General features: G+C 45.5%; 1 protein-coding gene across 1 annotated transcript; it reads left to right on the plus strand.

Moving 5' to 3' along the window:
- The first annotated feature begins 2,647 nt into the window (after window positions 1-2,647).
- LOC141231540 (protein ELYS-like) lies at window positions 2,648-64,529 on the plus strand. The gene is made up of 16 exons (XM_073667724.1): window positions 2,648-2,728; window positions 2,997-3,143; window positions 8,385-8,572; window positions 8,709-8,853; window positions 19,019-19,150; window positions 20,340-20,469; window positions 22,792-22,939; window positions 33,326-33,427; window positions 33,615-33,816; window positions 34,009-34,209; window positions 34,420-34,801; window positions 40,528-40,697; window positions 43,009-44,443; window positions 54,176-54,315; window positions 54,409-54,515; window positions 60,576-64,529. The coding sequence occupies exons 2-16, from the start codon at window positions 2,997-2,999 to the stop codon at window positions 60,754-60,756; spliced, it is 3,810 nt and encodes a 1,269-aa protein (XP_073523825.1). The 5' UTR covers window positions 2,648-2,728; the 3' UTR covers window positions 60,757-64,529.
- The last annotated feature ends 79,650 nt before the right edge of the window (window positions 64,530-144,179 follow it).

Below are 144,179 nucleotides of genomic sequence, written 5' to 3' on the forward strand. Positions count from 1 at the left end.
ACGCTGTTTGTGGGACGGTCACTTTTTTTTTTTTTACTGGCTTTCAGTCCTGGGCTTCTCCTTTGCCTCCATCTGATCTTCCTGTTCGTCTACACCTCCTTTCTACAGCTCCAGCCACCTTTCTGCTGCCAACATAATTTTGGGACGCAGTTCTGTGATTTTACGGCTCTTGAACCTCTCCCTGGTACTTTTAGGCGTCGTCCTGGTCCTATTTAATTTTTTTCTATGTGCCATGTCCTTTTCCAAGGGAGAACTTATTTTAGGAAGCTTTCCCCCTGTTGCACTGGTCACCTATTTTGTTTGTTTGCTCTGTGACAAATGTTTATCATGTGGTCAGTGAGGCTGCCTTAACGCTTCGCCTACTCACAACCCCTTAGATTCCCCTAAAGAACTGAGCAGCATGTGCCAGATCTTTGACTTTGGCTCAAAGTAACCTGGCCACCCTCTCCCAGTCCACAGTTGATTTCTCTAGATCGCTTGCTAGCCCAACTTGCGTGTCAATGTTTTCTTTCCTAAGTCGAGTAATTCTGCCCTGTCTCACATAGAAATTGAGGCGCATACTTCCCTATGCACAGATGCTTTCACAAGACATAGGATTTCTTCCCACACATCCTCTGGCATTCCTCGGACAGTGCCACCGCGGATGAGATTGCGTCTGCCCCTGCCCAGTCTGATTCTCCAGGGGTTACCTCTGAGTGATTCTGAGTCTGAGCAGAATACTAAGCTAGCCTCTGCATTGCATGACCTTTGCTGGGCAATGAGGGCCACCCTCGAAGTCAAGTAAGTAGTGTCCTCCTCTCCTTCCCAAAAAGTAGTTTCCTTCCGTCAAGTCCGGCAACCATTCTCTTTTCCAACCATGAAGACTTGGTGATGCTCTTACCAAAGAATGGCAGTACGGACTAACTCGTGCCTTCCTCTAGGAGGTTTGAGGTAATTTTCTCCTTGCAGAGTAATTAGTTGTCAAATTTTCTATACCTCCCTCTGTTGAAGCCCAGGTAGCTAGTGTCTAGAGCCACTACCTTGCTCTTCTCTCATTCAGTATCCCTCAGATAAAAGTTCAGGACTCTAAAAAGTGGCAGCAAGTTGATGTCATGCTTCTGTGGCGTGTCTCGTATTTACAAAAGGTGTGATTTCTTGTGGCAATAACCTCCATTGATAGCGTGCCTGAGCACACTTCCCTTTCCTGCGGGGCTCTCTTATTTTGTTCCCTATCAGGACAAGCTGTTCTTGTTCTCTGTGCTACATTGTTTTCCAAAAGTTGATCAAGTCATTCCCCATTAATGATAACATTGTTCTCCCCTCCTTGTGCCTATCCTCCTGCTGGTCCCTGTGAGTGTTTTCCCTCTGTCTAGATATGGTCAGAGCCATTAGGGCCTATCTTTCTTATGGAAATCTTCCAGAGATCCAATTCTCTTTTTGTGATCCCTGATGGGTCACACTAGGCTGGTCAACCTCCAAGACAACCATTCCCATATTGATCAGTTTCGCTATTATGCAAGCTAACAAGACCAAGGGTAAATCTCCACTGTTCAAGATTACTGCTGATTCCACAAGGTTGGTCGGAGCCTCCTGGGCAGTCTGGTTGGCTGCTATCTGGCCTCTGTCCACACTTTTTGTAAAATTTTACAAGATTTACACTATGGCTTCTGCCAACTTGTGATATATGATGCTGCAGTCTGGTATGCGGTTTGTTATTTGTTGTTTTTCCCCAACCATTGGGCGTTCTCTGGGATGCTCACGGTCCTGTAACTCGCAATTATAGAATTGTGAAAATTGCATTTTTCTTACTGTAAAATCCCTTTCTCATTGAATATACTGGGTCACATTGCTGTTGTCTTCCCATTTTTCAGTACTTTATATGGTATGTTGAACATCTTTTTTGATTTTTTTTCTTATTCTTTCAATATAGTAGTATGAAAAATTTAAAAAAAAAGTAAAGCTGAAACTTACAAATGTTCAATTTCTTCATAATAGTCCTATGCTACTTTTTATCTCCCTAAAGCATCTCTCTCAACTAGTTTTAACCGGACAGCCCCTTTATCACTTATTTGCAGTATGGGTGATGACTTGCTAATCGGTTGGTGTCTGGGTGTTGGGACCCACACCAACGTGGAACTTTCATTCCCAAAGAGGAACATTTATCCCCGATTAGAAATGGAGCATCATATCGGATGTCTGAACCCCTCCCGAGATGGCTGCCCCTATAATCATGCACAGAAAATATGATAGTCATACAACTTAACTCGGAAGAAGAATGATATACGATATGGTATTATTTACCCCTTCACAACATCTGCCATATATGTACGGCACTTAGGGTAGTGCATTCCCGCAAACTGCTGTTCATGTACGCCGCTGCGAGGTCCTGTCACTGCGCTGAATCACGATGGCTGCTGTCTCTTACAGCTGACCATCCCTGCACGTTGTCAGTTGTCATTCCAGTAACTTGGGTATCTATGGTTATGATAAATCATATAGTGAGTTAGTTGCTAGTGGTATTATCCATGGATGCACATGAGGTAAGCGACATAGTGAATCTGAAGAACTATACTTAATTTTTAATTGGAGGTATTTGCTAATATTATAACTACTGCTTGATCTTTGTGATGGGAATACCCCTTTTTAACTTTTTTCGTTCTTGCTAACTGATCTTTAACACTGTGTGTTGCAGGCACTTCTAGACGTGTATCTACTAGAAGATACAGATGAAATAAACAAACACACAATTGTATCCTTTTTCCGTTTACCAGATGACCTAAAACAAAAAGGTCTCATGATTTCCACCATATTTGTGATTTATGCCAGACAAAGGCGTATGGTTTAGTGGAAAAGGCCTGGCTTAAAGTGCAACACTGTGGGCCAAAAGTTCACCAATTTCTTTCACAAATTAAGCTAGAGTTCTCTTGTCTAAACCAAAACATATAGTTTTGTGCAAAACATTTATAATTATTTACAAGACTATGTATTGCAAATAACCTTAACCACTTGTATACCAGATGGTCTATTTTTTGTTGGATGTCATGTACTCGTTCTCAGATAAGCCGGATTCTTCCATAGAATCATTTCCCGCAGCTTTTTCCATCCCTTGTGGTCTAATAAAACTTACTCAAGGCTTTTGGCTTCTGGATCACAATGATTATCAGGTATTGTTTTTACTGTTTACTTGTATTTTTAATTATTATAGTACCCTTAAGGTTGTGTAGATATCTGGGCTGGTAATATCATCCTGGTAATTCTACTGAACTCAACCGGTTCAGTAAAAATACCTTTTCACTTTGCTTTATAAAGAAGAAACCCCTTCAGAAATGCTGATATGTAGCTGATCTGGCTCTAATAGAAAACGGGGAATTTAGAGTTTTGTCCTTCCACACAATCCATACCATTTTACTTCAGATACACACTTCATTTACAGGGGTTGTCCACTACCGACAAACCCTTAACTCCATTCCCCCTAGAAATGAAAAGTAATGTATATTAGTCTTCCGCAACGGTTGGCAGTCAAGCGAGATAGGCGCTGCTATTCCTGGCAGGTGACATTGTTGTTTCACATGACTGCCGCAGCAAATCCGCAGCGTATTGACTGCAGCCTTTACTATTTTGTCAGAGCAGACGTCTGCGATTCTTGTCTTGTGTCCACATCAACCTGTCACCCGCTGGGAACTACAGCATCGTCATTGCTCAAGGTGCTGCGGCAATTGAATATACAGTGTGTGTCTATGTATATATAGTCTATAATTGATGTTATGTATGTTAAAGGGTTTGGGACTTTAATATTGATTCACAATCTTTAGGATAGGTCACCAGTTTCCAATCATTGGGGGTGAGACTCTCCACACCCCCACTTATCAGCTCTTCCAGTTGCCAGTGGCAGCCAGACGTACTCAGTTGTGAAGCGGAATTACACAGTCCGACAACTGCACAGTAGTCTCTTCCGTGTACTGTACAGGCGGCAAATGTGTAGTACCAGGTTGTGGCCACTTTATAGTTGATGGTGCTGTGCAGCTCCACAGCTGACACTTAAAGCATCTGATTGGTGGGGGGGGAGTTAAATGTCACACCCCCAGCATTCAGATATTGATGACCTATCGTAACGATAATCCGTCACTAGCAAAGTCCCAGACAACTGCTTTTAAGGATTTTATTACTCATTTCTCTGAGCTGCCGGCTTCTGCACATCTTTAAGGTAACCTGTCACCTCCAAAAAAATATGCTATTTATCTGCATATATAGTGGTAATCTGCAGGTAAGTGGCTATGGAATCATGTCTGGAAAGCTTACTGGAGAAAGGGATGAAAAAAAGTTAATTTTCCAGAATTAGGACATGAATTCACATCCTAGGAAGGGGTCCGCATGTGTGGAGGGGACTTAGGAGCTGAGCGTCTTCCACACTTGGCTAATGCTGGCTGTAAGACATAGCTGACATCAGTCTCTAACAGCCGCTGCCGGAGAGAAGTTTCCGTTGCGATGGTTACCAATTTAAACACTGCTGCCAATCTGGTGGGGACCGATTAGTTACTATGACAGCCGGTGGTATGCTGAAGATTCTGTCATTGTCCTCTTAATACCACGATCTCAACTACAGTGGGGAAAAAAAGTATTTAGTCAGCCACCAATTGTGCAAGTTCTCCCACTTAAAAAGATGCGAGAGGCCTGTAATTGTCATCATAGGTAGACCTCAACTATGAGAGACAAAATGAGAAAGCAAATCCTGAAAATCACATTGTCTGATTTGGAAAGATTTTTTTTTTAAATTTTGGTGGAAAATAAATATTTGGTCAATAACAAAAGTTCATCTCAATACTTTGTTATATATCCTTTGTTGGCAATGACAGAGGTCAAACGTTTTCTGTAAGTCTTCACAAGGTTGGCACACACTGTTGCTGGTATGTTGGCCCTTTCCTCCATGCAGATCTCCTCTAGAGCAGTGATGTTTTGGGGCTGTCACTGGGCAACACGGACTTTCAACTCCCTCCAAAGATTTTCTATAGAGTTTAGATCTGGAGACTGGCTAGGCCACTCCAGGACCTTTAAAAATGCTTCTTACGAAGAAACTTCTTCTTTGCCCTGGCGGTGTGCTTAGTATCATGGTCATGCTGAAAGACCCAGCCACGTTTCATCTTCAATGCCCTTGCTGATGGAAGGAGGTTTTCACTCAAAATCTCATGATACTTGGCCCCATTCATTCTTTCTTGTACACGGATCAGTCGCCCTGGTCCCTTGGCAGAGAAACAGCCCCAAAGCATGACGTTGCAACCCCCATGCTTCACAGTAGGTATGGTGTTCTTTGGATGCAACTCCACATTCTTTCTCCTCCAAACACGCTGAGTTGTGCTTCTACCAAACAGTTCTACTTTGGTTTCAGATGACCATATGACATTCTCCCAATACTCTTCTGGATCATCCAAATGCTCTCTAGCAAACTTCAGACGGGCCCGGACATGTAATGGCTTATGCAGGGGGACACGTCTGGCACTTCAGGATCTGAGTCCCTGGTGGCGTAGTGTGTTACTGATGGTAGCCTGTAAAGTTGGTCCCAGCTATCTGCAGGTCATTCACTAGGTCCCCCCGTGTGGTTCTGGGATTTTTGCTCACCATTCTGGAGATCATTTTAACCCCACGGGGTGAGATCTTGTGTGGAGCCCCAGATGGAGGGAGAATATCCGTGGTCTTTGTATGTGTTCCATTTTCTGATTATTGCTCCCACAGTTGATTTCTTCACACCAAGCTGCTTGCCTATTGCAGATTCAGTCTTCCCAGCCTAGTGCAGGGCTACAATTTTGTTTCTGGTGTCCTTCGCCAGCTCTTTCGTCTTCACCGTAGTGAAGTTTGGAGTGTGACTGTTTGAGGTTATGGACAGGTGTCTTTTATAATGATAACAAGTTCAAACAGGAGCCAGTACTACAGGTAATGAGTGGAGGACAGAGGAGCCTCTTAAAGAAGAAGTTACAGGTCTGTGAGAGCCAGAAATCTTGCTTGTTTGTAATTGACAAATACTTATTTTCCACCAAAATGTGAAAAAAAAAATCTTTCCAAATCAGACAATGTGATTTTCAGGATTTGTTTTGTCATGTTGTCTCTCATAGTTGAGGTCTACCTATGATGTCAATTACAGGCCTCTCATCTTATTAAGTGGGAGAACTTGCACAATTGGTGACTAAATACTTTTTCCCCACTGTATATACTGCATTACTGTATGTGCTATAAACGATCACCGGTTTCACAAAAATGTGAATAAAAAGTTTTTAAAAGTTGAATAAATTAAAATCGCCCCCTTTTCCTCAGTTTAAAAATAAAGGAACAAAAACATTTGTTGTTGCTGCATTCATAAAAGTACAGTCCATTAAAATACGTAACGAATTAACCCATTAACCCATAAAAAAAAAAAGCTAGAATTTCATTTTTTTGGGTCACCTCACCAACCTGGAAAAAAGTAATTAATAAGCAAACCGTGCATTATATGTACACAAAATTGGTTTCAATAAAAATGTCAGGATAGCACACAAGAGTCTAGGAAAATGGCAACACAAAATAATGTTTTGCTTTCTAAGACCACTTAGAGGACCGGTCACCAAATTTTCCATGTTCAACTGGATATAATAATGGTTGCAGAGCAGTATAAAATGTTTTTTTTTTTTGTGTGTTTTTTCCTTTTTTTTTTCTTAAATTTTACCCCTAATGAGTTATCACAGAGATGTCACTGGTGACGTATGGTTCTTACACCTGTATGATGCTGACCAATCCATAAGCCGGCAGCAACATAGCAAACACGCCCCACCATAGCGTAGAGCAGGTTTGTCAGTGAGTAGGATGTAATCCCGTTTATGTCTGCAGTGCGATCAGTGATTAGAAAAGAGCTGACAGAAGGGTTTATGGGACACATTTAAAGGGAACCGGTCACCCCCCCCCCGGTGATATCAGACCTCTACTATGGGCATGCAGGTGATAGAAAAGTAACTCTATACTACCTGTATGGCCCATAGTAGAGGTCTGATGGGAACCTGTCACCCCCCCCCCCCGGTGATATCAGACCTCTACTATGGGCATGCAGGTTATAGAAAAGTAACTCTATACTACCTGTATGGCCCATAGTAGAGGTCTGATGGGAATCTGTCACCCCCCCGGTGATATCAGACCTCTACTATGGGCATGCAGGTTATAGAAAAGTAACTCCATACTACCTGTATGGCCCATAGTAGAGGTCTGATGGGAATCTGTCACCCCCCCGGTGATATCAGACCTCTACTATGGGCATGCAGGTTATAGAAAAGTAACTCTATACTACCTGTATGGCCCATAGTAGAGGTCTGATGGGAATCTGTCACCCCCCCGGTGATATCAGACCTCTACTATGGGCATGCAGGTTATAGAAAAGTAACTCTATACTACCTGTATGGCCCATAGTAGAGGTCTGATTGCAGAGATATGTGTTTTTATAAAAGCACGTTTTCTATCCCCTGTATGGCCATATTAGAGGTCTGCTATCTCCCAGGGGGTGGCAGATTCCCTTTAAACTCCGCTGTACTGCCCCTCCCTGCACACTGCCACTCATGCAGGAGGTTAGGCTAGAAGAGGTACATCGCACACTGAGAAACCTGCTCTCAGCTATGGTGGGGGGTGTTCTTTATATGCTTTGTTGCTGCCTGCTTATGATTGGAGGAAAAGTGCACAACCCCCTGTGGAAACAAGAACACCCCCTTGCACTTAACAATTGTTAACTTGTTAGGTGCAAAATACATTGCTAATATCATCGCAACAGAGCCAAAATGAGAAAAAAACCATATTTATTCCTCACTGCAACCATTGTGTCCAGTTACACATGAAACATGTTCTCAAAGTCTCTAGTTAAATATAGAGAAATTGCTGCATGTTTGGTATCACTGTAATCGGACTGCCGTCAACCGCCAAATGAACACCCTCAAAAAAAATAAAATCCAATAATGGAGGATTGGGATGCATTTTTTTTCCTCCATTTGAACCCACTTGAAGCTTGTTTTACCATTATTCAGTATATTGTGTGGTAAAATGAATGGCACTATTCAAAATTAAAATTTGTCCTGTAAAAAATAAGCCCTCATACATTTTTTGATGGCGAAAGGTAAAAAAAATGACTGCAAAAATAAAAAAATCACCATGTCCTGAAAGGGTTAAGTTTTATTGTAGATTTTTTTCCTTTTTCTTTGCTCTCTTCCATAGGATGGTGCAGGGAGCTGCTAGTCCATACAGTGAGCGTGACTGGAATCACTGTCCCTGCAGTTGACGCTCTGCAGAGCAGCCAGTCAGTCTGCAGAGGGCCATTATTACCACTCATTTTGCAGAGAAATATGTTTTTTGGAGGTGATAGGTTCCCTTTAAGAAAGAATAACAGATCTTTTTTCCACTTCTAGAATTCAGTGGACTGTCTGCTCCATCCTGCCACAAGTAAGGTAATGCCATGGCAGCACAATCTGATTATAGAGACCTTAATGTGCCATGGAGACCACAGACTGGCCCTACGCTATATTCTAGCTATGAAGCCTCCAATATTCAACAGTGCAGAGGTCAAACGTCACATGACTGTATTTTTAGAAAACAGGTAAGTTTTGTTGCCTTTGTCACATGTTAATTTCTAGTTGTCTTTAGACAATTAAAGAATCATGATGAATTGGGGCACAGCGATAGGTTTATGGTATCCACTGGCTGTATATTTAATGACCTATCACAATTTGTAGGCACATTTTTGAGGCCTGGAATCTGCAAAAGCTCCACTCCAGCCGATTGAATGTTGAAGAGCTGCTGAAACATATGTATGAAACATGTCAAGAAATGGGGCTTGTGGAAGATTTGCTGAAGCTTGCCTTCACAGATTCTGAACAAGTAAGAGGCCATAAAGCCAGCATAACCATGACTGTAGAAAGTTTCTTTACTCTGTCTGTCTCGTTCTCGCTATCGCAGCTTTTAGAAGCCCTCTCCCACCCAATCAGCACCCCTGCGACACAAACACGGGCTCCTGATGGCAGTCATGGCAATCTGAGGTCAAATAATGACCTCCGTCTGCCAGCTACAGTGGCCTGTTAGACCATGCAAGAAGGATGGCCTAAAAGTCTTTTGTTTGTGTAACACTGACAGGTGTAATGCATTATCCCAGTGATCAGAGTAATAAAAGGTAAAATCCCATAAAGGAATGAAGTAAAGTAAAAAAACTAAAAAATTTAAAAAATATTTTTAAATAAGAACAAAAAATTAAAAATAATTCAATAAATATGTATATGTCTGTAAAGAGAAACGAAAAAGTGCTCATTTTGTATTACCACATCCAAAACGACCCGAACTATAAAACTCACTATTTAACCCCTTCAGTGAACACCATAAAATGTCAAACTATGCTTTTTCATCATACCATTGAAAAAAGTGGAACAAAATGCAATAAAAAAGACGTATTTAAATAGCTGGTAACGTCGTCATCTTCTCCCTCAAAAAAAAGACGCCATACAGCTTCATCAGTGGAGAAATAAAAAAAAAAAAAAGCTATAGTCCTCACATGACTGTCAGCAGAAATATACAAACATTATAGTTCTCAAAATATGGGGATGCAAAAACTGTTGTGTTTTTTTTAATAAAAGGGGGGGGGGTTTAGGGCGCAAAAGTGGCCAAACACAAAAAAAGTAATAAACCTGGTGTCTCTGTAATCATGCTGACCCACAGTGAAGGCGTTAAAAATAAAACCAATTCTGTTGATTTGTTCACTTTGCCTCCTAAAGATTTAAGTAAGGCTCAGCTCACATTTATCCTGCTCTCTATGATGAGAGACCAGACCGAGTACAGAGGAACTCTGTTGCATCATCATAGAGGAGAATGGATCCCTCAGGGGTTTCATCTGAATCACATCATTCGGAGATTTAGATGGAAACCCCAATGTAAGTGCTCAACGTAGAGCACAGTATAGATGTGATCCCAAATGTTATGTAAAATGTTCCCAATAAAAGCTTTGATTTAATTCACAAAAAAACAAGTCCCCACTCAGGTCCGTCACCTGTCAGTGGAAATATAGAGGGTTTCCACCTTACTGGTTGCACAAAGGCTCTGGAAAAGTGAAATTGCTCACCGCAAAAGAAATCCAGCAAATTCTGCACTCCCAGATCCAAATGCCCCCCTCCGTCTAAGCTGCACAATGTGCCTAAACCACGTTTAGCGTCCACAAATTTGGCACTTCTGTAGCGTTGAGGGCCCGCTTAAATTACGGGGTACATGTTTCCGGAAGCACAGGTTGGGCATAATGTATGGGCACTACAATGGCAGGTTTGCATTTTTAACTCTGTATCATCCATTAAAATTGTCACTACACCTGTAAATAAATTCCCAATTGGGTGTAATTTCCAAAATAGGGTTACTCGAGGGGGAGGTTCTGCCCTTCTGGTACGTTGGGCTCTGTATGTGGAGTCCACAAACTATTCTACAATAATTTATTCTCAAAGAGTCCTAGCGCTTCCTCCCCCCGAGTCTCACCATGTGGGTAAGCAGTACTGTATAGCCACATATGAGGTATTGCTTGGTCAGCAGAAATTGTGTGATAAACTTTGGTACCATTTCTACCCATTTTCCCTCGTAAAACAACATTTTTGTGGTATGAATACAGGATAAAAAATATCTTTTTACTGTGTTAGACAGTAGATAGAAAAATATTCAAATTTAAGAGTCCTCAGTGGTTGATGCCTTTTAATTGCTAACTGAAAAGATGGTAACAAATAGCAATCTTTTGAGACTGCTCGGGTGTCTTCATCAGGTATTATTCTGTGACACATTCTACTATAACTTGTTCACAGAGAGACAAATAATGCTCCTTCCATCCTGAGTCTCGCTGTATGGCTAAGCAGTGCTGTATTGCCACATTCAGAAGAAATTGTGTGGCAAATTTTGGTACCATTTTTACCCATTTTCCTGTGTGAAAATGGAAAATTAAATTATTTTTCTTCACTGCTCAATGGTATAAAATTCTGTGACACACCCGTGGTGTAGGGTGAATTCACTGAAGTGTAGTTTGTAAAATGTGGGTCACTATTGGTAAGGTTCTGCTGTTCTGGCACCTCAGGGGCTCTTCCAGTGGGTCATGGCACCCGTAAATCATAACAGTAAAATCTGTACTACAATATGGTGCTCTTTCCCTTCTGAGCTTTCCACTGTGCCTGAAATGTAGTTCCTGCTACATGTTGGGTATTGGTGCTCTGGGGGAAAAATGGACCTCACAGGTAGTTGTGCAATTTTTCCTATTAATTCTTATAAAAATGTAAAATTTAAGGCTAAAACAACATTATAGTGTTAAAAATGTGATAATTGTTTCTTCACCACCCAATGGTATAAAATGCTGTGAGACACATGTGATGTCCACATGTTAACTGCACCCTTGCATGAATTTATTGAGGGGTGTAGTTTGTAATGTGTGGAAATTTATTGGTGGTGTCTGTTTAACTGGCAATGTAAGGGACACTGCCAATGAAACATGGCACCCTCAAACCATTCCAGCAAATCTGCACTCCTATGGTGCTCCTTCCCTTCTGAGCCTTGCACTCTGCCTTAAAACTAGCTTTCAACCACATATGGGGTATTGGCAAACTCGAAAAATTTATCCAATTTGTTAATCAATTTCTTCAATTTACTCAGTCCAATATTATACAATTCTGTGAGTCACCTGAGGGTTAAAAATGCTCATTTCACCCCTAGATGAATTTCTCAAGTGGTGTAGTTTCCAAAATGGGGTCACTTGTGGGGGGTTTCTCCAATAAATTCCAGTCAAAATGGCACACCAAAATTCAAATATGTCTCCTTTACTTCCGAGCACTGCCTGTAGTTTTCCCCTAAATATGGGTTATCGACGTACTCGGGAGAAATTGCACAACAAATTTTGTTGCCCAATTACTCCTGCTTCTCTTGTGAAAATGAAAAGTTTGGGGCAAAACCAACATATTTGATGGAAAATGTGATCTTTCATTTTCACGGGTTAGCGTTATAAAATTCTGTGAAGCACTTCTGGGTTCAAGGTGCTCACCAAACCTCTAGAAATATTCATTGAGGTGTGTAATTTCCAAACTTGGGTCACTTGTCAGGGGGATTCCACTGTTTAGGCACATAGGGGCTCTGCAAACACGACATGGAGTTAACTATCTATTGAAGGCAATTTTGTAGTCAAATGGTGCTCTATCCCTTCCAAGCCCTGCCGTGCGCCCAAATAGTAGTTTTCCTCCACATATGGAGTATCTGTGTACTTGGGAGAAATTACAACAAATTTTGGGGTACATTCTTTCCTTTTTCTCGATTTAAATGAAACATTTGGGACCACAGCAACATTTTTGTGGGAAAAATGTAAAATTGTATTTATTCTTTCTTCCATATTGCTTTAATTCCGGCGAAGCACCTAAAGAGTTAATAAACTTCTTGAATGTGGCTTTGAAGACTTTGAGGGGTGCAGTTTTTAAAAGGTGTTACTTTTGGGTATTTTCTGTCACATAGGCACCTCAAAGTCACTTAATTTACAAAACCAACATTTTTTATTTTGTTGGAAAAATGAAAAATTGCTGATAAACTTTTAACAATTGTAACGTAACAAAAAAATTGTTTTAAAAAAAAGTTGCTTATGTAAAGTAGACATGTGGCAAATATTAGTTTATTTATTTTTAGTGGTATGACCATCTTTTTTTAAAGGCATAAAAATGAAAAGTTTGACTTTTTTTTTAATTTGTCAAATTTCCAATCTTTTCATAAACACAAAGCATATTGACCTAAATTTACCACTAATATGTGTCATAATTACTGAGATATGATGTCGCATTCCAGAATTATTGCCACACATCGGTCAGAATTGAAAAATGTTGCCTGGTCAGGAAGGGGACACCATGACTTTTTGAGGGTTTCCAATATAAATGCCCCTCAGTCACTTCAAAAATAGATTTTGTAAATGTCTATAAAAAATTTCTGCTTAACTTTTAAGCCTTCTAACAGCCAAGCAAAATAAAGAAATGTTGGAAAAATTATGTTAACGTCTTAAATGCTTAACTATTTTTTTGTGACCTAGCTATCTGGCTCCATGACAGTAAATTCTGAGTTTCAAAATTTCTAATTTTCCAAATTCTAAATCATGCAGCTCTCAGATTACATAGCAAAAATTTGGTGACAGATTCTTTAACCCCCCGAGGGTGGTCGGCTCATTAATGACCAGGCCAGTTTTTACAATTCTGACCACTGTCACTTTATGAGGTAATAACTCTGGAACGCTTCAACGGATCCCCCTGATTCTGAGAATGTTTTTTCATGACATATTGTACTTCATGATTGTGGTAAAATTTCTTCAGTATGACTTGCATTTATTTGTAAAAAAAAAAGACATTTTCAAACTTTGAATTTTCATGCCCTTAAATCAGAGCGATATGTAGCACAATATAGTTAATAAATAACATTTCCCACGTTTCTACTTTTACATTTCCCACGTTTCTACTTTTACATTTCCCACATGTCTACTTTTACATTTCCCACGTGTCTACTTTTACATTTCCCACGTGTCGACTTTTACATTTCCCACGTGTCTACTTTTACATTTCCCACGTGTCTACTTTTACATTTCCCACGTGTCGACTTTTACATCAGCACAATTTTAGAACCAATTTTTTTTTTTGTTAGGAAGTTATAAGGGTTAAAAGTTGACCAGTGATTTCTCTTTTTTCCAACAAAATTTACAGAACCATTTTTTTTAGGGACCACATCACATTTGAAGTGACTTTGAAGGGCCTTTATGACAGAAAATACTCAAAAGGGACACCATTCTAAAAACTGCACCCCTCAACGTGCTCAAAACCACATTCAAGAAGTTTATTAACCCTTCAGGTGCTTCACACAAATTTTTGGAATGTGGAAGAAAAAAATGAACATTTTTATTTTTTTTTCACAAAAATTTTACTTTAGACCACAATTTTTATTTTCGCAAGTGTAACAGAAAAAATAAAGCCCAAAATTTGTTGTGCAATTTTCTCCTCAGCACGCCGATACCCATTATGTGGGGGAAAACCACTGTTTGGGCGCACGGCAGGATTCAGAAAGAAAGGAGCGCCATTTGAGTTTTTGAATGTAAAATTTGCTTGAATAATTAGCGGATGCCATGTTGTGTTTGGAGAGCCCCTGATGTGCCTAAACAGTGGAAACTTCCCACAAGTGACACAATTTTGGAAACTAGACCCCTCAGGGAACTTATCTAGATGTGTAGTGAGCACCCTGAACCCCAAGGTGCTTCACAGTAGTTTAGAACATGGAGCCGTGAAAATAAAAAAAGCTAACTTTTTCCACAAAAATGATCTTTTAGCCCCAAATTTTTCATTTTCACAAAGGTAAGAGGTGAAAATTGACCCCAAAAACTGTTGTGCAATTTCTCCTGACTGCACCGATACCCCATATGTGGGGAAAATAGACTGTTTTGGCGCACGGCATGGTTCAGAAAGGAAGGAACACAAAATTGGCTGGAATTGAGAGTGGAAGCCATGTCGCGTTTGGAGAGCCCCTGATGTGCCTAAATAGTGGAAACCCCCCACAAGTGACCCCATTTTAAAAACTAGACCCCTCAAGGATTTTATCAAGGGGTATAGTGAACATTTTGAACTTAGAGGTACGACACAGAATTTGATAACATTAGGTCATCAAGTTGTCATTAGTCTTGAGTGCAAGTGCTCGCTACTTGAGTACTCGGGTATGCACCATGTATCGCGAGTGCTCGAGTGACATGTTCGAGTCCCCGCTCGCATGTTTCATGGTTGTTAGACACCCAAAAAAAAAAAAACATGCGGGGACCACTCGTGCATGGCAGGCAATCAACGCAACTTTTTTTTTTTGGCAACGAAGCATATGGGGCGGAGACTTGAGCATGTCACTCGAGCATCCGCGATACTCAGCGCATACCTGAGCACCCGATGCAGACTCAAGTAGTGAGCACTTCCGCTCAACACTAGTCACCATATCATCTTTTTTTTTTTTTTTTTTCACTTTTAAAAAAATCCCAACCCTAACCCTAGCGTTTATTTTTTACATCGTTCCTCGTGCGGTATAAGTGATTAGACGACCTTATTCTTCGGGTCGGTGCGATTACAGCGATACCAGATTCATATCAGATTTTTATGATTGATAGCTGTCACACACTAAGACGCTTTTTTTTTTTTTTTTTTTTTTTTTTTTTTTTTTTGCATAGACTAGTTTTAGAATTGCCATATTTTGAGAGCTATAATTTTTCCATATTTTGGCCGACAGTCATGTGATGGCTTGTTTTTTATTGGTACCATTTTTGGACACGTGACATTTTGTGATCGCTTTTTTCTTCCGATTTTTAGGAGGCAGAATAAACAAAAAGCAACAATTCAGGAATTGTTTTTTTTTTTTTTTTTGTTTTTTTTAATGCATTTCCACATGTGGTAAAATTGATAAGGCAGCGTTATTCTTTGGGTCAGTACGTTTTCATCAGTGCCACATTTTATATATTTTTTTTATGTTTTGGCGCTTTTACACAATAAAGAGTGTTTTATTGAAAAAAAAATTTTGTATCGCTTTTTTCTGTGACCTATAACTTTTTTTTTATTTTTTGGCTGATGGAGTCTTCTACATCTCCCTTCTCCACTGGTAGAATCTCCTAGCAGGTTATCCAGTATGCATTCAATCAGACAACGCCACAGCCGTGGCATACATACACCGACAGGGCTTAACACGCCGCAAATCCGTTATCACGGCGGTCTCATGGATTCTGGTCTGGGCCGAGTGACACGTGCCAGCAATATCGTCAGTACACATTCTGGGGGTGGACAATTGGGCCGCCGACTTCCTTAGTCATCAGACTCTCCTCGGGCGAGTGGACACTCAACCCCATCGTGTTCGATAAGATCTGTCACAGATGGGGCACCACCGACGTCTATCTAATGGTGCCTCACTTCGTAGCCAGGTCTCGCTACCCCTCTGGCAGTCGGTTATGACACCCTCCTCATTCCATGATTTCATTTTCATCTTCCTTACCTCTTTCCGCCTCTGCCACTGATCCCGAGAGTCATCAAGAAGATCAAGGCAGAGGGAGTCCCAGTAATCTTGGTGGCTGTAGACTGGCCCAGAAGGGACTTACTCTCTCTCTCTCAGGGTCCCCTCTTCCACCAGAATTCTCGGTCTCTGAATTTAATGGCATTGGTTTTGAGAGAAGCATGTTTTTCATCCCAGGTCATACAGACCATGGTCAGAGCAAGAAAGCCCGTGTCCTCACGCATTTAACATCGGACTTGGAAGGCCTTTTTTTTTTCTTTCTTTTTTTTTTTTTGATGGTGTGAAAACAACCTTTTCTGCTCACATGTCTTTTTCTCTTCCATCCATCTTGGCTTTTCTCCAGTTGGGACTCGACTCCGGGCTTTCTATCAGTACTCTCAAGGTTCAGATCTCTGCACTCTCAATTCTTTTTAAACGGAATTTGGCTTCTCGTCCCAAGCTCAAGACCTTCCTTCATGGAGTTGCTCGCCTGGCTTTGCCATATTCCCCTCCTGTAGGCCTTTGGGACCTAAAATAAGCAAGCCCCCTTCGAACCTATCCATGACATCTTGTCGTCATTCCTTTCCTGGAAGGTTGCCTTTTTGGTAGCCATCACGTCCATCAGAAGAGTTTGAGCTGGCATCTCTCTAGTCGCTCTCCTTTTCTCATTCTCCATCAGGACAAGGTAGTTTTCAGACCAGTTCCTCCTTTCTTAAGGTAGTCTCCTCATTCCACATCAACGAGGACATTGTTCTGCCTTCTTTCTGGTCATCTCTGGTTCATCCCCTTGAAAGATCCCTTCACAATCTGGACCTGAGCAGAGCTCTGTGTCTACCTATCAAGGACCGCTTCATTCAGATGTTCTGACACCTTGTTTGTCATCTGAGGGTCATCGCAAGGATCTCCCTGCTACAAAATCTACCCATCGCTGAATTCGCTCGGCTATACTGGAGGCATATCGCGCTACACACAGGCCACCCCTTCCGGGAGTAAGAGCGCTCTCCACCCAAGTGTTGGGGGCTTCCTGGGCTGTTTGCAAATCTGGGTTTCAGAGGCCTGTTGGCAAAGCTGATGCCTGGTCATCTCGTTACACTTTCACAAGGTTCTACAGAGTAGATATCTATGCCTCGGTTGATGCTGGCCTAGGTATGAAGATTCTGCAAACGGCGGTCGCCTGCCGTCCAAGCTGATTTGTCAATTATTCTATTCCCTCCTTGGGACTGATTTAGGACATCCCATGGTTACCTGTGTCCCCCAATGAAGCAATAACGAAAGAAGGATTTTTTGTACTCACTGTAAAATCTTTCTTAGAGCCTTCACTGGGGGACACAGCATCCTCCCTGGTTTATGCCTATGTTGCGCCTATGTGCCTCTGTTGGGCCTGTATATAGTTCGGTTGTTTGTTGCTTCTCTTACTGCTTGTTCACTAACTGACGAGCTTTGTGCCAGTCGATGGGTGTATACTGCTGAGGAGGAGCTAATTCTTTTTTTGCCTAGCGGCCTCCCAGCGACAGATGCATACACTCATGGCTACCTGTGTCCACCAATAAAGGCTCAAAGAAAGAGCTTTTACGGTGAGTACCAAAAATCCCTCTTTTGCGGGACGAGTTACAGATTTTTTTGTTACCATTTTGGGGCACATAATGTTTTATGATTGCTTTTTATTCAGATATTCAGACACAATGAACAAAAAACAGTAATTTAGTTATTTATGTTTTTTATTTTTTGCGCCGTTCACTGTGTGGTAAGTGATAAGACTGATTTGTCCATTGGGTCGGTACGATTACAGAGATACCAGATTTATATTGTTTTTTTATGCTTTGCTATTTTTACACACTAAAAACAATGTTTTACAAAAATGAATTAGTTTTTACATTGCCATATTCTGAGAACTGTAACTTTTTTTTTTTTTGCTGAATGAGCCATATTGCAGTTTTTGTTTTGCGGGACGGTTTGGCGATTTTAATTTATACCATTCTTTTTTTCTTCATATGACTTTTTGAAAGCTTTTTATTAAAATTTTTGTGAGTCAGTCTGATGAAAAAGTGACATTTTTGGTGGTTTTTTTATTTTCTTAACGCTGTTCGCCATAAGGAATAAATAACGTACCAGTTTTATAAAGTGGGTCGTTCTGGATACGGTGTTAACAATTGTGGGGGTTTTGGGGTTGTTTTTTTTTCACAAACACTGCTTTTTGAGTGGCAAAATGACTTTTTGTGATTTGGGTGTGCTTTTTTGGGTGTGTTTTTTACATATTTTATTTTACTTTTTCACTTTTCTTTGTACTTCGTCCCACTGTGGGACATGTATCATTTTTCGTGTACTGCAGTGCATGAGACGGTCAGTGAGTCACGGAGTGTGCTTGTGAGACCAGGCTTATAGCTAGATCTTACGGACCATCGTACCCTGGGGTCATCAGATGACCTCTAGGTACCATGATAACCATCGGTACCCGCAGTTTTCATTTTGTGGGTCCCATGGTTACAAAGGGGATCTTGCAACTCCCTTACAACCAGTTAAATAGCTCTGTTGCGATTGACAGCAGTATTTGAGGGGTTAATTTGCCCGATCAGTTACAAAAGCGGCCAGGGCCGATTATAGCAGGGTGTCAGCTGTCGCATACAGCCGACGGGCAGCGCTACAATCTTATTCCCAATCGCCGTTTTAAAAGCAAATCGGGAATAAGGCCCCTTTACAACTGCCGTTTTAATACGTATCGGCAGTCGTTAAGGGGTTAAAGTTTCAGATGTTTTCAAGACATATCCACCTAAATTTACCCCTGAAATAAAGCACAGTGTCACGAAAAACCCTTTATATGGCCTATTCAGAAATGCTAAAACTGGCAGTGACAGGAAAAGGTTAACTGCCACAAATTGTAGGACATTTTCCCTGTGCGATTATACGACGTTTCTTTTAGAATTGTCACTTTTGTTCCGGTAGGAACAGTGATTCAGACAGAACGTGAAGGTTTCCTTTTGCCTTATGCTTTAATAAATCTTTATTTTTATTATAGGATTACTTGCATACATATTTGCGCACAAACGGAGGTATTCAAAATCAAGAGATCTTGTTGGTACATCATTTACAGAGAGCAAATTACATACCAGCTTTGCGGCTAAACCAGTCACTGAACAATTATCACCTAGTAAGTCCTCTGTTTCATTTTAAAGAGTATCATGAATATATATGTAAGTAATAACAATAAGTGAAAGTGATTCCATAGTTCTGTCTTTTAAGGACTGGAAGGGCTATCTCTCCTTTTCAAAAATAGTTTCTCTGACTGTTCTGTCTGAACACTGAGATGGTGAGGTGCCAGCGCCGAATACATGCCTTATAATGCCCCTTTTAAATACAGTATATAGATGCTTGCAGCTTCACCCCCAGTTGGAGGTGTCTGTTTTCAGGAAACATAGGAAAGGGTTCTTTACAGTCAGAGCAGTCAGACTGTGGAATGCCCGACCACAAGAGGTAGTAATGGCAGACACTATAACAGCTTTTATACAAGGCTGGATGATTTCCTTGATACACGTAACTGTGGGTTATAGTTAATTTACTGACAAAATGTACAATTGGTGGAAGAAGGTTGATGGACCTAGGTCTTTTTTGCAACCTATGTAATTATGTAAAATATCTTTTTATTTTGTGTTTCACACATTTTTTTAACATCATTAAAAAAGATTTTCTTTTTTTAATTGTTGGCTTGGCATATTATCCCCCATTACAGAGCAAATCTATCGCATCAATGCATTGTAAAGCTCATCTCGATCTGGTCTGGCTCCTTCCTGACACTAATTGGTCATATAATCGCTGGGATCAAAGTGTAATGGGATATTACGGCTTCCTAAATGGCATACATCCCTGACTTGAGTAAGAAATCAGTCCAATGTTGAAACATGTAGCCTTGTATTCCTTTAATAATTTCTGTTGATGACTTTACCTGCCTGTCATACTCTGCAACGCTCGTATCACCCCTTTTTTTCATTTAATTTATAAACTTTTTGTTTGATCTGTATACATTGCTTTTTTCAGCAATGTATACAGCGATCGTGTAATTTCTGCCTTCTTTACGGGGAGTTCTCCATTCCTGCTGCTGCACATCTCCATGCAGCTGCTGATTCTGCAAGGATGTTCCAAAACTAAATTGCAGAGTCATATGCAGACCTCACAGACAATTTTGGCAATCAGCAGGTTATTAATTATGTAATATTTGTTGGCTAAAGCAATCCCCCATAGTCATTTTGCTATGTAAAGATTACGTTGCATTTTGTGAGGAGAGTATCTGAAAAATGTGTTCAGCTATGGATGTATTTTTATACTTTTTCTTTTCTGTGCAGAATGATTTTGACAGATGCCAGCTGGAAAGAGGAGCTGCCAGAAACTCTATAGTGGATCACTATGTCAAAATACTCCCAAGTGTGCAGCAAACTCTGGCCAGATCCTATCCTTCTATTGTTTGGAAGAAAGGTAACTGAAAGTTGTAGCTTTCGGCTGTATGTAATATCTTATTAACTTCACCTTCATTAATTTTGAGGGGACAGATATTGGAATTGCTTTGGCATTTGCTGGAAATTCATAGTTTTCAAGTCAGATGAACTTGAGGTTACTTTGCTTACTTTCTATTACAGCTGTTTAAAAAACATTTAAAGGGATACTGTCACGTTAAATAATGGTATAAACCTGGCAATATAGCGTTAATCTGCAATCTGACTTAAAGGAGTTGTCCACTACTTTAACATTGATGCCCTATCCGTAGGATAGGGCATGAATGTATGATCGGCCAGGGTCCCGCCCGCGGCATCCCCACCGACCAGCTGTTATCGGTGCAGCGGCCGCCGGCCGGAAGTCCTTGCCTGCGGTGCTTGGCTGTCTGTCTGTAGTGGCCGCCGCTTGTAACTGCACATCCTCCTCCCATTCATCGGGAGGCCGATGTGCAGTTACAAGCGGCGGGCACTGCAGGTAGAGACTTCCGGCTGGCGACACCTGACACCGATAACAGCCGATCGGCAGGGGTGCCGCGTGCGGGACCCCAGCCAATCATACATTGATGCTCTATCCTACAGATAGGGCATCAATGTAAAGTAGTGGATAACCCCTTTAAAGCTACTTTGTCCTGAAAGTGCAGCTTCTTAGAGAAAATGAACTATATTACTCCAGGGAGTCGCTGACTTTAAGCCATACAGACAGGTGTGCCCGGCCAGTCACCGCTCACAGCACTTTGACTGACATCTGGCTCTGCACTGATGCACATAAGTAATATAAAGCCTCAAATGTTCCACCCCTCGCTCCAGGTCTGATCTGAGCTCTGCAAGAAATGACCGATCAATACACCACATGGGTCTGTTAGGGGCACCGACGTGTGACGTACAAATAAAAACAATATGCATGTGTCAGAGATGACTAATGGAAGTACCAAATGTAAATGTATAATGTACAGGTAAGAGCAATGCGTATTCAGTGAAAAGAAAGCGATATATAGTGGGACTGCGCATATGACCTTGATCTCCAGCTTGATAAATAGTGTTCAATTCTTATGTGCAAAAGTTCTGCCCATAGACCAATGTGTAAATGCCAAGACAGGAACATTATGGATTGTCGTCTGCCTATTAATACTAAAATGTATGCATAAAATAAACAGAAATGTAGTATCAACATATACTAGCGCCAAAGGAGATGGTAAGGAAGAAATACTAGGCTGCAGCCAGAAGCACGGGTCCTGTGTGACGGCCCGTAAATAGTCATAAATAGATGGTACTGTCGCACTGATTGGAGGTAGCAGAGAATAGAAAAGAGGAGCACGCAAAACAGAAAGTAATATCTAGAATTTATATTAAACAAATTTCACAATGGAAATTAACTTGGACAATAAAATAATATTCCTAAGGAGACCAGCTATATATGATATTTAGGCAAAGCGTTAATAAATATAATGTTTCTCTGTTTAACGTCCATTTGCATGGTAAGAAATGCTGCTGCTATTGGAAACGTGCCTGCTATGCCGCTAAATAGCTCATAGTCTGTAAGAATGAATATACGGTGCTTAGTAAAAGCATACAGTTAGTGGGGCTGGTCCCTTGATTAGAGGTGTGAATTCCTGGTGAGTAAAGAGTGCGGGGTGTCTACTCCCCTGTACGTACTCCGAAGCCCACAGTTACCTGCTGTCAGGTCCTGGGCCATACAGTAAAGCAGGGAGCTGTAATCTCCTAAGTGGTATGTAGAGCCAGGGCACTCCGTCCGGTAGCATCCCTGGTAACCACACGGGCGGAAGGAGCTGGTGACGTCATAGCTGCTGACTATGGTGTCCTATGAAGGCCAGAAAAGAGGCTTCATTATTCATCATTCTTCAGATGATTTGTCAGTGTAGATGAAATAGTATTAAAGGAGTTTTCCAGGCTAAAAAGAACTCTGCAGTCTGTGACTGCACATTGCCGAATTGTGATAAGTTTACAATGCGCACACTGCCACAATTTCCCTTTCAATTGGGTATTTATACAATTTGCATAGTTGCAGCCAGTTTGACTCTCTCGGCCACTACTCTCAATGAAGTTGGCACATGACCACCCACTCTTGTTTAGAATATAGGAGAATTGTTAATTTGTGCTGATTGCACTCAGTCATGATTCGGCAGTCTTCAGTTACATGGTGACGGCAGACAGTTCTAGCGGGCAGCAGAGTTGTCACCGGATAGCGGCCTGTAATGTCTGTAGGTTTGACTACTCTACCATTGTTAAAATACAAATACATATCCAAAATATTCAACACTAAGCAACAGTTTCTTGTTTATTCTAGTGACAAGACCCAAACCTTTATCTACTGTTGCAAAACCGGCTCCCTCAGGGAGTGTGATTACCGAAGCTGACTTTATCCGTAACGTGCTGCTGAAAATAAAGGAAGTGTCTGCAGCTAGTGAGAGTAGAGACTTCTCTCCTTATAAAAGGTAAGAAATGTGCCTGGGCTTTCATCTGAGAATCCGTTTATGGTACTCCCATTCCTACACAGTACTTAAGCTCTTCTATGTTTGAACCAATGTATCTTTTGTGGCACAGTGACATTAAAATGCTTTTGGTAGGAGACCATTTCTGTAGAGTTCTGTAGCTGTAGTCAAGAGACTTGTCTTGTTCTGCTTAGTCATGTAAAACTCAAATGGTATAAATTAATAGAATAGTGAGACATTAAAGGGGTTGTCTGATATAGAAATATCATTTAAGTATGTTTCTCTTATGAAGTGCTCTTGGTCCCCTGACTGCAGCAGTCAGCCTGGACTGGACATGTAATGTGCTGGAAAGTGAGTATGCCTTTTTTTTTTAAATACATATTTTAAGTGCATACATGCATTGCAAATATATATTTTTCCAATACCGGACAACCCCTTTAACTGACTTGTTTAAAACAAAAGGTTTTTTTTGTTTTTTTTTTAAAGTGGTTGCCCATTAAAAGACTCCTTTATTGCTGGCCCCATAAATTAAAAAATTCTCTACTTCCTGGATCTGCATTGCTCATAGATTGTGTACTCCGCCAGTGTCTTGATGAACAATGTCTCATGACTCATGTAAGCCACTGATTGACTACAATCTTCATAATTACATCTTTGCAAAAAGTTTATTCGCCTCAGGATAGAAATGTGAAGGCTGCTGTCAGTCTGCAGCCACCGATTGACTGCGGCAGTCATGTGACCTCAGGAGACATGAAGATGAGTGTCCGTCCTGCTTCGTGTGTGCTCAAGTAGGATTCTACCCTAAATATTTATATAGCAACATTGATTCCATGGTGCTGTACATGAGAAGGGGTTACATGCAAAATACATATCACTTACAGTAAAGAAGCTAACAATGATAGACTGGTACAGGAGGAAGAGGGCCCTGCCCTTGCGGCTTACATTCTACAGGATGATGGGGAAGGAGACAGTAGGTTGAGGGGTTGCAGTAGCTCTGGTGTTGGTGAGGTGGCAGCAAGGTCATGGCAGCCTGTAAGCTTTCTTGAAAAGATGGGTTTTCGGGTTCTGTCTGAAGGATCCGAATGTGATGGCTAATCAAACGTGTTGGGGCCAGATTTCCAGAGGATGGGGAATATTGGGGACAAGTCTTTTAGGCGATTGGGTGAAAAACTAATGAGTGTGGAGGAGAGAAGGTGGTCTTGGGAGGACTGGAGTTTACGTGAGGGAAGATATCGGGATATTAGTTTGGAGATGTACGGAGGAGAAAGGTTATGGATGCCTTTGTAGGTCAGTGTTAGTAGAAGTTTGAACTGGATATGCTGGGGAATTGGGAGCCAGTAAAGGGACTTGCAAAGAGGGGAAGCAGAAGAGTAGCGAGGAGAGAGATAAACTAGTCAGGCAGCAGAGTTAAGGATGGTCTGGAGAGGTACAAGAGTGTTAGCAGGTAGGCCACAGAGGAGGATGTTGCAGTAGTTGAGGCGGGCGATGATGGGGTATGCACAAGCATGTAGTAGATTGAGGGTTTAGGAAAGGACGGATTCTGGAAATATTTTTAAGCTGGAGGCTACAGGAGGTGGCGAGAGCTTGGATGTGCTGTTTGAAGGATAGGGCAGATTCAAGGGTTACTCCGAGGCAGCGGATTTCCGGTACGGGTGGAAGCGTGATGTAGTTTATTACTACAGATAGATCAGGTGGGGAAGATATGTGAGATGGAGGAAAGATAATGAGTTCAGATTTATCCACATTAAGCTTGAAGCGAGAGGAGGAGGATATGGCAAATAGATACTCAGGGATTCTGGACAGCAGAGGTGGATCTGAGTGTCGTCAGCGTGCAGATGGTACTGGAAGCCATGGGAATTTGAGTTGTCTCCAGCCAAGGGTATAGATGGAGAAGAGTAGGGGTCCTAGGACAGAGCCTTGAGGGACTTCAACAGAGTGAGGGCCGGATGAGGAGGTAGCGTGGGAGATTCTAAATGTGTGGTTGGAAAGGTATGATTTGAGGGCAAGGTCTTTGATGCCAAAGGAAGAGAGGATTTGTAGTAGATGGCAGTGGTCAACTGTGTCGAAGGCAGATGACAAATCAAGGAGGAGTATTGATAATTGTCTGTTAGCTTTGGCTATAAGTAAGTTAGTGATTTTGGTCAGGGCCGTTTCAGTGGAATGGTGAGGACAGAAGCCAGATTGTAGGTCGTCGAAGAGAGTTAGATGAGAGGAAAGTTCAGCGTGAACTGCTGTTCAAGGAGTTTGGAGGCGAATGGGAGCAGCAATATGGAGCGATAGCTGGACTTAGCAGTTGGGTCGAGCAATGTTTATTTGAGGATAGACGTGATTGTGGCATGTTTGAAAGCAGAGGGGAAGGTAGCAGATGTTAGTGATAGGTTGAAGAGATGGGTTAGGGATGGAATAAGTGTGGTGGTGAGGTTGGGGAGGAGGTGGAATGTGATGGGGTAAAGTGCACAAGTAGTGAGGTGTGATTTGGAGAGGAGATAAGGAAGTTCACCTTCATTGATGATCGAGAGGGTGGTTATGGTGTAAGGGCATTAGTCTGGTATACAAAGGAGTTTGTGGTGGTCGAACAATAAAGACTTGCCTTGTTTGGTCAATCTTATTTTTGCAGTGTGTGGCAAAGTCCTCAGCAGCGATTAGGGAGGTCGGAGGGGACAGTGCTGGGCGGAGGAGGGGAGTTAAGTGTTGAATAACTGTTTGGGTTTGTAGAATAAGGAAGATACAAGGGATGTAAAGTGGGCCTGTTTAGCAGAGGTGAGGGCTGATTTGAGTGCGAGTGTTGCGTGTTTGAATGCAGTGAAGTCATCTTTCGAATGTGTTTTCCTCCAACACCGCTCCGCAACCCTGGACACTTGCCGAAGCTTTTTAGTGAGGTTATTGTGTTAGGGTTTTCTTTTGATTTGTCGCACTCTGCCATGCACGAGTAGGGCGACCACGACAATAGCTGATGTGAGAGTGGCATTGTAGAAAGCAGTGGCGCTGACTGTGTCGTGGAGTGAAGATATGGATGCTAGTGGTAGAATAGAGTCAGAGTGTGTGAGTGTCTAGATGTGCGAGGTTTCTGCGGGGGGTGTTATGGTTGCTGGACATGGCTGACAGGTGAAGAGGACAGGGATGAGAACGTGAGTAGATGGTGGCCAGATAAGGGGAGAGGGGAGGTTGTGAGGTTAGATAGGGAGCAGAGTCGAGTGAAGATGAGGTCTAGTGTGTGTCCGTCTGTGTGGGTGGCTCAGGAGGACCAAGTCCAAAAGATGAAGTAAGCAACAAGAGTTTGGAGACTGCTGACTGGCGGGTGTCGGTGGGGATGTTGAAGTTACCCATGATGATGGTGGGAATGTCAGCAGAGAAAAAGTGAAGCAGCCAGGTGGAGAATTGTTCAATAAAGGCAGTGGCAGGGCCAGGAGGACGGTATATGACGGCCTCTTGGAGGTTGGAAAGAGAGTAGATGCGGACAGTGTGGACTTTAAAAGAAGGGAGGTTTAGGGACTGTAGAGGTGATATTGGGTTGAAGGTCCAGTTGGTAGAAAGAAGACCCACTCCTCAACCATGCCTGTTACCAGGGTGAGGAGTATGGGTGAAGTGGAGGCCGCTGTAGCACAGCGCAGCAGGGGAGGCAGTGTCGGAGGGTGTCAGCCCAGGAAGGATAGATTGCGAGAGTTAAAGAGGTCATGAATCACATGGAGCTTATTGTAGACAGAGCAGGCATTCCAGAGTGCTCCAGAGAGGGGGAGCAGGGGGTGGACGTCAGGACGGGTTTAATGTAGGAGAGATTGCGGAAGTTCATATTAGGTAGGCAGCGATATGAGGGGGCATAAGAGGGAGGTAGCAGTTGTGTGGGGGTCCAGGATTGGGAGATATGTCGCCAGCAGTGAGGACAAGCAGAGAGCAAGAAAGCAGGTGAAAGGAAAGAGGCCGGCTTGTTTTATGTTTTAGTAGGCGAGATCTGAGGTTGAGGAGCAGGTCTGCAGATGAGGTCAGGTGGGAGGTAAGAGGGATTGAGAGATTATTTGGATAGAGGATGCTGGGGTTTGGGGATAGCAAAGGAGTGAGGATTAGTGGAACAAAAACTGTAAGGGTATATACAAGCATGGTGGTATAGTAAGTGTGGGGGAAAAAGAAAAGCGAAGTACATTTAGTGAACAGTGTTAGGCTGAGTTCACACGATGCGTATTTCATGCGTTTTCCGCGGCGTTTTTGCAGTTGCGGAAACGCATGAAAAACGCATGGTAGAAGGGAAGCAATGTTCCCCAATGGAAATCCGCATGTGCTGTGCCCATGATGCGGATTTTTCCGCAGCGTCAACGCTGCGGTCAAAAATCCGCAGCATGTCAATTAATTTTGCGGAAACGCGGCGATTTCGCCGCCATTGACTTGCATTAGAACGCGCCAATTCCGCAAGACCGCATTTGTACTTGCGTTATTGGCGCGTTCTAATATGCGGATGGTACCCGAGTGTGGAGGAGAGGAGAGTCTCATCCACACCCAGGTACCATTAAAAAAGCTGTAAAAAAAAAAGAATAAAATAAAAAATAAATGTATACTTACCATCTGTCGGCCCGCGCAGCGCTCCCGCTTGGTTCCCGGCACTTGCAGTGAGTTGTAGGACCTGCGGTGACGTCAGAGTCATGTGACGGGTCATGTGACGCTGACGTCGGCAGGTCTTTCAATTCAAAGTTGTCGGCAGCCGGGAACTTTGTAAAGCAGGACAGCGCGGGCCATCGGAGGTAAGTATATACACGCTCTCGGGTCACACTATATAAATCCATGCTGTTTGCATGGATTATATAGTGTGACCTAGTTGTCAAGCACTTTCCAGGTGATGCTAAAATCGCCTGGAAAGCGCTTGTCAATCTGCATGCGGAAACGCATGTCAATCTGCATGTGGATCCGCATGTATTCTGCAGGAAAAACGCATGCACAATCTGCATGCGTTTTTTCTGCCAGGGAGATGCAGAAATGATGCAGAAATTTTCTGCTTCATTACTGCATCGTGTGCACATACCCTAACAAAGAACTTGGCACTCCAGGCTAAATGCTGATGAACAATACTTTTTATTTAGAAAAGCAATCCACTGTAAAAAAAAAAAATTGACACTTCAGTCTAAAATTAGACATTTATCAATACTGAAAGATACAAAAGAAAACAAAATAATCAAAAATTTAACAAATGAGGCATAACAAGTATAAGTATATACCTGGTATGCATGAGATACAAAGAAATGTAAGAACATAATTCCCAATTGGCTTTGGGATGCGGTAGAATAATAATTAAAAAGTACATTACTATTACATACTATCGCCCAGTGGTAGCTCAGTAGACTATTAAATAGGGAGGCAGAGTATTTTAATAGCATGGTAGGGTATAAATCCCATAAATTATAGTGTATCATGTACAGTGGGTACGGAAAGTATTCAGACCCCTTTAAATTTTTCACTTTGTTTCATTGCAGCCATTTGGTAAATTCTAAAAAGTTCATTTTTTTTCTCATTAAAGTACGCTCTGCACAACATCTTGACTGAAAAAAATAGAAATGTAGAAATTTTTGCAAATTTATTAAAGAAAAATTGAAATATCACATGGTGATAAGTATTCAGACCCTTTGCTCATTTAAGTCACATGCTGTCCATTTCCTTGTGATCCTCCTTGAGATGGTTCTACTCCTTAATTGGAGTCCAGCTGTGTTTAATTAACCTGATAGGACTTGATTTGGAAAGGCACACGCCTGTCTGTATAACACCTCACAGCTCACAGTGCATGTCAGACCAAATGAGAATCATGAGCTCAAAGGAACTACCCAAGGAGCTCAAAGACAGAATTGTGGCAAGTCACAGATCTGGCCAAGGTTACAAAAGAATTTCTGCATTACTCAAGGTTCCTTAGAGTACAGTGGTTTCCATAATCCTTAAATGGAAGAAGTTTGGGACCACCAGAAGTCTTCCTAGACCTGGCCGTCCAGCCAAACTGAGCAATCGTGGGAGAAGAGCCATGGTGAGAGAGGTAAAGAATAACCCCAAGATCACTGTGGCTGAGCTCCAGAGATGCAGTAGGAAGATAGGAGAAAGTTCCACAAAGTCAACTATCACTGCAGCCCTCCACCAGTCGGGCCTTTATGGCAGAGTGGCCCGACAGAAGCCTCTCCTCAGTGCAAGACATAGGAAAGCCCGCATAGAGTTTGCTCAAAAACACATGAAAGACTCCCAGGCTATGAGAAATAAGATTCTCTGGTCTGATGAAATGAAGATAGAACTTTTTGGTGATAATTCTAAGCGGTACGTGTGGAGAAAACCAGGCATTGCTCATCACCTGAACAATACAATCCCAACAGTGAAACATGGTGGTGGCAGCATCATGCTTTGGGGGTGTTTTTCAGCTGCAGGGATAGTACGACTGGTTGCAATTAAAGGAAACATGAATGCGGCCAAGTACAGAGAGATCCTGGATGAAAACCTCTTCCATAGTGCTCTGGACCTCAGACTTGGCCGAAGGTGCACCTTCCAACAAGACAATGACCGTAAGAACACAGCTAAAATAACAAAGGAGTGGCTTCAGAACAACTGTGACCATTCTTGACTGGCCCAACCAGAGCCCTGACCTAAACCCAATTGAGCATCTCTGGAGAGACCTGAAAATGGCTGTCCACCAACGTTCACCATCCAAGCTGACGGAACTGGAGAGGATCTGCAAGGAAGAATGGCAGAGGATCCCCAAATCCAGGTGTGAAAACTTGTTGCATCATTCCCAAGAAGACTTATGGCTGTACTAGCTGAAAAGGGTGCTTCTACTCAATACTGAGCAAAGGGTCTGAATACTTATGACCATGAGATATTTCAGTTTTTCTTTAATAAATATGCAAAAATTTCTACATTTCTGTTTTTTTTCAGTCAAGATGGGGTGCAGAGTGTACATTAATGAGAAAAAAAAAATTTACTTTTTAGAATTTACCAAATGGCTGCAATGAAACAGAGTGAAAAATGTAAAGGGGTCTGAATACTTTCCGTACCCACTGTAGATTGTTTTTGTAGCTTGCTATGAGCTATGCCAGTCACGTCATCCAGAAACAGAGCGTATATAGAACAACCAGAATTGCCAGAAACACATGAATCAAAGAATAAGTTGGAATCGCATCTGAATATCATCCTCTGAGAAACAAAACAACGGAAACTCCCTTGATCTGGTCTTTGTACGGCTTTGTTCAATCCCCTACCTAGATAACTCCCCTCTTCCCCTCTCTGATCATAACAGTCTCTCCTTCACGCTCACAAATCCTTGCCCACCCCAGCACACTCCTACCTATCACACATTCAGAAATTTACAAGCCATTAACCCTCTTAGACTCCCTTCACTCATCACTGTCCCCAATCTCCTCTTTTTCCTGTCCTTATCTGGCTGTAAATCACTACAATGACACTCTCAGAAGCACCCTGGACCAAGTAGCGCCCCTCACCCTCAGAACATCTAAACACAAAGTAAAACAGCCCTGGCTGACACCACGAACCCGATTTCTCCAATTATGCTCTAGGAGTGCTGAACGCCTATGGAGGAAAACTCGCACACTAGAAAACTTTATCCACTATGAATTTGTTAAAAACCTATAACTCTTCACGTTGCCAAACAGACATACTTCACCACCCTGATCTCTTCACTATCCAACAACCCAAAAAAACTCTTCGACACCTTTCACTCCCTCCTCAGTCCTAAAGTGCTGGCCCCTATCTCGGACATTTGTGCTGAGGACCTGGCCTCCTACTTCGCAGAGAACATTCATCAGGAAATCAGCTCCCAGCCACCATGTTCCATGACTCCCATCCCTCCCCACATCTCCTCTGGATCACTCTCCACATTTGACCCAGTCACACAAGAAGTAGTCTCCAGGCTCCTCTCTTCTTCTCATGCCAGTCCATGCACCCTATTCTCTCACACCCACTCCAGTCTCTCTCTTCAGTCATCACTACTCTCCTAACTAAAATCTTCAACCTCTCCCTCTCATCTGGTAACTTCCCCTCCTCCTTCAAACATGTCATCATTACTCCATTATTAAAAGAGCCCTCTCTTGACCCTTCCTGCACAAACTACTACAGACCAGTCTCCAATCTCCCCTTTATCTCTAAACTCTTGGAGCGCCTGGTCTACTCCCACCTTACCCTTTACCTCTCCATTCACTCTCTTCTAGACCCATCACAGACCGGCTTCTGTCCTCTACATTCTACAGAAACTGCACTCCTCAAAGTAACCAATGACCTTTTGACAGCAAAACGGAACGGTGACTACTCTCTGCTCATTCTTCTGGACTTTTCTGCAGCTTTCGACACCGTTGACCACCACCTCCTCTCTATGCTCCACTCAATTGGCTTAAAAAGCACTGCTTTCTCCTGGTTCTCCTCTTATCTATCTGACCGCTCTTTGTGTATCATTCGCTGGCTCCACTTCTCCCCCCCCCTTCCTCTTGCTTTTTGGGTTCCTCAGGGTTCAGTCCTTGGCCCACTTCTCTTCTCTCTCTACACTGCCCCAATTGGAAAGACCATCAGCAAATTTGGCTTTCAGTAACATCTTTATCCTGATGACACACAACTATACACCTCATCCCCCGACTTTACCCCCACTGTACTACAGAATACCAGTGACTGTCTGTCCACAGTTTCCAACATAATGTCCGTTCTTTATCTGAAACTCAACCTTTCTAAAACTGAACAACTTCTGCTCCCACCGTTTACTCACCTCCCTAAATCTGACATATCCCTCTCCGTGTGTGGCACCACAATGACGCCGAGCCAGCAGACGCGCTGTCTGGGCGTTGTGTTTGACACCAATCTTTCCTTCACCTTCCATATACAATTTCTTTCCCGGTCTTGTCGCTTGCACCTGAAGAACATCTTTAGAATCCGCCCCTTTCTCTCCTTGGAAACCACAAAAACCCTCACTTTTGCCCTGATCCAGTCCCGCCTTGACTACTGTAATTCTCTATTAATTGGCCTCCCCCTCACTCAACTTTCCCCTCTCCAGTCCATCCTTAATGCTGCAGCCAGGGTCATCTATCTGGCTAATCGTTACTCAGATTCTTCCGCTCTATGCCAGTCATTGCACTGGCTGCCTATACATTATAGGATCCAATTTAAATTGCTTATTCTCACCCGCAAAGCTCTACACAGTGCAGCACCCCCCTACATCTCCTCCCTCATTTCTGTTTATCAGCCTACTCGTTCTCTACGCTCCGCAAGCGACCATCGACTAACATCCGCACTAATCCATACGTCCCACTCCCGGCTCCAAGACTTCTCCCAAGCTGCACCTATTCTTTGGAATGCTCTACCCCAAGAAATTAGGACGAGCCACAACTTACACGGTTTTAGGTGCTTCCTAAAAACACACCTGTTTAGGGTGGCCTATCGCGTTCCCTAATCGAAGTGTTTTTATATTTTTATAGCCCATTCATTATTTCTCCAAACATAAGTCTCCACCGAACCCAAAAGCTCTACAGATTCTGGCTGGTGACGAGCTCATGCAGCCTTTATCTATCGCTCATCCCCTCAAGATGGCTGGACGATTATTGTGAATAGGCCCCTGCACTTTGTGTCACCCCCCACCTCATTGTAGATTGTAAGCTCTTACGAGCAGGGTCATTATTATTTTTGCTTTAATTATTGTATTATCTTTAGCTTTGTTACTTGTGACTGTTGTGTGTGAACCTCTGAATTGTAAAGCGCTGCAGAATAGGTTGGCGCTATATAAGTAAAGATTATTATTATTTACTAGATTGCAGGACTGAGAGAAAAGACATAGCACAAGGTCTGTGGCAACAGCGCTGAGGAATGGCATAACTTTCAGTGCGTAGAGCGCAAAGTGTTATCTGCTGCTTTATCTAGAAAGCTGATAATGTGGGCCGCGCCATGTTTAAGGCGTGTGACCTCTAATGACATGTGACGTTGCGCTCCAGCACAACACGTGTCGCCTTAATGGAGCATTAGGTGGAGATCATGTGACCAGAGGTGACATATCACTATGTCTCAAGTGGTCACTTAAGAAGATGCCCCCTGCAGTGAGATCCTCCCACAGGAGAGAATGGAGAATATTTTCCTGGCATGTGTATGTGGATATGGATATGTGGAATGAGTTGTGTAGGGGAAGCAATGAAAAGATAGAATGCCAAGGTAAAATAAAGCCGAGAAAATACCAGAAGGTAAAAGAAAGGGAGTAGAAAAATAAAGTAAAGCGGAAATAATAATAAAATAGAAATAGAAAAAAAAGATTTTTTCCTTTTGTGCAGCACCATTCTGGGACCATTTAATAGTGGGTTGTCCATTCATGAAAAAACTCTTTAATTACTTTTCCATTCCATAACCCTATTAGAGATGGAAATAGCTGAATGTGATTTTTCTGCTCTTCAGTTTGACAGATGAAAGCCCAAGTCCAGTTTCTCAAGATGCCAAAATGGAAATACATGATGCTTTTGTTGGTAAACCAATATTGAAAACTAGAAGAGACTCCAGGTTAGTGGTACATTTTTTTTCCATGCTGCTGCCTACTGTGCTTTTGGATTGGTTTGTACACACAGAAGGGCTCCCCGTCCGTAATCAGTTATGTCCTGTGTGGACCAACCTTGTTAATTGTTATAGCATTTTTTTATCATGTGTAATTGTGATGCCTTTTATAAACCTAGTTGTTTGTATGTTACAGGCTGTTGGACTCTCCCGTCCACCCTGTCCTGGCAGAACCCTCCTTTGGCACAGATTTTGCAAATGTCCGTTACAAAACACCTTGCAGATCTTTCCTGCTGACTTCCAGCCCTGTCCAATCAAGTCTTCTCAAATCTACACCGATAAAAAACCTTTCCAAAGCATCGGAGTTTAGCTTGCTGCAGACACCTCTGGTGGTAAAGGTAAGGGTTCAGCATCATACATTTTTAGTTTGTTTAGCAAAGGATTGAGATGCATCGCATAATAGCTTTATGCTCTACTCCATTAATTACTCGGGCTTTGAGTCCTAACATTTGTTCTACGGTCTGTTCATTTGTTGATGCTGCTCATCAAATCTTATTGTAGTAACGTTTTTTTTGTGCGTTTCTCTCTAGAAGGCAAAAGCCTTGATGGCAAGCACAAGGGCTTCTGACTATATTGCACGCACTCGCCAATCTGTTCTGAGGTCCAGTACACACACAACTCCTTTGGCCTCGCCTTCAGTTTCCCCTGGAAGATCAATTGCACCTCCTTTACGGTCCAGACAACTAAAAATCTCTTTTATGGAGCAAATTAGCAAGAAATTTAGTAAAGGGGTAAGTCTCGCATTATGCATAGTGGTCTGATTTGATGTGGGCATGCTTAACGTAAGTATATTACACTGTTTTTAACATTTATGAATTGAGCACCTTTTTATGTCATGTTAAAAAAAAAAATTGTGTTCGTTAACACCTTAAATAGTTTTCCTCTAGTTCTTTTTTTGTCGCATCATTTTTTTTTAATACTAAGCAATATTTTACTAACAGATTTTGTCAACTGCGCAAGAAGAGCCCAGAATTTCTCCTGTTCTGAAGTCTGGTCGAGACACTATGTGGGCAGAAAGAGTGGCTATGCTTACCGAAAATGATGCCAATACAGACAATGATGAAATGGATGAATCTTCATCTGGAATTCAAGATGGAAGCCCAAGCAAAATGGAGGCTAGCCAAGACGCAAGCAATGTGTCTGCAAGGTCTAACCAGACAACACTAGAGTATCATGATGCTCCAACACCTGAGGACAAGGTGGTTTCAACAACTGTGAATTCTTCAGGTAGTGAACAGCAGCCACATGCTGAGCTGGACCGTGTGCTAGTAACTGGAGATGTCCACCACCCAATTGTGGAAGCCCTGGAGACACCAGAGAAAGGTATGTCACATCCATGATGTCCTGTGTGTGCTCATGTTTGATTGCAGGTAGAGCAGCGCATAAAATACTCACACACCATTGTATAGAGGCGGCAGAGATTGACATGTGGCTTTGGAGGAAATCTTTACCATAATTAGCAATGTAATTATATCTCCTCTGCCACATTTATGCCTATGAGGTTGTTCATATCAAGGTGTGAGACCCGCAGATAACTTGTGCATTATGGTCTGCGCTCAGACCAAGTTTCAAGAACCTCTGCATGAGCATTAAATAAGACTAAGAATTAATTTAGAGTCCCCCTCTTTTTTTTTTGTGCACAAAAAAAGCCAGACTACATCAGTTTGTTTCAATTCTCATCCATTTAGAGCACATGGATCCGAGGGTTCGCTTTTATTTTGTATGGATCCATTTAGGGGACGAATTTGATGTACAAATTAGATCAGAAGCAGACATGTTTCTATTCGTATATTTGTCTTCAATTTTTTTTTGCAGGCAATCGGTCCACAAAAAAATTGATGTCAGCATGCTCATCGACTACAATGGGTGTTATGCATACTCACGGTCAGAGCGGCTGCATCACTAGATGAGGCGCGGCCTCGCTGCATACAAGTGTATGAAGCAAGGCTGCGCCCACTGGACGGCTGCGTCACTAGACGAGGCCTCGCTCCATACAAGTGTATGAAGCAAGGCTGCTCCCACTGAACGGCTGCGTCACTAGACGAGGCGCGGCTTCGCTCCATACAAGTGTATGAAGCAAGGCTGCACCCACTGGAAGACTGCGTCACTAGACGAGGAGCTGCTTCGCTCCATACAAGTGTATGAAGCAAGGCTGCGCCCACTGGACAGCTGCGTCACTAGACGAGGCACAGCCTCACTCCATATAAGTGTATGAAGCAAGGCTGCGCCCACTGAACGGCTGCGTCACTAGACGAGGCACGGCCTCGCTCCATACAAGTGTATGAAGCAAGGCTGCGCCCACTGGACGGCTGCGTCACTACACGAGGCGCGGCTTCGCTCCATACAAGTGTGTGAAGCAAGACTGCGCCCACTGGATGGCTGCGTCACTAGATGAGACGCGGCCTCGCTCCATACCAGTGTATGAAGCAAGGCTGCACCCACTGGACAGCTGCGTCACTACACGAGGCGCGGCCTCGCTCCATACAAGTGTATGAAGCAAGGCTGCGCCCACTGGACGGCTGCGTCACTACACGAGGCGCGGCTTCGCTCCATACAAGTGTATGAAGCAAGGCTGCGCCCACTGGATGGCTGCGTCACTAGATGAGACGCGGCCTCGCTCCATACAAGTGTATGAAGCAAGGCTGCGCCCACTGGACGGCTGCGTCACTACACGAGGCGCAGCTTCGCTCCATACAAGTGTATGAAGCAAGGCTGCGCCCACTGGACTGCTGCGTCACGAGATGAGGCGCGGCCTCGCTCCATACAAGTGTATGAAGCAAGGCTGCGCCCACTGGACGGCTGCGTCACTACACGAGGCGCGGCCTCGCTCCATACAAGTGTATGAAGCAAGGCTGCGCTCACTGGACGGCTGCATCACTACACGAGGCGCGGCCTCGCTCCATACAAGTGTATGAAGCAAGGCTGCGCTCACTGGACGGCTGCGTCACTAGATGTATGGAGCTGAATAAATATGGAGTAAGTATGGAGCTGAAGAATAAAGCTGCCTTATCAATTTTACCACACCCGGAGTAGAATAAAAAAAATTAAAAAAAAAAACAATTCCTGAATTGTTGGTTTTTGTTTATTCTGCCTCCCAAAAGCTGGAATAGAAAGCGATCAAAAAATGTCACGTGCCTGAAAATGGTACCAATAAAAAACGTCAACTCATCCCGCAAAAAGCAAGCAGTCACATGACTGCCGACCAAAATATGGAAAAATTATAGCTCTCAAAATATGGCGATGCAAAAACTAGATTTTACAAAATATGTGTCTTTTAGTGTGTGACAGCTGTCAATCATAAAAACCCGATATGATTCTGGTATCTCTGTAGTCGCACCGACCCGAAAAATAAAGTCGTCTAATCACTTATACCGCACTAGGAACGGCGTGAAAAATAAACGCTGGGGTTGGGGTTGAGGTTAGGGTTGTGCTAATGTTAGGGTTGTTTTTTTTTTTTTTTTCAAAAGAAAAAAAAAAATGACGATATGGCAACTAGTGTTGAACGCAAGTGGTCGCTACTTGAGTTTGCATTCGGTGCTCGGGTATGCATTGAGTATCGCGGGTGCTCGAGTCTCCGGCCCACATACTTCGTGGCCAAAAAAACCTCGTGGGGATTGCCTGCCATGCATGAGCGATCCCAGCATGTTTTTTTGGGGGTGTCTAATAACCGTGAAACATGCGGGCAGGGACTCGAGCATTTCACTTGAGCACCCGTGATACATGGTGCATACCCGAGTACCCGATGCAAACTCAAGCAGCGAGCACTTTTTCTCAAGACTAATGACAGCTTATTCAATATGATGACCTAATGTCATCAAATTCTGTCTCGTACCTCTGGGTTCAAAATGTTCACTATAACCCTTGATAAAATCCTTGAGGAGTGTAGTTTCCCAAATGGTGTCACTTGTGGGGGTTTCCACTATTTAGGCACATCAGGGGCTCTCCAAACGCGACATGGGGTCCGCTCTCGATTCCAGACGATTTTGCGTTCAAAAAGTCACACAGTGCTCCTTCCCTTCTGAACTCTGCCGTGCGCCCAAACACTGTATTTTCCCCACATATGGGGTATTGGCGTACTCAGGAGAAATTGCACAAAAGTTTTTGGGGTCCTTTTTCTCCTCCTACCCTTGTGAAAATAAAAAAATTGGGGCTAAAACATCCTTTTTGTGGAAAAAGTTTGATTTTTTTATTTTCATGGCTCCATGTTATAAACTTCTGTAAAGGACTTGGGGGTTCAAGGTGCTCACCACACATCTAGATAAGTTCCCTGAGGGGTCTAGTTTCCAAAATGGTGTCACTTGTGGGGGGTTTCCACTATTTAGGCACATCAGGGGCTCTCCAAATGCAACATGGCATCCACTAATTATTCAAGCAAATTTTACATTCAAAAAGTCAAATGGCGCTCCTTCCCTTCCGAACCCTGCCGTGCGCCCAAACAGTGGTTTTCCCCCACATATGGGGTATCTGCTTACTCAGGAGAAACTGCACAACAAATTTTGGGGTCCATTTTTTCCTGTTACCCCTGCGAAAATAAAAAAAATTGGGTCTAAAGTAACATTTTTGTGAAAAAAGTTAAATGTTAATTTTTTTTCAACCACATTCCAAAAATTCCTGTGAAGCACCTGAAGGGTTAATAAAGTTCTTGAATGTGGTTTTGAGCACCTTGAGGGGTGCAGTTTTTAGAATGCTGTCACTTTTGGGTATTTTCTGTCATAAAGACCCCTCAAAGTGACTTTAAATATGATGTGGTCCCTAAAAAAATGGTTTTGTCAATTTTGTTGGAAAAATGAGAAATCGCTGGTCAACTTTTAACCCTTATAGCTCCCCAATAAAAAAAATTTTGGTTCCAAAATTGTGCTGATGTAAAGTAGACATGTGGGAAATGTTATTTATTAACTATTTTGTGTGACCTATCGCTCTGATTTAAGGGCATAAAAATTCAAATTTTGAAAACTGCTAAATTTTCAAAATTTTTGCCAAATTTCCATTTTTTTCACAAATAAACGCAAGTGATATTGAAGAAATGTTACCACTATCATGAAGTACAATATGTCACGAAAAAACAATCTCAGAATCAGTGGGATCCGTTGAAGCGTTTCAGAGTAATTACCTCATAAAGTGACAGTGGTCAGAATTGTAAAAATTGGCCTGGTGATTAATGTGCAAACCACCTTGGGTTGTAAAGGGGTTAAAGCCCTATTCACACTTTGCAGAGGAATGGTGTTGATTTGAGGACAGTCTTTGAGTAACGAAATGCACAGCATGTCCATTTTGTTGCAGATACTAAGCAGATATGCTGGGTCCTCTGTAAAATCAGCCTGTCAATACAATGTGCAAAGTGTGGCTGTGCATGATAAGACCATGTCATTTCCCCTTACACTTGCCATTTCTTGAATGCATGTGATCATATGCGAGCTGACCCTCAAAGAACACTAAAGCAAACAATTAGGGATATCCTGAATGGCTCGTCTGTCATGGTTGCACTGTAAAGATGGTCGTTTTAGAAGATTGATCAGCAATTTGTATTTATAAAATATGATGCGGTCTCTGCTGTTATCTGTGGCCTAGTGTCAGCATAAATTTATGCGATGCAGATCTGCCATCGAAACACTATTCAACTACAGCCAGCACCCAACAACATCCCCTCAAAAAATCCAAAACTTACTTGCATTTTTCTTAAGATATCTGCATTCAATCTTCATCTGTCATAAAAAGGCATCAAAATGGAGTTTAATCTTAATGGGCTTTTCCAGCCATCTAGAACCTGAAGCGTATGGCCTATTTTATCTACAACTATCTATGCAGTGCAAACTCGATTCAGGGTTTATGTTCTACAACAGTCTTCCCCAAACTGAAGTGCTCAAGGCCCACCAACAGGTCACGTTTTCAGGATTTCATTAGTATTGCTCAGGTGATAATTACATTACCTGCGCAGGCAGTAATTCCATCACCTGTGTAAGGGTATTTGCGCACGATGCGGATTTGAAGCTGAAATTTCCTGAGCGTTTTTGTCTCTCCCTGGCAGATAAATCGCATGCGGATTTTACATGCAGATTTTACATGCGTTTTTTCCCCTCACCCATGACAGCACACCTTGAGAGGGATCCGCCCCACCAAGGACAGGAAACTGTCTGAAATAAAGGGGCGGTACCTCTCCCTCGCTTCAGTTGGTCTCCTGTCCTTGATGGGAACCTGTCTGTGGAAGAAAAGAATGCTGTACCTGGGTCTGTTCCGGTGTGGAAGAGCGGGCGCCGGCCTGTGCATCGGGTTCCAGGCTCCAGAAGCGCCGTCCATGGTTCCCTGGGGCTGTGTCTGAGCGTGCGCAGGCGGTGAGCAGGGCTACAGCTCCCCGCAGACCGCTGCACCTTGGATGGCGCTTCTGAAGCCTAGAACCCGGTGCACAGGCCGGCACCCGCTCTTCCACACCGGAACAGATCCAGGTACAGCATTCTTTTCTTCCACAGACAGGTTACCATCAAGGACAGGAAACCAACTGAAGCGAGAGAGGTACCTCCCTTTTATTTCAGACAATTTCCTGTCCTTGGTGGGGCGGAACTCTCTCAAGGTGTGCTGTCATGGGTTCAGGATAAACCAGCTACCGGTAAGTAACCTTGGTGTTTTACATGCGTTTTTTACAGCGTTTTTGTACATCAAAAGCTAGTCACATTCACCCAGTCTTAATTAGCATTTCTATTCATGTAAATTATGCGGCTGCTGTGAGCTGGTATTTTTAGCCTGGGAAGGTGCCTGGTCCCTGGCCATTAAATAACATCTCACTGCTGGTTCATTAGCCGCTACGTCCCTCCGATCAGCACTCAGCAGCACTTTGCATGCAGCATATTTTTGTTGCGTCCAAAACGCTGAAAACATGATCTGCTGGTGGGCCTTAAGGACTGGAGTTGGGGAACCCTGTTCTACAAGATTGGAAATGAAAATGGTAAAATGGACAGGGGTATCTGCACTTCTCAGTATTAACAGCTTGTATGTATTTGAATGGCGGCCCTTTTTTTGAAAAAAAAATTAAAATTACATATATTTCTTTTCTTCAGCTGTGATTAGTATTCATAATAGTGAAGAAATTGAGAGTACCCATTCTGAAAATCTTGGTCAAGAAAAGAAAGAGCATGAATCTGAGCTGCAAATTATGGAGGAGAATGTTCTACTTGTTGAGGAAATTCCTTCTATCGCACCCCTATTTTCTCACTTTGCGGAGATTCAGGTAATGATAATGGTTACCACAGTTTGCTTCTAAGCTTACTGTAGAAGTGTGAGAAAAAGTTAGGCTTCGATGCATTGTCTATCTTTTTTTTTGTTGTTTTTTTTTATGTAAAATTTGTTTCTTACAGGGTTTTTTTGTTCATTTTTTATTAAAACCATTTTACCTAGAGCTTTCAGTTTTGTATTTTTTCCAAACAGGAAAAGGAAAACAAAAACATAAGATATTGACATAGTTACAGTTCAGTTAAAAGCAATCATAATATTTTTTTATTTTTATATATAATATATATATATATATATATATATATATAGATGTCAATTAATCAAAAACAACAATAAATCAACAGGAATTGGTATGCACTAGCCCTTTGAGTAGAGAGAATATCCATCTATCTAACAAAGAGCTGATTCTCATTGATTGTTCTGTCATAGGGTCCTAATTTCGATTATTCCTTCCTTTCTCCTTTTTTTCAAGGCCTAAGTGTAAAAGGATGGAGAATAGCAAGGATCTCTTACTCCCGGTTTGCATTCCTACATACTAGTATCTAACCAGGGTCCCCACAGCGACTCGTATATGCATAGCGTTTCTCTTCTGATACACTACTTTTTTCATAAATATAATATTATTAATTTTATTCTTAAATTCTGTTAAGGTTGGAGGGTTTGGATCTAGCCAATGATATGGCAGCAGTTTACGTGCCTGAAAGAGAATCCTTGAGATGCACAGTGTTTGTTGCTTCCCATTCATTATTTATATTGCACATTTTAAAGCCATCTATGCTTAGTTTTGTCTTTTGTTTTTTACAATGTGTGTGTGGTTTTCTTTATACTGATGTTTTAGTCCTCATTTGTGACTTCTCGAAATGCCAGTTTTTGTGTAATGTATTCATGTACCCCTAGCAGAGAACACAATGTATATAGCTTTATTTTGTGCAGTTGAAGACTAACATGCAACATTTCTTTTTAAGATTGTGACTTTTGGCTCTAAAAAGTGACTTTAAAAAACCTGCAAATGATGAATTGGAGCCTTAGAATTTTAAAGGCAATCTGTCACTCAAATGATACTGCCCCAAACCATTGGAAATGTGAATCGAATCTTGGCTGCATGATTACAGCCAGGTATGTCATTCTTTTAAACACAATGGTGTTTGAGAGAACAATTAGTTTGAAGAGCCAGTCAGGGACCATAAGGAGAGACCTGACTAGTACGACGCCATGCCCCAGCCGACTTCTCCTTGCGCTGCTCTCGTCGATTGAACTTTCCCATCTGTGTGCCTTTCAATCAACTAAACCAGTAGGAGGAGAAGCCGGCTCTGAAATGTCAGAGCAGTTACTGGAAGAACATACCTGACTGCAATCATAGAGCCCGATTCACTGGTGACCGCTTCCCTTTAAACACTATAATATTTAAATAAAATCAAACCTTACCGCTGTGGTTTAACCTACAACGACCTTGTATTCATATAATGCTAGCTTTCTGGTGTGCAGTGCTGGTTGTCATAAGTGTATCTACAAGAGTTTCCATTATTATAGTGTTCTTATGTTGTATTGTGTTACTGATATTAGCTGCTATTTTCTGTTACCTAGCACCACACCTTTATTCCTTTACTCTGATTGCAGACCATTATTTTTTCTCTTGCTTGCCTCTGTTCTTCTGCTGCAGCCCCATTTGTTTGCAGATCTAATGACATAATTTTGATTGAATTGGCAACAGGACAGTTTTCACCCGTCAGTATGGGGACTGTCCAACTGGCCTCAGTAGTGTCATCCCGTGAAATCGTTATCGTAAGATTATTTTATCTGTACCTGGAGCTTTTGATTCTCCTTGGTGGCATCCAAATCTTCTATGTCTTCTGCTAAATTGCTTTGGTCTGATGTCCTAAGAGGACACAAAATAGTCTAAATGTCAAAATATTACTCTGCTGGCGCTGCTATGATGATTGTCAGCGTCTTTTTCATGCTTCTTTGACACTCTGCACTACATTCATCAGACAAATGAATGAGTAATATTAACAGAGGTGCAAACAAAAAAATGCTTTGCAATCAGGGGACATAAAGGGATGGTTTTACTTTTTTTGTGGCCAAGACCAATATTCTATTACGCCTCTGTATTGCATGAATAATTTCATATACTTGTTGACTTTGAATTATATTTCCACTTATAAGGAAGAGCAAGTAGTCATCTAGACAACCGGATGACACCAAGTTCCTCTCCTGCAGACAGCAAAGCAAAATGACTGCTAACTTGTCTTTTCTTTTACTTATCAACTGTCACTATGTGTTATAAACACTATAAGTTGTTTTTTTCTCAGGATTTGGATTACACCGTGAATATTAAAGCCCCTGAACCAGAGGTGACATATCAACAAATAAGTTCAGCCGCTGAAGACCCTAATGGGGAGAATAATGCTGACCGTTATTATTGCAACAATTATGAATCTGCCTTAAAAACCTTAAAAGCACCATCAATGGATCCATGTGATCTCAGTGATGAAAAGGTCAATTTGACAGCTACAGTTAGCAGTGATGAAACTTGTGATAATGCCTTGGCTCTTGGCACTGAGGAAGGGACTAAGGTTACTGAAACACTGCCTTTTATGCCTGAACCTATCAATGCAGCCATTGCAGAAAACGTGCTCGATGCTCTTAAAGAAAATAGGGATAAGGATTTTACAGAAGAAGTTAATAGTGATTCAGTTTCTGAAAGGAAACTCAGAAATGCACACGATATCGCTAGGACACCTGTAAACAAGGTTAAGCAAACAAACTCTAACACAGTTCTAAGGATAACACCCCCTGAAAAAGTAGATGAGCAGAAGCTTAATCTGGATGAATTTCAGACTTCTCCAACTGAAGGCAAATCTACTATACTACTAAAGCCTCCAACCCCTCGCAGAAGTATCAGGAGAACTACTAAGGTATCTGACAATACCAACAATACCCTTCCACTTCCTACAACCCCTAAAAGAGGCAGTAGAAAAACCAAGGATAATCCTGAAAACTTAAGTACAACATTACCAATCCAACAAGAGGACCAACCATCCATTACTACCACAAGAATTTCTAGAAGAACTAAAAATTCTGCTTCTGATCAAACTCAGTCCACAGAAAGGGAAACCACTGTTACTGAAGAAATTGTAACAAAGATGCCAGCCTCTCCTGCTAGAACCCGCAGAGGAAAAGCTGCAGCATTGGATAACCACATAAATACAGGAGATATTGTGGATGTAAAAACTGTAATGCCGACAACACCTACTAGAATTATTAGATCGTCCAAAGTACTACAAGAGAGGGAAAGTGAATCAAACATTGAGAATGTTGAGACTGAACCACTTGTTTCTACACGTACAAGGGGACTAACGAACAAACAAGTTGTGAATGAGTTGGTCAAACACTTTGAGCTTGGTGCCTCACAGGCTTCCAACAAACCTGACTCCAGCCCTCCTCATTCTCCTAAAAGGTTACTCTTAAGATGGTCTAGAGTCAAATCAGAAAATCAGATTGATAAAAAAGATACAGATGACAATATTGTCACAGCACAAGAGGTGATCACAGTCAATTCTAGAAAAACTGCAAAAAAGTCTATTGGTAAAACAGATATAGAGGATTCTGCTGATGTCGATGAAGAGCAGAAGAGAACAACCCGTTCAACAAGGACTAAATCTAACATTGTTACAATGCCAGATGCCACTCCTGTTGAATTTGCATTCTCATCACTTACACCAAGACGTGGAAGAAAACCAAAAGGTTTGTTTAGACCTCCGTTTCCTGTTAAAATAATGGTTCCATGCTAAGAAACTTTAATGTTGACGCAACATGTGGATCATGGTACTACTGGGTAAAACTCTGATCCCCATAGAAACATCATGGTTTAGTAGACTCATACTATGTATAGGTGCTGAACCTGTGAAATAGTCCCTAACGTGCAGGAGTATTTCAGCCATCTGATATTCTCCATGATATCCGGCTTCTAGACAAATACATTTTTTCTTTAAAATTCTTTTTATTAGGAAATTTTTACAGTATAGCGAACAAGGGGTCTGGAAAGGGATGAAGGGAAAGGAAAGGCAACCAAATAAAGGGAAAGAGAAAATGGGGTAGGGAGGAAGAGTAAAGGAAATGAGGAAGATCGTCTTAACATAATTGCACCACAGTGTTCACATAGCAAGTGCAAAAACAACATAGAATGAAGTATAGATTAAAAGAATTCTGGCAAAGTAATAAAACATCATATAAAGAGTCTTCTCTTGCTTGGAGGAAAAATTGCGTTCCAAAAGGACCATTTGGAAAATGCATTGATTTTTAAAACCACTTATTTGTTTCATGAATCAAAAGTAAAAATGGAGATCAGAAACTTTTTGTAATATATCTTATTAGAGAAAAATGATTCTTTCTCCACTTATCAGCCACTTTGTTTCCCAGCACTGATGTATTCTCAATACTGCTCAAATCAGTCTACTGATCTGTCTGTGGTGAGATAACAAATTACACTTGCTGTTATAAAAGGGCAGGCAAGGGAAACTGTAGGGAAATAAAAGCCGAAAAGCACATGGGAAATTGCTGCATCTTCTAGTTCAGAGGTAAAAACTGCTGAAAATGCCTGTGCAAGTCATAATGGCTAGAAATAGTGTTCCTAATGTACTGTACCCTCATCAGTTTGTTCTGAAAGGTCACCTGAAAATGCAGTGAAACCATTAGTGTTTCACTTCTTTCTTTTGGGTGTCTGAAACATGTATGGTTTACAAAGCATTGGATGTAAAGTTTACTGTTGAACTGTTTGATTTTGTTAATTTGTAGGGGAAAGCTTGTCTACTTGTATATATACTAAAGCAGGGGTCCTCAAACTTTTTAAACAGGGGGCCAGTTCACTGTCCCTCAGACCATTGGAGGGCCGGAATATAGTTTTTAAAAAAACTATTAACAAATTACTATGCACACTGCACATATCTTATTTTGAAGTAAAAAAAAAAACAATACAGGAACAAATACAATATTTAAAATGAAGAACAAGTAAAGTTAAATCAACCGGTATTTCAATAGGTAGGTAACTGTACCCAATAGGCAGCATAGGTCCCCAATAGGCAGGTAAATATCCCCAATAGGCAGCATAGGTCCCCAATAGGCAGGTAAATGTACCCAATAGGCAGCATAGGTCCTTAATAGGCAGGCTGTTTCCCCCTTATAATGCCCTATGCAGGCTGTCCCCCCCCCCCCCCTTATTATGCCCCATGCAGGATTTCCCTTTCTCCCACCATATAATGCCCCGTGCAAGATATCACTCCCCTGTCTTTATAATGCCCCATTCAGGATGTCACCCCCCCCCATATAATGCCCCATTCAGGATGTCACCCCCCCCCCCCATATAATGCCCCATTCAGGATATCACCCCCCCATATAATGCCCCATTCAGGATATCACCCCCCCCATATAATGCCCCATTCAGGATATCACCCCCCCCATATAATGCCCCATTCAGGATATCACCCCCCCATATAATTCCCCATTCAGGATATCACCCCCCCATATAATGCCCCATTCAGGATGTCACCCCCCCCCCCATATAATGCCCTATTCAGGATGTCACCCCCTCCCCCCCCATATAATGACACATGCAGGATATCACTCCCCTGTCTTTATAATGCCCCATGCAGAACGTCACCCCCCCCCCCATATAATGCCCCATGCAGAACGTCACCCCCCCCCCATATAATGCCCCATTCAGGATGTCACCCCCCCCCCCATATAATGACCCATGCAGGATATCACTCCCCTGTCTTTATAATGCCCCATTCAGGATGTCACCCCCCCATATAATGACCCATGCTGGATATCACTCCCCTGTCTTTATAATGCCCCATTCAGGATGTCACCCCCCCCATATAATGCCCCATTCAGGATGTCAACCCCCCCCCATATAATGATACATGCAGGATATCACTCCCCTGTCTTTATAATGCCCCATTCAGGATGTCACCCCCCCCCCCCCCCCCCATATAATGACCCATGCTGGATGTCACCCCCATATAATGCCCCATTCAGGATGTCACCCCCCCCCCATATAATGCCACATGCAGGATGTCAACCCCCCCCCATATAATGATACATGCAGGATATCACTCCCCTGTCTTTATAATGCCCCATGCAGAACGTCACCCCCCCCCCATATAATGCCCCATTCAGGATGTCACCCCCCCAATATAATGACCCATGCAGGATATCACTCCCCTGTCTTTATAATGCCCCATGCTGGATGTCACCCCCATATAATGCCCCATTCAGGATGTCACCCCCCCCCCCCCCCCATATAATGCCACATGCAGGATGTCACCCCTAATATTATGTCCCATGCCTCCATACATTAAAAAAAAAATCCAATACTCACCTCCCTCCTTGCCTGCTGCCGCTGCTCAGGTCCGGACTCCAGCGTCTCCGGCGTTGTCCCTCTCTGCGCTCCCTGTGACGGCTCAGGGGAGGGCGCGGTGTAAAGATGTCACCGCACCCTCTGATCTGAGACGTCTTAGGGAGCGCAGACCAGGAAGACAGCGGCTCTGCGGAGGCACGGGGAGAGGTAAGTATCCGCCTGCCGGGGCTCTGAGAAAGCTGGGGGAAGGGCGGGCGCTGACACCGCTCTCCCCTGCCCACAGCCCGGCGGGCCGGATAAAAGTCCTCCGCGGGCCGTAGTTTGAGGACCCCTGTACTAAAGTATGGCCTGTTAAATTGTATCCTTCAGTTGAGGTTTTAAAACTGTGTATTTGCAGCTAATAGCAATTCCTAACTGTTACAGCAGTTCTGTGCATGTGGGAACTACCTGTAGTACAACACATGGGTGCAGAAATCCCACACATATATTGTTTCATAGACACGCTGCATTCATTTAATCATTTAAAGCTTTGCTAGAGGAACATTTGCGATATTGGTGGGCTCCTACTCTTCATCCATGGCTGTAGTTACGAAACGAGACACAAGATGCAACTTGACCACAGAAGATGTATTGCGTTTTAGAGTTGCTAGAGAAGTATAAGGCCTTAAAGGGAACCTGTCACCCCCTGGGCGATATCAGACCTCTACTATGGGCATACAGGTTATAGAAAAGTAACTCTATACTACCTGTATGGCCCATAGTAGAGGTCTGATGGGAATCTGTCCCCCCTGGGCGATATCAGACCTCTACTATGGGCATACAGGTTATAGAAAAGTAACTCTATACTACCTGTATGGCCCATAGTAGAGGTCTGATGGGAACCTGTCACACCCCCGGTGATATCAGACCTCTACTATGGGCATGCAGGTTATAGAAAAGTAACTCTATACTACCTGTATGGCCCATAGTAGAGGTCTGATGGGAATCTGTCCCCCCTGGGCGATATCAGACCTCTACTATGGGCATACAGGTTATAGAAAAGTAACTCTATACTACCTGTATGGCCCATAGTAGAGGTCTGATGGGAATCTATCACCCCCCCTGGGCGATATCAGACCTCTACCATGGCCATACAGGGTATAGAAAAGTGAATCTATACTACCTGTATGGCCCATAGTAGAGGTCTGATTGCAGAGAAAAGCGCTTTAATAAATTCTTTTTTCCACAGGCTTGGCGTCCGGGGGACACCAAGCAATCCCCGCCTATCTGCTTATTATTCCCTCAAATCCCCACCTCTCTGCTTAATTATCATATCCCCCCCCCCCTTCCCTGCACGTCACAGGGCCCTGTGACAGACCCTGTGACGTGCACTGTGCTCCCTGACTTCCGGGCATGCGCAGAGGGCCGCTCACATAGAGCGCGCTTTGCTTCATCCCGGCCCCGTCTACCTGTGCTCTGCGCCGCAGGTTTCTATTGCGCAGGCGCCGGAAAGTGACAATGACCCCCGGCGCCTGCGCAATAGAGCCCTGCGGCGCAGTGCGCGTAGAGACGGGGCCGGGATGAAGCAAAGCGCGCTCTATGTGAGCGGCCCTCTGCGCATGCCTGGAAAGTCAGCGAGCACAGTGCACCACACAGGGTCCTGTGACATGCAGGGGAGTGGGGGGATATGATAATTAACCAGAGAGGCTGGGATTTTGGGGAATAATAAGCACATAGACGGGGTTTGCTTGGAGTTCCCGGACGCCAAGTCTGTACAAAATAGAATTGATTAAAGTGGTTTTCTCTGCAATCAGACCTCTGCTATGGGCCATACAGGTATGTATAGATTTATTTTTCTATACCCTGCATGGCCATAGTTGAGGTCTGATATCGCCCAGGGGGTGACAGGTTCCCATCAGACCTCTGCTATGGGCCATACAGGTATGTATAGATTTATTTTTCTATACCCGGTATGCCCATAGTTGAGGGCTGATATCGCCCAGGGGGTGACAGGTTCCCTTTAAATGTCTGTTTTATTTCATCAGCATTTTGAATCGGACATTCCTCAGTTTTTGGTCATTATGTCCCTTTTTACAGTCCGTGTTTCAGCAGTAATTTTCTTGTATGCATTAAAAAAATCACAGCCTTTTCTACCTTCCAAATGTTAAAAACTGCATATTGATAGCATTTTCAGATCCATATATTTGTATTGATTGGATTTTATCCGTGATTTTAAACAAAATCAGACACACAAAAACGTGATCCTCACCATAGACTATTAGGCTATGTGCATATGTTGCCATTTTTGCTGCGTTTTTCAGTGCAGATTTGTCACAACCTGAAGGATTTCCTGAAGCCAGCAAAGTGAATGAGAATCCTGAAGTCTCATGCAGACATTGCTTATTTGTGACTTGCAGATTTGGTGCAGCTTTAAATCTGCAGCATGTCAATTATTTCAGTGTAAGGGTACGTGCGCACAATCAGTAATCGCTGCGGATTGGAAGCAGCGCACTAGCGCTGCGTGCAATCCGGAGTGGCCAGATGTTACAGTATAGTGGATGGGATTTCAAGATATCCCATTCCCACTATGCGTCTCTGTGCACCTGCGGATCACCCTCGGACATGCGGTGCGTCTTTCCAGACCACAGCATGTTAATTTCTCTTGCAGAGCCGCTAGTCTCCGCAACAGAAATTAGATCACTACAATTTATTGATTGCGGTGAATCCGCATGGTTCAATTTACACATGCGGATTCACCTGCGTGCAGCGATTTGGACGCAGCATAAAGTATGCTGCTTTCAAAGTTTTGCCAGTCCCAACCGTGTGCACATACCCCCTAGGCTGTGTGCACATGTTGCAGATTTAGTGCTTTCTTTTGTTGTGGGGTTTTTTGTGCGCGAATTTGTGATAAAACCTGGTGCTAGCAAAGTGAATGAGAAACCTGAAGTGTCATGCACACGTTGAGTATTTTTGACTTGCAGGTCTGGTGCAGAAAATAATCTGCAGCATGTCAATTCTCTGTGCGTTTTTGCCTGCGTTTTTCAACCATTGAATGCACTGAAAAAACTAGGCAAAATCGCAACATTTTTGATGGTGCGTTTTCCTGCCAAGAGATACAGAATTTTCTGCACCAAATACTCAACGCGTGCACACCCTTAGGCTGTGTGCACACTGTTCGTTTTAGCAACATTTTTTCCGCTCAGAATTGGGCAAAAAACACTAGTCAGGATTTGCAATGCGTTTAAAACTGCTGCATGTCAACTTTGTGTGGTTTTGCCTAATTCCCTTTGCCCATGTCACCTGTAAACAATAATAAACCATTATATACTCACATATCTGCCATAATCCCGAGTGTCCCACGGCAATCAGATCATCCAGGAGTGTGATCGCTCCCGGCAGTGTATAGCGCTGATCTGCCGGGAGAGAGGTCACCAGAGTACAAATCAGCTGATGAGCTCCGGTGACCTCACTCACTGCACCGTTGCTGTGTCAGAAAATTCTCATGCAGCGGTGATGCCGTGAGGTCACCAGAGCTTATCAGCTGATTGAACTCCGGTGACTTCTCTCCCTGCAGCTCAGTGCTGTGCACTGTCACAGGAGCGATTTTATACTCCTGTGTCCATGTGTAGCCTGCTGTGACTGCTCTAGAACTGACCCAAATCTTCATGGGACACTGTGGATAATGTCATCACCTCGAACAGATGAGGGATGGTTGTGGTTTTATTTTATTTTTTTCAGGTGACTGGCTTCAACGGATTGGACGTTAGGTGAGTATTTTTATTTTCTGTTTCTTTTACAGATGACAATGGCTTCAGGGGATTAGGCGTTAGGTAAATATAACTGTTTATTTTTAAATAAATGATTAAAACCATGTGGACTTTTATTTCAAATAAAGGATTTTTTTCAGTCCGTGTGTTTTTCAAAACCATACTATGTGGTTAGTAATGGGGGTGTCTTATAGACGCCCGGTTTTACTAACCTGGGCTTCATGCCAGCTGCTAATGCAAGGCTGACATAAACCCCAACATTATTACCCCACTTGCCACCGCCACAGGGCAAGTGGGAAGAGCGGAGACTAAGCACCAGATTTGGCGCATCTTACGGATGCGCAATTTCTAGGGCTGATACTATTAGCCTCGGAGGGAGCCAGTATCCATGGCCCCTTCCTTGGCTATTAATATCTGCTCACAGCTGTCTGTTTAGCCTTTGCTGGTCAGATTTTATATGGGGACCCTACGTCAATTTTTTTCAGGGGTCCTTCTTGTATCTAGCCAGTAAACGCTAAGGTAACAGCTGTGGGCTGTTAATAGGCAGGGAACATTTTTGGCTAATTGCCCCTTCCCTGCCTAGTAATATAAGCCCCCAGGTTTCCCTCTGCTGGATATGAAAATGACGCGGGAGCCCACACCATTTATTTTACTTAATTCATTTTATTTCATAAGAAATCCCATGCCCACTGCTTGTTTTTGACGCTGTGTAAACTCACCCGCAGCATGTCAATTTGCAGATTTTGACCGATTGAAATGTCATTACATACAGTGGATCCACATGTACTGACAAAACAAGTGCAGCATTAGAATGCAGCATTTTGGGCATAGTCCAAGCGCGCTGCTGGTTCCTGATCGTGGGGACGTACCCTATAAAGGCTTAACCAAACAGCTGTGAGCTGTTAATAGCCAGGGGACATATTGGCCTAATAGCTCTTTCTAAGCTAAAAAATACCAGCCTTCCGCTGCCCCAGAAATGACACTTCATATTTAATGTTCCAATTCTGGCACTTAGCCCAGATTCTTCCTGATGCATCAGGGTAATGGGATTAGGTGTCGCTGACATAAAGCCCAAGGTTTAGTAATGAAGAGGTGTCAGCTAGACACCCTTATTACTAAATTTGTAAGTAAACCGTGAAATAAACATACACGCCAAGAATAAAACACTTTATTTGAAATAAAACCGACACATTCTTATCCCCTTCACGACATGCGCCGTACATGTACAGCGCATGTCGTGTCTCCCCTTTTGGTGCGGGCTCCGGTGCTGAGCCTGCACCTTTCCGGGCAAATGACAGCTGATCTGGACATGCCCCTAACAGCCGCAGGTGGAATCGCGATCTACCCGCAGCTGTTAACATGATAAATGCCGCTGTCAAATTCTGACAAAAGCATTTAACATGATCATGCCGGAAGCGTGTCACATGATCGGGGGTCTCCGATGGGTTGTCATGACAACCCGGAGTCTACAGGAGACCTCTGTGGTTGTCATAGCCAATCTGCTATGAGCGCCACTCGGTGGCCGGCGTTCATAGCCGATGAGCAGTTTTGTTACACATAGCGGGACTAATGCCCTGCTATGTGTAACACAGGTGATCGGAAGATGGAGACTATTGAAGCAAGTAAAAAGTAGAAAAAAAATGTTTTTAAAAGTTTAAATCACTCCCACCCCCACTTTTGCCCTATTCAAAATAAAACCATAAAAAAATCAAATATACACATATTTGGTATCCCGCTTTCAGAAGCGCCCGATCTATCAATATAAAAAAAGTGTTCATCAGATCGGTAAATGGCGTAACGAGAACAAAAATCCAAATGCCAGAATGAAATTTTTTTTTAGTCGCCGCAACATTGCAATAAAATGCAATAACAGGTTATCAAAAGATCGTATCTACACCAAAGTGGTATCAATAAAAACATCAGCTCGATGCACAAAAAATAAGCCCTCACCCAGTCCACGAAAAATAGTCTCGACTGGTCTCAGAAAATGGCGCCTTTTTTTTTTTTTTTTATAACAAAGTTTGGATTTTTTTTTCCACTCAAATAAGAGAACATATACATATTTGGTATCTACGAACTCGTATTGACCTGTAGAATCATAATGGCAAGTGAGTTTTAGCTTTGAGTGAACATGGTAAAAAAAAAAGGCGGAATTGCACTTTTTTGCAATTTCGCCGCACTTGGAATTTTTTTCCTGTTTTTCAGTACACAATATGGTAAAACCAATGGTGTCGTTCAAAAGTGCAACTCGTCTTGCAAAACACAAGCCCTCACATGGACATGTTGAAAAAAAATAAAAGTTATGGCTCATGGAATAAGGTGCGCAAAACCAGAGAAGGGTTAAAGCCATGTCCCACGTATCTTTTTTCAAATATCTTTAGCTCCAAAAGGCATTCCTTGCTGTAAAAAAAAGCGCATGCAAAAACCGTGCTTTTTTTCTGCCAAGAGATGCAGAAATATCTGCACCCAAATACTGAACGTGTGCACATACACTTATGGCTGCATGATCTATTTGTGATTATGGAGACCATGTTAAACAGATGTCTGAATGAGACTTTACTGGTTCATCTAAGGCACCAAGTTTTAGGTTTAGCATAGTTTTGTTTAAACATTATCTTACAGTTAGAATGATCAATGTTACATTTGTGTGCTGATTCCCAGTTACTCTGCATCATCACCCAGAGCCGCACTAACGGCTCAGCTAGTTCTGTGCTGTCATTTTTTCACTGAATTTTATGTACATGCATAAGAGACAAAAGGACAGTGAAAAAAGCGCACCAAAAAACAAGCAAAAAAGCAAGAAAATCCTGAACAAACCTCCTGGCAAGAGATCAGGTTTTGCTGCAGAAAAAAAAACCACGCAGCAAAAAACGCAATGTGTGAACATAGCCTCATCTAAATTGTGTGTAAAACTCCATGTTCACACTGGAGAAGCCGCCCCAGGAAGCTTTATGGAGCAGATTTGATGCCTCCGACACCTACTACATATCTGCTGCATGTGAGCAGAACTCTAGCTATTTGAGTGCCGCTCATTTATGTAGAATGTAACTCTGGATCAATAATCGGGATAATTAAGTGGCATTTACAAACCAAACTTTTCTTATGTTATCAATAATGGGTGAACCTACACTTCTGGCTACATTAATTTGTGAAACCTGATGTGGAAGAAACCAGTTTGTTCCAATCTTGTGTCTTCAGGTCCAACAAATAAACTAGAAAAAAAGCCGCTGTGTTGCTGTTTTCATAAATTTCAATCTTTGTGCTCCATGGGCACATTTTTAGCTTTCCAGTACTTTAAAAAACATGGACATACTTGTAACAATAACTGAACAGCTATTTCTCACGTAATGAACTTGTTTGTTCCCTCTGCAGCTCAGCAAACAGCTCTCCTTATTTCTCCCACTAAGACGCCAGCACCAATAGCTTCAGAGTACCTGTTTTCTCCACCATCTCGAAGTACAAGGAGGACAACAAGGACAAAACTCTCTACCAGTGTAATGCTGGAAGAAAAGGTCGGATATCATTGTTTTATGTTGCTGGGCTTTCCTTTCCTTTTACATTGCAGAAAATCTTAAGCCCTAATTATGCGTTTCCCTAATTTTTAGGATGTAACTGTTAAGGAGTCGCATGAAATAGCTCATGTTCCTGACACACCAGAACTAAAGCGACCAAGAGGCAGACCTTCAAAATGCCGAGTAAAGGAAGACGACCAGTAAGTATTTGTTGTAGTGTTTTCCTTCCTTCTTAATTTCGGTAAAATCATCTAACCTGTTACATATATACACACTTTTGGGCCTGATTCATCAATGTGTAACCACCAGAATTCAGCCTTAAAATACCTTAGATGTTGCAGTTTTCACAGCAGTTTTGGCCGCTACACCAAATTACTTGGAACTGGGGCGAGACAGAATATTGCAACACCTGCTTGACAAATTTATTACAAATTGCTCATACCTTACAGCAGAAATGTTACTTCAGTTTGTCTGGATTCGCGATCTAATCCAATTGGAGTCATATTATTAAAATCTAACTATTATTAGTTCTATTAAGAAATAAGGTGATTCTGAATCACAAATATCTAGAAATGTTGTACCAAATGTAGTCTGTGAATGCTGTATTAAATATTAGTCTCAATTATGAAAGTCTTCTCCCATGAGCGACTAACATTAACTCCCTTTTTTAAAAGTTTGTTCCCATTAATAGTTAGTGGGTCCTATATTATTTGATTCTATACGTTATCTAATCAACCAGTCTCAGTTGTGAGACCATCTATTCCCATATCGCACTCTCATCAGTGGATCATTATTGGTTGGCTAGTAAATATGTAGCATTGAGAGTGATCCAGTTATGAACTCCCTGATCACTTCCTATGTAAGAACAGACTAGCACATTCAAACATTGGCACTGGAGATAAAGCCCTACGCTTTTCTTCAATGATTGATTACTGCTTTGAGTATATAAACAGTATAAAATGCGCAGTAATCCATGAGAACGTATTGGCATGATTGCTGGCTGGAGTAGCATATTTGGCAAGATGCATGTCCGTGATGAGGTGTACCGAATTCATAAGGGGTTTGCACATTTTAATTCTGCACACCCATCATTAAGACTGGTGTACAAAATTCCAGTTTTAATGAATCTGGCCCTTTATTCTGACAGGGTAAGTATGCTTAACAGCAGATGCTAAAATATATTTGTGCCACCTCCATGGGATGGCTTCAATAAGGCACATTGGTGATTGACAGCAGTCTTGCGTGTTAGTCTACTTTTCCACTCCTCATCTTTTTTTATAGTCAGTGGCTTTAGGAGCAATGTCCATTACCTTATACTGTTGGGCGCCGTCAGTGTTCATGTCTGGCATTTCAAACATCACCCTTCACCAAGTTATATAGAGAAGTCTATAGAAAGTTATAATAAAATTATTAAACAGATTATGGACTTAAAGCAACTAAACCACTGCTAAGAAAAAAGGACTATTAGGATATCACCTAGGGATCTGCTTTACCAGTAGAATCTGGCATTACTGATTGACGTCTATTTAATAGGAGCAAAATATCTAGGTGGTCTGACCTGATTGCTGAAAATTTACGGATTATAGAATAAAGGGGAAGAGGGAAAAAATACAAGGAATAGGTTTGCAGAAAATAAATGTTTCAATTTTGACAGTTTTTTATGAACACCTATTTATTAATTCCATTAAAGGGATTGTCTGGTTTAAAATGAAAAGTGTGCAGTCACTCTGTGCGACTGCAGACTTGTGAATCCTCCCAGGGCACGCACTGTGTGTTGTGAGGATTCGTCGTTTCCTGCCCCGGAAACGGCGGTAAGGTACTCTACATGCATTCTCCATGGCAAAACCCATCTAGTGGGCGCGACCTCGCTCAATACAGTTGTATTGAGCGAGGTCGCGCCCACTAGACTGGTTCAGCCTGGAAGCATGCATATTACATACCTGACCGCTGTTCCCGGAGCAGAGAACGGCGAATCTTCGCAGCACACAGTGCGTGCCCTGGGAGGATTCACAAGTCTGCAGTCTCAGTCATACCTGACCACTTCGACACCCACCATCCGATTCACTTTTCTGCATCGCTGCGTGCTGTTTCTCCGGTCTCTTCACCATAGACCAGTAATTCCATACAACAAGACCTTATGACATGCAGTGACCTGCGGTCTGGATGTGTCATGAAGTCCTAATCCATAATGAAAAGGCCTTAGAAGCAACGCGCAATGGCAAAAAGAGGAGGATCAGACAATAGCCGGAGAGGTCAGCTTTAATCATGTGTGTTTTTGTTTAACAGGCATACGTAATTAGGGGTCATACGTAAGTTGGATGTTTGGAAGTCGGGGACTTCCTCTATACTACTTAAACTTATTTTGTTGTTCAAAGTCTGGATATAGTATATCATTAATACTGTAATATATTCACTCATGCTTCTTATACAGATTTCTCCATATAATACACTGTATCAAAGTTCCTGAACATTTCAATTTGTAGGAAATAAAGTGCAACATTGTTCTCTATTGGGTGGCACTTCAATAACTGTCTCAATCATATTGCTATCCTTTAAAGGATCAATACACACTAGCTATTGAACCCGTTCTACGCCCTGGTGGCGAGCATTTTTATTGGTATATGGTCTCCCATGCTGGTATGTCCTGCCCCCTCCTGTCCCCACCATCCTATCCTGGTATGCATGGCACTCCTCACCCCCAATCCTGGTATGCATGGCACCCCTCACCCCCCCAATCCTGGTATGCATGGCACCCCTCACTCCTATCCTGGTATGTATGTATGGTACCCCTCACCCCCCCCCCCCAATCTTTGTATGCATGGCACCCCTCATCCCCCAGTCCTGGTATGCATGGCACCCCTCATCCCCCAGTCCTGGTATGCATGGCACCCCTCATCCCCCAGTCCTGGTATGCATGGCACCCCTCATCCCCCAGTCCTGGTATGCATGGCACCCCTCATCCCCCAGTCCTGGTATGCATGGCACCCCTCATCCCCCAGTCCTGGTATGCATGGCACCCCTCATCCCCCAGTCCTGGTATGCATGGCACCCCTCATCCCCCAGTCCTGGTATGCATGGCACCCCTCATCCCCCAGTCCTGGTATGCATGGCACCCCTCATCCCCCAGTCCTGGTATGCATGGCACCCCTCATCCCCCAGTCCTGGTATGCATGGCACCCCTCATCCCCCAGTCCTGGTATGCATGGCACCCCTCATCCCCCAGTCCTGGTATGCATGGCACCCCTCATCCCCCAGTCCTGGTATGCATGGCACCCCTCATCCCCCAGTCCTGGTATGCATGGCACCCCTCATCCCCCAGTCCTGGTATGCATGGCACCCCTCATCCCCCAGTACTGGTATGCATGACACCCCTCATCCCCCAGTCCTGGTATGCATGACACCCCTCATCCCCCAGTCCTGGTATGCATGGCACCCCTCATCCCCCAGTCCTGGTATGCATGGCACCCCTCATCCCCCAGTCCTGGTATGCATGGCACCCCTCATCCCCCAGTCCTGGTAGGCATGGCACCCCTCATCCCCCAGTCCTGGTATGCATGGCACCCCTCATCCCCCAATCCTGGTATGCATGGCACCCCTCATCCCCCAATCCTGGTATATATGTATGGTACCCCTCACCCCCCCAATCCTGGTATGCATGGTCCCCTCGCCCCCAATCCTGGTATGCATGGTCCCCTCGCCCCCCAATCCTGGTATGCATGGTCCCCTCGCCCCCCAATCCTGGTATGCATGGTCCCCTCGCCCCCCAGTCCTGGTATGCATGGCACCCCTCGCCCCCCAGTCCCGTTATGCATGGCACCCCTCACCCCCCCAATCCTGGTATGCATGGTCCCCTCGCCCCCCAATCCTGGTATGCATGGTCCCCTCGCCCCCCAATCCTGGTATGCATGGTCCCCTCGCCCCCCAATCCTGGTATGCATGGTCCCCTCGCCCCCCAATCCTGGTATGCATGGTCCCCTCGCCCCCCAATCCTGGTATGCATGGTCCCCTCGCCCCCCAATCCTGGTATGCATGGTCCCCTCGCCCCCCAATCCTGGTATGCATGGTCCCCTCGCCCCCCAATCCTGGTATGCATGGTCCCCTCGCCCCCCAATCCTGGTATGCATGGTCCCCTCACCCACCCCCCAATCCTGGTATGCATGGTCCCCTCACCCCCCCCCCCCAATCTTTGTATGCATGGTACCCCTCAGCCCCCCCCCCAATCTTTGTATGCATGGTACCCCTCAGCCCCCCAATCTTTGTATGCGTTCTACCCCTCACCCCCCCCAATCTTTGTATGCATGGTACCCCTCACCCCCCCAATCTTTGTATGCATGGTACCCCTCACCCCCCCCCCCCAATCTTTGTATTCGTGTTACCCCTCATCAGTTTCACGCTGTACGCATACAAAAAAATAAACACTTATACTCGCCTTTCTTCCTTGTGCTCCAGCGCTGCTGTGTCCTGTTCTGCCGGAGGCCGGTGGAGGAGTGCGGCGCGTGCCCATACCGCGCTGTCCGGCGCCATTTTGCTGTAGACACACTGTAAATGTGTCTTCAGTAAAATGCCGCCGGATAGCTCTATGCGCATGTGCCGATTCCGATGCCTCACTCCTGCCCCGATCTCTGGGTCAAGAGAGGCGCCGCAGCAGCGCTCCTCCCGGTCAGGTAAATATGGCGCTGAAGATCGTGGTATGTGCTCAGTGTCTACGCATACCGTGATCTCCGGTGCCATACCCTCCTCTTACCTGTAACGGCTGGATGCGTTCTTCTGTCTGGAGCCAGACTGCACAGGCGTGTCGCGCTTGCACAGTCTATCGAGGCTTCAGACAGAGGGACACTTGTAGTGTTATATTATAGATATCAAGTGATGCTTAAAATCGCTTGGAAAAGTGCATGTAAAAACGCCTAAACGCTTCTCCCTGGCAGAAAAACCGCATGTAAAATCTGTATGCCTTTTTCTGCCAGGGAGAGGAAAAAACGCTCAGGAAATTTCTGCTTAAAGTCTGCATCATGGGCACATACCCTTATAGTCCGAAAAATACCGTATTTTAATATTTTATTTAATTAACAAAATAACTTTCATTTTATTCACTTTCTTTACTCCCAGACCCTTTTCTCCCCCTTTTTTTCTCATTTATTCTATATTTATTCTAAGTGGTATATGCTAATGTGAATAGTTTAATAACAAAGGTGGGATTTCTGCTCTGAGACTCTCACGGTATGCATACACTAACATTTTACAGTTTAGGGAACACTTATGTACTAAGTGAACTAACATCTGGATGTAAATTTGGTAGTTTGACGCAGTATTGAGAGATGGTGCTCACCAATATGACAAAGGGGATACGGGATTCGAAAAAAAAAAAGTGCCTAACCACGGACAGGCAGGTAGTTGCGATGTACCTTTCTGTTGTGCCCAAAGCAGTCACAGGCTTCTACTGAGGTCACCGCAGCAGAGCAGCAGTTTCTCCTCCTGTTGACAGGACGGGACCACTGGTGTCATGCTGATTGACAGCTGGCTCTCTGCTGCCTATTTGGGGGAAGCCGGCCATCAATCAGCATGACACCAGTGGTCCCGTCCTGTCAACAGGAGGAGAAACTGCTGCTCTGCTGACAGGGGGAAGCAGACTCTCCAGCAGGAGCGGTCAATGACCGGCGCCGGGTACAACAGGCAGGTAGTAGCCTGATTCAGCAACTTCATTCCTATTTTTAATGTCCCAGATATCCCCTTTAATGAACTTAATGAAATGGTTTGCTCTCTGTCCTCCACACTACTTTCTCCAAATGTATGAGCTATATGGACCTACTCTGCTGTCTTTACCAGAAACGTCAAAGGGCTCGTTTGATATGATTCTGTATATATTTGCATTTTAGACACATTGAACATAGTAAGTTTTGGCTAATAAGTTTTAGAAGGGGCACAGTAAAGGATATTCAGATGTGACTTTTTTCACATCTGTGGTGCAGTTTCCATAAGTAACTGCAACCACTACCCAGTGTCAGATTATTTATTTGACCTCAATAGCACCCCCCACTGGCCTTGTTGATTTCTAATGGGCACTGTTGTGGTGTTCCTCACTTTTGATAGTGCTGCATGCAGAGTTATTCGTCCTGCGTCTACTATGTGTCTGCTATGGCAATCCGTGATGCAGAGCCATACCTGTATACATAGAAAATGTTAACACATCGTTGTTCACTATAGGCATGTAATGTACTTACTACTCCTGTGCACTTCAACTTGTTACTTCTGGAATATTATAGGGCAGAAGATCACCCTCCTATAAAGATTCAGCTGCTGTCACCCCCAGAAAAGGCAACTGGTGATTCAGAAAGTACAAAGCCTTCATCTTTAAAATCTAAAGCTTCTGATCGAAAGCAGTCCAGGAAAACCAGGAGAAGGAAAATTATATCAAAACCAGTCAATCGCAGGAACATCAGATGATTGATGAACGTTGTTGATTTTAATGTGCTGTGTAAAATAAAATAAACTGTGTAAAATATTAAAATCGGCTCACTGGGAAGAATAATTTATATAAATTATTGTAAATGGTCTTAAAAGCTTGAAGTTTAATATTTCATTAGAATTTTCTTCCCAGACATTTTTTCTATTTTGTATCGTTTTGTAAAAAATGTATCTATAGCTTCTTAATATGTTAAATAAATGAGAGAATTAACAATATTTTACTTTTATTATAAAACTCAGTTTCATTTTCTTAACTTAATCATTGTTTTCCATAATGACTCTCTGAAATTTACTGCATCCTTGACCTTTTTAAGGCAAAGGCCATAAATCCACTTAATGTAAATGTTGCATTTTTTCTGATGTGTTATTTTGTGCACAGAAAGTCTGCTACATTTTAAAGGAACATTCACACGGTTTTTGAAAGTTGGCCCATTAAAAAAAACCTGCAATATCACTTAAATGCTTGAGACTCTTCCTATTCATTTCTATTGTAGAACCTGTTTACTGTTTCTATATGCAGTTTTTTTCCGCTTCAGGTTTTAAAAAATGTTTGGTGGAATAAAAGTGCATGACACTACTTTTGAAGTGGCTTCTGATGACATCCGATCCAAACTACTAGACACTGTGAATCAAATAGCTGCAACAAAGAAAAAGTTTTCAAAACACTTCAATAACTCTTCAAAAATACTTACAAAAATACTTACAAGATTGTCCCATAAACAAAGTGTATTTTAATCAATGTCTATTGGTATAATAATAAGTTCCACAATTTGATTTGTTAAAATGTTCCTGTGCTGAGATAATCTTATAAATGTGCACCTGCTACATACTATTAAATGGCTGTGTCTGATCATACCACAGCACCTTGCTAGGGAAGGATACAAAAAAGTATACGGACAGGACAGCATGGGATTGCAGCGGATTCTTTTTGTGAGGCAAAACATTTCCTTACCTGTTTTATTACAGGAATCAGTTCTTTTGCTGCGTCTCTAGCACTCTGCTCATATTGGAAATCAAGTCAGTGACACCTAATGTCAGCTTACTTGATTTATGATGAACTCCACACCCACGCACAAAGACGGCCACACACTGGACCTCATCTTCACCCGCCTCTGTTCCCTATCTAACCTCTCTAGCTCACCTCTCCCTCTTTCTGACCACAACCTACTCACATTCTCTTCTCTCTCCTCTCCAGGGCAACAATCCCCACTCCACAAAGTTGCATACCCTCGCAGACATCTCAAACACCTTGACCTACACTCACTCTCTGAATCCCTCCTCCCTCTTACAGACATTAGTTCCTTACATGATGCAGATGTTGCTGCCACTTTATACAACACCACAACCGCTGCAGCTCTCGATTCGGTCGCCCCCCCTCACACATACCAAGGCTCGCACAATCAACAGACAACCGTGGCACACCAGCCTAACTGAAGAACTGCGACGGGCCTCCAGGGTTGCTGAACGTAGATGGAAAAGGTCCCAGTCCAATGAGCACTTCATCGCATTCAAACAGTCCCTCACTACCTTCAAGTCCACATTCACTGCAGCAAAACAAACATACTTCTCATATCTTCCCTGTCTCACAACCTTAAACAACTATTGAACACCTTCAACTCTCTCCTCCCCCAGTGCCTCCTCCCTCTCCTCTTATTTCAGCCAAAGACTTTGCCTCATTCTTTAAGTAGAAGATTGACACCATCAGACAAAGCTCTTGCCTAAAGCCCCGACAGCCCCTCCCCACACCTACTCAACCCTCTTCCTCCAAAACCACCTTCTCCACCATTTCTGAAGATAAACTTTCCTCTTTACTCTCCAAATCACACCTCACCACCTGTGAACTTGACCCAATCCCATCCCACCTCATCCCAAACCTTACCACTATCTTCATCCCAACCCTAGCCCACCTCTTCAACCTGTCACTAACAACTGGTGTCTTCCCCTCATGCTTCAAACATGCCTCAATCTCACCCATCCTCAAAAAACCCTCCCTTGACCCATCCTCTGTGTCTAGCTATCGCCCCATATCACTTCTCCCCTATGCCTCAAAACTACTGGAACAACATGTCCACTCTGAGCTGTCCTCCCACCTCTCCTCCTGCTCCCTGTTCGACCGCCTACAATCTGGTTTCCGACCGCACCATTCTACTGAAACTGCACTGACTAAAGTCACCAATGACCTACTAACCGCCAAAGCTAAGCGACACTACTCTGTCCTCCTCCTCCTAGACCTGTCATCTGCCTTTGACACAGTGGACCATTCCATATTACTACACTCTCTCATCTCTCGGCATCACAGACTTGGCCCTATCCTGGATCTCCTCATACCTAACAGACAGGACATTCAGTGTCTCCCACTCACACACCACCTCCTTATCTCGCCCCCTATCTGTCGGTGTCCCCCAAGGTTCAGTTCTAGGACCGCTGCTCTTCTCCATCTACACCTTAGGCCTGGGACAGCTCATAGAATCTCATGGCTTTCATTATCACCTCTATGCTGATGACACACAGATCTACCTCTCTGGACCCGATATCACCTCCTTACTAACCAAAATCCCACAATGTCTGTCTGCTATCTCATCCTTCTTCTCTGCCAGATTTCTAAAACTTAACATGGACAAAATGGAATTCATCATCTTTCCGCCATCTCATTCAACCCCCCCAACTGACCTATCTATCAACGTCTATGGCTGCCCACTCTCCCCAGTCCCTCAAGCTCACTGCCTTGGGGTAACCCTGGACTCAACTCTCCTTCAAACCACATATCCAAGCCCTTTCCACTTCCTGCCGATTCCAACTCCAAAATATCTCCCGGATCCGCACATTGATAAACCATGCATCTGCAAAAAAACTAGTGCACGCCCTCCTCATCTCCCGCCTTGACTACTGCAACCTCTTACTCTGTGACCTCCCCTCTAACACTCTCGCACCCCTCCAATCTATCCTAAGCTCTGCTGCCCGACTAATCCACCTGTCGTCTCCCCCCCACCGCGCTATTCCCCGGCCTTTCCTCTCTGTCAATCTCTCCACTGGCTCCCCATTGCTCAGAGACTCCAGTTCAAAACCATAACCATGACATACAAAGCCATTCACAACCTGTCTCCTCCATATATCTCTGACCTAGTCTCCCGATACATACCCGCACGCAACCTCCGATCCTCACAAGATGTCCTTCTCTACTCCCCTCTGATCTCCTCCTCCCACAACCGTATACAAGATTTCTCCTGTGCATCCCCCCCCTACTCTGGAACTCTCTACCCCAACGTATCAGACTCTCGCCTACCGTGGAAACCTTCAAAAGGAACCTGAAGACCCACCTCTTCCGACAAGCCTACAACCTGCAGTAACCACCGCTGCACGACCAGCTCTACCGTCACCTACTGTATACTCGCCCATCCCTTGTAGATTGTGAGCCCTTGCGGGCAGGGTCCTCGCTCCACCATACCGCTGCACGACCAGCTCTACCCTCACCTACTGTATCCTCACCCATCCCTTGTAGATTGTGAGCCCTCGCGGGCAGGGTCCTCGCTCCACCATACCGCTGCACGACCAGCTCTACCCTCACCTACTGTATACTCACCCATCCCTTGTAGATTGTGAGCCCTTGCGGGCAGGGTCCTCGCTTCTCCTGTACCAGTCGCTGTCACATTGTGTTCAAGTTTATTGTAATTGTTCTTGTATTATACTGCTTTTTCACATGTAAAGCGCCATGGAATAAATGGCGCTATAATAATAAATAACTCTGGAGACTAGTGATTTGGGCAAAAACACTCACTTCTATGATAAAACATAGGGGCAATGTTTTACCTCGCAGAAAGCAGCAGCTGCAAACCATAGTTATGTCATCTGTATAATCGCTTATTCTTCCTTCCTTGGCCAGGAATTGTAATATGTGCTGACCATCTTCCTACTTGGTCAGACACATCAAATGCTGCTACGTACTATATAATGGCTGTAAGTTTACGTCATGGTCTGGAAGGGGTTCTTGACTTGAGCTATGCCTGCACGATCGCCGCCGCAAGTTCAGCTTAATGGGGTTGTCCACTACTAGGACAACCCCTTCTTAATGTTCAGCCCCGATAAAATAAACCTTTACTCGCCTCCCATGCTGGCTCTGTTCCAGTGGTATCTGTACTCTGTCCCAGTGCTGTGATGTGGTGGAATGACACGTGATGCCTGGTGTCACTGTCCCCACCTCCTGTCGAAATGAACATGAAGAGGAAGTCCAGGATCAGCTGCAGCCGGACTTCCGCTTCATGTTCAGTTTGTACGAAGGCGGGGACAGAGATACCAGCGCTGATTGGGCGTCACGTGTCATTACACCGCATCATAGCCCTGGGACCGCGAGGTTTGTTTGTTTATCTGGGCCATACATTTAGTTTAAGAAGGGGTTGTCCTAGTAGCGGATAACCCCTTTGAAGAAGTGCTCCCATCAACTTTTATCCTCTTAATATATTGGAATCATATTGTATAGCACTGTGTACTTATAATTGCTCATTTTACCCAGCTAATTATTCTCTTTTCCATTAGTTCTTCGACATCACGTGATTAAAAACTGACTTAGTGAATCGTTAAAAGTAGTGATGAGCACAAGAGCTCATTAATCAAGTTTGGCCAGGGTGCTCGGGTATGCTCCGAGTATCGTGGGTGCTCGATTGACACGTTTGTGTCCCCACGGCCGCATGTTTGGTGATTGTCCAACAGCCGCGAAACATGCAGCTGCGAGGACTCAAACATGTAACTCGAGCACCCGCGATACTCTGTGCATACCCGAGCACCCTAGGCAAACTCGAGTAACGCTCAGTGGCGCTCATCGTTGCTTAAAAGGATTTAGTAAGTCAGTTTTTAAGTCCTGTGTGTAATGCTGTGGTTGAAATATAGAAATTTACATGCAGCAAAATGGCCCCGCTGTATACGCAGTAGCATTTCTTGTTTGCCGATAGATGCTACTGCGCAAGCGCGGCCGGCGGAGCCATATTGATACAAGCAAAAAAAAATTTCCTCCAGCAAAACGGCTCCCATGTGTGTGCAGTAGCATCTATCGCTTGCCGGCGCCATTTTGTTGGAGGAAAAAAAGTTGCAGCATTATGGTGCTGCACTTGCGCAGTAGCATCTATCGGCAAGCGAGATATGCTACTGCACATGCGCGGGCAGCAGGGCCATCTTGCTTCATGTCAATTTATACATTTCAACCACAGAATTACACATGCAGTATTAAAAATAGGAGGCAGGTTACTGAGGGCATAATGACCTGTCAGAAGGCATACAGTGGAATACATAAGCAGAGCACCAGATAAAGCCCCTCCCCAAAGGCTGCCCCAAAGCCCGAGAATATAATTTTACCAGGTCCTCTAGGGACAGGAAACACATGAGAGGTTAAAAGCCCCCCTTCACCTCACCCTCAGTGTTTTTCCAGTCCCTAGCAGGACAGGACGGTAGAAGACCATTGAAAAGGGTACCTGTGAGCTAGGGAGTTTGGGGGGGATCCATTTCTCCCCTTCCCCCTGTCAAGATGCTCCATGCTGATACCCCACTGGGCGGGGGTCTCTCAGCCAAGTTAGTGGAAGCAGGGGGGCTCCCAACTGCGCCTTTCCCTCTCATAGAGGGCTCTCGGCTGTACGCCAGCAGACTTCTAGGTCTTGCCTGATTGTATTCCAGGGGTGGAGCGCATGCCATGCCTGCCGGCAGTCTTCCGGCCTGCGCGTGCGTTCCGGTAAGGAGGTCATGCGATATCCACCAGACGAACTTCTCGATTCCGGCATGCGCTCCGGGGGCGTAACGCGCTTCCGGGACGCACTTTCATGAGTCGTGGGTTCCAGACTGGAACGCACTCTGGATTTACACAAATGTCGCTTGATTCTGGACAGCAGGGCATACATCCCTGCAAGGTATTGTGGGGGATAACGAGTTGGAATGTGCCACAACCACCTTGACCAGGTAATACTCTATAAAAGGGTATTCTTACAAGTGTGCACATTCTGATACGATGGATTCCAATCCTGCACGTTCAGAAACCAGCAGAGTCCCCGGGTAGTGTGAGTATAGGCCCTGTTTATTGTGCCTCAATCTACTGAAACACACAGAACAAATTTTAAATAAAGTTCCCGTGTCTCCTTCTAAAAAAAACAAGATAGAGGAACCCAGAGGTCCGGATCTTCCTCACGGAAGAAACCCCGAAAATGCTTATGTGGCTCTAAGCGCCAAGATTGCTACAAAAATCAGCTGTGTAAAGAATGCATTGCCAAGATTCTCAAGGAAGAGAAAGCAAACGTTCCTAACTGACATGCGTCCTATAATTAGAGAGGAGGTCCAGAATACAGTCTCCAGCCCCAGACGCCTCAATTGCCCCAGGCAGTGCAGCCCCTCTCCCGCCACAAGAGACCTAGGTGGGAGACGGAGGAGTCATCTGGGGAAGAAGAATATCCAGATTCGGTCTCAGACCAGGATCTAGAGAGGGGGGCGGAGGAACCTTTTTACCATCAGAAGAAATGATAAAATGTATCTGTTCCCGGCTGAGCATACTGATGATTTGCTTAAATCAGTGAGGCAAACTATGAAATTAGAGGACGCTCATATAACCCATTCCATACAGGATGAAATGTTTGAGGACATGGAGAAATAGGGTGTTTCCTGTTAATGAGTACATCAGGGCCATTTTGGAAAATTGGGCAGACACAGAAAAAAGGCTGATTATTCCGAGAGATTTTAAAGCCCGTCTTCCATTCGATCCGGAGGAAATTAAATTATGGGAGGAAATTCCCAAAGTAGACATTCCCATTGCAAAGGTTGCAAAGTAAACGTCCATTCCCTTTGAAGACTCCTGCATTAAAGATGCAATGAACAGGAAAGCCAAGAGTCTGCTAAAAAGGTGCTGGGAATCCTCCACAGCAACCATTTAAAAAAAAACTAAGGCTGCGTGCACACGATGCGTTTTTCATGCGTTTATGCTGCGGAATTTCCGCAGCGGAAACGCATCAAAAACGCATGGTAATCCGCACCCCATGGTCCCCAATGGCATTCCGCAATGTCAATGCACATGCTGCGGATTCTTCCGCAGCGTTTCTGCAGGGCTCATAAATCCGCAGCATGTTCATTAATTTTGCGGAAGCGCCGCCATTGACTTGCATTGAGACGCATAGAATGCGCGTCTGTACATTTGTATAAGCGGATTCTATGCATCTCTATGGTACCCAGTTCTGGAGGAGAGAAGACTCTCATCCAGACCTGGGTACCATTGTACCTGTGAAAAAATGAATAAAATAAAAAATAAAGTTTATATTCACCTGTCCAACGGCTTCTCTCGGCATGCCAGCAGCGCTGAAGGACCTTCGGTGACGTCACAGTCATGTGACCGCAGGCCCTTCACCTCTGTGTCTCGCGATATGCCGGCAGCCGGGAACCAGACAGTAACGAGCGCTGCAGCACACGCCGGGGAATCGGGGGTGAGCATAGCTTTATTTTAAGCATTGTTTTACGGTCACACTATATAAATCCATGCTGGATTTATATAGTGTGACCTAGTTGTCAAGCACTTTCCAAGTGATGCTAATCGCCTGGAAAGCGCTTGTCAATCTGCATGCGGAAACGCATGTGAATCCGTATGTATTCTGCAGGAAAAACGCATGCACAATCTTTTGTAAATCCCATCGTTCCCCTAGGCGAGAGTATACGGGTAAGGGTAAGTTGGTTAGATGGTCTTACCAAAAGGGGGGAAAGGGTAGAGCAGCCCAATTTTCCTCTGGTCCATCAGGCAGACCCTGCTGCCATAAAGATTGGGGTGCTGCTCCGTTATTTTTCTAGAAAGTTGGCAGTCCATAACGGACAACTGTGACAATACAACTTAAAATCTTAATTAGCCAGATGATTCGATTTGTTAATCCAAGAGAAATACCTTATTGTGTTTGATTAGAGATTGCTGGCTGTGTTTTATTAATGTTCTGCTTGCTCGTCAGTTTATGTACACTAATTTATCTTATAAAGTGTCCAGCATTCCACTAATCTCATTAGTATCTCAGGAGCCTCTAACCATTGTTCAAAAATCGTCTAGGCAACTGGTTGAGTTAGTCGGCCCTGGAAGTCTCCAAAGTCGCAGCAGTTCTATCCCAGGCGGGAGGAGAAGGAAGGGTGAGACTGTGTAATGTTGTACCATCTTGGGTGTTTGCTGCGACTCTTCTGTGTGTTTATTGTCTGCTTTGTGGTTCAATAAAGTATTGCCACGCTGTTTTACTCTCACCCTGTGTTGTCTGAGTAGCGTTACGCCCATGGAAGACCCCGGGTCTTCACAACAACCAATGGATTTTATGGACAATAAAGGAAGGGAACAAAATAGACTTTTCCCATCCTCCCCCGCACCATTTTCAGCTTACCCGACAATATTCCGTTCCGGCCTCAGAAAGCCTCTGGCAAGACATAATAAACCTGGAGACACTAGGTGCAGTCAAACCAGTGCATCCCTCAGAACTAGGCCTGGGACACTATTCTTCCCTCTTTTCGGTAATAAAGCCCTCAGGCAAACGCCGTACAGTCATAAACCTCAAACCCCTAAATCAATGGGTGGAATACATGAGATTCAAAATGGAGACAATAGGATCCAGCATCCCATTAATAGAGAAGAACTCTGTAATGTGCCCCCTGGACCTAAAAGATGCATATTACCATGTTCCTGTCCATCCAAATCATCAACAATTTCTAAAGTTCACTCTCTAACAGGAAAACAGTGTACCATTTCCAGTTCACCTCTCTACCATTTGCCTATCATCCGCTCCTCCAATTTTTACAAAAGTAATGACAGAGGTAGCAGCCTTTCTAAGGAAACAAGGTACGATCATAATTCCTTACCCGGATGATCAGCTTCTAGTGGCCGAATCAAGGTCTCTTCTAGTCCAACAGCCAAAACAGGTGATCGAGACCTTAAAATCCCTAGAGTGGTGCATCAATTGGGAAAAATTGGACCTCCAGCCATACACCAAAAAGTGTTCCTAGTATTGCTCTTAAATTCTCATCTTCAAAATTCCTCCCTGCCTCTAACAAAAGAGGAGGAGATCAGTCTAAAAATACGGAATTTCCAGGAAAGGAATTCCACCTCAGTCAGGTATTCCATGAGAATCCTAGGCCTAATGACTAGAGCCGGCGTCAGCACCTGGCGTGTCGGGGCCCTGAGCAGGCGGGGGGGGCCCACTCGTGGTCGGGCACCCAGTCGGGCTATGGCCGGAGGAGAGCGGTGCCAGCGCCCGCCATTCTCCCCTTCTTGCTCAGGGCCCCGGCAGCCGGATGCTTACCTCTCCCCGTGCTTCCGCAGGTCCACTGTCTTCCTGCTGTGCGCTCCTTGTGACGTCTCGGGTCAGAGGGTGCGGTGACGTCTTTCCACCATGCCCTCCCCTGAGCCGTCACAGGCAGCATAGAGCAGGATGACGCCGGCGACGATGGAGTCCAGACCTGAGCAGCGGCAGCAGGTGAGGAGGAGTGAGGTGAGTATTTGATTTTTTTTTTTAATGTATGGAGGCATGGGGCATTATATTGGGGGGTGACATCCTGCATGGGGCATTATATGGGGGGTGACATCTTGCATGGGGCATTATAAAGAAGGGGGTGACATCCTGCATGGGGCTTTTAAAGAGAGGGGGGTGGTAACCTGCATGGAGCATTATAAAGAGGGGGGGTGACATCCTGCATGGGGCATTATATGGTGGGGGAAAGGGACATCCTGCATGGGGCATTATATGGTGGGGTAAAGGGACATCCTACATGGGGCATTATATGGCAGGGGGAGGTGATATCCTGCATGGGGCATTATATGGGGTGTGACATCCTGCATGGGGCATTATATGGGGGGGAGTGACATCCTGCATGGGGCATTATATGGGGGGCAGTGACATCCTGCATGGGGCATTATATGGTGGGGACAAGTGATATCCTGCATGGGCCATTATATGGGGGGAAAGGGACATCCTGCATAGGGCATTATATGGGAGGGAGAAGTGATATCCTGCATGGGGCATTATATGGGGGGGAGTGACATCCTGCATAGGGCATTATATGGGGGGGAAGAGACATCCTGCATGGGGCATTATATGGGGGGGGAGGTGATATCCTGCATGGGGCATAATATGGGGGGTGACATCCTGCATGGGGCATTATATGGGGGGAGTGACATCCTGCCTGGGGCATTATATGGGGGGAAAGGGACATCCTGCATAGGGCATTATATGGGAGGGAGAAGTGATATCCTGCATGGGGCATTATATGGGGGGGAGTGACATCCTGCATGGGGCATTATATGGGGGGAAGAGACATCCTGCATGGGGCATTATATGGGGGGCAGGTGATATCCTGCATGGGGCATAATATGGGGGGGAGTGACATCCTGCCTGGGGCATTATATGGGGGGAAAGGGACATCCTGCATAGGGCATTATATGGGAGGGAGAAGTGATATCCTGCATGGGGCATTATATGGGGGGGAGTGACATCCTGCATGGGGCATTATATGGGGGGCAGGTGATATCCTGCATGGGGCATAATATGGGGGGTGACATCCTGCATGGGGCACTATATGGGGGGGAAGTGACATCCTGCATATGGGGCATTATATGGGGGGAGTGACATCCTGCATGGGGCATTATATGGGGGGGACAAGTGATATCCTGCATGGGCCATTATATGGAGGGAAAGGGACATCCTGCATAGAGCATTATATGGGGGGGAGAAGTGATATCCTGCATGGGGCATTATATGGGGGGGAGTGACATCCTGCATGGGGCATTATATGGGGGGGAAGAGACATCCTGCATGGGGAATTATATGGGGGGAGGGACATCCTGCATAGGGCATTATATGGGGGGAGAAGTGACATCCTGCATGGAGCACTATATGGGGGGAGTGACATCCTGCATGGGGCATTATATGGGGGGTGACATCCTGCATAGGGCATAATATGGGGAGGTGACATCCTGCATGGGGCATTATAAGGGGGGAACAGTCTGCATAGGGCATTATGTGGGGGGAACAGCCTGCATGGAGCATTATATGGGGGCCAGTATCCTGTATGGAGCGTTATAAGGGGACCAGTATCCTGTACAGGGCATTATTTGGGGGCCAGTATCCTGTACAGAGCATTTTATGGGGGCCAGTATTCTGTATGGAGCGTTATATGGGGGCCAGTATTCTGTATGTAGCGTTATATGGGGGCCAGTATTCCGTATGGAGTGTTATATGGGGGCCAGTATTCTGTATGAAGCATTTTATGGGGGCCAGTATACTGTGTGGAGCGATTTGCTGGTTTCTGAGCTATTGTGGAATTTACAATAGATATCGGTCATGTAATGTAAGAAGTGAAATCTTTGCATTGTACTATACCTATATTTCTCTGCGTTATCTGTGCATCATGAATCGTGGTATGTGGGGCCCACTGAGACTCTTTCGCCCGGGGCCCAGAAAAACCTGGAGCCGGCCCTGCTAATGACGTCCTGTATCCCAAGTGTAAGATGGGCCCAGGCTCTCTCAAGGCCCTTGCAAAAGGCAATCCTGTCGACGTCTGGCCTGGACAAAGGGATGAGACTGTCGGCAGAACTAAGATCTTCCCTTTCTTGGTGGACATCCCTGTCGAACCTAAAAAAGGGCGTAGATTGGATCCTTTTACCCTCCAATCGGATCACTACAGATGCCATTCAGAAGGGCTGGGGCGCTGATGTAGAGGGCCGTTATCTTCAGGGCACATGGTCTCCCGTGGTGCAAAGAAGATCATCCAATTTCAGAGAGTTACATGCAGTCTGGGAAACAATCCAGCAATGCCAGGATTTGGTTAAGGGATGTCACATAAAGATCTTCTCAGGCAACAGTATACCGTCTCCTTCCTAAGCCGGCAAAAGGAAAGTTGTTATTAGCGGAACACATCTTCCGGTGGGCAGAGAAAAATGTTCTTTCAGTGTCAGCGGTCCATCTCAGGGATCCAAAAACAGAATAGCAGATTTTCTCAGCAGAGAGAGAATATGGTCCTCCAAGTGGGAACTGAACCCAGAGATCTTCCAGCAAATAGTCCAGAGATGGGGCATACCCTGCATAGAATTATTCGCAACCAGGAAGAACAGTAAACTTCAGCAATTTTTTTCTATGAACCCAAAGGACAATCCGGAGGGAGTGGACATTCTATCTCAGCCCTGGGTAATAGGCCTTCTGTACGCCTTCCCTCCGATTCCGCTTATCTCAAGAGTATTGACAAAAGTCCGAGAAGAACGGGCGACTTTAATTCTGATAACTCCCTACTGGCCCAAGAAGAACTGGCTCCCGATCTTACACCACATGTCTCTGGATTATCTATTCAGACTTCTGGACAGAGAGGATCTACTGTCTCAGGGAACCCTATTGCATCAGGACGTTCACTTCCTTGAATTGACTGCATGCATCCTAAGTTCCAAAAGCCTCTCAGATCGGGTAATAACAACTCTGCAGGCTAATAGGAAACTGATAACGTCAACAATTTGTACTTTCACAGGACAGTCAGTTCTGGACATTTCTTGTCCGCATCTCCCTAAAATCCTGGAATTCCTCAAGCAAGGATTTGACAAAGGATTGAGACTAAGCACATTAAAGGTACAGATCTCTGCCCTAAGTGCCTTCCTGGACTACTCCCTGGTAGACCACCCGTGGATATCAAGATATACTAGAGCTGTTACTCCCCTAAAGCCTGCCTACAATTAGTAACCATGTCCCATCATGGGATCTAATTCAAGTGCTAGGAGCCCTATGCAAACCTCCTTTTGAGCCCCCCCGAACAGGTGGGTATCGATCTACTCTCCATTAAGTCCGCTTTCTTGGTGGCAGTCACGGCAAAGCAAGTGGGTGAGATTCAGGCGCTTTCAGTATTAGACCCTTATCTGAAAGTTTTAGAGGACAGATTAATTTTCAGACTAGATCCCTCCTTTCTTCCCAGAGTGGTATCCAATACGAACCTAAATCAGGAAATAATTTTACCATCTTTTTGCCAGTTTCCAAAAAATGACAAAGACAAATTATTCCATACCCTGGATGTAAAAAGGTCGGTGGTCAGCTATGTGGAAGTAACAGCTCCCTGGAGGCAGGACTCAAATTTGTTCCTACAGTACTCAGGAAGAAACCAAGGAAAAAGGCCCCCAAACCAACTTTGGCGAGATGGATAACTAGAACTACCGCCCTCACATACGAGTCAGAGGGAAAAGAACCACCAATTAGCATTAGAGTCCATTCAACTAGGGCAATTTCCGTATCCTGGGCGGGGAAGGCAGGAGCATCGGTGGACCAGATCTGTCAAGCAGCAATTTGGTCCAATATATCTACATTTAGTAAACACTATAAGTTAAATGTACTGTCCAGCCAACAGCTAGTTTATGGACATAAAGTCCTTCAATCAGTAGTCTCCTGTCGTGCTGTCATGATGGACGGCCTGGTAAAATAGGAATTATTCCTACCGTTAATTACATTTCCAGGAGTCTGTGGCACCCCAGGGGTCTGGTTGCCACAGTAATAGAAATATTATATCTGAGAGCAAGTGGGAGGTTTCTCTGGTCAGGAGCCCTAAGCATGCAACACTGCCCGCCCAGACCTGGGAGGGGAGGAATCTGCCCTTATAAACTGAGTCTGGGTGGGGCAGGATTAGGAGAGTCAGAGCTTGGAGAGGGAAAGATACAGCAGGAGCTCTGTAGGAACAGTAGCTGAAGACCAGGGGCTGGAGCTGAGCAGAGCTCGCCCTGGCTGAGGACACTACAACTGGACACCGGAGTCCGAAGCTGTGGGGACTGATATACACCCAGCAGCAGAAACCAGCCGGCAGGGGATTCCAGGTCCTCTGGCCATAGAAGCCCGGAGGCTCAGTCACAAGAAAGGGACCAGCGCCGCCATCCAGGAGCGGAGGCTAACAGAAGGCCCCAAGTCACCAGCCGTACGGGTGAGCACCACATGGTATACTCAGGGACGTGGGCTACTAGTAACCGCTTACAGCAAGGTAGCCAGGAAAGAGTGCAGATAGATGGGGAGGCCTACAACTCCGCCTGGCCAGGGGAGATCCTGCTTGCTCACAGACTGACCAGGCCTCTACTGCTAACCAGTACTCCCGGGAGGGTCTGCTTTATACCATCAGTAAAGACCCTGAACTGCACCACACGTCTCTGTGTTTCATCGCCGCACCAGCACCATTAGTACTGGGACGCTCACACCATCACTCCCATCATCCACACTAGCTGCCCTGAGGCAATACTTCTCCCGTGGGGAGTTATACCATTCTTGGCTGCGCATACAACATCAGCCTCAGCGGTCTGCAGCGCAGCGGCGGTCCCCACTGACCGCAATCCACGGGTGGCGTAGTCGGACACTTGTTACAACATTAAGACTGCCACTGGTTTGACCGCCCTGGGCACGGACCGGGTCACTGCCACGGAAGACTACAACCCCCAGCGATCCGGCTCCGGGTACTCCCGCACCGTGCATCCACAACACAGGCCCAGGGGGCGCTTCAAGTCCATCATGACAGCACCGTTATATTCCCTCCCCTGCTCTTAATACTAATGTGAGTGTAACATTGGTGTAAGTTTAAAACCTACTCAATAAATAATGAATAACCATAAAAATCATTTAAAATATGTATTTAATAATTTTTATTCATAAACATGAATAAAAACAACAAAAAATTAAGATACAAGGAAAGGACTCAGGGATACCCAATATACCCAGAATAGTTAAATGTGGGGCATAGCATATAGGAATTAATAAATAATAGAAGGCAAATCCTGACTATATGTTAAAAGTGCATATGTGCAATAAATACGTGTAGCAACAACTAAAAAGTACAAATAAATTAATCACAGTGGATATATTAATAGAAGCGCTAAACTAAATACTTAATATGCCAAAATAAATACATAGACCGGAATAAATACCATATGATTAGGCCCCACAACCTCCAGCGCCGTTTCGCCGGATGGCTTTCTCAAGAAGTAGAAGGTAAGTGAAAAAAAGGGTGGTATTATATATATCCCCCTGGCCACTGGTGGAATATAACAAATCCCTTCAAGAAAGAGCCCACTCATAGGTGGATGCTCTGTACTCATTTTGTATTGATCAATTTCATTGGTGGACAGTGGAGTATAATTAAACCCCTATATCTTTAAATAGTATGCTTTCCAGCATGGAGCGCATGCCCAGAACATGCCATCCGGAAATTACATGATCCGGGTGTGCGGTCCATAAAGCATAGAGAGTGCGTTCCACCGCTGGAACGCACAACCAGGGCGCACACCGCCGGAAGAGGAAGTAATGTACATAGAGGTGCGCAGACCACTGAATATGGAATGTGTGCTCCAGCGATGGAACGCAAGTAAAGGCTCCACCCCCAAGGCTAGATGACGGGCCGTCCATCATGACAGCACCATTATATTCCCTCCCCTGCTCTTAATATTAATGTGAGTGTAACACTGGTGTAAGTTTAATAAAATAGAGTTGCATCTATCCTGGTGTGGTGATTGGTACAAACACTGAGGGTGAGGTGAAGGTTGGGTGGGCTTTTAACCTCTCATGTGTTTTCTGTCCCTAGAGGATAAGTAGGACTGCCTCCTGTTGTGCTGTCATGATGGACTCCTGGAAATGTAATTAACGGTAGGAATAATTCCTAACTCATATAATTCATAACTCAGCATGTAATAAACTCTCTTACATCCATGACTTTTTCCTCTCTAATTCCCTCAACCTTCTGGCTCTCACCGAAACCTGGATCCAGCAGCCAGACACCACCGCCGCTGCAGCTCTCTCCTATGGTGGCCTACACTTCTCTCATACCCCAAGACCTGACAACAGATCAGGTGGAGGTGTTGATCTGCTTCTTTCAACAAAATGTACTTTTCAGGTTACCCCCCCAGTACCCTCCCTTATCTTCCCTTCTTTCGAGGCCCACACAGTCAGACTCTACCGGCCCTTCTCATTGTGAGTGGCAGTTGTCTATCGCCCTCCAGGTCCCTCCCATCAGTTCCTGGATCACTTTGCTGCCTGGCTTCCAAATTTTCTATCCTGTGACATCCCCACTCTAATCATGGAAGATTTTAATATCCCAATTGGCGATTTTCTTTCCTAATCTGCCGCTCATCTTTTATCTCTAACCTCCTCCTTCATCCTTTCACAGCTTGCTAATTCTCATACACATGAAGACGGGAACACATTGGACCTGATCTTCTCCCGGCTTTGCGCAGTACATGACTTTACTAACTCTCCCCTACCACTCTCTGACCATAATCTTCTTTCATTCTCTGTCAAGAACTGTGAGGCTACTCAAGAAACCCCCACTTTCCACACCTATAGAAATATACGCGCCATTAACACCCAGAAATTTATGAAAAAGTTGCCATCATCATTGGCCCCAATCTCCTCCCTCTCATGTCCCGATTCTGCATTGAAGCATTATAACGAAATATTGCTATGCGCCCTGGATGAAGCCGCACCTCCTACACAAAGAACAATTCGGCATAGACGGCGACAACCCTGGCACACGCCTCAAACATGTCTACTCCAGAAGTGCTCCAGGTGCGCTGAACGGCTGTGGAGAAAATCTAATCTGCCGAAAATTTCCTCCATTATAAATGTATGCTGAAAACATATAACTCAGCCCTTCACCTCTCCAAACAAACCTACTTTAACAATCTCATCATCTTACTTTCCAATAATCCTAAACGCCTCTTTGACACGTTTCATTCTCTCCTCAATCAAACAGCACAGACCCCGACCACCGACCTCAGCGCTGACGATCTGGCCAATTATTTCAAAGAAAAAATTGACCATATCCGACAGGAAATTTTCTCCCAATCCCCAAACATTATGCATGCTCTCCCTTGCTCACTTTCTGACTTCGAACCAGTCACGGAAGATGAAATGATCAGGCTCCTTGCATCTTCTCGCCCTACTACCTGCACCAGTGACCCTATTCCCTCACATCTCCTTCAGTCCCTTTCTCCAGCTGTCACCACTCACCTAACTAAAATTTTCAACCTCTCCCTCTCATCTGGTATCTTTTCCTCTTCTTTTAAACACGCCAGCATACATACATTACTTAAAAAAACATCCCTTGACCAGAACTGCACAGCCAACTACAGACCTGTTTCCATTTATCTCTAAACTCCTGGAACACCTGGTCCATTCCCGTCTAATCCGCTAACTCTCAGACAACTCTCTTCTTGACCCTCTACAATCTGGTTTACGCTCTTTACATTCTACTGAAACTGCCCTCACTAAAGTCTCTAATGATCTGCTAACAGCTAAATCTAATGGTCACTACTCCCTGCTGATTCTCCTGGATCTCTCTGCAGCATTCGACACTGTGGATCACCAGCTACTACTCACTATGCTCCGCACTAATGGCCTCAAGGACACTGTTCTCTCCTGGTTCTCCTCCTATCTCTCTGACCGCTCCTCCTCTGTATCTTTTGCCGGCTCGTCCTTCTCTCTCCTTCCCCTTACTGTCGGGGTTCCTCAAGGATCAGTCCTAGGCCCCCTTCTTTTCTCCTTATACACCCCTCCTATTGGACAAACAATCAACAGATTCGGTTTTCAGTACCATTTCTATGCTGATGACACCCAATTATACACCTCTGCTCCGGACATCACCCCTCCATTACTACAAAAGACCAGTGATTGTCTTTCTGCTGTGTCTAACATTATGTCCTCCCTCTGTCTAAAACTGAGTCTGTCAAAAACTGAACTACTCGTATTTCCTCCCTCCACTAACCTACCTGTGCCCGATATTGCCATTTCCGTTTGTGGCTTAACCATTACTCCCCAGCAACAAGCCCGCTGTCTTGGGGTCATTTTTGATTCAGATCTTTCCTTCACTCCTCACATCAAATCACTCGCTCGTTCATGTCATCTACACCTCAAAAACATCTCAAGAATCAGGACATTTCTCACCTTTGACTCAGCAAAAACTCTTACTGTAGCTGTTATTCATTCTCGTCTCGACTATTGCAACTCTCTACTAATCGGTCTCCCTCTTACTAAACTCTCCCCTCTCCTATCCGTCCTTAACGCAGCAGCAAGGATCATATTCCTCGCCAACCGCTACACCGATGCCTCTTCCCTGTGCCAGTCATTGCATTGGTTACCCATCCAATATAGAGTTCAATTTAAACTTATCATGCTTACCCACAAAGCACTCCATGCTTCAGTACCCCCCTACATCTCCTCCCTTGTCTCAGTCTACCACCCTACACGTGCCCTCTGTTCTGCCAATGACTTAAAACTAAAATCCTCCATAATCCGAACTTCCCACTCCCGTCTCCAAGATTTCTCGCGTGCACTACCCAGGACATTTTGATTAATTCCCAATACCCACAGTTTCAAGCGGACCCTAAAAACCCATTTCTTTAGACTGGCGTATCGCCTAAACACACTATCTGTCCGTCCCAGTTTTCACCCATATTAAAATCTTCAATTTCAGGTTCATACCATCCATGTACTTAATAGCCTCGGTCAGGACTCTACTCATACTGGCTGGCGACCAGTCCATGTATTATTATTTATCCTATTTAGTATATCAAGGCTGCATTATACAATATATGTACACTTTACCTTTTGTGTCTCCCCCATTTCCTCATAGACTCTAAGCTTGCAAGCAGGGCCCACACTCCTTTTGATTTGAGAAATGCTTATTCTGTATTGTTTGTATAAGTCCCCCCTAAAATTGTAAAGTGCTGCGGAATATGTTGGCGCTATAAAAATAAAAATTATTATTATTATTCCTATTATCTCAAAACTGAAAATAAAGATTAAAAAAGAACCACAGGACGGATTTCATCAACCCAGGTATCATTTTAAACAGTGTAGCGGCGCCAACCTGACAGTGTATGTGGTTTACTGAACACAATCCTGCTAACAGGTGCGCTTTAAAGCAAGACTTAATCATCATCGTAGAAAGTAGGACACACAGAAAAGGACCTTAAATTCTGTATTATTGATCATGTCTCTGTACTTAGGAGAGGAGGCGATAGGGAAAAATTACTGAAGAAAAAAGGATTAGAGTGGATTTATAAATTGGATTCCCTAAAAGCAAATGGACTCAATGTAGATTTTAAATTACATACTTTGGTTTAATCTCCCTACGTAGAGCTCTCTTCTATTCTGTGCTATAATAAGAATTATTGCTCATTTTTTTCTTAACTTTTTTGCAGATCACATGCACGAGAATTATGACTCAATCCCACCTTTTGATTTGCGCTATAAAAGGAAATGAACTGTTCATACAAATTGTTGCTCCACTGTGTATAATAATGGTTTTGATTGCTGTTTGAGGTTATTTGAATAGGATTGATTAAAAATGTGTACTGTCCCTTTAAAACATAAGCTACATATGTCAGAGCATGAATTGATATATAAATATCTATACATTGCTGTTATCAATCATTTCTAAACATTAATCAATAAAAGACATTGGATTAGGCACATAAATATGGAGTCACATTTGGTTATAATGGTACAAAAACAGATTTGATTGAAAATTGAGCGCATAGATATGCACAGTAAACAGGGCTATGACAAAATGGCCGGACGCGTGCGTACTAAAATGTTAAACGCTACCCCTAAGGTGAAAGCGTTGGTGACACGCGCAGTAGCATTTCTGGGACACCGATATGTGACGTGTATGGTCTTTGTACAATGCGGTGGGCTGAGTCATAATTAAAGATTGATATTTTGCACCTGTGTCGCTTTACACATAATTAAGCACTTTACAATATGGCATTTATTTTATGTACTATTATGAAACATTGATGGCACGTTTGATTCTGTACTATCATGATTATATGAATTGCACTAAAATGCACTTTATTATGAAATTGTATTAAGAAAGTGGATGTATTTATTAATTGGCATTATTATTGATATGATTATATGTCACATGTCACTGCTTGATAAAGTTCCACATTTGGAAAGAAACGTCGCCATCTGAATGGGTTAATAAAATCTGCACATTTTTTGGACCATGGAGTGCTGCCTCTTTTCACTTGGACTTTTAAAGGTTTGGTTTTGCCTGGGAGGCTCTGCGACCATTTTCTATTGCTGGTGCTGCACTTTTTTCTTATTTATCCATAAATACGTATATTTACCGTATGTAAAATACACATTTGGTATCGCTGTGTCCGAAATGACCTATAAAACTCTCACATGGCAAAGAACTATGCTTTTTCATCATACCTCCAAAAAAAATGGAATAAAATCTGATCAAAAAGTCGCATGTAAATAAATGTTTTATCGCTGAAGAAATCAATCTTTTCCCACTAAAAAACAAGCCACCATACAGCTCCGTCAGCAGAGAAATAAGTTATATCTCTCAGAACATAGCGATACAAAAACAATTCTTTTTTTTTTTTCTATAAAATAGTTTTTAATGTGTAAAGGCGGCAAAACTTTAAAAAAAAATGCTGGAGTTGGTTATGGGTTTTCAGGGTTTCCATGTAAATCTCTGAAATACGTGATTCAGACTGAACCTCCAGCGGAAGATTCCCTATAATGAGGCAAATGGAGACACTGGCCTGCGATTTAACGGTGTCCGTCTTTTTACGGCTATGTTCACAATTTGCATTTTTGCTGCATTTTTTTATGCAAATTAAAAGCTGCGTTTTACAGTACGAGCAAAAGCTGTAAGATTTCAGAAATCTCATGCACACGCATTGGTTTGTTTTCTTGATTAATTGGAAAGCTGCAGTGTGTCACTTCGTTCAGCTTTTTGCTGTGTTTTTTCACCCATAGAAAACAGTTATCAGGTTTTGGTGCAGAAATCTCAGGAACAACAGGCACTAAACTGTATCAGCATGAAAATGCAGGGCAAAAAAACGCAGCAAAACCAGCTTTTTTAAGCAGAAAAAAAACGCAGCAAAAACGCAACGTGTGAACCTAGCCTAAGTGTGCATAAAAGCATGGTTGGCCACAGTTTTGTGCACCTCTTTAAAGGATGCCACTTGAATAGAAGCCAGACTGAGAACAGAATAATTCTGCTGCCTCATTATAGTGATTAGATCCATCAGGGGTTTCATCTGAATCACGTCATTCGGAGATTTAAATGGAAACCCCGATGTAAGTGCTCAACGTAGAGCACAGGATAAATATGATTCAAAATGTTATGTAAAATGTACCCAATAAAAGCTACAACTTAATCCACAAAAAAAGCAAGTCCGTCATCTGTTAACGGAAATATAGGGGGCTTCCACGTTACTGGTAGTACAAAGGCTCTGGAAAAGCAAAATGGCTCCTTTCCCCTCAAAAGAAATCCAGCAAATTCTGCGCTCCCAAATACAAATGCCTCCTCCCTTCTGAGCCCTACAGTGTGTCTAAACCACATTTAGCGTCCCCATGTTTGACATTTCTGTAGCTATGGGAGTCCGCCTATTTTACGTGCGCATGTCTCCAGAAGCATGAGCTGGGCATAGCGTACTGGGCACTATAACGTACTGGGCACTATAATAGCAGATGTGGAATTTTCACTGAGCAACATTCACTGCTGCTCGTTTCTGGAAAACATCCCTGGAGTCAAAATCATCACTACATCTGTAGATAAATTCCCAGAGGGGTGTAATTTTCAAAATGTGGTCACTTGAGGAGGAATTCTGCTCTTCTGACACTTAGGGGCTCTGTATATGGAGTCTGCAAACTATTCTACGATAATTTGTTCTCAGCCAAATAGCGCTCCTTCCCTCCCGAGTCTTGCCGTGTGACTAAGCAGTACTGTACAGCCACATATTGGGTATTTCTGCATTCAGAAGAAATTGTGGGGCAAATTGTGGTGCCATTTTTACTCATTTTCCCAGGTGAAAATGTAAAATAGGGTGCTTAAACAAAATTTTTGTGGTAAAAATGTTGGTTTATTTTTTCTTCACCTGTCCAGTGGTATAAAATTCCATGACACATATGTGGTGTCAATGTGATCACTGCGCCCCTAGATGAATTCATTGAGAGGTGTAGTTTGTAAAATTGGATCTTTTATGGGGGGTTCTACTATTCTACCACCTCAGGGACTCTCCCAGTGGGTAATGGCACCTGCAATTCTTAACAGTAAAATCTGCCCTATAATATGACGCTCCTTCCCTTCGGAGCTTTTGACTGTACCTCAAAAGTAGTTCCCGATCACATGTAGGGTATTGGCGCACACAGGAAAAAATAGACCTCAGTTTGTTGTGCAGTTTCTCCTATTAGCCCTTATAAATAGAGATGAGCGTTGTTCGACTCGAACTGTTCACCAATCTCAAATTCGAGCTGTTTTGGGCGGTGTTCGAGCCGTTCGGCGAACACGAACGATTTGAAAAAAATTTGGCTGTTCGAGGTTATGTTCGATAACTGTTCATGCACCAAAATCATAACTGGATTTTTTCTCAGTAATGCTGAAAATTAATGTTAATACGCAGTTTGAGTGTACAGCGGGGCGGGGGGAGGGGCAGGGGATGGATCTCTGCAGAAATAATGAAGATCTCCATTTTTTTTTTCTCTTTCCCGCATTTACAGTGGGGAGGTGCAATCTGTCAGCCTATCAGCAGCGCACACACGGAGCGAACTGCTTTTTTTCACACAAGCAAGGGCATGTGTCATTGGCAGTGTATGTCACATGTCCTTGCCCTATAAGACCCAGCCATTTTCCCCGTCGCCACCATTTTCTCACTGCTGCAGCTGCGTGTTAGACGGCACCGCTGTTGCTGTGTGCGCTATACCTTGTTAATTTAAAGCCAATTTTCGCACAAATCTACAGATAGCTTGGGAGTAGGGAATAGTTGTGATTGCAGTCCTTTTAAGGACTAGGTTACAGCATTTCCTACGACTTTTATCAGGCAGGTCTGTGCTCTTAAATAGATAGGTTGGGAGTAAAGACTAATTGTAATTGCAGTCCTTTTCAGGACTAAGTTACATCAGTTCCTATCAGTTTTTGACAGGCAGGTCTGTGCCAGTGCTGTGCAAGTTTTTTTCACAGCATTTGGCTAAATCTAGCAAAGCTAATCCTTTTTGGCCTATTGCAGAGTGTGTTAGTCAGTGGAGTAGCCTATCTGTGTTGCAAGCTACACCACCTGTGTATAGAATACCAATTTTTTTACTGCACCTAGTGAAGTAAAACCTTTTGGGCATAGCATCATTCTATTAGTCCATCTATACTGACCTCCATCAGTTTGCAAATTGAATATAATTTTTTTCTGCATCAAGCTCTGAAAAAATATTTGGGCTTCTAGCAGTGTGTGGGACTTGGTCTATTAGTCCATCTATACTGACCTCCATCAGGTTGCAAATTAAAAATAATTTTTTTCTGCATCTAGCTCTGAAAAAATATTTGGCCTTCTAGCAGTGTGTGGGACTTGTTCTATTAGTCCATCTATACTGACCTCCATCAGGTTGCAAATTGAATATAATTTTTTTCTGCATCTAGCTCTGAAAAAATATTTGGGCTTCTAGCAGTGTGTGGGACTTGGTCTATTAGTCCATCTATACTGACCTCAATCAGGTTGCAAATTGAATATAATTTTTTTCTGCATCTAGCTCTGAAAAAATATTTGGCCTTCTAGCAGTGTGTGGGACTTGTTCTATTAGTCCATCTAAACTGATCTCCATCAGGTTGCAAATTAAAAATATTTTTTTTCTGCATCTAGCTCTGAAAAAATATTTGGCCTTCTAGCAGTGTGTGGGACTTGTTCTATTAGTCCATCTATACTGACCTCCATCAGGTTGCAAATTAAAAATAATTTTTTGTCTGCGTCTAGCTCTGAAAAAATATTTGCCCTTCTAGCAGTGTGTGGGACTTGTTCTATTAGTCCATCTATACTGACCTCCATCAGGTTGCAAATTAAAAATAATTTTTATCTGCATCTAGCTCTGAAAAAATATTTGCCCTTCTAGCAGTGTGTGGGACTTGGTCTATTAGTCCATCTATACTGACCTCCATTAGGTTGCAAATTAAAAATAATTTTTTTCTGCATCTAGCTCTGAAAAAATATTTGGCCTTCTAGCAGTGTGTGGGACTTGTTCTATTAGTCCATCTATACTGACCTCCATCAGGTTGAAAATTAAAAATAATTTTTTGTCTGCGTCTAGCTCTGAAAAAATATTTGCCCTTCTAGCAGTGTGTGGGACTTGTTCTATTAGTCCATCTATACTGACCTCCATCAGGTTGCAAATTAAAAATAATTTTTATCTGCATCTAGCTCTGAAAAAATATTTGCCCTTCTAGCAGTGTGTGGGACTTGGTCTATTAGTCCATCTATACTGACCTCCATTAGGTTGCAAATTAAAAATAATTTTTGTCCGCATCTAGCTCTGAAAAAATATTTGCCCTTCTAGCAGTGTGTGGGACTTGTTCTATTAGTCCATCTATACTGACCTCCATCAGGTTGCAAATTAAAAATAATTGTTATCTTCATCTAGCTCTGAAAAAATATTTGCCCTTCTAGCAGTGTGTGGGACTTCGTCTATTAGTCCATCTATACTGACCTCCATCAGGTTGCAAATTGAATATAATTTTTTTCTGCATCTAGCTCTGAAAAAATATTTGGGCTTCTAGCACTGTGTGGGACTTGGTCTATTAGTCCATCTATACTGACCTCAATCAGGTTGCAAATTGAATATAATTTTTTTCTGCATCTAGCTCTGAAAAAATATTTGGGCTTCTAGCAGTGTGTGGGGCTTGTTCTATTAGTCCATCTATACTGACCTCCATCAGGTTGCAAATTGAATATAATTGTTTTCTGCATCTAGCTCTGAAAAAATATTTGGGCTTCTAGCAGTGTGTGGGACTTGTTCTATTAGTCCATCTATACTAACCTCCATCAGGTTGCAAATTGAATATAATTTTTTTCTGCATTTAGCTCTGAAAAAATATTTGGCCTTCTAGCAGTGTGTGGGACTTAGTCTATTAGTCCATCTATACTGACCTCCATCAGGTTGCAAATTAAAAATAATTTTTATCTGCATCTAGCTCTGAAAAAAGATTTGTCCTTCTAGCAGTGTGTGGGACTTGGTCTATTAGTCCATCTATACTGACCTCCATCAGGTTGCAAATTGAATATAATTTTTTTCTGCATCTAGCTCTGAAAAAATATTTGGGCTTCTAGCAGTGTGTGGCACTTGGTCTATTAGTCCATCTATACTGACCTCCATCAGGTTGCAAATTGAATATAATTTTTTTCTGCATCTAGCTCTGAAAAAATATTTGGGCTTCTAGCAGTGTGTGGGACTTGTTCTATTAGTCCATCTATACTGACCTCCATCAGGTTGCAAATTGAATATTATTTTTTTCTGCATCTAGCTCTGAAAAAATATTTGGGCTTCTAGCAGTGTGTGGGACTTGTTCTATTAGTCCACCTATACTGACCTCCATCAGGTTGCAAATTGAATATAATTTTTTTCTGCATCTAGCTCTGAAAAAATATTTGGGCTTCTAGCAGTGTGTGGGACATGGTCTATTAGTCCATCTATACTGACCTCCATCAGGTTGAAAATTAAAAATAATTTTTATCTGCATCTAGCTCTGAAAAAATATTTTGACTTCTAGCAGTGTGTGGGACTTGTTCTATTAATCCATCTATACTGACCTCCATCAGGTTGCAAATTAAAAATAATTTTTTGTCTGCATCTAGCTCTGAAAATATATTTGCCCTTCTAGCAGTGTGTGGGACTTGTTCTATTAGTCCATCTATACTGACCTCCATCAGGTTACAAATTAAAAATAATTTTTATCTGCATCTAGCTCTGAAAAAATATTTGCCCTTCTAGCAGTGTGTGGGACTTGTTCTATTAGTCCATCTATACTGACCTCCATCAGGTTGCAAATTGAATATAATTTTTTTCTGCATCTAGCTCTGAAAAAATATTTGGGCTTCTAGCAGTGTGTGGGACTTGTTCTATTAGTCCATCTATACTGACCTCCATCAGGTTGCAAATTGAATATAATTTTTTTCTGCATCTAGCTCTGAAAAAATATTTGGGCTTCTAGCAGTGTGTGGGACTTGGTCTATTAGTCCATCTATACTGACCTCCATCAGGTTGCAAATTGAATATAATTTTTTTCTGCATCTAGCTCTGAAAAAATATTTGGGCTTCTAGCAGTGTGTGGGACTTGTTCTATTAGTCCACCTATACTGACCTCCATCAGGTTGCAAATTGAATATAATTTTTTTCTGCATCTAGCTCTGAAAAAATATTTGGCCTTCTAGCAGTGTGTGGGACTTGTTCTATTAGTCCATCTATACTAACCTCCATCAGGTTGCAAATTAAAAATAATTTTTTTCTGCATCTAGCTCTGAAAAAATATTTGGCCTTCTAGCAGTATGTGGGACTTGTTCTATTAGTCCATCTATACTGACCTCCATCAGTTTGCAAATTGAATATAATTTTTTTCTGCATCAAGCTCTGAAAAAATATTTGGGCTTCTAGCAGTGTGTGGGACTTGGTCTATTAGTCCATCTATACTGACCTCCATCAGGTTGCAAATTAAAAATAATTTTTTTCTGCATCTAGCTCTGAAAAAATATTTGGCCTTCTAGCAGTGTGTGGGACTTGTTCTATTAGTCCATCTATACTGACCTCCATCAGGTTGAAAATTGAATATAATTTTTTTCTGCATCTAGCTCTGAAAAAATATTTGGCCTTCTAGCAGTGTGTGGGACTTGTTCTATTAGTCCATCTATACTAACCTCCATCAGGTTGCAAATTAAAAATAATTTTTTTCTGCATCTAGCTCTGAAAAAATATTTGGCCTTCTAGCAGTATGTGGGACTTGTTCTATTAGTCCATCTATACTGACCTCCATCAGGTTGCAAATTAAAAATAATTTTTTGTCTGCGACTAGCTCTGAAAAAATATTTGCCCTTCTAGCAGTGTGTGGGACTTGGTCTATTAGTCCATCTATACTGACCTCCATCAGGTTGCAAATTGAATATAATTTTTTTCTGCATCTAGCTCTGAAAAAATATTTGGGCTTCTAGCACTGTGTGGGACTTGGTCTATTAGTCCATCTATACTGACCTCCATCAGATTGCAAATTGAATATAATTTTTTTCTGCATCTAGCTCTGAAAAAATATTTGGGCTTCTAGCAGTGTGTGAGGCTTGTTCTATTAGTCCATCTATACTGACCTCCATCAGGTTGCAAATTGAATATAATTTTTTTCTGCATCTAGCTCTGAAAAAATATTTGGGCTTCTAGCAGTGTGTGGGACTTGTTCTATTAGTCCATCTATACTAACCTCCATCAGGTTGCAAATTGAATATAATTTTTTTCTGCATCTAGCTCTGAAAAAATATTTGGCCTTCTAGCAGTGTGTGGAACTTGTTCTATTAGTCCATCTATACTGACCTCCATCAGTTTGCAAATTGAATATAATTTTTTTCTGCATCAAGCTCTGAAAAAATATTTGGGCTTCTAGCAGTGTGTGGGACTTGGTCTATTAGTCCATCTATACTGACCTCCATCAGGTTGCAAATTAAAAATATTTTTTTTCTGCATCTAGCTCTGAAAAAATATTTGGGCTTCTAGCAGTGTGTGGGACTTGTTCTATTAGTCCATCTATACTGACCTCCATCAGGTTGCAAATTAAAAATAATTTTTATCTGCATCTAGCTCTGAAAAAATATTTGCCCTTCTAGCAGTGTGTGGGACTTGGTCTATTAGTCCATCTATACTGACCTCCATTAGGTTGCAAATTAAAAATAATTTTTTGTCTGCGTCTAGCTCTGAAAAAATATTTGCCCTTCTAGCAGTGTGTGGGACTTGGTCTATTAGTCCATCTATACTGACCTCCATCAGGTTGCAAATTAAAAATAATTTTTATCTGCATCTAGCTCTGAAAAAATATTTGCCCTTCTAGCAGTGTGTGGGACTTGGTCTATTAGTCCATCTATACTGACCTCCATTAGGTTGCAAATTAAAAATAATTTTTGTCTGCATCTAGCTCTGAAAAAATATTTGCCCTTCTAGCAGTGTGTGGGACTTGTTCTATTAGTCCATCTATACTGACCTCCATCAGGTTGCAAATTAAAAATAATTGTTATCTTCATCTAGCTCTGAAAAAATATTTGCCCTTCTAGCAGTGTGTGGGACTTCGTCTATTAGTCCATCTATACTGACCTCCATCAGGTTGCAAATTGAATATAATTTTTTTCTGCATCTAGCTCTGAAAAAATATTTGGGCTTCTAGCACTGTGTGGGACTTGGTCTATTAGTCCATCTATACTGACCTCAATCAGGTTGCAAATTGAATATAATTTTTTTCTGCATCTAGCTCTGAAAAAATATTTGGGCTTCTAGCAGTGTGTGGGGCTTGATCTATTAGTCCATCTATACTGACCTCCATCAGGTTGCAAATTGAATATAATTGTTTTCTGCATCTAGCTCTGAAAAAATATTTGGGCTTCTAGCAGTGTGTGGGACTTGTTCTATTAGTCCATCTATACTAACCTCCATCAGGTTGCAAATTGAATATCATTTTTTTCTGCATCTAGCTCTGAAAAAATATTTGGGCTTCTAGCAGTGTGTGGGACTTGTTCTATTAGTCCATCTATACTGACCTCCATCAGGTTGCAAATTGAATATCATTTTTTTCTGCATCTAGCTCTGAAAAAATATTTGGGCTTCTAGCAGTGTGTGGGACTTGTTCTATTAGTCCACCTATACTGACCTCCATCAGGTTGCAAATTGAATATAATTTTTTTCTGCATCTAGCTCTGAAAAAATATTTGGGCTTCTAGCAGTGTGTGGGACATGGTCTATTAGTCCATCTATAATGACCTCCATCAGGTTGAAAATTAAAAATAATTTTTATCTGCATCTAGCTCTGAAAAAATATTTTGACTTCTAGCAGTGTGTGGGACTTGTTCTATTAATCCATCTATACTGACCTCCATCAGGTTGCAAATTAAAAATAATTTTTTGTCTGCATCTAGCTCTGAACATATATTTGCCCTTCTAGCAGTGTGTGGGACTTGTTCTATTAGTCCATCTATACTGACCTCCATCAGGTTACAAATTAAAAATAATTTTTATCTGCATCTAGCTCTGAAAAAATATTTGCCCTTCTAGCAGTGTGTGGGACTTGTTCTATTAGTCCATCTATACTGACCTCCATCAGGTTGCAAATTAAAAATAATTTTTATCTTCATCTAGCTCTGAAAAAATATTTGCCCTTCTAGCAGTGTGTGGGACTTGGTCTATTAGTCCATCTATACTGACCTCCATCAGGTTGCAAATTGAATATAATTTTTTTCTGCATCTAGCTCTGAAAAAATATTTGGGCTTCTAGCAGTGTGTGGGACTTGGTCTATTAGTCCATCTATACTGACCTCCATCAGGTTGCAAATTGAATATAATTTTTTTCTGCATCTAGCTCTGAAAAAATATTTGGGCTTCTAGCAGTGTGTGGGACTTGTTCTATTAGTCCACCTATACTGACCTCCATCAGGTTGCAAATTGAATATAATTTTTTTCTGCATCTAGCTCTGAAAAAATATTTGGGCTTCTAGCAGTGTGTGGGACATGGTGTATTAGTCCATCTATACTGACCTCCATCAGGTTGAAAATTAAAAATAATTTTTATCTGCATCTAGCTCTGAAAAAATATTTGGACTTCTAGCAGTGTGTGGGACTTGTTCTATTAATCCATCTATACTGACCTCCATCAGGTTGCAAATTAAAAATATTTTTTTGTCTGCATCTAGCTCTGAAAAAATATTTGCCCTTCTAGCAGTGTGTGGGACTTGTTCTATAAGTCCATCTATACTGATCTCCATCAGGTTGCAAATTAAAAATAATTTTTATCTGCATCTAGCTCTGAAAAAATATTTGCCCTTCTAGCAGTGTGTGGGACTTGGTCTATTAATCCATCTATACTGACCTCCATCAGGTTGCAAATTAAAAATAATTTTTTGTCTGCATCTAGCTCTGAAAAAATATTTGCCCTTCTAGCAGTGTGTGGGACTTGTTCTATTAGTCCATCTAAACTGACCTCCATCAGGATGCAAATTAAAAATAATTTTTAACTTCATCTAGCTCTGAAAAAATATTTGCCCTTCTAGCAGTGTGTGGGACTTGGTCTATTAGTCCATCTATACTGACCTCCATCAGGTTGCAAATTGAATATAATTTTTTTCTGCATCTAGCTCTGAAAAAATATTTGGGCTTCTAGCAGTGTATAGGACTTGATCTATTAGTCCATCTATACTGACCTCCATCAGGTTGCAAATTGAATATAATTTTTTTCTGCATCTAGCTCTGAAAAAATATTTGGGCTTCTAGCAGTGTGTCGGACTTGTTCTTTTAGTCCATCTATACTGACCTCCATCAGGTTGCAAATTGAATATAATTTTTTTCTGCATCTAGCTCTGAAAAAATATTTGGGCTTCTAGCAGTGTGTGGGACTTGTTCTATTAGTCCATCTATACTGACCTCCATCAGGTTGCAAATTAAAAATAATTTTTATCTGCATCTAGCTCTGAAAAAATATTTGGCCTTCTAGCAGTGTGTGGGACTTGTTCTATTAGTCCATCTATACTGACCTCCATCAGGTTGCAAATTGAATATAATTTTTTTCTGCATCTAGCTCTGAAAAAATATTTGGGCTTCTAGCAGTGTGTGGGACTTGTTCTATTAGTCCATCTATACTGACCTCCATCAGGTTGCAAATTAAAAATAATTTTTATCTGCATCTAGCTCTGAAAAAATATTTGCCCTTCTAGCAGTGTGTGGGACTTGTTCTATTAGTCCATCTATACTGACCTCCATCAGGTTGCAAATTAAAAATAATTTTTATCTTCATCCAGCTCTGAAAAATTATTTGCCCTTCTAGCAGTGTGTGGGACTTGGTCTATTAGTCCATCTATACTGACCTCCATCAGGTTGCAAATTGAATATAATTTTTTTCTGCATCTAGCTCTGAAAAAATATTTGGGCTTCTAGCAGTGTGTGGGACTTGTTCTATTAGTCCATCTATACTGACCTCCATCAGGTTGCAAATTGAATATAATTTTTTTCTGCATCTAGCTCTGAAAAAATATTTGGGCTTCTAGCAGTGTGTGGGACTTGTTCTATTAGTCCATCTATACTGACCTCCATCAGGTTGCAAATTAAAAATAATTTTTTGTCTGCGACTAGCTCTGAAAAAATATTTGCCCTTCTAGCAGTGTGTGGGACTTGTTCTATTAGTCCATCTAAACTGACCTCCATCAGGTTGCAAATTAAAAATAATTTTTAACTTCATCTAGCTCTGAAAAAATATTTGCCCTTCTAGCAGTGTGTGGGACTTGGTCTATTAGTCCATCTATACTGACCTCCATCAGGTTGCAAATTGAATATAATTTTTTTCTGCATCTAGCTCTGAAAAAATATTTGGGCTTCTAGCAGTGTATAGGACTTGGTCTATTAGTCCATCTATACTGACCTCCATCAGGTTGCAAATTGAATATAATTTTTTTCTGCATCTAGCTCTGAAAAAATATTTGGGCTTCTAGCAGTGTGTCGGACTTGTTCTTTTAGTCCATCTATACTGACCTCCATCAGGTTGCAAATTGAATATAATTTTTTTCTGCATCTAGCTCTGAAAAAATATTTGGGCTTCTAGCAGTGTGTGGGACTTGTTCTATTAGTCCATCTATACTGACCTCCATCAGGTTGCAAATTAAAAATAATTTTTATCTGCATCTAGCTCTGAAAAAATATTTGGCCTTCTAGCAGTGTGTGGGACTTGTTCTATTAGTCCATCTATACTGACCTCCATCAGGTTGCAAATTGAATATAATTTTTTTCTGCATCTAGCTCTGAAAAAATATTTTGGCTTCTAGCAGTGTGTGGGACTTGTTCTATTAGTCCATCTATACTGACCTCCATCAGGTTGCAAATTAAAAATAATTTTTATCTGCATCTAGCTCTGAAAAAATATTTGCCCTTCTAGCAGTGTGTGGGACTTGTTCTATTAGTCCATCTATACTGACCTCCATCAGGTTGCAAATTAAAAATAATTTTTATCTTCATCCAGCTCTGAAAAATTATTTGCCCTTCTAGCAGTGTGTGGGACTTGGTCTATTAGTCCATCTATACTGACCTCCATCAGGTTGCAAATTGAATATAATTTTTTTCTGCATCTAGCTCTGAAAAAATATTTGGGCTTCTAGCAGTGTGTGGGACTTGTTCTATTAGTCCATCTATACTGACCTCCATCAGGTTGCAAATTGAATATAATTTTTTTCTGCATCTAGCTCTGAAAAAATATTTGGGCTTCTAGCAGTGTGTGGGACTTGTTCTATTAGTCCATCTATATTGACCTCCATCAGGTTGCAAATTGAATATAATTTTTTTCTGCATCTAGCTCTGAAAAAATATTTGGGCTTCTAGCAGTGTGTGGGACTTAGTCTATTAGTCCATCTATACTGACCTCCATCAGGTTGCAAATTAAAAATATTTTTTTATCTGCATCTAGCTCTGAAAAAATATTTGCCCTTCTAGCAGTGTGTGGGACATGGTCTATTAGTCCATCTATACTGACGTCCATCAGGTTGCAAATTAAATATAATTTTTTTCTGCATCTAGCTCTGAAAAAATATTTGGGCTTCTAGCAGTGTGTGGGACTTGGTCTGTTAGTCCATCTACACTGACCTCCATCAGGTTGCAAATTGAATATAATTTTTTTCTGCATCTAGCTCTGAAAAAATATTTGCCCTTCTAGCAGTGTGTGGGACTTGTTCTATTAGTCCATCTATACTGACCTCCATCAGGTAGCAAATTAAAAATAATTTTTATCTTCATCTAGCTCTGAAAAAATATTTGCCCTTCTAGCAGTGTGTGGGACATGGTCTATTAGTCCATCTATACTGACCTCCATCAGGTTGCAAATTGAATATAATTTTTTTCTGCATCTAGTTCTGAAAAAATATTTGGGCTTCTAGCAGTGTGTGGGACTTGGTCTATTAGTCCATCTATACTGACCTCCATCAGGTTGCAAATTGAATATAATTTTTTTCTGCATCTAGCTCTGAAAAAATATTTGGGCTTCTAGCAGTGTGTGGGACTTGTTCTATTAGTCCATCTATACTGACCTCCATCAGGTTGCAAATTAAAAATAATTTTTTTCTGCATCTAGTTCTGAAAAAATATTTGCCCTTCCAGCAGTGTGTGGGACTTGGTCTATTAGTCCATCTATACTGACCTCCATCAGGTTGCAAATTGAATATAATTTTTTTCTGCATCTAGCTCTGAAAAAATATTTGGGCTTCTAGCAGTGTGTGGGACTTGGTCTATTAATCCATCTATACTGACCTCCATCAGGTTGCAAATTGAATATAATTTTTTTCTGCATCTAGCTCTGAAAAAATATTTGGGCTTCTAGCAGTGTGTGGGACTTGTTCTATTAGTCCATCTATACTGACCTCTATCAGGTTGCAAATTGAATATAATTTTTTTCTGCATCTAACCCAGACAATAGTTTTGGCCTAATACCACAGTTTGGCCACTCAGCTCTGCTCGGTTCCCATCCATTGTTTTTTTGTGCAAACAACTCCAGAGTTGTGAATTAGTTAACCACCAAAATGAGTGGAAAAAGGCCTGCTGCTGGTGGAAAGGGGAATAAGCGTGTTGGGAAGGGGAAAAAAGGTTGTGTCCGTGGGGTAGGTGTTAAAGCAACAGTAACATCTGCAGAAGAAAGACCATCTTCCAGCCAAACTAAAATGTCTACTTCTTTTAGCGGACAATGTGATAAGATCCTTTTCTTACGGCCACGCCAATCACTACAAATTCCAGATGAGGCACAAAAACAGCAGGTGCTTCAACGAATATCAAGTGCTCCTTTAAGTGGGCTCTCCTCCACATCAACTTCAACATCACAAATACTCCAGTCCTCAGAGGTGTCACCCCAATCGCACTTGCTTCCTCACAGCTCCCAAATCTCCAGCTGCCCGTCTGAGTATGAGGTAGAACAGATGGTTGAGTCTGCAGAGCTGTTTACTCATACTATAGCCTGGGAATCAGAGGTCGGCTCCAGCGCTTCTGTGAATCCAGACAAGGAAATGATCTGCACTGATGCCCAGAATCTTTATGAGTCGGATCCAGGACCAGACGCAGAAGGTTCTGAACATAATGTAGACCCTCATTCCCAAACTGCAACTCCTGTTGGTGGAGACAGTAAGGAAGATGATGATGAGACTCAAATACCTGATTGGAGGGACAACTTTAGTTTTTTGTCAGGGCAGGAACAAGTTGGCTCTGAGGACGACGGGTGTGATAACACACAGGGTGATGATGATGAGGTTGGAGATCCCACTTACTGTCAACCCACGAGGTCAGGTTGCGCCTTCCTGGACAGAGACGTAGTACTGGAAGCACGTCAACAACTGCATCCTCAAACACAACTCTGCCTCTGACCACAAGTCGTGGTGGCTCTTCAGGTCTCTTGGGTGCTAAGCCTTGCATAGCCTGGGCATTTTTTCAGATCGATAAAGATGACCCAACTCGTTTTATCTGTAACATTTGTCAACAAAAGCTAAGTAGAGGCCAAAAAATACAGTTTGAGTACTTCATGCATGAACCGGCACATGGACATGAAGCATAAGTTGCAGTGGGAAGCTCACTGTGCTACAATGCGGCGTAGCCGGCCGGGCCAACCACCATCTGCCCCATCTTGTGCATCTGCGGCCTCTTCATCCTCTGTGACTGGGGGGACAGCAGTCACACCTGTTTTGGGACGCAGACCTGCCACCTCTTCACCTGCAACAGCCAGCGTGATTGGCAGGTCATCATTTTCTTTGGAGGTGGTAACACCAGCTGGTGTTGAGCGCTGTCCGACACCGATAGCACCACCTTTGGATCAAGGCAACCTAACATGTCCGCCTGTATCTTCCTCACAGACCGGCACCCTTATCAACCCCGTCTAAGCACAACAGCCAGCCCTCGGTCCCTCAGATGTGGACAAGTGAAAGACCATTTCCTCCTAGCCATGAGAAAGCTAAGAGGTTGAATTTCACCATCTGCAAGCTCTTGGCTACAGAAATGCTGCCTTTCCGCCTGGTGGACATAGAGGATTTTCGAGACCTTATGTCCATCGCAGTGCCCCAGTACCAGATGCCCAGTCGGCACTACTTCTCAAAGAAAGGTGTGCCTGCGCTCCACCAGCATGTCGCACACAACATCACCGCTTCTTTGAGAAACTCTGTGTGTGACAGGGTGTATTTCACCACAGACACTTGGACGAGTAGGCATGGACAGGGGCGTTACATGTCGCTGACTGGGCACTGGGTAACTATGGTGACAGCAGGACAAGGGGCTGCTGTCCAAGTCTTGCCGTCCCCACGAGTTGTGCGTCAATCCTCTTTATCTCAAAGTTCCTCCACTGCTTCTGCCTTCTCAACCTCCTCTCGGTCCTCCACCTGGGTGCTGCCCTTCGCCGGGGCAATGTCACACACGTGCCTTGTATGGCTCACGTGTTGAACCTGGTTGTCCAGCAATTTTTAGCCCACTATCCCGGACTAGATGGCCTTCTGCAGAGGGCACGGTCGCTGTGTGCTCACTTCCGCCGTTCGCATCCCGCAGCTCAGCGACTTGCATCTCTACAGAAGTCGTTGGGCCTGCCACTTCACCGGCTAAAATACGATGTGCCTACCCGGTGGAATTCAACTCTGCACATGTTGCAGCGACTGTGGCAGCACCGACAAGCCCTGGTGCAATACGTTCTGACGTATAGCCTGGGCCAACGAGATCCAGAGGTTGGGCAAATCACGCTGGAGGAGTGGTCTCAGATCAGGGACCTATGCACCCTTCTGCACAGTTTTGAAATGGCGACGAAGATGTTTAGTGCTGACGATGCCATTATCAGCATGACTATTCCGGTGATTTACATGCTGGAGCGGTTAGAACTCTCCTGTTAGGTTTTTTCTAGTTTTCTGGTCACATGACCATTTTTGCCTATTTAATCCGGCTCCGCCCTTCTGGCCTTGCTGGTCTCCATTGTATTTTCTACTCTTGAGCTAGCTTGGTACTCTGTTACCTTTCTCTGTTAGTTTTGCTAGGTCTTCTGACCTCTATGTTCTATGTTGTGTGTTTGTCTTTTACTGCTACAATTTCGGCTAGGAGGTGTCCAACTTTATCCCAGTCCCTAGTTCTTGTAGGGATCCCTCCCTTGCATCTATAGTACTTCGTACAGACTAGCCGAGGACTTTAGCGGGTCTGAGAGCAGGATCAGCTTCCCCGTTACATCATAGGGATCCAGTTTAGTTCTATTGTAGAGACAGATCTCCTGTCTTTCCTTAGTGCTTGTAGCAGATTATAACAGGAGCACATGTTAAACAGAATTCAGAGTCAGGTGGTGGCACAAGAGGAGGTGGAGGAAGTAGAGGAGGAGGAGTTGTATGCGGAAGGGCTAACATCTGCAAGGTTCAGACGGTCGGCAGCACCAAGGCGGCAGGCATGTGAGGGTGGGGGAGATGGTTTTACCAGGGCGCATGGTAGCAGCCAAACTAGTGAGGAAGGTGCAGGAGCCCAGGAAGAAGTGGAGGACGAACTGATGGAAGACTCATCAGATGAGGGAGACCTTGATCACATTTCTGTTGTGCGAGGTTGGGGGAAGAGGACAGAGGAAGGAAGCATGATTTTTACCTCGCCACCAACACAACAGGGACTTGGTGCTCCTGGATGCGCAAGACACATGAGTGCCTTCTTGCTGCACTACCTGCAACATGACCCTCGAATTGTGAGAATTAGAAATAATCCTGACTACTGGGTTGCCACACTGTTAGATCCCCGGTACAAAAGTAAATTTGCAGAAATTATTCCTGCCATAGAAAGGGATGCACGCATGCAGGAGTATCAGCAGAGACTGTTGCAGAATCTTACTTGAGCTTTTCCACAAAACACCAGTGGTGCACGTAGTGAATCTCACAGTTCCAACTTGCCAACCGTGGGACCGTCGAGTGTTCAGCACTCAAACCGTAACAGAAACACAGTATCTGCTGGTAACATCAATTTTGCGGAATCATTTCACCACTTTTTTAGCCCATCCTTTGCAAGGCCACAGGAGACAAGAAGACTGACACATAGTCAACGCCTAGAGACGATGGTACAGGAGTATCTCCAAGTAAACATTGAAGCCATGACTGTGTCACTGGACCCTTGCTCTTTTTGGGCTTCCAATCTGGATAAATGGCCGGAGCTCGCCACTTACGCCTTGGAGATCTTGTCATGCCCCGCAGCCAGCGTTCTGTCTGAACGTGTGTTCAGCGCTGCTGGTGGTGTGCTGACAGATAAGCGCACGTGACTCTCCACTGATAATGTAGACAGACTCACGTTCATAAAAATGAACAAATCATGGATCCGAAACGACTTTTCTACCCCTGTGTCATCCTGGGGAGAGTAAAAGCTTGATGATTGGTTAAAATCACCTCACCAACCATTTTAAGCTTTCAAATTACTAATCATGTTTATCTGTATCTTGGCTGGAAAATAATTTGGGCTTTGTAGCAGTGTGCAGTACTGATTCTATTAGGCCATCTATACTAAGCTCCACCAGATTTAAAATTAATAATAATTTTTAGCTGCATCTAGCCTGGAAAATAATTTTGGGGCTCCGAGATGCGCAAGACACATAAGTGCCTTCTTGCTGCACTACCTGCAACATGACCCTCAGATTCTCAGAATTCGAAGTAATCCTGACTACTGGGTTGCCACACTCTTAGATTCCCCACACTCTTCGATCAACCTTTTTATTTTAATAAAGACCAAAAAAATGGTCATTTTTGAAATGATAAGCATTAGCAGGTTATTAGAAACTGAAATCAAACAGTTTTCAACTCAAAACTTTATTCTAGGTTATGTTACATTTGCACTTAGGACCCCTTGTTCGAAAGGAGCTTCTGAACTCTCTCATCCATTGAATTTGTCAGGTTTTGAATGGTTTCTGCTTCAATTGTTTTGCATGAGGACAGAATACCCTCCCAGAGCTGTTGCTTAGATGTGAACTGCCTCCCGCCATCATAGACACTCCTTTTGATGATGCTCCAGAGGTTCTGAATGGGGTAGAGGTCAGGGGAGCATGGGGGTCACACCATAATTTTGTCCCCTTTTATGCCCATATCAGTCAGAGATGCAGATGTGTTATGTGCAGCATGAGACGGTGCATTATCATGCATGAAAATGATGTTGCTGTGGAATACACGGTTCTTCTTCTTGAACCATGGCAGGAAGTGCTGTTTGAGAAACTCCACATACATTATGGAGTTCATCTTTACCCCTTCAGGGATCCTAAAGGGGCCGACAATCTCTCTCCCCATGATTCCAGCCCAAAACATGACTCCACCTCCTCCTTGTTGGCGCTGTAGCCGTGTTTGCGTGGGGTGTCCATCAACCAGCCATCCTCCACTCCATCCATCTGGACCATCGAGCGTTGCATGGCACTCATCCGTGAACAAAACAGTTTTGAAGTCAGTCTTCATGTATTGTTTGGCCCACTGGAGCCATTTCTGCTTGTGTGCAGTGGATAGAGGAGGTCGACAGGATGGCGTACGCACAGCTGCAAACCTCTGAAGGACCGTGCATCTTGTTGTTCGGGGGACGTTGGAGGCACCAGCAGCTTCAAAAACTTGTCTGCTGCTATGACAAGGCTTTTTTGCCTCTGCTCTTTTAACCTGACATAATTGCCTGTAGGAAAGAGTTCTCAATTTGCCCTTATCAGCACGCACACGTGTGTAATGTGAATCAGCTACATACTTCTTGATTGCCAAGACACTTCATCCTGATCATCGCACAATGTTGATTGTAGTCATGCCTTGACCTAAACACTCCACAATTTGTTGCTTCTCAGCAGCCGACACATCCTTTTTCTTTCCCATTTTGGCTGAAAATGTAGGCTGCTTAATAATGTGGGACAGCCTTCTTAAGTAGTCTTGCCGTTCATTGGACACACCTGCCAAACTAATTAGCACAGGTGTCTGCAATTGCTTACAGTGATATAAAGAGCCCTGACACACATCACCATCAATGAGTTTAACTGACAAACAAACAAATTCTCCCCTTATCACTCCTAAACACTTTTTGCATAATAATTTGGAACACAGTGTACATGTGCTTTTCCACAAAACACCAGTGGTTCACGTAGTGAATCTTACAGTTCTAACTTGCCAACCGTGGTCTGTATGGAGTTGTTCAATAAAGGGCCCAAAATTAAGATAACATAGATGGGAGAGGTCTCTATGAATAGGAATTCCTAAGAATTTGATACCCTGTGAGGGCCAGGCAAAGGGAAAGTTGGACTGGATGGAATCCTGTATGGATTTGGTGAGGGAGACATCGAGGGCCTCAGACTTCGCTGTATTGATTTTAAAATTTGACCATGTAACAAAGTGATCTATTTCAGTCATAACAGCAGGGATGGATATATGTGATTGAGTGATATATACTAGGACATCATCAGCAAATAGAGAGCACTTGTACTGGGTGCCTCCCACCTCAATCCACCTAATATTGGGGTTATGGCGAATTGATGAGAGCAGGTGCTCCGTCACTAGGATGTATAAGAGAGGTGACAGAGGACATCCCTGCCTTGTCCCATTGGTGATTATGAAAGGTGATGAAAATGTTCTAACACGCCCCCTGGGCCTTGGGACATCCGGAGCCGGACCCTTTTTGGTGGATGCTGGTGGTTGTAGTCTCCGTGGCGGTGACCCCGTTCCGTGGCTCAGGGCGGTCAAACCAGTGGCGGAACTATTTATGTGGTTTTGATGTTTAAATGTCCAACTATGCCACCCGTGGATTGCTGTCAGAGTGAACCGCCGCTGCAGGGCAGACCGCTGAGGCTGGTGTTGTGGGTGCAGCAGTGCGTAGCATAACTCCTCACGGGAGGAGTATAGCCTCAGGGCAGTGTATGCGGAGGATGGGGGTGATGGTGCAGGGCAGCAGCAGTAACGACACGGAGTCAGTGATGCAGTCCAGGGCCTTTACTCACAGTTCTTATTATCCAGACCACTTCTGCAGGTAACAGCTGCCCACGCCGTACTGTGCTCACCAGGTGAGGGGCTCAGACAACTCCCAGATAACTTTGGAGCGCTTCACAGGACCCCCTTTGTGTGTCCTTTGTCTGGCCTATCTTACCAACACTTCTGTCCGGCTGCCTCGGGCCTCCTCTTGGTAAACTTGGCGCCAGTTTCCCTGACCCTATGTGCTGCCCTCCTAGCGGGTGTAGCGAGGGGCTGCGCCACATAAAATGTCACAGCCTCCGGTTTCTAGCTGAGGCTCGTTTCCCGCCTCCACTAGTTTCGGGGACCGGTCTCCCCCTTTGGCCTGACCCCTCCACGCAGGTGGATTCGGGCGTGCGGTGGCGACTCGCCCGTCCACACCCCTGGGATCCCTTCGTTCCTCGTTCCTGGAGCCTTCTCCTCTCCTCTTCCTTCCTTCTCCCTCTTCCAGGCCTGGGCCTCTGTTACTAGGCCCGCCTCCGGAGCAGAGCTCATGCAGAGCCCCTGCTCCCTGTCACTTCTGCTCAGACTTCTCTGCACTGAACTAAGATGGTGCCCACCTTTTATACTCCCTTCTCAATGCACCCAGGAACTGCTTCCTCCCTGCTACTGCACTACAGGGTTCCCCTTCCTCAGTGTTCCCTCCCCCCACTCCAGCCAGGGAAAAGGACTGTCGTGCCCATCTCAGGGGCATATTGGTCGCCCTGCCCCACGGCAATGTGGTGTAATGCATGCAGGTATCGGGTCCTGATCCACACTCCATCCTTAACTGAGAGTGAGATATCACACCTCTGGGTGAGGTGCAATACCTCTGTAGCAACCGAGCCCTCAGGGTGCTACAGTTCCATTTATCTTCAGCCTAGGTGACGTATTGCGATACAGGGCCGTGATTTTGGCTATAAAAGGGTCCCCTAGACCCCTACCCCAAGATTTTTAAGAGAATAATATATGGCGTACCAGTAGACTCTGTGGAATGCTTCTCAGCATCCAACAAGAGTATCTAATTACAATTTTTTAACTGCATTTAGCCCAGGAAATACTTTGTGCCTAGTAGCAGTGTCTGCTAGTCAGCAGATTATCCCGGCTGTTAAGCAAGCTACACCACCTGTAGTTTGGACACTTAATTTTTTCAAAGGAAATGCTTCGGGACCACGGGATACTCAGTGAAGAGCATCAGGAGGCACCCCAAAGCATAGGGGCTGGGACTGGCGGTAGGACGCCTTGCGGTGAACAGCCGAGCTCGATCCTTATAAAAGCTTTTTAACTGCAGCAGCTTTAGTGGACGCTACTGGAGCTGGAATTACGCGGCTGCTGGCATGAGACTTGCCCTTCAATAGATCCTTGTAAAAGGATTTAAAGTGTATTCATTCAAATTAGAGAGACAATTTAAATTAAAAAGCTTAGAGCTGCCTCCACCACAGGGGGGCTCGCTCGACCCACCAGCGGACAGGCACCAGTATTGGGAGAGGGGGGCTGGCCGTCAGGGTCCACCGCGGCTCTGGCACGGAGGTGGCACGGGCAGGAACGGACTGGCCGTGTCAGCTTCTCACTTTTTGGATTTTAGAAGGGCATGACATGCCTATATCTGTGTCTCCCCCTCCTTTTACTCCTCCATCTCTTTTCTTTTCGCATGACTATATGTACTTGTCACTTTTCCATGTGTTAGTTATGTCTTCTGAGCAGTTTGTCAGCTTTTGGACACCTTTGAAGGTGTTTTCTATGTGTTTCTATGTGTTTTTGTTTGCCTGCCATTGGTTTTAACGGTGTTCAAAGGTGTTCGACGAACAGTTCGACGAACAGTTCGGCGAACACAAGGGTGTTCGACGAACCGAACCGAACTCGAACACTACGGGGGTGGCTCAACACTACTTATAAATCTTAAAAACCTGGGGCTAAATCAACACTATAGTGGTAAATATGTAATTATTCTTTGTTCACTGCCCAATAGTATAAAATTCTGTGAGGCACATGTGGTGTCAACATGCTCACTGCAACCCCTAGATGAATTTATTGGGGGGTGTAGTTTGTAAAATGTAAAAAGTAAGGAAAGAGGGAAAATGGATAAGTCAGCTCACCATAGCACGTTCAAGCCATATAGCCAGGAATTCCTCAGAAAACTTCGCCCAGAGACTTTCTAGTCTGGAATGTTGTTAGACAATTTGAACGAAACAGAAGAAAAAATATGTAGAAATACAAATCTTTATTAATCCATCATGGAATGATAAAAAAAAACATGCAGATATGTCTACGACATCCCAGAAACACAGACCGACAGGTTTCGGCAGAACGCCTTAATCATGGTCAAATGGAGGATTTTTCTGCTGTTTCATTCAAATAGTTTGTAAAATGGGGTCACTTATAGAGCGTTCTGCTGTTCTGTCACCTCAGGGGCTCTGCAAATGGGACATATTAAAAATTGAAAATTAAAAACTTAGAGCCAAAGCAACAATTTAGTGGAAAAACTGGTAATTTTCCATTTACTCGGCCTAATGTTATACAATTCTGTGAATCACTTGAGGGTTGAAAATGCTCACTACACCCATAGATGAATTCCTCAAGAGGTGTAGTTTCCAAAAAATAGGGTCACTGTTGTTCTGGCATGTCAGGGACTCTTCAAATGTGACATGACGTCCACAATCTATTCCAGCGAAAATTGAGCTCCAGAGTTCAATTGGCGCTCCTTTCGTTCTGAGCCCTCCCGTGTGCCTAAACAGTAGTTTTCCTGTACATATTGAGCATTGGCGAACTCAGGAGAAATTGCACAACAAATTGTACAGTCCATTTTCTCTTGTTACCCTTTTGAAAATGAAAAAATTGAGGCAAACATTATTTTTGTGGGAAAAATTAAAATGTTCATTTTTTCCTTCCACGTTGCTTTAGTTCCTGTGAGGCACCTAAAGGGTTAATAAACTACTTGAATGTGGTTTTGAGCACTTTGAGGGGTGCAGTTTTATAATAGTGTCAATTTTGGGTATTTTTTGTCACATAGACCCCTCAAAATCACTTTAAATGTGCCGTGGTCCCTAAAAAAAAGGTTTTGTAAATTTTGTTTAAAAAATTGCTGATAAACTTTTAACCCTTCTAATTTCGAAAAAAAAAAAAAAAGTTTAAAAAATTATACTGATGTAAAGTAGACATGTGGTAAATGTTAGATCCTCCAAAGATATGGAGTATTAACCCCAAAAATCGAGCAAAAAATGAGGACCGTCCATTGTGGGAATATAAATATAAAATGTTAATTTTTATTCCAGAAAGATAAAAATGCGCCATAATATATATCACTACCATAAGTATGGTTTATCCATACATATAAAGGTCAGTACAATCCAAAACAGGTCCCTGATTTGAAAGAAACACTGATGGTGCTGCTGACATGCACCAGGACACTTTAATCTACAGTATGCGTAAGCTCTTATTAGCCTGAAATATGTGGGGATTTTCCACTACAGTAATCAGCCAGCAAGTTTGGACTTTTGTGACCCTATTGAACACTGGGATAAAATTACTATGTGAACATTACTTTTCACTTCTAATCGTAAGAGAAACTGAAGGCACTACCGATGTGCTGGTGGAATCTCTGAAAAGCACACTTAATCTAGACACAATGCACAAGAAGAAGAAGTGTGCATGAATTGATCAGGATCAACACTACTATATTACAAATAGGTGTGGCTTCTTCAGGGGAAAGAGTAGATGACATCTACCATTTTCCCCTGAAGAAGCCACACCTATTGGTGGCGATACGCGTAGGGTGGTCCCCCTCCTCCAGCTGACTATGTACAGGTTTTGTAGGATGTAGTGTGTTTGTGCTTATGGGTGACATCTTATATCCTTACTGCAGCCTTGGTATCTCATGCAAATAGGCTGAGTTATCCAGGTAGCCACTATATGCCTATTGACATTCACACCTATACCTATACTGTTGTTCAGGTACTATTTATGCAGAGGGACTTTTTAGCTCCTAGATATACTGTGGACTAGTTTTGACCATGTGCATGCACCTTATCTGATGCATAGAGGGTTTCTTGATGTAATACTGTGTGACCCTGCCACATTCCACCTTAAACACTTCATAGGTTGGTATTTAAACCATATCAAGTTATTTTCTGTCTATTGGAGGAGGACTGCTGATCTCTATCCAGATCAACTTCATGACGTATTAGGCCAGTGCGGTCTTTTTTAATCCTGCCCATACTATGGTCTCTTTATACACCCATGGTTTCGGTGTCATGTGATTTCATGTGGTAAATGTTATGTATGGTCTATTTTGTGTGCGAAAACTATCTGGTTTAAGGGCATAAAAATTCAAAGTTTGAAAATTGTGACAGTTTCACTTTTTTATGTCAAATTTTTGATATTTTCATAAACGCAAATCATATCTCAGAATCACTGGGATATGTAGAAGCGTTCCAGAGTTATTACCACATGAAGTGACACTGGTCAGAATTGTAGCATTTGGCCTGATCAGGAAGGTGAAAACCGGCTCGGGGGTAAAGGGGTTAAGGAAATTAAAAACTCCTCAAAACAGGAGCATTTCCTGAAATGGTTTCCTGTAGAAAAAATGTTTTTTGACTGCTTCAAAAAACTCCATGCGCACAAACCATAAAGAGCAAGATTTGTTGATTTCATTAAACCCTAGAACGCATACCTGGGGCCTCGCAGGCCCGCCCGGTTAATTGTTTTCTATTTTCTGCAAGATTACTTTAGTTAGAATTTTGAAAGTTTAGGTATTCCTCAGGTATATAGTTGTTTGTCATTTTTAGTTGTTCATTTATTTTTATGTTACAGGCATTTTCGGTATAACAACTCTTTTTTGAAAATACCCATTTTTATGGTCATGCGTTCTAGGGTTAAACTAACCCCTGTACGTTGAACTCTTTCACTGCCAGGGTTTGTTTTATATTTTGCGCCTCTGGTAGCCAAAACAATTTTCACATTTTTTGACATGTACAAATAAAATCTACATTACAAAATTAAAAATTCGTATTAAACTCCGTTAACAATATATTTTCTAAAAAATAAAAACTTGGTACATAGTGAAAATAGCACTTTATACACACACACTTTCTTGCAATTTTGTGTCAAAATTAAAGATTTTTTGTAAAAAATTCATTTAAACTGTTAGTGGCTAAAAGTATTACCCAAACAGAAAATTATACCACACCTGCTTAGAATAAAACTGAAATATGTGCAGAACTTGGCTTATGTTTCTATTGTATATGACTCGCCCCCTGGGCCGCACGGGGAACCCGGAACCGGGCCTTTTTGTAGGATGCTGGGGGGGTTGTAGTCTCCATGTGGCGGTGACCCGGTCCGTGGCTCAGGGTGGTCAAACCAGTGGCAATCTATTTGTATTGTAATTGTCCGACTACGCCACCCGTGGATTGCGGTCAGTGGGGACCGCCGCTGCGCTGCAGACCGCTGAGGCTGATGTTGTATGCGCAGCCAAGAATGGGGTAACTCCCCACGGGAGGAGTATTGCCTCAGGGCAGCTGGTGTGGATGATGGGAGTGATGGTGTGAGCGTCCCAATACTAATGGTGCTGGTGCGGCAATGAAACACAGAGACTTGTAATTGCAGTTTCCAATGCTTTACTCACAGTTGTTATTCGTGTTAATGCTGCAGGCGATGACTGCCCAAGCCGTGCTGCGTCCACCAGGTGAGGGACTCGGTCAACTCCCAGGCAATTCCAGAGTGTGGCACAGGGCTCCCTTCTCTTCCCTTCTCTGACCGTCCCCACCAGTGACCCACCTTTGTCCAGCTTCCTTGGGCCTTCTGTTGGCGAAACCTCTCTCTGGTTTCCCTGACCCTATGTGGTATGCTTTCCTGGTGGATGTAGTGAGGGGTCGCACCAAGATGTGGTCACAACCTCCGGTTTTGGCTGAGCATTAGTCGCCTCCACCAATTTGGGTTCCGGTACCCTGCTCTGCCAACCCTTCACCCGTTATCTCGTGGGTTCTTAGGGTTCCTTCTTCACTCGTGTCTCTGGGCCTTTCTTTGTGTTCCTGTTCCTTGCTTCCTTCCTCACTTTCCTTTCTGTTCCTTCTCCTTTCTCTCTCTCTCAGGCTCCAGCCTCCTGACAAGGCCTGCCTGCGGAGCAGAGCCCTTGCAGGGGCTCTGCTTCCTGTCTTCTCCTCTGACTCTCAACTGAACTGAACCCTGTTCTAAGATGGTGCCCACCTTTTATACCTCCCTCTATGTGTGAGCCCAGGTGACTAGCAACCAATGGGCTCCTACCTATGCCCAGAGACTCACCCCTATCTGCTCCTACACCACTGGGTGTACTTTCCCCTCCCCACTCCAGCCAGGGACAGATGCTGTCGTGCCTGCACTTCTGTCTAGTGGGAGCACCGTTGAGCTGTCCCTCGGAAATGGGGTGTGTGTGGTGCATGCAGCCTACCGAGTCCTGGTCCACACTCCATCCTTACCCGGGAGTGGAATATCACACCTCTGGTTTGAGGTGCAATACCCCTGTAGCAGCCGAGCCCTCGGGGTGCTACATATATATCTTGTATCAAATCATCAGAACTGGAAAGAATAAAAATTGGTTTTACACTGGTAAATTCAAATCTAGCATGTGTCACTTTATGTAACTATCTTTAGAAAGCCTTTTCATATATTTCTGTAATTCTAGATTTTTATTTTTATTTTGACACATTGTACTTTAAGCAGAGTCAAATTTAGGTTTTCCTGCATGCGGACCAAAAATTTAGTTTGGCGCAACCTCCTATATACAGCAAGGGTTTCTCTCAAGTTGTCTCTTGAACAATCAGAACCATGTAATCTCCTTAAGGCAAAAACATGTTTTTTTATGCAGCAGTTTTCCTGCCAAGAGACATGTTTGCTATGCAGAATTGTCTGCTGGCGCAGCAAATACTTAACATGTGCACATACCTTTAGTAAAACTATGAAGCTCAGCATAAGTTCTGCTGTACCACATTCAGGTATCAGTGGGTTGTTCTGAGTCTACATTGCTATCACAGTATTTGCATATAGAGACATCTGTATACATGAACAAGCACACAGCTGTGGGCAGTGAGCATGGTGCTGGGTGCCTGGGATTGTGATTCTACAGGATTGATAAAAGCAAGATTTAAAACAGTAGCTTGGTCAGTAGCTGAAAGGGACGAAGGGGAGCAGCTAACTGCTATATAAAAATCAATGGACTTGTGAGAGCTGACTGGGATGTTAAGAGTTAACTCCTGGAATGTAACTACTGCCCACTCTCAGCTAAGGTCTGGGCAGGCATTAGTGGTCAAGCTCCATGGACACAAGCTGTATACTGTGAAAGATCCCATAGCAGGATGTCAGTAGAAAGAAAAAGCAAGCCACTTGCAATCTTGCTTACTGTCATGCTGTCTTAACTAATTAAAGCAATTGAATAACTTGAGAACACCCCTTTAAGCGGTTACAGTAGTTGTCTTGTGACCGCTCATATGCAATTTGTCTACTTAGTCATGTGCCAATTAGCTTCTCTTCCTCATTCTCTGAATGCTCAATGAAAAACTGCAGCCCCTGCTTCATTAAGAGATGCAGGAAGAGAAAATAATTGGCAAGTGACCGTAAGTATGGAAAACACATATGAATGATCACATGATGACTGTTGAAAATCAGCAAGCAGAGCTGAATCCTGACAGTGAGTATATTACACACTGTTAATGGTACAGTGCTTGCCAAAAAACTTGCTCTGGTCCAAAAAAAACTTTTAACCTGTATGTAGTGGCCTATATGTTGAAAATACGTCACAAACATCATAAGAACAGAGGCTTTTCCAAGATTTTTTGTTTATTTCATAAGCTTCAAAACATAAAGTAAAAATGTCCTTTATAGCCATCCTCTGCAGGTCAATCACTAGCTTTCAATTTTTGTAGACAGGCTGCAATGTTGACTTCTTGACTCTCGGTTCACATGAGCTCTGTACTTAATCACTAGGCTCAGCCTTTATGGACTGAATACCTCGGCATCAGGTTAGAATAGCAGGATTTGCGTGTACTCTGTCTAGGTTGAGGTGCTGATGCAATAGGCAGCTGGTGCCCAGTAACTATAGATAATTACTTCATCGCACACTCCAATGAATGCAGAGTTCATTTATTATAAGCAGAATAAGACAGTCAAATCGAGTTTCGGGGCGACAGTAGACGTTTCGGCCTCTCATACGGCCTTAATCATTACGTCGCTACTGTAAGGGAGAAAATATACAAGATGTCAAGGAAGGTAACAAAGTTCATTATATACAATAGTAGTAATCCAGGGTGAACATAGGGAAAGCATGACTGCAGGAGGAGTAGGGAAAGGGATCTAAAGGGCAAAGGAATAGAGGAAGAGGGGCAGGGGGAGAGGAAAGGAGGGGAAGGGGTCACAGAACAGCGCAAAAAATATATACATATTTCATGTCTAGTTATTTACATAGATATCAGAATACACAAAAGCAGAATGATACCAGGGATTGTCTTGCTTGTTATGCGGTTCGAGGGCATGCTAGAGCTTAATGTATGGATCAAGGAAAAGAAGTTCCAGGTGTACGGCTGTAATATTAAGGCAGTGTGATTAGGTATGCTGTGCATGTTGTAACAGGGTACACTGGTATAACCAGGAGTTTTATATACAGGGTGATTACCTTCAATAGGTCACAGAAATCTATAAAATATAGTGCAGTTGGTTATGGTTACATATTAAGCTAAGTTTTTAGCATTGGGACGCTGTACTGATAGGACTATACCTTGCATTGGATGCCTGACTTGCTCCTGCGTCAGGTATGGTATCCTTGTGGCGTTCCCTGGTGTAGTGGGCCAAGCGGTGGTGGTATAGGGGGATAACGCGGCGCTCTCGAGCCTTGCTGTAGCCGTCAGTGGTGGCAGTGTGCAGGGGCTGTGTTTTAAATGTACTGTCGGCAGCGCTGACTGGGGATGCAGCCTGCACAGAGGGGTTGCCAGGGAGACTGCAGAAGGCGAATGTGCAGGGGAACAGGACTGTGTCCTTGTGCAAGGTGCATATACAATGTAACTGGCCATAGAAAGTAGGCAAACTTAATGGAAAAGCACTATAGGGGAAAAGGGGGTGGGAGTATGGAACTGTTAGGTGGAATAAAAGTAATAAAAGAGCATAACATGATTAGTAATTTAAATAAATGCAAAGGTGCAGGCACTCACCAGGAGGGTAGACAGAAGTCAGTGTGTCTGCTGTTATGATCTGCAACATGAACTAAGGAAAGATGGGGGAAAGCTGTCCCTACAGTAAGACTAAGCTGAATCCCTACGATGTAGCGGGCTGCCTGTTCCTAGCGAACAGACCCGCCTTAGTCCTCGGCTAATCTGAACGAAGACCTATAGCATAAAGGAAGGGGTCTCTAAAAGAACTAAGGACTGGGAGAAATAGTTGCAGAACACAAAAAGATAAACTGACAAAAAGGTACTAGAGGTCCCAGAAGGACCAAGCGAACAGACAGAAATCCACAGAAGCACCTGGCTAGAGAAACAGTCAAACACTGAAGTCCAGCACAGCGAAAAGGCCGGAGCTGGAATATAAAGGCAGATGGTCACGTGACCGCAAAACACAAGATGGAAAAAACAAACAGAAGGGTTCTAACAGTACCCCCTCTTTTATGAGGATCCTCTGGATCCTCCAGGCCCAGGCTTATCTGGTAACCTCTTGTGGAAAGCTTTAACAAGCCTAGGAGCAGAGACATCATCCGTCCTTACCCAGGAGTTGTCTTCGGGACTGAAACCCTTCCAGGAGACTAGATACTGTAATCTCCCTCTATGCCATCTAGAATTCAAGATACAAGAAATTTCATATTCGCCGTCTTCCTCCACAGGAGGAACTGTGACAGTGGTGTCCCTATCAGATACATCAGCCTTTTTCAACAAAGAAACATGAAACACAGGATTAATCTTCCAGGAAGTAGGGACATCCAACTTAACAGCAGACGGGTTAACAACATAATGCACTTTAAATGGACCCACAAACATAGGACCCAGTTTTTTAGAGGGAATCCTCAACCGCATGTTCTTCGAGGACAACCAAACCATGTCACCCACAGTAAACAAAACCTCCTTACGTTTCCTGTCAAAATACTTCTTGGACTTCTTGTTAGCCTCTTGAAGGTTGCAACGTACATTAGTCCAAACTCTCTCCAAATCACCGGAAAAATTCTCCTCCTCTGGCACAGCTGACCCCAATTTGGAGAACGAACCAAAAGACGGATGTCTCCCAGTACAACAAAAAAAAGGAGAACACCCAGCAGAGGAGGATGCATGATTGTTAAGAGCAAATTCTGCGAGAGGCAGAAACTCAGACCACACCTCTTGATTGTCCACCACAAAACAACGCAAAAACTGTTCAACATCCTGGCTCTTTCTTTCAGTCTGTCCATTAGACTCAGGATGATAACCAGACAAAAATGACAAATGGACTCCCAACCTGTCACAAAAAGCACGCCAAAAGCGAGCCACAAACTGAGGTCCTCTATCAAAAACAATATCCGTGGGAACGCCATGGAGCTTGACAATCTCCTTAACAAATGCCTTAGCGAGTGTCTTGGCGCAGGGCAACTTAATGAATGGAACCAAATGACACATCTTACTAAAACGGTCCACGACCACCCAGATGACAGTAAAACCCTGGGACACAGGAAGATCAGTAATAAAATCCATTGTGAGATGCGTCCAAGGCGCACTAGGAACCTACAGAGGGCAAAGCAACCCCGCAGCAGGAGTATGTGAAGCCTTTGACCTAGCACACACAGTACATTGACGCACCCACTTGATGACTTCCTTCTGCCATCCAGGCCACCAAAAACTGCGACTGATAAGTCTCTTAGTCTCCGAAATTCCTGGATGACCAGCCAACCGAGACTCATGACACTCCACAAACAAATCTCTCCTAAAGGCTCTAGGCACGAACAATTGACGGGCATTCAAGCGCTTGGCAGCATCCAGATAGATCAAATTCTTATGATCTGTGAAAACCTGAATAGGAAATCTAGCGCCTTCCAAAAAATGACGCCAATGTTCAAACGCGAGTTTAATAGCCAGCAACTCCCGATTTCCAACATCATAATTCAGTTCCGTTTCCGAAATTTTTTTCTAAAAGAAGGCACAAGGATGTACTTCACCCTTGTCCTCCTGAGACAAAACTGCTCCGACCCCAACCGATGAAGCATCGACCTCGACCAAAAAAGGCCTGGTCTCATCAGGCTGCATAGGGATAGGGGCAAAACTGAACCTCTCTTTGAGATACTCAAACGCTTCAATGGCCTCAGTAGTCCACTGGGCCGTATTCGCACCTTTCCTGGTGAGATCGATTAGAGGTTTAACAATTACAGAAAAATTCTTAATGAATTTCCTGTAATAATTGGCAAAACCCAAAAATCTCTGTATAGATTTCAAACCAATAGGCCTAGGCCATTCCTGCACAGCCTGAACCTTCACAGGGTCCATCTCGAAGCCCTCGCTGGAGACAATGTAGCCCAAAAAACTAATTTTCTGCACAGCGAACTCACATTTCTCCAGCTTAGCAGAGAGTGAATTATCACTCAATAACTTCAAACCTTCACGTACACTCTGCCAATGGGACTCTAGATCTGGTGAATAAATCAAAATGTCATCCAAATACACAACCACATTCTTACCAATCGAAGGTCTCAGGATGTCATTAATAAGGTTCTGAAAAAATGTAGGTGCATTGGTAAGACCAAAAGGCATCACCAGATTCTCAAAATGACCTACCGGAGTGTTAAAAGCAGTTTTCCATTCATCACCCTCCTTCACTCGTAACAAATTGTATGCCCCCCGGAGATCAATTTTAGAGAACCACTTGGCCCCCACTAACTGGTTAAACAAGTCAGGAATTAACGGCAATGGGTAGGAATTGCGTACGGTAATCTTATTAATTTCACGAAAATCCAGACATGGACGTAAATCCCCGTCCTTTTTTTTAACAAAGAAAAATCCAACTGCCACATTCGACTTAGAAGGTCTAATGTGACCAGCAGCCAGGTTAGTCTGTATGTATTTCTCCAAAAATCTTGAATAGGTATAGGTAATTCCCCTTTTTCCACAGCCCCAATGCGACCATTATCATAGCACTTCGGACTCCAAGACTTACTCACATTAGTAGACCAGTCCAGTAAAGGATTGTGCAGTTTTAACCAAGGCAATCCTAGAACAACCGGAGATTGTAAATTATCTAAAACAACCAAGTCCAAAATTTCTTGGTGAACTCCATTGATAGTGAGGGGAAATGCAGCAACCTTTTGAGTAATACATTTCAAGGGAGTGTTATCAATTGCAATCACAGAAATAGGTGATGACAAAGGTTTGGATTTCAATTTAAGGTTTTCCAAAAACTCTTTATCAATCACATTAAGTGTTAAACCACAATCCACAAATACCTGAAATTCAATCAAATCTCCCTGCAAAGTAGTAAGAAAGAAATACTCCTGCAGAGCGTAAACAAGCTATACGGGCGTAACTGACCTTTTTTTTTTCTTTACTTAAACAAAGCTCACAATACTTAATCAAATGGTCAGCTTTACCACAATAAAGACACAATCCCTCGGCGAACCTCCGGTCTCTTTCCTGAGAAGGGAGCGACTTCGCCCCAACCTCCATTGGTTCTCCGCCATCTGAGCAGTTTTTCTGGAGACTAGAAACTGACATTACAGGAGTCTTTACCTCATTCAGCCTGAACCTCAGCCTTCTGTCCACATGAACAGCTAATTGCATGGCATCCTGCAAAGTCTCAGGTGCAGGGAATGCAATTAGCAGATCCTTAACCCTTTCACTCACACCAGCAAGACTTAAACATTTCAACGCAGGATCATTCCATTTAACTTCTGAGGCCCATCTCCTGAAGTGTGTGCAATAATTTTCAACATCACCTGACCCCTGATTCAAACACCTGAGTTCTGCCTCAGCAGATGAGATTCGATCAGGATCGTCATATAATAGCCCCATAGCAGAAAAAAATTCTTCAACAGACCTTAAAAATAGATCATTAGGTTGGAGAGAAAAGGCCCACCCTTGTGGCTCATTGCGCAAAAGTGACATAATAAAACCAATGCGCTGTGATTCATTCCCAGAGGACCTTGGTCTCAAACAAAAATATAACGAACAAGCATTTTTAAAGGAAAAAAAATATTTCTATTTACCATAAAAAACATCAGGCAGTCCTACCTTGGGTTCGACAAAATGCGCTCCAGAACAGCTACTCACGTGTTGCTGAAGCTCGGCCACCTCCAGAGACAATCCCTGCAGGCGTTGAGCCAAATCCTGGACGGAAACCATACTGATCCCCGAATTTCTTTCCTTTTAGTTTTTGGGCTGGACTTACTGTTATGATCTGCAATATGAACTAAGGAAAGATAGGGGAAAGCTGTCCCTACAGTAAGACTAAGCTGAATCCCTATGATGTAGCGGGCTGCCTGTACCTAGCGAACAGACCTACCTTAGTCCTCGGCTAGTCTGAACAAAAACCTATAGCATAAAGGAAGGGGTCCCTAAAAGAACTAAGGACTGGGACAAAAAATGGGACACCTCCTAAACAGAGAAGTAGTTGCAGAACACAAAAAGACAAACTGACAAAAAGGTACTAGAGGTCCCAGAAGGACCAAGCGAACAGACAGAGAAAGGCACAGAAGCACCTGGCTAGAGAAACAGTCAAACACTGAAGTCCAGCACAGCCAAAAGGGCGGAGCTGGAATATAAAGGCAGACGGTCACGTGACCGCAAAACACAAGATGGAAAAAACAAACAGGAGGGTTCTAACATCTGCAAAAGGAATAAATAGATTAGTGAACCCAGTCTTTTTCTCTGTTTAGACCATTGGGGGACAGGGTCTGCAAGGTATAAATCCAGTACGATTCACGCTGTCCGAGTAGTTTCACGTGATCCCCCCCCCCCCTCCTGGGTCTGGGTACATGTTCAATCACCCGAAAGCGGAGCTGTGCCAAAGTATGTTTGGCTTTGGAAAAATGGTCTGGTAGTGGTAACCAATTTTTGCTACATCTAATGGTGGATTTATGACTTGCTATGCGGTCCCTGATGTACTGTATAGTTTCGCCTACATATAGGAGGCCACAAGGACACTTCACTACGTAAATGACAAAGTTCGAATCACATGTAAAAAATCCCTTAATGGGATAGCTCTTGCTAGTCCTAGGGTGCATGATGCTGTCTGATTTAATAATATTAGAACAGGCGGCACAACCCAGGAAGGGGAATGTGCCACGTTTCCGTGCATTGAGTAGACGTTGGGATGGAGTGACACGTGAGCTCCCTAGGTCAGCCCTGATAATTTTGTCCTTGATGTTCGGGGCTCTCCAAGTGCACATTAAAGCCGGGGTTGTGAAGGCTGGTATCTCAGGATATGCCTTAGTCAGGAGGGGCCAGTGTTTCCTTATAGTAGTGTGAATCTTAGACATTAGCGGATGATATGTATGAACAAAGGGCACGCGTTCCACTTTGGGAGTAGTGGGAATAGTCATGGTGGGCTCCAGTGTTTTACGCTCGCGCCCGGACTGACTGTCGTGAGCGTGATTAGTGATCCCACTGTACCATGAACCGAGGAGTGCCTGGAGGGGCGTAACTAAGTATCAACCCGATCCGACCAAGGTCGCACGGCGGCTCAGTCGACTCCGTGAACCATGGAGGAACTGAGCAGAGGGACCAGGTGCCACTCCAGGTCAGACCCCGGTCACAGCTGTTGACCCACACCGGGGAATGCAGGAATAGGCAGGTTAGACTGGCATACAAACAGGTGGGTATTGGCAGGCACGGCTGGTATGCAGACAGGTGGGTAGTGGCAAGCATGGCTGGTATGCAGACAGGTGGGTGCTGGCAAGCACGGCTGGTATGCAGACAGGTGGGTACTGACAAGCACGGCTGGCATGCAGACAGGAGGGCGCTGGCAAGCACAGCTGGTATGCAGACAGGTGGGTACTGACAATCACGGCTGGCATGCAGACAGGTGGACACTGGCAAGCACGGCTGGAGTGCAGACAGGGAGATACTGGCAAGCACGGCTGGAGTGCAGACAGGCAGGTACTAGCAGGTTGGAGCGCAGGCTGGATAGGGTCCAGTACAGACTGGGAGACAGGAACAGAGCCGCAAATGCGGTAGACAAGCAGAGTAAAGCGAAACCGCCGGAGTGGAGGACAAGACAAAGCAGAGCGGAACCGCAGGTGCGGAGGACAAGGCAGAGCAGAGCGAAACCGCTGGAGCGGTGAGCAAGCAGAGCGGAGCGAAACCGCAGGTGCGGTGGACATGGCAGAGCAGAGCGAAACCGCCGGAGCGGTGGACAAGGCCGAGCAGAGAGGAACCACCGAAGTGGTGGACAAGGCAGAGCAGAGAGGAACCGCAGGTGCGGTAGGCAAGGCAGAGCAGAGAGGAACCGCCGGAGTGGTGGACAAGGCAGAGCAGAGAGGAACCACCAGAGCGGTGGACAAGGCAGAGCAGAGAGGAACCGCAGGTGCGGTGGACAAGGCAGAGCAGAGAGGAACCGCTGGAGCGGTGGGCAAGGCAGAGCAGAGAGAAACCGCTGGTGCGGTGAGCAAGCAGAGCAGAACAAAACCGCAGGTGCGGTGGACAAGGGAGAGCAGAGAGGAACCGCCGGAGCAGTGAGCAAGCAGAGCAAAACAGGGCTGACGGTACAGGCAGAGAGGACAGGGCTCTGTTCACATGGAACAGATAGGAAAATACAGGAAGATGGCTAGAACACAGGAGGTAGATATGGAGTAAGGGAAAAGGGACAAGCAGAACCAGATACACACAAGGTACTTACAATGAAGTAGCGAGTGGACACAAAACTCACAAATAAAAGTACAGAGACAACGAGTTGGAGTTAGGTGCAGGTTCAGACACTGCAGGAAAAGGGAGGGTACGGACATAGAGACAAACAGGTAACAGGCTAGGAGACAGTTCAGACAGGAACTGATACTGCAACGAGATACAGGAACGAGCCTGGGTATACAGCCCCCAGGGTGGCGGAAATGGACTAGAAGTCACAGATAACAGGCCTGGGTATACAGCCCCCAGGGTGGCAGAAACAGACTGGAAGTCAGAGATAACAGGCCTGGGTATGCAGCCCCCAGGGTGGCAGAAACAAACAAGATACAGGACAAGACCTGGCAACTCAGAGGCAAGGAGCACACTGATAGATAGTGTTGCTCAGGCACCTCCTTCTGGGTGGAGGGGGTTTAAATATCCAGTGACTCACAGCAATAGGCTGGAGACGCATTAGGGGTGCGCCCACAGCAGCTATAAGAACCAGGAAGTAACCGGGCTGCCTCCCTAAGCAGTCAGACAAGAGACATGCACACAGCATGAACTGGAGCAAAGTTTGCAGGCTGGACTGATGGGTAAGATTGCGGTCTTGCATGGTGGGAGGTGGTGCACTATGCAAGCACGCCGCCAGGGATATTACACAGTGTTCTAGATCTCTCGCTTACAAGGATTTGGCTGGGGTAGTTCCTTTCCCGGAATTTCTGTGACATTTCATCTAGACATCGAGGGATCAGGTTGGGATTTGAGACAATACGTTTGATCCTGTGGAATTGGGAGCGGGGAAGACTATTTTTAGTGGCAGCTTGAGTAGTGTAGTAAACTGCTACAGTCAGTAGGTTTTGAGAAGAGGTCTGTTGTAAGGGTGCCATCATCCTCATGGATAACTAGTGTATCCAAGAAAGGAATTTGTTTTGAGTCATAGTTCAGTGTGAACTGAAGCACTTGTCTAATGGAGTTGAGTGTGGAGACTAGTGTTGAGCCACCCCCGTAGTGTTCGAGTTCGGTTCGGTTCGTCGAACACCCGTATGTTCGCCGAACTGTTCGTCGAACACCTTCGAACACCATTAAAACCAATGGCAAGCAAGCAAAAACACATAGAAACACATAGAAAACACATAGAAAACACTTCAAAGGTGTCCAAAAGCTGACAAACTGCTCAGAAGACACAACTAACACATGGAAAAGTGACAAGTACATATAGTCATGCGAAAAGAAAAGAGGTGGAGGAGTAAAAGGAGGGGGAGACACAAATATAACCATGTCATGCCCTTCTAAAACCAAAAAAGTGCGAAGCCGACACGGCCAGTCCGTTCCTGCTCCGTGTCGCCGGGTTTGTGCCAGAGCTGCTTTGGACCCTGACGGCCAGCCCCCCTCTCCCAATACTGGTGCCTGTCCGCTGGTGGGTCGAGCGAGCCCCCCTGCGGTGGAGGCAGGTCTAATCTTTTTAATTTAAATTGTCTCTCTAATTTGAATGAGTACACTTTAAATCCTATTACAAGGATCTATTGGAGGACAAGTCTCATGCCAGCAGCCACGGTAGCAGGAAGTGGAGGAGGTGTGGCCTGTGTTCCTAGCTGAGTGAGAGCTGTGTGGAGGAGCTCCTGGGAAGCTCCAACTAGGACTTTTTTCTAAGCCCGACCCTTGCCTCTTCGTTTTCCCAGGACCGAGGCAGGGGTGTCGGGGGGTATCCCCGGGCTCCGGCCCTCCCGGTCTGGGCCGGGTGGGGTCGGAGGACTGAATATGGATCCATCGGAGGACTCTGTGAGGAGGTCTGGGAGGCTGTCCCAGCGTGAAACGGCTACGGTGAGCATGCCGGCATCGGCTAACAAGGTGACTGGCAAGCCCAAGGGAAGCAAGGGGAGTGCCCCATGGGCCGAGAGGGGCCCGGACGAGTCAGCGGAGGCTTTCTCCCAGCGGGTGGTGGAGATGTTGCGGTGCCACGAAAAGGGGAAGGTGGCATTGGCGAAACTCCTGCTGGACTTGCGGCAGGCCAAGGCGCTATATAATGCAGCAGCCCAGAGGAAGCGCCCGGCGATCGCCACGCAAATCCAGAGGGTCAAGGATAGGATCGCCGAGGTGGAGCAGAGGCAGGCAGAAATAGAGAGGGCTGCGGGTCCCTTTCTGGAGAAATTCTCTAATGATCGGCGGTTCTCGGGCCAGGAGGGGTTAACCACGCAGCAAGGAAGGGGGGCGTGTGAAGGGGGCCTGCCGGCCAGTGAAGGCACTCCCAGGACTACGCATGGCAGCCAGGAGCCTGGAAAGGAACGTTTGTCTGGAGCCCCGCCCCCTGTCCCACCCACCACAGCTCTGGGTGCTGCCCCGGGGGTTACCCCAGCCATGGAGGAGGAGAAGGTGGGGGGTGGAGGAAGTGGCGCGCTGTTAGTGCGAGCAGAGGATAGTGTGGGTGCGGGCACAAAGGCCGGGGGATCGCGGTCCGGGGCTCCGCCCCTTGCCCCACCCACCTCAGCGCTCGGCGTGGCCACCATGAGAGACACACGTAGAACTGCAGAGCCCAGCGGCACCCGGTCTGCCGGCCCGCCCCTAGCCCCGCCCACCTTGGCAATCGGCGTGGCCACCATGCGAGACACACGTGGAACTGCAGAGCCCAGCGGCACCCGGTCTGCCAGCCCGCCCCTAGCCCCGCCCACCTCGGCGCTCAGCGCGGCCACCATGAGAGGCACACGTGGAACTACCGAGCCCAGCGGGCCCCAGTCTGCCAACCCGCCCCAAGCCCCGCCCACCTCGACATTCGGCGTGGCCACCATGAGAGAGACACGTGGAACTGCAGAGCCCAGCGGCACCCGGTCTACCAGTCCGCCCCTAGCCCCGCCCACCTCGGCACTCAGCGCGGCCACCATGAGAGGCACACATGGAACTACCGAGCCCAGCGGCCCCCAGTCTGCCAACCCGCCCCAAGCCCCGCCCACCTCAGCGCTCGGCGCAGCTACCATGAGAGCCGCGAGTGGAACTGCAGAGCCCAGCAGTTCCCGGTCTGCTGGTCCGCCTCTAGTCCTGCCCACCGCAGCTCTCTGCACTGCCTCTGTACAGTCTGTGGGCGGAGGGAAGGAGGGAGGCAGGAGGGACATGAAAGAAAAAGCAGCAAGCAATGCTTATAGTACCAGAAGGCTCAGCAAGCCTTGCGCCAGTGCCCTCGTCCTGCCCACCACAGCACCTGGAGTTACCCAGAAGAAACCTGCGGCTGGGAGGGAGGCAGCAGGGAAAACAGCAGGGAAGACAGAGACGGATCCAGGAACAGTGTCCCAGGAGGTGGCAGTAACCCCGGTCGAGCAGCCTGCCGGCGTTACTGGGGAGCCTCCTAAATCTTCCGGTCTGCGTCCTGAGCAGGTGGCGCTGCCTGCCTCCAGCACATCAGAGGAGGAGGACATGGAGGCGTCTTCGGGGTCCGGGGGGCTCATGGCGGCCATCCGGTTGCTGGAATCCCCGGTGAACCTCCAGCATTTTTGTTTCGGGGACGAAGATCCGGGACCTGGAAAGAAGAAGGGGCGCAAGAAGAAGGCACAGGAGACGGTGAGTATGCGTTACGTGTTTAATGATGATACTGATGCTGCTGCTGTCTCCTGTGTAACCCCCACCGGTCAAGGGCGCCCGAATCATGAAGTTGGTCCTCGGCGCAGGTCCGGTGGGGAGAGTAAAGGCAAATGTAAGGCGAGTGGTGATGGTGTGGCGATCCCTACGGAGGACAGTAGGGATGGCAAAGGGTCATCGCTGGCAGTGGCGCCAGACATATTCAGTGTGGTGGAGTTCCCGTCTCTGTCTCCCATGGCCTCTGGGTCTCGGGCAGAGGAAGGTGGGGGTTGTGGCGGTGGAGCCGGAGCAGCTTTTTCAGAGATCTTGGCTGAGGTCCGGAGGATGGTGGGGGAGGAGAGAGACACTGCTTCCATATCTGGCCAGAGGGTTGAGGGGCCGCATGCTGGGGACAAGGCTGCCGGGGGTAAACCGGCTGGGGTGTCTGCACCTGTGAGGTTGGTAAAACCCGGCGCCCAAAATCCCGGCCCCTGTGATACCCAGCGCATGAATATTAGAGGGTCCAAGGTGGCAGAGGGGGAGAAGGGGAGTAAGGACAATGCTGCGGATGTGGTGAGTGTCCTGAAACCCCCCCCCAGTGATGCCAGGACCTTGGGTAAAGCGGTTAGTACCCCACCTGTTCTGGCTAGCATGGATGGGGTGCATGAGGTGGGGATGAATGGGGTACATGAAGGAGGTGAGGATGGAGGTGAGGATGCAGGTATGGAAGTGGTGAGTGGTACGGCTGGTGGTGATGGTAGTGGTGCAGGGGCGGTAGGTGAGGCTGTGAGGCAGAGTGTGAGTGTGAATGAGGGGCCAAGTGTGAGGCCAAGGAATCCCAGTTCGTTGGCGGCCGCGTTAGAGGGCGGTTCACATGTCCGCACCTTTGCGGCGGCCGCTGCCGCGGGTAGTGGAGGGTCCTTGTCAGGGGACACTGGGCAGGGTTACTTGCAATGGCGTCTCCTGGACGCCCTGAAGAGGGGAGAGCAGTCCATTACAGTGGAGGGTAGGGAGGTAGATTTATCGTTCTGGATAGACCGACATGGTCTGTCCGCCTTCCGAGAGTTAGGGGCAGAGAACGTTACGTGGTCTCTGCCGACAGCAGGGCAGGGTGGCGTCCGTAGGAATGTGGTCCGTCTCCGGTGGGAAGGCAATGAAACTTGCCCCTCTAGGGACAAGGTGGTGGAGCTTTTCCTGGGGATGGGCTTCAGGGCTGATGACATCTATGCCCTGATTCATCCCTATGGTGCCACCTTTTTCGACGTCAGCTTTGTGAGATCGGAGGGCCTAGAGCTCTTCTGGTCTCAGTATGAGCTGGCTCGGATTTGCCCTGAATGGCGAGGGTTTATAGTCCAGGCTATCTCTCGCCAAAACTCAGTGAAGAAAGTGACTGTGCTCACCAGTAACGAGTCACTTTCTGAGATGGACATCATGACCTGGCTGAGCAGGTATGGGGAGGTGGTCCAGATTCCCAAAAAGAATCTGGACAAGCATGGCATCTGGTCAGGGGCCTGGAACTTTATGGTAAAACTGAAGGTCTCGGGTTACTCGGTTACCCACATTCCCACTTCAACATTCTTGGGAAGGGACCGAATCCTGATCTTTTACCAGGGGCAGCCGAAGTTGTGCCACAGGTGCGGCAGCCCCTCTCACTTCAGCGCGGGGTGTAAGGTGGAGAAGTGCGCAATGTGTGGAGGGGTGGGTCATCTGGCCGCAACCTGTAGGGACATTCGGTGTAACCTGTGTGGTGTCTTGGGACACCCGTTTAGTCGCTGTCCGCGCTCCTATGCCAATGTTGGCCTGAATCCGGGAGGTGCTGGTAGGGAGGAGGCGAGGACCAGACCAGCCGGTGAAGGGACTAGCGGCGGCGTAGGAAGTAAGGGACCGGTGAGGAGCAGAACTCCCCCTGAGGCAGGAGGGAAAGAGCAGCGTCCGAGGAGAGTGGTGGAGAGGGACCAGGGGATTATGTCCCTGCCTCTGGTCCCTAGTTCGGGGGAGCTTGCAGCTGAGGTCCCGGACAGTGAGATAGACGAAGAGGTCAGGAGGATGGTCAGGGAGGATGGGGCCACCTCTCCCTTATCCTCATCCAGTGAAGGTGTGGATGAGGGGGGGAATGAAGAGTGGCAACAGCAAAAGAAAAGGGAGAAGAAAAGGGTGAGGAAGAAGGGTAACTCGAAGGAGAAGGCAACCCGGGGCCAGGTGCCAAAGGAAGGCTCTTCCTCCCTTCCTCCGGTGGAGCTCTCCAACCAGTACCAGGCCCTAAGCGAGTCTCCCTTGTCTTCAGATGGGGGGGAGGAGGGGGGTCTGGTGCTGGGGGTTGCGGACAAGGATGTAGGGGCTAAAGGGGGCGCCAGGCCCTCAACATCGGGGGTTGGGGAAACCGGGCCTCTGGTGGGGGGGGTCGACCCAGGGCCTCCTGACAAGGGCAAGGGTGCGCCTGAAACAGTTGTGCCCGTTAAAGTTGTGTGTGGAACAGCAGGTGTGGATGTGTCGGTGTGCCTGAAACGTGCTATATCGTCCTCTGAGGAGGAAAATGGAGCACATGTAAAGGGTAAGGTGGGTGGGAAGAAGGTCGCTGTCCAACCTGATCACTCATGATGGCGGCACTCACCCCGTTGACGCTGGCGACCATTAATGTTGCCAGCATAAAGTCTGATGCGGCTAGGTTCACGGCCTTCCATTTTCTCGGCCAGCTTGATGCCGACATTTTGTTTTTGCAGGAGACCAGGTTGGTCGATCTCACGTCCCTTAAAAAAGCTAAGAGGGAGTGGGTACACGGGCCTTCCTATTGGTCTCTTGCGGCTGAGCCGTATAGCGGTGTGGCGGTCCTTTTCAAGACCGCAGATGTAGTATGCCGACGGGTTATTGAGTTGGAAATGGGGAGGTGCTTGATCTTGGATGTGTTCATAAGGGGACAAGAGCTTCGGCTCATAAACATCTATGGTCCCCAGACTAAGTGGGACCGCAAGTGTCTCTTTATGAGTATTAAACCCTTTTTGTTTTGTAGCCGACTGGTGGTCTTTGGAGGGGACTTCAACAATGTCTCGAGGCCCCAAGACAGAGGAGGTTCCAGAGACCGGTTGGCCTACGACAGCGTCGCCTTGAATAGCATAGTTAGTGAGGCTCGCCTAGTGGATGTCCACATCCGGAACACCACGGGCCACGCGGGTTACACTTATTTCAGAGGTAGTCAGACTAGGTCTAGAATAGACAGGTTTTATTTGAAGGAGGAGGCAGTCTCTTCACCTTTATCGGTGGTAGAGGTTGAATTCTCCGACCACTGCCTGATTATGTTTTCTCTGAATGTTACAGAGACTCCTCGGATGGGAAGAGGTTTTTGGAAGCTGAATTCGTCACTCCTGAAGGAAGCAGCTGTAAGACAGTCCTTTGAGGATTTCTTTCAAAGTCAGGTACCGCTACTGGGCCTTGGTAACACTAAGTCAGAGTGGTGGGAGATCTTCAAACATCGGGTGGCGAGATTCTTCCGCCAGCTTTCTAACCTCAGAAGCCTGAACAGGGATCTCCTGTATCGGGGCCTGAGGAGGAAACTCGAGGAACTTGTCTCGACTGGGGGTGGCCGTGAGGACATCACCAGGGTGAAAGCCTTACTCAAGAGATGTCAGTATGATAGGCACACATCTTTGGTTTTTGAGAGGGACTTCGGGAAGTATCGCTCACCCGACCCCTACAGAAACTGCAAGATGTCAGTGAGTAGTAAGATAGTGGCGGGTCTGAGGGACAGTACAGGATCCCTGACCAGGTCCAGGTCAGGGATCTTGGAGGTCGTCAGATCCTTTTACTCACATCTCTTGGGGAGGAGGGAGCTGGATCGAGATGAGACGTCGGCTTTCCTGGCTGAGGCCATTCCTGAATCAGGGGTAGACCCCTCGCTCGATGTCTTGGTGGATGAGATCAAAGAAGAGGAAGTTAGACTGGCGATTGACGGGCTCCAGCTCAAAAAATCACCAGGTCCGGACGGCTTAACGTCGGAGTTCTACAAGACCTTTAAGGACCTTTTGGTCCCCTTATTGACTCAGGTTTTTAATGAGTGTCTCTCCTCGGGCACTCTTCCGAGATCAATGAGGAGGTCAGCTTTGATCCTTCTTTCTAAGGGAAAGGATCCGTCGCACATTGAGAACTGGAGGCCCATAGCGCTTCTCAATGTGGACAGGAAGGTTTTGGCTAAAGTACTCTTTAATAGGTTGGTGAAGTTTGCGCCACGGCTCCTTTCTGAGTCCCAGCACTGCTGTGTTCCTGGCCGTAGCACTTTTAGTGCTGTTCTCGGTGTCCGGGAGGCTGTGGAACAGGGTAGGGCTGGCCTCTGGAAGGGGTATCTGCTGTCCTTGGATCAGGCCAAAGCCTTTGACCGGGTTGATCACGAGTACCTGTGGTCCACTCTTCTGAGGTATGGTCTGCCAGGGAGGTTCGTGGACTGGCTGAAGACATTGTACAGAGGGGCGGAGAGTTTCCCACTTGTGAATGGTTGGATTGGACAGGCCTTTGCGGTGGGCTCCGGCGTTCGTCAGGGATGTCCTCTCAGTCCCCTGCTGTATGTGTTCACGATTGATCCCTTCATAAGGAGGGTGGATCGTGGACCAATAGCGGGGGTGAGGATGGACCAGGCGGGCGAACGGGAGGCCGCCCTGAAGGTAGTGGCCTATGCTGATGATGTTTCTGTTTTTGTCTCCTCAAAAGAAGAGGTGCGGGCAGTGATGTCTGAGGTGGAGGGCTACTCCAGGGCCTCTGGTTCCATTGTCAATCGGAGCAAGTGTGGGAGTCTTTGGCTGGGGGGAGGAGATCCCAGGTTTGATCTCCCGGACACCCTCCCAGAGCCCCAAGAGTATGCCAAGATCCTAGGCGTTGAATTTGGCCAGGGTGATTACCCAACCAAAAACTGGGAAAGTAGACTTAAAACTGCCGCCCAGAGAGTGGACCAGTGGAAGGGTTGGTCTTTGACCCTGAGGGAAAGGGTGAGCTTGTGCAAAGGTTTCCTGCTCCCATTGTTAATGTATCTAGGCAGCATTTGCATTTTGCCAGAGCCTCTCTGGACGCGGGTCTATGGCCTGTTTTTCCAACTGTTATGGGGAAACAGGCTGAACCTAGTCAAGCGGGAGGTTACTTACCGTACGAGGAGACTAGGGGGGTTGAATATGGTCAACCCCGTGGTGTTCTTGGTTTGCACCTTTCTTAAGCTAAATATATCAAACCTCTGGAAAGAGAGGGCTCCTCTGTGGGTATTCTCCTGTAGGGGATGGTTGTGTAGCACCCTGAGGATTCGGCTGCTACAGGGGTATTGCACCTCAACCCAGAGGTGTGATATTCCACTCCCGGGTAAGGAAGGAGTGTGGAACTGAGCTCAGATAGACTGCATGCACTACATACATCCCATTCCAGAGGAGCAGGCCGACGGTACTCCCACTTAGAAATGTGCAGGTACAACCGAGCCTGTTCCTGGCTGGAGTGGGAGGGGGGTGGTACATCCCATGTAGTGTAGGGGCAGATAGGGGGAGCAGTCTGGGTAGTGATAGGAGCTCATTGGGTGCTGGTCACCTGAGCTCACACATAGAGGGATATATAAGGAGGGCACCAACTTAGATCAGGGTCAGACGCTGAGAACAAGTCAGTTGGAGAGGAGAGAGAAGGAAACAGCAGCCCTGGAGAGAGAGAGAGGAGGAAGAAAGAGAAAGACCCAGAGGGGGAAGACTGAAGGGACCCAAGAACCCAAATTAGAACACCGGGTGAGGAGTCAGCAAGAGGGTACCGGAACCCAAGCTGGTGGGGGCAAAGACATTCCCCAGCCAGAGACCGGAGACCGTGGGCAGTGTCTGTCACGGTCACCCACCACATTCACCCCGAAGGCACACCACATGGAGGGTCAGGGAACCCAGGGCCAAGGGTGTCCCAAAAGAAGGCCCGAGGGAGCTGGACCTAGGTGAATCCCTGGTGGGGACGGCTGAAGAAAGGACAGAGGGAGAGCTCAGGGCCACGCTCCGGACTTGTTTGGGGGTTGGCTGGATCCAGGACCTGGTGGACGCAGCACGGCTCGGGTGGTCACTAGCAGCTGGAGTGACCGAAACATCAGCAGTAAGTAAACTCCCTTAACTGCACAACCCGAGTCTGTCTTCATTGCCGGCTGCACTGCACCACCACAACCCCCATCCTCTGCGCCTGTCCCCTCTGAGGCTATACCCCTCCCGTTGGGGGTTATCCCACCAAGCTGCACATCCACCATCAGCCTCAGCGGACCCTTCTGCAGCGGCGGCCACAGTGACCGCATCACAACGGGTGGCGTAGTCGACACAAAAGAACTCTTATAACATCAGTAAGGACTGCCACATAACACATAGCTTGACGCCCTGGGCACGGGACCGGGTCTCAGCCGCTCGGAGACTACAACCCCCCATCTGATCCGGTGCCGGGTATTCCCCTCAAAAAGGAATATGTCCCAGGGGGCGCGTCAACTTTGGCGTAGTCGGCAGGATTACGTGCCCGCAACACCCGGGTACTGCGTGCCTGAAGAAAAGTGCAAGTTTACCTCAGAAAGAAGTCTCCCGCCGGTTCCGGAGGGTCCACGCCATCGGACCCCATCACCAGTCGTTTCCCGCCGATTGTCCGCCATTTCCAGCTTGTTCCCGCCATCTGCAGAGTTTCCCGCCACTGGGCGACGCTTCCCGCCAAAACCGCAGATTTCCCGCCTTGGAAGAGCAGCGGACGCCATTATGGGCGTGCCAAAGGAGGGCAAGAGGCCACCTCCCATCGTGGGCCAGGACAGAAAATGGCACCAAAAGTGGAAACCGCCCCCACCAACAGAGACTGTGATGCTGGAGGTGTCTGTCAGCGTGAAAGAACTCCCCCTGGAGCTGACAGTCACCGAGTTGCCCCGGGACCGCCCTCGAAGTGGGAGGAGACGAAAGAGAAGAGAAAAGATGGGTGTCGCTTGGAGCAGTCTGGAGCGAGCGCACCCGGAGGCAGGAAGCCTGGAAAGGAGCAGCAGAAAAGCTCACCCGGAGATGTCCAGAGAGCAGAACAGCACCGGCCCGCTGGCCAGGAGTCTGCTAGAGACCGAGGAAGGAGGGCAGAGCAGCACCGGCCCGCTGGCCAGGAGCCTGCCGGAAGCTGAGCAGAGCAGCACCGACCCGATGGTCAGGAGCCTGCTGGAGTCCACAACCCCGCTAGGTCTAGCGGAGATCCTAGCGCAGCTCCCCCGAGACCGGGAGTGTGCACAAACAGCCCTGGAGGGCCTCGCAAGGAGGATGGCCCGGGTGCAGCGGGAGATACTGGCGGAGTGGAGCCGGGAGATGGCTCAGCACGCAGAGACCAGTCAGCGGAGCACGCTACCCTGGAAGAGGAAGCAGACCGCCTCTGAGGATGGCGCAGGAGGACCCAAGGCCGGAGACGGCGCCGAGGAGGGAGCCGAACGCATGGAGGCAGGTAAAGGGGACGCCTATACCCCAAGCCGTGACACCGCTCACCTGCCCCAGCTCCCCGTCGCAGAGCCCGAAAGTCCCCCTGCTGTGCCCGTAGCCGCCAGGTCACCGCCATGGACTAGGCCCCGACCGGAAGCCGCCGCAGCGACCCCTGTGACGTCACGCGCCCCGACCCGGAGCGTGACAAAGCAGGAAGTACCACCAGCCTGGTCGCAAGGCCTAGTACCTCCGGGCGCCGCACCACCAACAGCGCCCCCTACCTCCGCGGAGCCTCCGGCCTGGTCGCAGGGCCAGGTAGCCCAGGGCGCCGCCGTCCTAACGGTGCCCTTCACCTTCCAGGTGCCCCAGGCCTGGCCGCAAGGCCTGGGCAACCCGGGCGCCACCACCACCGCGCCCATAAGACCAAGAGTGCCGCATCTGGGAGAGGACCCGGACGGGTCTGAAGTAACAACCAGCTATAAGCAAAGAGCAGGAGGAGGACGCCGTTGAGTGCGGCAGAGAAGGAGCTGTAAATAGTTACCCAATCGGGGTATATAGAAACTGAAACTGTTGCTGCTAAAATAGTCCCCGTTGGGACCAGGGAACTGTTACCCGTTAACCCCTTCATCCTACAGGCTGAGGACTGTGAGCAGCCATTCCCTTCCCTCTTCCTGGCCGAGGACTGAGAGCGGCCAACTTCCCCTGTATATAGTTGCGCGTCCTAAAGCGCCCCCTACCGGTTTTATAGAAAACCAGAATTTTCTAAGAGACTGTCGCACTTTTCCCGGACACACGTTGCACAGTGTCCGGAGGAGGAACCTGAAACCAGAGAAGTCTATGAGAATGTTTTATATGAAAAGTTATATATAATGTTTTATATGTTTTATTATGTTTATATGAAAAATTTTGTATGTTTTGGTGTTTTTGTCTTTACAGCCCGAGGACGTGCTGTGATTTACCAGGGGGGAATGTAGCACCCTGAGGATTCGGCTGCTACAGGGGTATTGCACCTCAACCCAGAGGTGTGATATTCCACTCCCGGGTAAGGAAGGAGTGTGGAACTGAGCTCAGATAGACTGCATGCACTACATACATCCCATTCCAGAGGAGCAGGCCGACGGTACTCCCACTTAGAAATGTGCAGGTACAACCGAGCCTGTTCCTGGCTGGAGTGGGAGGGGGGTGGTACATCCCATGTAGTGTAGGGGCAGATAGGGGGAGCAGTCTGGGTAGTGATAGGAGCTCATTGGGTGCTGGTCACCTGAGCTCACACATAGAGGGATATATAAGGAGGGCACCAACTTAGATCAGGGTCAGACGCTGAGAACAAGTCAGTTGGAGAGGAGAGAGAAGGAAACAGCAGCCCTGGAGAGAGAGAGAGGAGGAAGAAAGAGAAAGACCCAGAGGGGGAAGACTGAAGGGACCCAAGAACCCAAATTAGAACACCGGGTGAGGAGTCAGCAAGAGGGTACCGGAACCCAAGCTGGTGGGGGCAAAGACATTCCCCAGCCAGAGACCGGAGACCGTGGGCAGTGTCTGTCACGGTCACCCACCACATTCACCCCGAAGGCACACCACATGGAGGGTCAGGGAACCCAGGGCCAAGGGTGTCCCAAAAGAAGGCCCGAGGGAGCTGGACCTAGGTGAATCCCTGGTGGGGACGGCTGAAGAAAGGACAGAGGGAGAGCTCAGGGCCACGCTCCGGACTTGTTTGGGGGTTGGCTGGATCCAGGACCTGGTGGACGCAGCACGGCTCGGGTGGTCACTAGCAGCTGGAGTGACCGAAACATCAGCAGTAAGTAAACTCCCTTAACTGCACAACCCGAGTCTGTCTTCATTGCCGGCTGCACTGCACCACCACAACCCCCATCCTCTGCGCCTGTCCCCTCTGAGGCTATACCCCTCCCGTTGGGGGTTATCCCACCAAGCTGCACATCCACCATCAGCCTCAGCGGACCCTTCTGCAGCGGCGGCCACAGTGACCGCATCACAACGGGTGGCGTAGTCGACACAAAAGAACTCTTATAACATCAGTAAGGACTGCCACATAACACATAGCTTGACGCCCTGGGCACGGGACCGGGTCTCAGCCGCTCGGAGACTACAACCCCCCATCTGATCCGGTGCCGGGTATTCCCCTCAAAAAGGAATATGTCCCAGGGGGCGCGTCAGTTGCAGTCCTTCTTCCAGGATTGGGAGACAGGAGGGCGTGTGAAGGATCTTCGCACACCGCACGGGCATCTCCCGGCTTATGTTACCCCGGTTTTGAAAGTAATACGCCGGTGGGGTTTGGGAGTGTGGGAGGTGAGGACTCTCACGAGGAAACTTCTCGAGGGGAGGATCTTATCGACCCATTTTCAAAAGCCACTGGCACTCAGGGACTGCCCAAGTCGGGATCTGGAGGTGGGGTTGCGTCTTTTAAATTCAAAACGGATCCCCGCGAAGTATTGGGACTTGACTTGGCGCTGCTTTCAGGGTAAGCTGTATGTGAGGGACAACTTGAAGTACAGGAACTCCGAGGATAGGAATTGTCCTCGTGAGAGTTGTGCTGACACGCTTGAGAGCATGGAGCACTTCCTGCTTCAGTGTCCCTTTAATGCAGAGGTATGCAACAGGGTGGGCGCTTCCATTGACTGGCCTAGGCTGGCGGGCCTCTCCTACGCTGAGTGGGCCTATGGAGCGTTCAGAGACCTTGGTGGACGGGACCAGTGCACTCTTTTTCTAGTTAGCCTAGTGGTTAGGTTTTTCACATGGAATGCACGGTGTTTAGTGTCGACGGGCAGTAAAATCCTCCCAGTGGGTGAGGTATGTAGCAACATCCTTGGTGACCTGGTGAAGATGCGCTCCTTGGAGTATGAAAGGCTGGGTGCATCGGGGGCCTCCCGTCTCTGGAGGGGTTTCTCCTTCCAGGTGCCTTAGTTCTGGATTGCTCCAAGCCTCCTGGTGGTGGGCTAAGTTCTCACCGTAGCTTTTTGTTTTGAGAATGGTATCATGAAAAGGGTTTACAAGCACCGAACCGGTGCGGATGGTATTTTTGTTATTGTTCTTGTTGTTATTATTATTGTTGTCTTATTGTTCTTTTACTTTGGGGGTTAGTTAGGTGGGGTGGGGGTTTTGAGGGGGGTTAAGCATGAACTTGGACTGGCCCGGGCCCAAAACTGTCGGGGTTCGCCCTAAGTCCGGAAGGACTTTTTCGGAACTTAGAGGCCGGTTCGGGTTGGGGGTATAGTGAGAGTTGGGGTAGTGTATGTGTTATTATGTGTTACTCATGATTTAAGTGTTGTGTGTTATTTCATATGGTTTATGTGGTTTATATTTTGTTATATGTATTTTGCTTCTGCATCTCTGGTTTTTGTTACGGCAGAATCAGGTGTAAGTGTGGAGGAAGTTTGAGGTATGTTTGGATAGGCTGTGGTTGTATGGTGGTTGTCAGGCAGGTGGGGTCCCTTGTATATACATTGTTTATGTATCGGTTATATTGCTGGAAATTGTTTTCGTTACTTGTACTAGTTTGTGTTCTTACATTTATAATAAAATAGAGTTCCAGCTCCAGTAGCGTCCACTAAAGCTGCTGCAGTTAAAAAGCTTTTATAAGGATCGAGCTTGGCGGTCCACTGCAAGGCGTCCTACCGCCAGTCCCAGCCCCTGTGCCTTGGGGTGCCTCCCCGATGTTCTTCACTGAGTGTCCCGGGGGCCCAAACCATTTCCTTTGAAAAAATTAAGTGTCCAAACTACAGGTGGTGTAGCTTGCTTAACAGCTGGGTTAATCCGCTGACTAGCAGACACTGCTACTAGGCCCAAAGTATTGCTTGGGCTAGATGCAGGTAAAAATTTGTAATTAGATACTCTCATTGGATGCTGAGAAAGCATTCCATAGAGTCGCCTGGCACGCCATATATTATTCTCTTAAAAAGCTTGGGGTAGGGGACCCTTTTATAGCCAAAATCATGGCCCAGTATCGCAATCCGTCAGCTAGGCTGAAGATAAATGGAACATTATCATCACCTTTCATAATCACCAATGGGACAAGGCAGGGATGTCCTCTGTCCCCTCTCTTATACATCCTAGTGATGGAGCACCTGCTCTCATCAATTCACGATAACCCCAATATCAGGTGGATTGAGGTGGGAGTCACCGAGTACAAGTGCTCTGCATTTGCTGATGATGTCCTAGTATATATCACTCAACCACATATATCCATCACTGCTGTTATGGCTGAAATAGATCACTTTGGTACATGGTCAAATTTTAAAATCAATGCAGCGAAGTCTGAGGCCCTCGATGTCTCCCTCCCCAAATCCATACAGGATTCCATCCAGTCCAACTTTCCCTTTGCCTGGCCCTCGCAGGGTATCAAATACTTATGAATTCGTATTCATAGAAACCACTCCCGTCTATTTTATCTTAATTTTGGGCCCTTTATTGAACAACTCCATAGAGATCTTACTTCTTGGACGGTGAAGGATCTTTCCTGGTTCGGCAGAATAAATATACTAAAAATGAGCGTCCTACCTAAACTCTTATACCTCTTCCAAACCATTCCCGTGCTAATTCCCTCAAATTTTTGGAAAAGACTACGCAGTAGCTTTTGCAGATTTATCTGGGCAAGTGGGCGTCCACGCATTCGGGGGGACGTTCTGATCAGACACAAACAAAAGGGGGGCCTTAGCCTTCTGGATTGTAGAAGGTATTACATGGCAGCAGTACACGCTAGAATTCTGGACTTCTTCCATCATTCGGAGGGGAAATTATGGGTCAAAATAGCTCAATACATTTGTCCTAAAGCTCTTACCTCTCTCCCATGGTGCGCCCATTTAATTGTCCCCTCTCTTGGCCTCATGTCATATAGTACCTATGCCACTGCTTTGGCTTTGAGATCCTCAAAAATAAAAGCTTATCCTCAATCGACCCCCAGAGCCCCTTGCTCCCGATTTCATATAATCCAGATTTCCCACCAGGACTGTCTGCAAATAGATTTCTCGGTTCAAATAAATCCCATCCGATATTATTTTCTCATGTCATCTCCAATACTTCGCTGTTCCCCCTCAATGACTTGTTACAGGAAAGAGCCACTTCCCCGAAGGCTAATTTTGAATATAGCCAGTTACAATACTTCTATTCAACTGTGAAGAAGCGCACACATCTTCATAGAGATCTCACAAACTTTGAAAAATTGAGCCTATCATTGTCACCCCCTACACACTCCATCTCCTTACTGTATAATCTCTTCGTTGCCCAGGTAACTGACAATAGGCCAGGATTCTGCGGTGCATGGGAAAGGGAACTGGGGAAGTCCTTCTCTGACTCACAATGGGATAAATGTTTCTTCCTAACACATAAAACCTCAATAGGGTCCAAAGCTCAGGAAAACTCCTTCAAAATTATCTCTAGATGGTACAGGGTACCAGCAGTCCTTCATAGATGGTATCCAGTGGTCTCAGATAGATGTTGGAGATGTGGGGAGGGGGAAGGGACAATGTCACACATATGGTGGGCATGCCCTATAATAAATGCATTTTGGGCAAAGGTGGTTCCCATGATTGAGAAAATAACTGGTTTGACTATCCCTAATACGCCAGAAGCCCTCCTTTTATCAATGTTACCAATAAGTAAACGTAGTTATAAAAGGTCATCAATAGGCTACCTAATACAGGCGGCTAAGAATGTCATTCCACGACACTGGAAAAGCAGAGACCCACCCACTGTGGAGGAATGGTTTGCGGAGATCTCCCTCCTTAATAGGATGGAGCATCTGATTGCCATCTCACCGGCTGATGTTGATAGATACTGTGTGATTTGGAGGGATTGGATTGATTTGCAAAACTCTGACGCCTATCATCTAGCCCCCAACTAAAGTTATCCGTGATGGGGGGCGTGGCTTGGCTGGACATGTGAGCAGTCGCAGGACAGATCAGCTCCAGGAGCAATAGCCTGTAAAAGTCTCCACTGGGCCCTAAATAGTAATAAAACCAGAGATAACATCTCCCTCTGAGCTCCTGTAACCATCACACAGCAGAGGAGTTTTTTATGGCTGGGAAAGCAGGCAGAAGGCTCCGTGAGGTGACTGCAGGAGCAGACAGACAATCCCAAGATGGTGCTGAGAAACTGAAGCTTTCCACATCCCCTGATGCACAAGGCAAGTCTACTTCCATGAACGCTGCAGTTAAACTAGCCAGTTATGCTAGGACAAACAGAGCAGCCCCCTTGAGTAAAAAAGTGCAGATGACGCACCCCCTGGGCCATGTGCAAGGAATACCCGGAGCCGGATCTGGATAGGGGTAGTAGTCCTTGTGGCGGTGACCCGGTCCGTGCCCAGGGTGTCAAACTAAGTGGCAGTCTATGGCAGTAGATGTTAACTTGATTGTCGACTACGCCACCCGTTGAGTGCGGCTTTGACGCCGCCGCTGCAGAGCAGTCCGCTGAGGCTGGTGGTATATGTGCAGCAGTGATGGTATAACCCCCAACGGGATGGGTATGGCCTCAGGGCAGCAGGTGTAGATGATGGGGGTTGTGATGATGCAGAAAGAAGATTCAGAGTCAGGAGATGCAGTTCAGGGTTTTTACTTACTGGTGTTCTCTTGGTCACTCTGGCCTTGAGTGACCACCTGAGCCGTGCTGCGTCCACCAGGTCCTGGACTCGGCCAACCCCCAGGCAATTCCGGAGCGTGGTCCTGAGCTCCTTTCTGACTCTCCCTTCCTCTGGCCGTTCCCACCAGGGATCCACTTTTGGCCGGCTCCCTCGGGTCTCTTGGTGGTCAAGCCTCCTTTGGGCTCCCTGACCCTATACTCGGTGTGCCTTTCTAGTGGATTTGGTGAGGGTCGTGGCAGATCCTGACCACGACCTCCGGTTCCTGGCTAAGGTTGGTTTTGGCCTCTGCCAGCTTGGGATCCGGTACCCTTGTCTGCCAACCCTTCACCCTTTTGTCTTTATTCTGGGATCTTGGGGCTCCCTTCTTGTCTCCTCTCTGGGTCCTTCTTTTCTCCTCTCTCCCTCTGCAGGCTCTGCTCTGGAGCTGGGCCCAGCCGGAGCCACAGCTCCCTGTCAGCCCTCCTGGCTGAGCTCCTCTGCTCTGCTCCTCAGGCTAAACTCTGACCCTGTTATAAGATGGTGCCCACCTTATATACTCCCTCTATGTGTGAGCTCAGGTGACCAGCACCCAATGAGCTCCTATCTTTACCCAGACTACTCCCCCTATCTGCCCCTACACTACTGGGATGTTCCACCCCCCTCCCACTCCAGCCAGGGACAGACGCTGTCGTACCTGCACATAAACTGGTGGGAGTACCGTCGTTCTGTCCCCCGGAAATGGGATGTATGTAGTGCATGCAGCCTACTAGCTCAGTTCCACACTCCATCCTTACCCGGGAGTGGAATACCACACCTCTGGCTTGAGGTGTAATACCCCTGTAGCAGCCGAATCCTCAGGGTGCTACATTCCCCCCTGGTAAACCACAGCACGTCCTCGGGCTGTAAAAGAATAAACATCCAAAAACATACAATTTTTTCAAAACATCATAAACATATAAAACATTATAAACATTATCCTTCAATCATCCCTTTATGGGAGGTACTTCTTACTTATAATGTTACCAGCATCAAATGTTACGGACACATCATATAATAATATTAACTCTTTCAGCATAATAAAACTTTTCCTATAAAACATTTTTGACCTCTGGCCACTTGTGCAAATTGCGACCAGGGAAGTGCCACAGTCTCTTCAAGAAAAACACAGCTTTCCTATAAAACCAGTAGGGGGCGCCTTAGAAAGCGCAACTATATACAAGGGGAGGTATGGCCGCTCTCAGTCCTCGGCCAGTGGGGAAAAGGGATGGCTGCTCACAGTCCTCAGCCTGTGGGGAGATGGGACACACTGGAACAGTTCACACTTGTCCCAACGGGGAACATATTTAAATTAGCAGCATGGCAGATACCCTTACGGGTAACTATTTTACAGTTTCAGTTCACCTCTTAATGGTGACGATGCCCTCCTGCTCCTTCCTGAGGGTAGGCTACAGACCCGTCCGGGTCCTCTTGACCTTCCTCACACCGCAACTCCTCTTCCGTCAGGCGATGTACATGAAGTGCATAGGGTCCTTTGGCACACTGGTGCCGGGTAAAGGTGACCTCATCACCCAGGTAAAGGTCACGACCTCTGTGTCCCTCCGGTAGGTGGGACTCGACATCTCTTCTGGTCACAAAGACGTCGCCGGGGGTGTGATGATCTCGAATGAAGCCCCAACCGTGCTGCAACTGAAATTTAATTACAGTCCCGGTGGCACGGGGACCGTGGGCTGCACGAGGGTTCCTCCTGGTCCGGCTCTTCTGTTCTGCACTTTTTATTTGCAGCCGCTGCTCGCGGACCCGCCTCTCTCTTCTTTCTCGGTCAAAGGCTTCCAACTGCTGGCGGCAGCACTCTACATGCTCCGCTGCAGCCGCCCGGGTTTCTTGAGTGAACCCTATGAGGTCTCCTCCTGCGGGGTCCCACTCAAACTGCGCCTCCTCTAACGAGAGCGGGGTCATCTTGACGGGCGCCGGAGCCGGGATCAGGGGCTCATCCAGAGGTCTTTCTTTCCGGAGTCGGGGATGGTGGAACTCCGGTGGCCACACAAAGGGCTGCCCACCCGGGCATGTGTGCTGGGCAAATAGGTCTTCACCCAGGTGTGGCGCTGTGGAAGTTGAGGGCGCGGTGGTGGCAGCGATGCCCGGGATCACTAGGCCTTGCGACCAGGCTTGGGGTACCCTGAAGGTAAAGGGCACCGTGAAGACGGCGGCGCCCGGGGGCACTCGGCCTTGCGACCAGGCCGGTGGCGTCTCCTGCTTGGCCGCGCTCAGGGTTGAGGCGCGTGACGTCACAGGGGGCGTGGTCGCGGCTCCTGCTTGGGGCCTAGTCAGGAGCGGTAGCGGTGCGGCAACGGGCACGATCAGTGGGACTTCGGGCTCTGCGACGGGGAGCGGGGGTAGGCTTACGGTGGCTGGGCTTGGGGTAGTGACGTCCCCTTTACTTGCCTCCGTCTCTTCAGCTCCCTCTGCGGCGTCGTCTCCGGCCTCCGTCCCTTCTGCATCCTCTTCAGGGGCAGGCGTGCTCCTTGTTGCGGGTGGTGTGCTCCGCTGGCGGGTTCCAGCCTGCTGGGCCATCTCCCTGCTCCACTCCATCAGCGTTTCTCGCTGCACCTGGGCCATCCTCCGTGCGAGGCCCTCCAGCGCGGTCTGTGCACGCTCCCGGTCTCGGGGAAGCTGTGCCAGGATCTCCACCAGGTCTTGTGGGGTGGTTGCTTGCATTAGGCTCCTGACCACAGGGTCGGTGCTGCCTGCCTCTCCCTCCATCTCCGGGTACGGCTCCTCCAGACTCCTCCAAGCTGCTCCCATCTTCTCTCTTTTGTTCTGTCTACGCCCATACTGAGGGCGGTCCTGGGGTAACTTGGTGATTGTCAGTTCCAGGGGCAGACCCCCCACGCTGATGGACATCTCAATCATTGCAGTCTCTGTTGGTGGGGGCGGTCTTCGTTTTTGGCGCCATTCTTGGTCCTGGCCCACGATGGGAGGTGGCCTCTTGCCACCCTCTGGCACGCCCATAATGGCGTCCGCTCTGCCAGGGCGGGAAATCTTCTGAAATGGCGGGAACCGCTTCCCAGTGGCGGGAAACTCTGTGGATGGCGGGAAAAGACTGCAGATGGCGGGCAAATGGCAGGAAACGATCCGAGATGGCGTCCGATGGCGGGGACCCTCCGGAATTGGCGGGAGACTTCTTTTTACGGTAAATATGAACTTTTCTTCAGGCACGCAGTACCCGGTGGTTGCGGGCACGTTATCCTGCCGACTACGCCAAAGTTGACGCACCCCCTGGGCCATGTGCAAGGGATACCCGGAGCCGGATCTGGATAGGGGTAGTAGTCCTTGTGGCGGTGACCCGGTCTGTGCCCAGGGTGTCAAACTAAGTGGCAGTCTATGGCAGTAGATGTTAACTTGATTGTCGACTACGCCACCCGTTGAGTGCGGCTTTGACGCCGCCGCTGCAGAGCAGTCCGCTGAGGCCGGTGGTATATGTGCAGCAGTGATGGTATAACCCCCAACGGGAGGGGTATGGCCTCAGGGCAGCAGGTGTAGATGATGGGGGTTGTGATGATGCAGAAAGAAGATTCAGAGTCAGGAGATGCAGTTCAGGGTTTTTACTTACTGGTGTTCTCTTGGTCACTCTGGCCTTGAGTGACCACCCGAGCCGTGCTGCGTCCACCAGGTCCTGGACTCGGCCAACCCCCAGGCAATTCCGGAGCGTGGTCCTGAGCACCTTTCTGACTCTCCCTTCCTCTGGCCGTTCCCACCAGGGATCCACTTTTGGCCGGCTCCCTCGGGTCTCTTGGTGGTCAAGCCTCCTTTGGGCTCCCTGACCCTATACTCGGTGTGCCTTTCTAGTGGATTTGGTGAGGGTCGTGGCAGATCCTGACCACGACCTCCGGTTCCTGGCTAAGGTTGGTTTTGGCCTCTGCCAGCTTGGGATCCGGTACCCTTGTCTGCCAACCCTTCACCCTTTCGTCTTTATTCTGGGGTCTTGGGGTTCCCTTCTTGTCTCCTCTCTGGGTCCTTCTTTTCTCCTCTCTCCCTCTGCAGGCTCTGCTCTGGAGCTGGGCCCAGCCGGAGCCACAGCTCCCTGTCAGCCCTCCTGGCTGAGCTCCTCTGCTCTGCTCCTCAGGCTAAACTCTGACCCTGTTCTAAGATGGTGCCCACCTTATATACTCCCTCTATGTGTGAGCTCAGGTGACCAGCACCCAATGAGCTCCTATCTTTACCCAGACTACTCCCCCTATCTGCCCCTACACTACTGGGATGTTCCACCCCCCTCCCACTCCAGCCAGGGACAGACGCTGTCGTACCTGCACATAAACTGGTGGGAGTACCGTCGTTCTGTCCCCCGGAAATGGGATGTATGTAGTGCATGCAGCCTACTAGCTTAGTTCCACACTCCATCCTTACCCGGGAGTGGAATACCACACCTCTGGCTTGAGGTGTAATACCCCTGTAGCAGCCAAATCCTCAGGGTGCTACACAGACACAGATGAAGGGGATGGCTAATCCCTTCTCTGCTCTCCCAGGAGATTGTGACAATACAGATAATACTAACACCTCAGATAACAGCCTGCAGCTTCGGCCAGAGGTTAACCCCTTCAGCACTCTCTCAACCCAGCAGACAGAAGAGCCTACAATTAAGGATGTTTTCATGGTTGTTACTCAGTATGGATCTGTCCTGTCCTCACTTAGTAATCAAATGGGTGAGATTAAGGAAGAACTTTCCTACATGAGACAGGGTCTGCAGAAAGTAACAGATCGCACCACAGCAGCTGAGAGGAGAATTGGTGATTTGGAGGATAAACAGCCTCAAATTATCAGTGATAATCACAGACATGACCAACAGATCCTGGCATTGCTAGCTAAAACTGACGATCTGGAGACTCAGGCGGAATAATATAAGGGTAATTGGCATCCCTGAAAAAACCAAGAGCAATAACTAGTGTTGAGCGATACCTTCCGATATCGGGAAATATCGGATCGGATTGGATCGGACCGATACCGAAAAAGTATCGGATATCGCCGATTCCGATACCGGAAACCAATGCAAGTCAATGGGACATAAATATCGGAATTAAAATAAACCCTTTCTTTCCTTGTAGGTTATTTCTACATGAAGGAAAACAACTAAGAATAATGTAGAATGTATTGGGGGAGGTGGGGGAGACAATAAAGGCATAGAGGTTTAGCCCAGTCAAATGGAATAGCAGGAATTAATATTTTTTTATTATGTTCTGAGTTACGGAAATATTAACTATGTTAAGTATTTTTATATTTTGTCAGATATTTATGTTTCACTACTTCCATGCTCTTCACCTTCTTTTTTACTTCTCCCACACTTTCTCCTTCATCATCCTCAGCATCTTTTTCATCCACTTCTTCTTCACCTTCTTCTTCTTCACCTTCTTCGTATTATTCTTTTTTTTACATTCTTCATATTCTACTTCTTCATCTTCTTCATATTCTTCTTCTTCATCATATTCTTATTTGTGACAGGCATTCCTGTAGTTGTTATCTATAAAAGGTTGGACATTACACCTTTCGTTCTGCCCGTCACAAAAGATTTACAACAGGATTTGTCCGCGTTCAGTTTGGCCTGCAGCAGCAGGTCTTTTCCAGGGGCACCACGAGGAGGAACGGACTCACCCCCATACACTGCTTAGTCATCTTCTGCTTATAATTTAGATATTATCTTTTGCTCTGATTTTTAGTCTTATGCTTAATGTTCTTCCGCTTTTTGTTCTGCAGCTTCTTGTATTTCTGCTTCTTGGTTTTCTGTCTCTTGTTTTTCTGTATCTTGGTGCTTGTCTTCTCTTCTTTGTCTTCTTGGTCAACTTCTTCAGGGTCATCTTCTTGGTCTTCTTCGGGGTGGTCTTCAGGGTCGTCGTCTTCGGGGGTCCTCGTCTTCGGGGTCCTCGTCTTCTTCGGGTTGGTCTTCTGGGTCCTCGTCTTCGGGGTCCTCGTCTTCTTCGGGGTGGTCTTCAGGGTCCTCGTCTTCTTCGGGGTGGTCTTCAGGGTCCTCGTCTTCTTCGGGGTGGTCTTCAGGGTCCTCGTCTTCAGGGTCATTGTCTTCGGGGTCCTCGTCTTCTTAGGGTTGGTCTTCAGGGTCCTCGTCTTCAGGGTCCTCGTCAGGGAGATCCAGAGTGATTACCAAGAACCATTTCAAAAAGCTTGAACTTGGAAATGTAGCAGAAGGTACAAGAAAGCTGAGGAACTACCGAGGACCAGCTGACGGTACTGGAACCCGGATGGGTAGCAGAAGGTACCCATGTAAAAAAAAAGTTCAAGGCCGCGAGCCGGCCGCAGTTACCAAAACCCACAGTCCTACAGAGGGTGCTTGTCCTATTGGCACTATGGAACCAGCCTTCATTGCCAGATCCCGCAGCCCACATAGGAGTCACCTAAACTGCAGGCACCATAGAGTCGGCTAACCCGACCGCAACACGACAGGACAACGCATTGGAGGCAAAGTGACGTTGACACTACCCGGAAACAGCTGGCGTGCTGGAACCAGGCTGGGCAGGAGGGAGTACCCGTGCCAAAGACACTGCCGAGAACCAGCTGACGGTACTGGAACCCGGATGGGTAGCAGAAGATACAAGAGCAAATGGAACTACCGAGGACCAGCTGACGGTACTGGAACCCGGATGGGTAGCAGAAGGTACAAGAGCCAATGGAACTACCGAGGACCAGCTGATGTTACTGGAACTCGGTTACTAAGCAGGAGGTACCTGTGCCAGAAAGCACTACCAAGGACCAGCAGACGTTGGTGGAACTTGGATACCGAGAAGGAGGCACCTAATCCAAAGGCACTGCCGAGAACCAGCTGACGGTACTGGAACCCGGATGGGTAGCAGAAGGTACCCATGTAAAAAAAAAGTTCAAGGCCGCGAGCCGGCCGCAGTTACCAAAACCCACAGTCCTACAGAGGGTGCTTGTCCTATTGGCACTATGGAACCAGCCTTCATTGCCAGATCCCGCAGCCCACATAGGAGTCACCTAAACTGCAGGCACCATAGAGTCGGCTAACCCGACCGCAACACGACAGGACAACGCATTGGAGGCAAAGTGACGTTGACACTACCCGGAAACAGCTGGCGTGCTGGAACCAGGCTGGGCAGGAGGGAGTACCCGTGCCAAAGACACTGCCGAGAACCAGCTGACGGTACTGGAACCCGGATGGGTAGCAGAAGGTACAAGAGCCAATGGAACTGCCGAGAACCAGCTGGCGGTGCTGGAGCCCAGGGTAAATACTAAAAACAGAAGAGCCAGAGGTGTATTTGGAGGAGGTTTTAAATCCGTACTACAGTGGATGTGGACAAAGCAGGAGAATTTGCCGGACACACAGCTGGGGATCAGCTGACGTTACTGAATCCCAATAACACTGGAGCAAGCGTTGACTGTGCAGACGGCACTTCTGAGCAGCAACTAGCGGTATTGGAGCCCAGGGTAAATACTAAAAACGGAGGAGCCAGAGGTGTAATTGGAGCAAGTTTTAAATAAGTAGCACAGTGAATATGGACAGAGCAGGAGAAATTGCCGTGAACACAGCAGGGGAACAGCTGACGTTACCGAACCCCAATAACACCGCAGCAAGTGTTGACTGTGCAGACGGCACTTCCGAGCGCCAACTGGCGGTGCTGGAGCCCAGGGATAAGAATGAAAACAGAGGAGCCAGAGGTGTAATTGGAGCAACTTTAAAATCTGTAGTAGTGAGAATGTGGACAGAGCAGGAGAAATTGCCGTCCGCACAGCAGGGGAACAGCTGACGTTACTGAACCCCAATAACATGGTAGCAAGTGTTGACTGTGCAGACAGCACTTCCGAGCGCCAACTGGCGGTGCTGGAGCCCAGGGATAAGAATGAAAACAGAGGAGCCAGAGGTGTAATTCGAGCAACTTTAAAATCTGTAGTAGTGAGAATGTGGACAGAGCAGGAGAAATTGCCGTCCGCACAGCAGGGGAACAGCTGACGTTACTGAACCCCAATAACACGGCAGCAAGTGTTGACTGTGCAGACAGCACTTCCGAGCGCCAACTGGCGGTGTTGGAGCCCAGGGTAAATACTAAAAACGGAGGAGCCAGAGGTGTAATTGGAGCAAGTTTTAAATAAGTAGCACAGTGAATATGGACAGAGCAGGAGAAATTGCCGTGAACACAGCAGGGGAACAGCTGACGTTACTGAACCCCAATAACATGGTAGCAAGTGTTGACTGTGCAGACGGCACTTCCGAGCGCCAACTGGCGGTGCTGGAGCCCAGGGATAAGAATGAAAACAGAGGAGCCAGAGGTGTAATTCGAGCAACTTTAAAATGTGTAGTACAGTGGATGTGGACAAAGCAGGAGAAATTGCCGTCCGCACAGCAGGAGAACAGCTGACGTTACTGAACCCCAATAACACGGCAGCAAGTGTTGACTGTGCAGACGGCACTTCCGAGCGCCAACTGGCGGTGCTGGAGCCCAGGGATAAGAATGAAAACAGAGGAGCCAGAGGTGTAATTCGAGCAACTTTAAAATGTGTAGTACAGTGGATTTGGACAAAGCAGGAGAAATTGCCGTCCGCACAGCAGGAGAACAGCTGACGTTACTGAACCCCAATAACACGGCAGCAAGTGTTGACTGTGCAGACGGCACTTCCGTGCGCCAACTGGCGGTGTTGGAGCTCAGGGATAATACTGAAAACAGAGGAGCCAGAGGTGTAATTGGAGCAACTTTAAAATCTGTAGTAGTGAGAATGTGGACAGAGCAGGAGAAATTGCCGTCCGCACAGCAGGGGAACAGCTGACGTTACTGAACCCCAATAACATGGTAGCAAGTGTTGACTGTGCAGACAGCACTTCCGAGCGCCAACTGGCGGTGCTGGAGCCCAGGGATAAGAATGAAAACAGAGGAGCCAGAGGAGTAATTGGAGCAACTTTAAAATGTGTAGTACAGTGGATGTGGACAAATCAGGAGAAATTGCCGTCCGCACAGCAGGAGAACAGCTGACGTTACTGAACCCCAATAACACGGCAGCAAGTGTTGACTGTGCAGACGGCACTTCCGAGCGCCAACTGGCGGTGCTGGAGCCCAGGGATAAGAATGAAAACAGAGGAGCCAGAGGTGTAATTGGAGCAACTTTAAAATGTGTAGTAGTGAGAATGTGGACAGAGCAGGAGAAATTGCCGTCCGCACAGCAGGGGAACAGCTGACGTTACTGAACCCCAATAACATGGTAGCAAGTGTTGACTGTGCAGACAGCACTTCCGAGCGCCAACTGGCGGTGCTGGAGCCCAGGGATAAGAATGAAAACAGAGGAGCCAGAGGTGTAATTCGAGCAACTTTAAAATCTGTAGTAGTGAGAATGTGGACAGAGCAGGAGAAATTGCCGTCCGCACAGCAGGGGAACAGCTGACGTTACTGAACCCCAATAACACGGCAGCAAGTGTTGACTGTGCAGACAGCACTTCCGAGCGCCAACTGGCGGTGTTGGAGCCCAGGGTAAATACTAAAAACGGAGGAGCCAGAGGTGTAATTGGAGCAAGTTTTAAATAAGTAGCACAGTGAATATGGACAGAGCAGGAGAAATTGCCGTGAACACAGCAGGGGAACAGCTGACGTTACTGAACCCCAATAACATGGTAGCAAGTGTTGACTGTGCAGACGGCACTTCCGAGCGCCAACTGGCGGTGCTGGAGCCCAGGGATAAGAATGAAAACAGAGGAGCCAGAGGTGTAATTCGAGCAACTTTAAAATGTGTAGTACAGTGGATTTGGACAAAGCAGGAGAAATTGCCGTCCGCACAGCAGGAGAACAGCTGACGTTACTGAACCCCAATAACACGGCAGCAAGTGTTGACTGTGCAGACGGCACTTCCGTGCGCCAACTGGCGGTGTTGGAGCTCAGGGATAATACTGAAAACAGAGGAGCCAGAGGTGTAATTGGAGCAACTTTAAAATCTGTAGTAGTGAGAATGTGGACAGAGCAGGAGAAATTGCCGTCCGCACAGCAGGGGAACAGCTGACGTTACTGAACCCCAATAACATGGTAGCAAGTGTTGACTGTGCAGACAGCACTTCCGAGCGCCAACTGGCGGTGCTGGAGCCCAGGGATAAGAATGAAAACAGAGGAGCCAGAGGAGTAATTGGAGCAACTTTAAAATGTGTAGTACAGTGGATGTGGACAAATCAGGAGAAATTG

This window comes from Phyllobates terribilis, unplaced genomic scaffold (assembly GCF_046119375.1).
Source record: "Phyllobates terribilis strain yellow unplaced genomic scaffold, ASM4611937v1 Scaffold_520__1_contigs__length_1232081, whole genome shotgun sequence".
NCBI classification, from domain to species: domain Eukaryota; kingdom Metazoa; phylum Chordata; class Amphibia; order Anura; family Dendrobatidae; genus Phyllobates; species Phyllobates terribilis.

Coding starts and splice junctions, on each gene's coding strand:
- LOC141231540 (XM_073667724.1), top strand. CDS start 2,997: ATGGTCTATTTTTTGTTGGATGTCATGTACTCGTTCTCAGATAAGCCG. Junction 22,940..33,325: donor GACTTCTCTCCTTATAAAAG/GTAAGAAATGTG, acceptor TCTGCTCTTCAG/TTTGACAGATGAAAGCCCAA. Junction 33,817..34,008: donor AGACACCTCTGGTGGTAAAG/GTAAGGGTTCAG, acceptor GTTTCTCTCTAG/AAGGCAAAAGCCTTGATGGC.